Here is a 144,179-nt window from a genome sequence, read left to right as displayed (position 1 = left end):
AGGCTGATGGAGAGGGGAAATCTGCAGCTGGTGTCAATAGATCATCTGGATTTTCAGTCATTTGTGTATCAAATGTTGTGTGCGGCTCATTGTCTTGGCCAGCAAGAAGGCATTTATCAGCAAAAAGAAAGGGGAAATGAAAGGGAAAGTATATTTACGTAAGATTTGCAGACACCAATTTATCAATAGAAATGAAATGCAAGGGGAAATAATTGCTTAATTTACCACAGAAATGCAACTGTTTTCAAGTTAGGGACAACCAAATCTATAGTGTTGTTAATAGCTACAGTGATACATACAATTATTATTATAATGGAGAACCCTTTATTTAAGAAAGCCATTCTTTACGTTTATTTCATTATTTAATTTCTTGGTTTTGCTCTTGAATTTTCTTCTGTAAAGAAAAGTTAAAAAAATAAACATTTTTAAATAATCCTCATGAATTTCTAACAGATTTTTCCCTCTCTGGTTTGTCCTCTATTTCCCCTCACACACACCCAAAACATAGTCATTGGAGTTATAGCATGTGCGCACCAGGTGGCTGCTCTTCCAGCTTCTGGCACATGCGTGCACATCGAATACCTGGTCTCCCTGTTTCTGACACCCATGCACACCGGCCACCTGGCCTTCCAGTTTCTGGTGCTCATATGTGCGTGAAGACCAGCTGGCTGGTGCGCATGCATGTGCCGGAAACCAGAGGATCATCTTCCTGACATGCACATGCACACTGGGCGGCTGCTCTTCTGGTTTCTGGTGCTCCTGCGCATGTGAAAAGCAGCTGGCCAGTGTGCCGGAACCTGGAAGAGCAGCGGGTGGCGTGCCTGGAGAGATGGCTCTGCATGTCACTTCTGGCATGAGTCCCACAGGTTCACCAACACAGTTATAGACCATCCCTGTAACCACTGCCTGAATCTTTTAGCACATGCGCAAACTTGTCTTCCTGACATGTTTTCCCTGCTTTTATAGTCTTGGTAGTCCTTGACTTACAACCTTTCACTTAGTGACTGTTCAAAGTTACAATGGCACTGAAAAAAGATGACAAAACCATTTTTCACATGACCATCACAGCATCCCCATGCTCATGTGATCGTGATTCAGATGCTTGGCAACCGGCTCATATTTATGACGGATGCTGTGTCTCAGGGTCATATGTTCTCTTTTTGAGACTTTCTGACAAACAAAGTCAAAGGGAAAGCCAGACTCATTTATCAACTGTGTTACTAGCTTAACAACTGAAGCGATTTACTTAACAACTGTGGCAAGAAAGGTTGTCTCACTTAGCAACAGAAATTTTGGGCTCAATTGTGGTCACAAGTTGAGGACTACCTAGAGAAGGAGATTTATAAACAGGGAGACTCAAATGAGATTATTCATGGCATTGTGAAATTGACTAGATTGAATTTCATGACGAAATATGCTAAGAGGAAAGTAACCGGATGGGAAGCTTAGGTATGTACTGTATATGTGCACACTGGCACAAATAATTCTTTTGTTATTACTTAATTGCATCTCTTCTCACACACACATACACACCTCACACACACACGGTTCCCTGCTGAGTGTCACTTTTCAAGACTTCAAACATTCTGGGAGCGGCCGTTGTTTATCAGGGGTGTGAAACAAAGCAGGCCCAGAAAAGAGGAGGCTATTTTAAGAATCCCAGAAAGAGACAAAACTGTTTTGGGTTTTTTTTTTAAATAAAGAAAGTGGTCTATTGCAGCAGTCACCAGCTGGTGGTCCATGGACCACTGGTGGTCTGCAAGAAAATTTGGGTGGTCTGCAGAAAAATTATTTGCATTTTTGCATTGTGCTAAATCAGGAGTCCTCAAACTACGGCCCCTGGGACGGATACGTGCAATGAACGTTTGTGTTACTGCAGAGAGTCTCCCCCTTCGGGGTCTTTTAAGGTGGGCCGGAGGGGGGCAAAAATTCTGACTTGGGGTCTGCTTCAGCCTCCTGGTGGGCGAAGGGCCTCGTTCCATTGGGACTGCATCATGGCCTGGACCTGGCTGACCATCTCAGTCCACTGAGCCTCCAGGCGCCCGTACCTGGCCTTGCACTCCCACAGGTCTTCCCTCTGCTTGGAAAGCCTATGCTCATAGTCCCCAGTGTGATGTTTCTGCTGAACCTCCTTCTCAGTCAGATCCAATTTGAACTGAGCTGTTTTGTCAACTCTTTCTCATGGTGGCTGCTTAGCTCCAACATCTGCTTTCTATTGGAGCCCTAAGGAGCCCAGGCAGGTGAGGAGTGGCTGGGAGGGGAGGGGTGAATAGAGGCTGTCAAGGTGCCCCTCGATGTGGGTGACATCAAGTTGGCCATGCCCACCCAGTTACATGACCACCTAGCCATGCCCACCCAGCCAGTCATTAGGGGGATCATATTAGTGGTCCGCGGGATTTAAAATTATGAATTTAGTGGTCCCTGAGGTCCAAAAGGTTGGGGACCCCTGGTCTATTGGAAGAGTAAAGGAACATCTAATATTGCAGAGAATCTCCAAGGTATCACCCTCATTCATCATCCTTTCCCAAACTGGCAGGGTCAGAAGGTAGACGTTACGTGACACTAATATTTTAACCTCCCCTTTTGTTATACTTCTACTTTCTTAGCATAGAGACTCACAACTGCAGGCTCAACTGAATGGCTAATCTGAGTGACAGGGACTGGATCAAGGTCACCCCTGGATATGAGCAGAATGCTTAGCTTCAGAGCTGCAAAAATCCAGATGATCAGTAGAGGACAGCAAAGAATCAAAGAGCAAACCATACTCCCCAATGGTCGGTTGCCAATTGTTTCACTACCGGTTCGGGTGCACTCCCACAGGTGGGTGGAGCCTCCCGCTGCCGCTACTACCAGTTCGGCCAAACTGGGCCGAACTGGGAGCAACCCACCACTGCTACACCCTTCCAGGATGCTAATATACCTAGTTGGGTTATGAATGCAAGAGAAAAACCAAGCTCAGAGAGCACCAAGGACCCCACAAGATAGATCGATCCACCTATCTGATTGGATAGCTGCAATCTAGATCTAGACCTACGGTAGTTAGTCCTAGTCTGAGGTCAACAGATCTCTCAATATTGCAAAGGCGACTCTGCTTAGTCTCCAGTGGGGTTGTTTGTAAAACCAAAGCAGAGCCTTGAAGCATCCTAGAAAGTAAGTTTCATCTTATGGAAATCTTATAATCTGCCTTCTTGTTCTTCTTGAAGTTCAGCATACCTTGTTTTGGTCATCACCTAAGCAAGGTAATCCTTTCCATACTCCACTTACACCTGCATTGCTTCATTGTAAAGATCAATCCTGCAATTATAGGCCAGGGAGGCGATGACATCACTGGAGCAGCATTATGGTTTATTAAATACCATATTTTGCTTTCAGAAAACTAATTCTCATGTTGTTCTGTTGGCCAAGGAACTTGGCACACTTGTCATAGAAATCCAGCATGGGAAGGAGTTTTTTTTAAGGAAGGCCAATTTTAGTTTGCATATTCAATGTATACTATCATTGTTTGGATTCACACAGCATGCTAGTCTAGCACAAACATAAGAATATTGCAAAAACTCAGCCAGCATCCTAGCATGTGGGTATCTTAATAAGCACTAGGCTATCTTAATAAGTCACATGTTGCTCTTGGAGGGGGGAAGGAGACATAGCCTATTATTTGAGCAAAGCCATTGGATTTCACATGTGTGAACCCAGCTTCATTGTTCTGAACTGGAGAGTGCTAAACATTTATTGATGCTAAATTAATTGCAAAACCAGTGAAGGACTCAGGGTGTCTTGCATGGATTTTGCCAACAGTACATTCAGTCAGTAGAGTATAAAAATCTTAATGTCCTGTTAGTGGGAAGAGAGCCAGTTTGGTTTAGTGTTTACAACATCAAGCTAGAAATCAGGAGGTAGTTCTAGTCTCACTTTAGACATGAAACCCGGTGGATAACTTTGCTCCAATCACTGTTCTGACCTAGGCTTCTGGAGAAAACATAAATCACAATCTTAGTCCCAAAAATCCACTTTTATTGATACAACTGTAAATTATGGTCATTCACAGCCCACAAGGCTTCACAAACAGTCTGTGAAGATTCCAACAGATGTCTGCTGGAGTTGCCACAATCTTTCAGGGGAATTTTGATAAACACCCACCTTATCTCCCTAGGAATGCTGCCAGATACCTAATTGCCAAATGCAGACCAAGGCCAAACTTAGCAGAAAGTCAAACATAACTTTTCAAAGCTTGAACAGATCAGATGAACTAATTGCTTCCTGCAAAAGTTCACATCCCATTTGCTCCTCTTGGTGATTGGGAGGGGCCAATCATCTCCAAGCCTTACTCCCAAGTTGACCCTGTTTTCTTAATTGTTCTTGCCTTCTGGCAGCTCTGCGCATGGGCACACTGGGAACAGGCTCCCATTGTTCTTCTGCATCGCTGATGCCAGAGTCCGGAGGCTCCGGAGGCAGCAAATAGCTACCAGATGGCCTTGATCCCCTCTCTGCCTCTGACTCAGAGCCCTCATCTGAGCCTTCCCCAGAGTCCAGGACTGGCCCGTGTTCCTCCCCAACTTCCTCACTGTCCGAATCTGCTGCCAGCTCTGCTGGCCACTGGTGAGCCACAACAATCACCAGGAGATGCTGAGCTTTAGTCCTGCCTTAGTCATGGAAGCCAGCTAGGTGACTTTGGGCCAATCCCTCTCGGCCCATCTTACCCTGCAGGGTTGTTGTTGTTGGGAATAAAGGAGAAGGAAAGAGTATTACGTATATTAACCACTTTGAGTTACTGGTATTTATAAAAAATAATATTAGTCAGAATAAAGTCAGAATAAAAACAAAGCCAGCAACATCAGCGTGGAGATATACCCAGCTGACATGGGAAGGCCTCTTGGAAAAAGGCTGCCTTGTGTCCCACAATTCATGGCAGAACACTTGGGGGTCGGGAGACCTTGGGAGGTGAAACCGTCTCTGTGCCCTGTGATGCTGTGAAATCCTGCCGAGTTTTGTTCGCAGGAGAGGCACACCGCCCGGTGCCCTGCTCTGAATTAATTATCCGCTGACACGATTCCGCTTCTCTCCCTCTTTGTGTTGTTTTAATTAACAGAGCCCTCCTCCGAGCAAGCCAGCTGTCATATAAATTGTAAACCTGTCAGTGTGTACAGGAACTTAACTGGGATGGTTCCCCCGCTTCCTCTTTGAAAAAGCATGGCTTAAATAGGGGAGTACTCCTCCCCTCTTCCCCATTTGTAAACTTTTAAGTAAAGTGTGAAAATTGGTCATTGGTGTTTGTGAGAAAAGGAAGCAGACTAATAATAAAATAAATAAAAGTGACTCCTTCTAAGTCAAGATTGCTCAACCTCAGCAGTGTGAAGAGATATGGACTGCACTCCCAGAATTCTCCAGTTAATTGGGGAATTCTGGGAGTTGCAGTCCTCACCTCTTCGCCTTGTTAAGGTTGAGAAACACGGTTCTAAGTTGTCGGGGAAGGGAAAGAGGATCCAGGGAACAAGTGATGGGAAGTCTCTTCATCTCTTGGAGACTAAATAACACACACACACACACACACACACACACACACACCAGTGGTGGGATTCAAACACTGGTTCTATAGGTGTGACTTGGTGGGTGTGGCAGGGGAAGGTTACTGCAAAATCCCCATTCCCTCACGATCAGCTGGGACTCGGGAGGCTGAGAATGGATGGGGGCAGGGCCAATCAGAGGTGGTATTTACCAATTCTCTGAACTACTCAAAATTTCTGCTACCGGTTCTCCAGAACCGGTCAGAACCTGTTGAATACCACAGCTGACACACAAACGCACACACATTCAAGCACAACTCCCAGAATTCTCTTAGTAGCCTATTCATTGCTGAGAATTCTGGGAATTGAGGTTTGTGTTATCTGAAACGCCAAGCTTGAACAAATCTAAACAAATAATTGCATTGAGAATACTTCCATATTCAGTTCAGGGCGATGGCAAAGACTTATAAAGCCTTTTATGATGCAGGGCCTGGTTATTTGGGGGACTGCCTTTTCCTGGTTACATCTACCCATCCCGTTAGAGATTTAAAAAATAAAACAAAATGTAAGGGAAGAAAAATGCTATGAATGTATATAAGTCATATTTTGGCTCTGTGTCATTGGGAACTTATAATGGCATCACCATTAGTCCCAAAGACCACACACAAAAAAATCAGTCCAAGTTAAAAATGGATTTGGTGAGCCAAACAGTCCTTTCTCTGCCCTAAAAGTCAAAAGATGCCCAATTCACAATGTTATTTTGTGTCTTAGCATACTCACTTAGGTTAAGGAACACTTTTTTACTCAATGTTTTTAGGTTTGAAGGACCTTCAAGAGTTGATGCTTTCTGACCATCATGGAGAGCCAAACCTACACATGTCTTCCCTCTATTGAAATTTTTTAAAAATGTTTTGCTTGGATGATCTCAAATATGTCCATATGAGGAGGATCAGTTGTGGTATTTATGTTAAGTGGAATCATATGGTTTTTTTAAAGGCAGCAGATGCAGTGTGTGTGTGTGAGAGAGAGAGAGAGTGAGTGAGTGAGTGAGTGAGAGAGAGAGAGAGAGAGAATACCACATGGTTGAAGTTCAGGCAAGGATACGTAATGGAACATCTTGTTCCTTGCATTTTTTTCACATACTATCATGTTTTTGATTCATGCCATTCTTATCTAGTATTAAATTTGACTCCATGTTCCTATCTATCAGAACTGGGCATTTAGTTGCACTAAAGAAACACTTCACACCAATTCTGTGTTGCCGAAAATGATACTTCTACTGCCGTCATTTCTGGATTGTAATTGGACAAAAGACAACAGAAATATAGAAGAGGCAATGAGATCCTGATGTGATCCCCAGTTGTAGGATGAATAGGGCAACATATAGTTCATATAATCCAGCACTTTCCCTTCCTCGTGGCCAGCTACATACTTTGGGAAGTTGACAACAAGTCATGAGTATCATGGAACAACCCAATCCATAGTCCTTAACAAATTGAATGAGAAGGCATTTTGCTGAGGTATTTTTTTATTAAAGATCCTATGTAGGCACAATAATTAAATGCCATTGATATAATTATGCTTCGGGAATCTATCCCAACTATATCAATGGATATCTTGTGGGTATTTACTACATCTTTTTTTTAAATTATGTTTAGATGCTACCTTTGCTCTGAAAGGGAAGGGTCCCTGTTTCTTTTATTATAGGTTGGCAGAGAGAAAAAGACAACTCCCAACTCAAAAAGGGTGCTCTTTAATTGAATAAGGATTTAAACCTGGGTTTCCTAGTCCAACATCTTAACCATTGTGATCTTAACATCATTTGTTTTAGTCTTATCCCCTTGTGCACCTGAGCGTTTACGTTTGCTATCTTTCATGCATTCTTCAAAATGAAAAAGTCTTCACGACATAAGCCTAAGACTGAAAATCAAGCTTGTCAGATGCTCCATCTTTTCTACCCTGATCTACAGAATGGAAAGTTGGTCTCTGACAGAAAACCACTTGAAGAGACTAGAAGCATTTGAAATGTGGACTTGCAGACGGCTGTTACGTATAAGGCGGGTTGACAAAATCACAAATGTGATGATAAGCTGCCTGGGAAAGCAAAGGGAAACCATCAAAACCATTAAAAAGTGAAAGAATATTTTCGGCATGTGATATGACACCCAGCAAAATACACCATCCTTAACTTAATCCTCCAGGGAAAGATTGAAGGCAAATGAGGTCCAGGCAGAAGAAGAACATCACGGCTTCAAAATCTAAGGGACTAATTCAGACAAAACTCAGCCTTTTTTCATGCAGTTGTTGACAAAAATAGGATTGCCAACATGATAACCAACGTCCGATGACAGATATGGCACAAGAAGAAGAAGAATCTTTCATGTGACAACTCTTCAGTCTTTTCCTTCTCTTGGTTAATGTGCTCATTTCCATTCCATCTTCATCTCTTCTGAAGCTGTATAGCTCTATTTAAGGCCAATTCAGAGGCTACCTGAGCCTGAAGCAACATCACAGTTCAGGTCTTCAGAAATGTTGAGTGGTGCTGTCCAAGGTGCTGCTTCTTTCTGAACTCTGTCTTGGAAGAATCTAGATCAGGGGTTCTCAGCATCAGCTACTTTAAGATGGGTGGACTTCAACTCCCAGCATTCCTCAGTCAGTGTTGTAATTTCCAGCATTCCCAAACTACTTCACCCATCTTAAAATAGCTGAGGTTGAGAAATACTGATCTAGACCAGGGGTGTCACACTGAAGGCCCAGGGCCCAGATCCAGCCCTCAAGATGCTTAGATGTGGCCCACGCCCCACCCTTGAAATAGCAAATGACTGGCCCATAGCCGAGGTGGCGCAGTGGTTAAATGCAGCACTGCAGGCTACTTCAGCTGACTGCAGTTCAGCAGTTTGGCTGTTCAAATCCCACCAGGCTCAAGGTTGACTCAGCCTTCCATCCTTCCGAGGTGGGTAAAATGAGGACCCAGATTGTTGTTGGGGGCAATATGCTGACTCTGTAAACCGCTTAGAGAGGGCTGGAAAGTATTGTGAAGCGGTATATAAGCCTAACTATTGCTATTGCTATAGTGCCTCTGCCAGCAAAAATGAAGCTCAGGAGTTTCATTTTCATTGGCAGAGGGTTGCAGGAGGCCATCACAGCCGAAAACGGAGCTCATGGGGGTTGCAGGTGCCCCCCCCAAGCTCTTTTTTCACTGGCAGAGGGTTGCAGGAAGCTGTCACAGCCAAAAACACAGCTCAGGAGACCATTTCTGCTGGCACAGCACTCAGGCCACCATAGGTGCCCCAACATGACTGACGTTGAGCTGGCCATGCCCACCCTGCCCCCCTGAGGTCAAACACAACCCTGATGTGGCCCTCAATGAAACTGAGTTTGACACCCCGATGTAGACTGTGAAGTACAGTCCAAGATAAGCTTTTTTGAAAACTCTGTGCTTTTTTTGAAAACCTACATATCTAGAATAAAATGTACCCAACTTTTTTGCTATTTGTTTAGAGACAAACAATACCATTCTTATGCTAAAGAGGGGATGGATGGGTGGAGAAATCCAAATTAGGGATCCGATAGCCATACTGGCAACATCTTAATTTCAAATTCTTGCACAAGTTTGGGCCTGCAGTTGGAAGTAAAGTAGAATTCTTTCTTTGCAAGGCAACCTGCATTCAGAGATTTTGTCACTGTAATGGAGCAATTAACTTCCTGCTGGCCTTCTTTAGTGCCTCTGTTCTTTTTAGCTTCTGGGCCTTTTCCTCCATGTTTCTCTGCAAATTTGACATGGCAGATTTTGTGCAACTGATGAGAGCAATAAAATGAAAAGGTGAGTGTGGATAGAGGCACCACGAATGCATCCCAGGGAAGGAAGCAGGACATGAAATGCACTTATGCCCCTGAGTGTGGATGAGCGGTAAGGCAGGATTTTCAGATTGCAGAGGAGGAAACCAAGAGAAGTTGAAGGCTGCAGTTGGAGATGTTGACATTGAGGTGGGGGGGAAATCATGATTAATCTTCAGCTAAAGAAATGAAATCCAGTCTCCCCGCTTTAAGCTAAATTTGCAAGACAACTATGACCAACTACAACCCACTTCCACTCAAAGTGAAAAATACCAGAGACATTAATGGTTAGAATAGGGGTCGGCAACCTTAAACACTCAAAGAGCCACAAAGGTCCTAACTTGAAGTCCCCGGTTCAGTTCTGAAGCCAACAGAAAGTCCAGTTTCCCCACCATAGAGTCTCCTCCTAGCACGGCATCATTTTTCCACTATCAGCCTTAATTGAAAGCCCTATCCAGATCGGAACTGGACTCCACTCCCGCAGATCCAGCCGAGACACAAGGGAATAACTTGGTAGACCATCTCTGGGTTGAGTTTCAGGATGTTGCCTCCGGGGATGTGGACAAGGCTATGCGAGCTGTGAGTTCCTCCACCTGCATACTGGACCCGTGTCCCTCTTGGCTGACTGCCAACAGCAGAGAGGTGACACGAGGCTGGATCCAGGCGGTTGTTACCGCCTCTCTTCGGGAGGGACACCTCCCCACCGCGCTTAAGGCGGCGGTGGTGAGGCCCCTCCTGAAGAAACCGTCCTTGGATCCAGCAGTTCTTAATAACTATCGTCCAGTCTCCAACCTCCCCTTTGTGGGGAAGGTTGTTGAGAAGGTGGTGGCCTTACAGCTTCAGCGTACCTTGGAGGAAGCTAACTATCTTGACCCCTTCCAGTCTGGCTTCAGGCCCGGTTACAGCACTGAAACCGCTTTGGTCGCACTGACTGATGATCTCTGGAGAGCCAGAGATGGAGGCTATGCGTCCATCCTGGTTCTCCTTGACCTCTCAGCGGCTTTCGATACCATCGACCATGGTATCCTTCTGCGACGACTGCGGGAGGTGGGGGTGGGCGGCACTGTTTTACAGTGGTTCTCCTCCTACCTCTCGGACAGGTCGCAGTCGGTGTTGGTGGAGAGGGAGAGATCGTCCCCGAGGCCCCTAACCTGTGGGCTGCCGCAGGGCTCGGTTCTGCCCCCCCGGCTATTTAACATATACATGAAACCGCTGGGCGAGATCATTCGGAGGCACGGGATTAAGTACCACCAATATGCGGACGATACGCAGTTGTATCTGTCCGCCCCGTGCCAACTCAATGAAGCGGTGGACGTGATGAACCGGGGCCTTGAGGCTGTTAAAGACTGGATGAGAGCTAACAAACTGGTGCTCAACCCGGAAAAGACCGAGTGGCTGTTGTGTTTTCCTCCCAAAAATTTGGCTAACGTTCCATCAATCAGGCTGGGGGGGCAAAATTTATACCCCTCAGACAGGGCCCGCAACTTGGGAGTCCTCCTGGATCCACAGCTGAGTTTTGACCACCATTTGTCGGCTGTGACCAGGGGGGCATTTGCCCAGGTTCGCCTGGTGCGCCAGTTGCGGCCCTACCTGAACCGGGAGGCTCTCACAACAGTCACTCGAGCCCTTGTGATCTCTAGGCTGGAATACTGCAATGTGCTCTACATGGGGCTGCCCTTGAAGAGCATCCGGCGACTTCAGCTAGTTCAGAACGCGGCCGCGCGAGTGATCATGGGCGCACCACGGTTCGCCCATATAACACCGATCCTCCGTGAGCTGCGCTGGCTACCTGTTGATCGTCGGGTGCACCTCAAGGTCTTACTTACCACCTATAAAGCGCTCCATGGTAGTGGATCTGGCTATCTGAGAGACCGCCTCCTGCCAATTACCTCCCTGCGTCCCATCAGATCGCACAGAGTAGGCCTCCTCCGAATTCCATCCGCCAGTCAGTGCCGACTGGCGACTACGCGGAGGAGAGCCTTCTCAGTTGCAGCTCCGACACTATGGAACAACCTCCCCGTGGAGATCCGTACCCTCACCACAGTCCAGGCCTTCCGCACAGCCCTCAAGATCTGGCTATCCCGTCAGGCCTGGGGATAGGATTATTCTCACCCCGCCCGAATGTTGAGTGAATGTTGTGTTTTTATGGTTAATTTCTTTTATTCACGTTTCTTTTTCTTTTAAGTCTTGTCTTGCACTCCCTTCCCCCCCCATTGTTGTAAGCCGCCCTGAGTCCCCTCAGGGAAAAGGGCGGCATATAAATGTTCAATAAAATCTAAAAAATCTAAATCTATCAATTGTGGAGCTGACTGGCGACAGGGAGCCACAGCAAAGGGATCAAAGAGCCACATGCAGCTCCAGAGCTGCAGGTTGCTGACCCCTGGGTTGGAGGTATAATTAAATCCACAAAGTATACATATTTTAGCAAAGATTTAAAAGAGGTATTATGCAAAGCTACTCAGCAAGGATCAAGCTGTTCTCCCTCATCTTCTCCCCTGAGTAGTCACTCTTCCTGGGCTGATTCTGGGTCTACATCTTGCCTAATTTAGTAATATAATTACAATTGAGCTAGAAACTGGGAGAATATGAGTTCTTCTCCTGCCTTAGGCATTTAAGGCAACTGGGTGAACTTGGGGGCAGTCACTCTCAGCTGTAGGAAGGAGGGAATGGCAAACCATTTCTCATCTCTTGCCAAGAAAACTGCAGGGATTAGTCCAGGCAGTCACCAAGAGTTGACACGGACTCAAAGGCAATAATTGTTGCCTAAATAACTCAACAGTGGAGCCTGTGAGAGGGATCCAAGTATCCTGATGGACAACCACTTACGTATGAGCCAGCAGTCTGCTGCAGCCAATGCAGTCCTAGGGCACTGATTTATTCTTCAAAGCACCTGAGGGCAGGACAAGAAGCAATGAGTGGAAGGCAGTCAGAGAGAGATCCAACCTGGAAATAAGGAGGAATTTCCTGATATGATTAATCAGTGGAACAGCTTGCCTCTTGCAGTTGTGGATGTTTAACAGATTTAACAGATTAGTAGTGTTGGAAGGGACCTTGTAGGTCATCTAGTCCAACCCCCCCACCCAAGGAGGAAACCCCACACCATTTCTGAAAGACGGCAGTCCAATCTCTTCTTGAAAGCTTCCAGTGATGAAGCTCCCACAACTTCTGAAGGCAACTTCTGTTCCATTGGTTGATTTTTTCTCAATATCAGAAAATTTCTCCTTATTTCCAGGTTGAATCTCTCCTTGATCAGTTTCCATCCATTATTCCTTGTCTGGCCTTCAGGTGCTTTGGAGGATAGCTTGAGCCCCTCCTCTCTGTGGCAGCCCCTCAAATATTGGAACATTGCTATCATGTCTGCCCTGGTTCTTCTCTTCTCTAGACTAGCCATGCCCATTGCTGGAGGTTTTCAAGAAAAGACCAGATAACCATTTGACCAGATGGCATATGAACTTCTGCCTTGAGCAAAAGGTTGTACTCGAAAAACCCCAAGGTCCCTTCCAGCCTTATGATTTTAATATTATTGAGAATAAGAATAAGAATTGATTAAGCTTGTATGCTGCCTGGCTCTCAATGATGCTGGATTTCCAGGACATATAACCATAAGCGGGATTCTTTAGAACAGCGGCCCCCAACCTTTCCAGCTTAGTAGTCCGGTTGAGGGGGAGAGGGGATGGGTCTGTGTGAGTGGCTGGTGCACACGCTCACCACTTACACAAATAAAGCTCGGTGTGTGAGTGTGCCACTCACTGCTTGTGCAAGTAGAGTTCGCACATACATGTGCTCACCCACTGCTTGTGTAGCCCAATTCCAAATGGGCTATGGACTGGTAGTGGACTGCATCTTGGGGTGGGGGACCCCCACCCTAGAAGAGATTTTTAAATTGCTTCTTCTATAGTATAGTCCTACATGTGATTCAAAGTAGGATTTTTGCCAGTGTTCTGACCGAAGCTTCCCAAGAGCCTGAAACAAACCCCTTTTATTAATTTACAGTGAATTCTGCTCATGCACAGAATTCTGCTCATGCACAGAAGGAGGATTTACGGTCATGGACCTTATCTGGCTGGGAGAGCTGCCTGGCCGATATCTGCAGAACGTCTTGGACAGTCACGAACCAATTAAGCGAATTAACTGTCTCCTGCAAACTCCACTGCCCTTTCACTCCTCTTTTATTTCCTCTGGGAGGGGCCATTCATCGTCCATATGTGGCCTTACTCCCAAGTCGACCCCTGTTCTTTAGCTGTTCCCTTCATCTGGCAACTCTGTCCATGCGCACACTGGGAATAGGCTCCAGCTGTTTGTCTGCCTCACTGATGTCTGACTCTGAAGGCAGCTGATAACTGTCAGATGGCTCTGGCCCCCGCTCTGCCTCTGACACAGAGCCCTCATCAGAGCCTTCCCCAGACTTCAAGACTGGCCCATGTTCCTCCCCAACCTCCTCACTGTCCAAATCGCTGCCAGTTCCACTGGCCACTGGCGGGCCACAGCAGCCAGATATTAGCCATGGATCACAGGCTACAGGGAGAAATAATGTGCTATTATATTCAATAAGCTTCTTAATCATATGGAGATGTATCTAAACAGAAGCAGTTTATGTTCAGATTTGAAGCTGCCATCCCATGATCACAGCTATACTTTCTCTTCCCTTTCCCCTCCGCCCTCCTTGTCATCTCAGGTTGAGCTGGAAAGACCACTTGTGGGCCCAAGGCTGGGAGGGCAGGAAGGCTGAAACATCACATCCAAGATCCTTGTTATCTTTGGGAAGCATCCACATCAGCTTAAAACGTCCTTGGCAATGCCTTAGAGCCGGATTGAATCCAGCTGTTTGCCATACCAAAGCAATGTTTTTGCTCCTCGGGGTTCATCCTTCATCTTTGACCCCATCTGGTTGCTGAGGCAAAGCTTTAATGTAGCGAGGCTTCTAATTAACAAGATTTGGGAGTTAATTGTGATGATCTTTCAATCTCATTTAGATCTTTCAGTTAGAGCAAGGCGTTCTTGATGAGCTGCTGGGGAGGCAGTGTTTTATCTGTGTAGAACGTGGCACGAGTGTCTGTTAGGACTCAGGTTGAGAGCCCTGGATGTCCTTTCAGATAATTAGCATGTCTCAAGCCTTACACTTTTCTGCATATTTTTTAAATATTTTAAATCAAAACCTTCTATTGAGCTAAAGTAAAAAAATTCGCACACATCTCACCTTCTCAAAAATATCTAAATCTAATATTTGAGATTTGCAATTCTTCATCTTCTCAGATCTTGTTGTCTCTTATTCTTTTAGTTATGTTGGATTTTATATCATTTCTAATAATATAAAAGGTAAGGCAACATTTTATATTTCCTTGAGGAACATGTCCTCAATAAAGGAATTCATCCTGCTACTATGAGTAAAGAGGAATGGAAGTTTTAAGAACTGGCCACAAATGGTTTATCAGAAAATCTGTATCAACTTAACTGTGCTAATTTTTTGAATATCTATTCTACTTCACCTTGAAACTCAACATTAAAAAAACTAAGATCATGGCATCCGCCCCTCTCAATTCCTGACAATAAATGAGGAAGAAATGGAGGTAGTGACAGATTTTATTTTCCTGGGCTCCAAGATCACCACAGATGGGGACTGTAGCCAAGAAATTAAGAGACTTGTTCCTGAGGAGGAAAGCGATGGCAAGTCTAGACAGCATACTAAAAAGCAGAGACATCACCCTGCCAACACAAGTGCGTATAGTCAAGGCTACGGTTTTCCCAGTTGCAATGGATGACTATGAAAGTTGGACCATAAGAAAGGCTGAGCACAAAAGAATTGAGGCCTTTGAACTCTGGTACTGGAGAAGACTCCTGCGAGTCCCTTGGACTGCAAGGTGATCCAACTGGTCAGTCCTAGAGGAGATCAACCCTGACTGCTCTTTAGAAGGCCGGATCCTGAAGAGGAAACTCAAATACTTTGGTCACCTAATAAGAAGGAAGGACTCACTGGAGAAAAACCTAATGCTGGGAAAGACTGAGATCAAAAGAAGAATGGGACGACAGAGAATGAGGTGGCTGGATGGAGTCACTGAAGCAGTCGGCATTAGCTTAAATGGACCCCAGGGGAAGGTAAAGGACAGGAAAGCCTGGAAGAATGTTGCCCATGGGGTCACAATGGGTCAGACACAACTTTGCAATTCACAACAACAAAATTCTACTTCACTAGCACAGGAGTTCTGACATTTGAACTTTGAAACTGGATGAGTTCATTTTTGCTTTCTTGAAATTCAACATTATGTTATTTTTTGTTAGCTATTGATCTTGCAGATTCTTTTATCTGATCTTAATTTTACTCCTAGTTCTTATTAGTTAATTTTGATTTTAGTTTTGTGCGACTGGTATTTTATTTTTTCTGCAAAGTGTCTAGAAAGGGAATTTTTAAAATATGGCAGCAAAGGTTTACAGGGATAAGATGATAATATTAAGTCATAAGGGAGGATAGGAAAGACATTTGTAAGGTGTCACATATGTCAATATATAAATGCACAGTTCAAGCCCTGCCTCTTTTTAACATGATACATCCATAACACATATGAAAAGGACAGTCATGGCTGCCTTCTTGATGATTTTTGCTTTTTTTCCATAATGGCCCTGGTGCTGAATGTTGACAGCCACTGAAAGTTTAACATGCCTCTTTTTCATGAATTCCCACTGGGAATTATTTGGCAATTCAGGGGCAGGTCTGCCTCTCTCTTGCAATTTTCTGTGTCTTTTGTCCTTTTTCTTTTTTCCATTATATTAAATAAAATAATAAATATTAACAAAATAGTGATGATATTCTGAATGAAGTGAATTTAAAATTTCATTTTAAGAAAAGAATCCCAACTGGGAAAAACTTTTGTTTAATTTAATATAAAATTTAGGCTGCGTATTACCAATTGGAAGTAGAAGCTGCTATTTCAAGAACAAAAGTGGTAAAAAAAAGTCAAAGAAACTGAGCACTTCTCTAGTGTGTTAAATTAGAGTTTCTCTAATTTCTATCCATATTGCTTTGGAATAATCCAGTGCAATGTTAGGGGAGGGTCAAACAGACAGCAAAATTGTCCTAACATACTTTTGCTACAAAATATACAAGTCTTGCCATATCTTCCTGAGACATCACTCCAGATTATGCTGAAAATGATATGATCAGCATAATAATATTGTTGGATTGTCCCTAATTAGTTCCTCTCTAATTATATTACGTACCTCGGAGAAATCTTTTAAACAGCATGGCATTGTCTGAAGGGCTTTGTGCTGTGGACAGCTAGACAGTGAAATGGAAAAAAGAAATGTGTGGGATATTTGGAAACTTGGGGGCAGAGACTTCCCCCCCCCCATCCCAATCTGACAGTGTGGTGCAAATGGTTGGATGGTGCCCAGTTGAAGAAGAAAACGACAGGTAAAGATAACCAAAAAGATTCCAAAGCTTGTTTTTAAATAGCAAATGTTTTAGCAAGCTGCCTAGCAGCCTTTTTCCCCCAGGCAGACCGAGGTGGTATTCAGCAGGTTCTGACCAGTTCTGGAGAACCAGTAGCAGAAATTGTGAGTAGTTCAGAGAACCGGCAAATACCACAGCTGACTGGCCCCACCCCCATCTATTCTCTGCCTTTGAGTCTCAGCTGATTGGAAGGAAATGGGGATTTTGCAGTATCCTTCCCCTGGAGTCGGGAGGAAATGGGGATTTTACAGTATTCTTCCCCTGCCAGGCCCACCAATCCCTGCCCACCAAGCCACGCCACGCCCACAGAACCAGTAGTAAAAAATTTTTGAATCCAACCACTGCAGGCAGGGTGTCCATGGTACAGGTCAAAAAAGGCAAGATGGCAGCTACAGGTCTGGAACTAAAGCTTGGCCCCTTTTTTATGTATGACACATGTAAAAAGGCGCCAGGGCTTATTCCACACTGTTGTGTTCTACACAGCCCAAATACTTTGACATTGATGGTGAGGCAATGCAAAGCCAGATCCAAAGAGTAGACATGACTGGGTAGGTGTGATCTTAGCCCCACTTCTTTTTAACATGTGTCACACCTATCCCAGGTAGGTTTTGATTGACTGCTTGTGTCTGGCTCCTTCCACGCCCCTGACTGGGCCTATTCCACATCTCTGTACAGTCTTCTCTTTACCCTTTGTTGACTCAATAATAAATTTTCTAATTGGGTCTTATTGAGCAATCAATATTTTGAGTTTCAGATTCAGACAATCCCAGCCCTATTTGACTTTTGCAAGGCATTGAAGATCTGAGCAGGATCTAGTTTATCCTTGGGGATTGTGTTTGGCTTGTTTGTTTAATCTTGTAAGCCACCCAGAATCACCTGTGTGAGATGAGCAGCTATGTCAATTATATAAATATATTTCTTAGCCACAATATGCCAAAATATTCCTTGACTTGGTTTTATTTTGCTTTCATAATACTACATATGCTGCCTAAGTAATTGCTCTGAAGTCAACTTGATAGTACTTTCATTTTGGGTATCCTCCTGATTGCTGGCACATGGAGGCTAAAGTTGTGCTACAGTAATAATAATAATTGGGGGGAAACCTAACCCTAACCGTTACCTATTCATCATCATTACTGTATCATCATCACTTTATTTATATTACAATGAAGGAATAAAAAAGCAAAAAACAAGATTGTTTGAATTATGTGTAAGGCATGAGGAACCAACAACAACATGTGAAGTTATTTGTGAGTAGTTTCTTTATTGTGTTTGCCTATTGAAAAAAATTCTAGACTAAAAACTACAATCTGCATAATTGCTAGATCTACTCTGTGAATTGCTAAGGATCCACCTTTGCCTTTATCCTGTGTGCCAAGGTTTTCAAGCTTTGTTGTCCTTTTGGTCGCTAGGAAAACGCCCCTCCCTGCTGCACATCTGGACTACATTCTACATTCCTATTATATGCCATCAACTTAGTGTCAACTCTTAATGACTATGTAAATAGACCACCTCCAAAATAATCTTTCTCCAGCATCGTCCTTCAGATCTCCTAATGGGGCACCCATTGCAAGTGTAATCAACTCTATCCATTTTGCTGATGGTCATCCTCTTCTCTCTCCTTCCACCTTTCCTAGCATATTTTAGGATTCTCCAAAGAGCTAGATCTTCCCATAATATGTCCAAAATGTGATAATTTGAGCCTGGTCATTTCTGCCTCAAGTGAGAATTCTGAGTTATTTGTCTGACGATTGATTGGGTTATTTTCTTGGTGTTCCACAATATTCTCAGGAGTCTTCTCCACTGACAAAATTCAAAAACATCAATATTATTTCTATTGATATCTTCAAAAGCAAACTTTTACTTTCCTAAAGTGTCACTTTCCTGCCCTATTCTGATTTTTCTAGATATAGATATTTCATGGTAACTGTCTTATCTTTTCCAGCACCTTCACTGTTCCATAGCATATTTGTTATTTCCGGTTCTTTACTGTTGACAATCCTACAAGGTAGTCTAAATATACACATAATTAAATTATCTGGGAAGGAACCTGAGGTTGGGTTATAAATAATGTTTTTGCTGCACCCAAATAATAATTTTAAATCATATTAGATAAAAATAATTCCCAGAAAGATCATAATAATGTAGTGACGGGGACGCAGTGGCTCAGTGGCTAAGACACTGAGCTTGTCGATCAGAAAGGTTGGCAGTTCAGTGGTTCGAATCTCTAGTGCCGTGAATGGAATGAGCTCCCATTACTTGTCCCAGCTTCTGCCAACCTAGCAGTTTGAAAGCATGTAAAAAATGCAAGTAGAAAAATAGGAACCACCTTTGGTGGAAAGGTAACAGCATTCCGTGCACCTTTGGCATTTAGTCATATTGGCCACATGACCATGGAGACATCTTTGGACAGCGCTGGCTCTTCAGCTTCAACTCAGATGAGCACCGCCCCCTAGAGTCGGGAATGACTAGTACATATGTACAAGGGGAACCTTTACCTTAGATGTAATGACTGAATTCATGTTAAGATAAAGCTAATCAGCTTTTTTATTTCCCAGTCTCTGAGATCTGGGATGCACTCCTAACAATTATTCATATGAATCTGTAGCTTTAGTTTGCCCTTTTAAGGAGTAAATTTAACCAGGCTAAATTCAATATTATCCTCGTTTTGAGATGACTACAGAGAAAAATTAACCTGGTGGAGTAAGGCAGCTGTTTTCAGAACTCAGAATTAAGGATACTTTGAAATGTGCTTGAGGGGTTTTTGGTTTTGTTCTGAATTAAATGTACCCATTTTCTTATTAATGCAAATGAATGAATATTGGGAGAAATCATGAATCTCAGTGCCTAATTATTTTCTTGTACTGAGAGGATACAAACCCAAGTTTCCTAATATCATTGCAGGCTGATTATCTACAATAGGAAATTATATCAGCCTTTCTTCTCTCCCACCTTCAGCTGCCATCTTAGTGAAAGTGGGGGAAAGCCTAGAATAATAATTAAAAGATGCCTAGAAACGCTCTTGGAAGAGCATAAATTCTGAAGATGAAAGTAAATTATTAAAATAATTAAATACTTCAAGTTGACAAGCAGAAGCAGAATCTTGCCAATGGACATTTGTCGGTAATTAGTTAATTAATCCTAACACAAATTATAAGCCATAACAAACCAGTCAGGCTGAACACAGCCGGCTGTTCAGAATTAAACTTAGGAGAGGAGAAAAGGAGAGGGAGAAAGAAAGAAAAAAGAAGAAAAAGTTTGCAAGTTTCTTGCTATCAGAATGAAGGCACTATAAAGTACCTATTTTTTATTAAGTGTGAGGTGGAAAATGAATTCCTGGAGAGGTATAATAAAGAACATTTTATTTCATTAATTCTTATTTATTTAATTTGCACACTACCAAATCCAGATGAATTCTTGTTAGGTCAAACAAGGACTATTAAAATGTCCACAATTGAACATTACACTATCAACAATGCAATGTCTGCAGTAATGCTGTAATTCAAAAACATTCAACATCATCAAAACCAATAAACAGCCATATAAATGCTCTCATACAATAATTAAACTAACAATGATAATTAGTTTAATGGCCTCAATAACCTCCACCCAGAACAATCTCATGATTAAATGAAGACAGAGGTGGGTTCCGGCAGGCACTTCTGCAGTTCACTCGTGTGAGCGCTTAATCCGTGCGCATGCACAGTGCAATAAAAATTGTTCTGCGCATGCGCAGAAGCAAAAACCAAGATGGCGGTGCCTACAGTGTCGCCCAAAGAACCAGTTCAGGGGCATGGCAGGCCTGGGTCGCTGCCAGTTCCAGCGACCCAGGCCACCAAACCACTACCGGTTCGGCTGAACCAGTCTGAACCGGTAGGAGCCCACCACTGATGCAAGATTATATTCCACGATTATTTCAGCATGTTGGAAACAGTCTCTGCTCCGAACATTACAAAGACCTGAAGATTTACGGCCAAGCTGCACATTACACACAAGTTTAAGTCATGGGAAACATGCTGAACACAAAATAAAAATGCAAGAAGACTTTTGGTTCTATACATCCCATAAAAACTTAAGATTTTGGCCCTCAAACATCTCAGTGTCATTTTCAATTTTCAAGAGATAACTTTTAAAATGATAGGAAAGCAAAAATATAAAATGCACAACTGACCTCTAATTACCTCAATGCCATAGAAATGGCATGAAACCTGCTAAGCAAGGCAGTTATAAAATGAATCACGCCTGATTTTACTGTCTTTTTTGCCACTGTTGTTAAATGAAACATTACAGTTGTTAAATGAATCATGAGGTCATGAGATCATGGGGAATTCTGGGAATTGAAATCCACACATCTTAAATTTGAAGAACACTGCTCTGGATATAAAAGCAGACCCTTTTTATGCTTTGCCAAGAAAAACAACAACGTGTCTTTGGATTTGCCAGGATTTGAGGCTGTGACTCTAACACCCGTTAGGCTCACAGACCCTTCTTTTTTCTGATAATGTACTTTATATTATATAAATCTCTCTGTAATTTAAAAACACTTGGCTTATTCTCAACAAAGCAAAAGTTCTGGTACATGTACCAGTGTGTTTGTGCATGGATGCACAAGTGTGTTTTTTAAGTATTTTGTACAATGTGAGCTCTGACCTTCAGAGCTCGAGCAGCCGGAAAGTGTGGTTGCCCGAGGCTCTGCCTTGTCACTGCGATGTCTGTCTTCCTTAATAATTTCAATCTGGATGACAGGGGACCAGGCATTTTTGCTCTGAACGGATCTACTGCAAAACCTGTCAGATGGGATTTATCTCAAGTCATGGTGTTTCCATCCATTCACGTTCACAAGTGCTGGCATCCTGACCTGTGGAACACAGTGGTCCCCCTTCCCACCTGAGGAGACCTTCTTGGGACCTTCCAAAATGGACATTTGGAGTGGTCTTCTTGGTTTTGTTCATCCACTCCTTTGGCACCTACACAAAGGAATCAACACGTGGCACCCTTGAGTTTTCTCCATCCTTCCTCACTTACAGAGCCAGTTGAAATCAATTTCAAAAGGGACAGATCAACAAAGGAATTTCTCTGATCTGTTGTGGTCAAGGTCAACAGAGCCAATGAGAGTCTCAGCCAGTAGGCTGAATCAGGATTTGTAAACCCAATCCAACCACAAAGTACTGCATGGAGAGGAGTTGGGATGCTTTAATGCAATTTAAAAAAAAATACAAGCAAAAGGATATATGGAGAACAATACCAGCGAATAGGAAAATATCTCTTTATTGAGAACTGCATTGGTAGTCCTCAATTTACAACCATTTGTTCAGCAACTCTTCCAAGTTGCAAAAGCAGTGAGACTTAGGAAACTGGTCCTCACATGTACAACTGGAGCAGCATCCCCACAGTCACGTGATCAACATTCAGGCACTTGGCAATTGGTATGTTGTCTTTATGAAAGTTGCAGGGTTCCAGGGTCATGTGATTGCCACTCGTAGCCTTCCCAGCCAGCTCCCAACAAAGTCAATGGAAGAAGCTGGATTTGCTTCAGGATCACACAATTCTCTTAACAACTGCAGTGATTAAGTGACAAGTGCACTTAACAACCATGGTAAAAATGTCATAAAATTATGGGTAATTCACTTAATAACCACCTTGCTTAATGGAGGAAAATCAGGGTTGCAGTTGTGATCATAAATCAAAGACTACCTGTACAGTAGAGCTGTGAAATGGAGGCCTTAAGATAGGGTTTCTCAACCTTGTCAACTTTAAGACATGTGGACTTCACTCCCAGAATTCTTGGGGAAATATGGGAATTGAACTCCATATATATTAAAGTTGACAAGGTTGAGAAACACTGGTTTCTGTGGAAACACAGATTCACTGTCTCTACCCAGTTAGATAGTTTCCTGATATCTTTAGACAAGTCATTCTTTTTTAGCTCAACCTATCTAACTGGATCATCACTGGAGAAAGAATTACAGAATAAGAGAGTTGGAAAGAAAATTAAGAGAAATGTCTCCCTCATATCATCTTGAGTTTCAATAGAAAGAATGAGGTATCAATGTCACTAATAAAATAAATGAGTTTCTTGGTTGCTATTTTTATACTAGTGAGGTTTTTTTTAAATTATTAGCTGTTTTTATCTTGTTTGATCTGTCAGTCACCCAGAGTTACATAAATGAGATGGGCAGCCATACACATTTAATAAATCAAATCATATCAAAATTGAATATACCATCCTAGACCAACCCAATTAAAGTTCAGCACAGAATACAATAATTTAGAACAAAAAATCCTAAAAGAACAAATGGCAAGTTTGTTGACAACTGTTACTGGTTAGCAGTTAATAGGATGCAAAGAGCTATTAGCTATTGATAAAAAATTTGTTGCAGGTTTAAGAAGAGTGGTCACCCAAGGGAAGTTCAGCAGCCTCGTGGTCATAATAGCAATTAAAATTATCAACAATTGGGAGTATTAAACCTGGTCACCATTGGGTGTACAAGGGATATTTTAAGAGCACATGTCAGACAATAGAAGAGAAGAGTTGGAAGAGTCCTTGGAATTCTTCTAGTCCTACCTCTGTTTAGGCAGGAAATCCTACACCACTTCAGACAAATGGTTATCCAATCTCTTCTTTAAAACTTCCAGTGTTGGAGCATTCACAATATCTGGAGGCAATAATTAATCCAGTGATTAATTATAGTGTCAAGAAAGTTCTCCTTAGTTCTGGATTGCTTCTCTCCTTGATTAGTTTCCACCCATTGCTTCTTGTTCTACCCTCAGTGCTTTGGCGAATAGGTTGACCCCTTCTTTGTGGCAGCCCCTGAGATATTGGAACATTGTTAAGAGGTCCATCATTTTGGATCTCTTGATGCCAAGTCCTAAATCAAATCAATTATAGAAGGGCTAACAAGGTGCTGGGATCTGTGGGGATGAAGGTATGATATTTCCTCTTTTAAACAAATGAATAAATATATTAATAGAAATAATAAAATATGTCCAATCTTGTCTTAAAATGACATCTGCATTTTGAGGCCTGAAAATTATCTAGCCCCTGCCCATAGTTGCTGGGTTTATACAACACAGCACATCCTAACCCAGGTTAATAACATGCAGTGTGTTGTTCAGAATATATGCTGAGCCAAAACAAATTGACCCTACATGGTGTTTTAAATGACAGTTTGGCCCACCTAACATGGTAGAAAAAGGTATAGGTTCCTGCTACGCAGAATCACAAACTGCACAATAGCATTTAGTCTGTCCAGTGATATGGATTTCTTGAACTAGTCAGAACCTGGGTTTGTTGTAAATATTTAGTAGTTAAGACTTCTGGTCCCAAAGGTACTTTTTCAAGAGGCAACTGGACTTTCTTGTTTTTCTTTGAAGACATTTCACTTCTCATCCAAGAAGCTTCTTCAGCTCTGACTGGATGAGAAGCGAAACGTCTTCAAAAGAAAAACCAGAAAGTCCAGTTGCCTCATGAAAAAAACCCCTTTGGGATAACCATGACCTGGATGACTGAGAAGCTCCATAGACATCAAGACCTTTGGGTTTTGGAATATCAATTCTGAGATATTGATCTGGGTTTTTCAAGATATTATTTTGCATTTTTAAAATTTTTGCACTGTGCCTCAGTTGGAATGTCTGCAAAAAAACTGAACAATATCTCAGTACTGATCTTCTAAAGCCCAGAAAAATCTGTGTACTAAATATATAGTCTATATAGTCATTATATTTCTTTTTCCTTTCTTTCCTTCTTTCTCCTTTTCTTTCTTTTCTTTTCTTTCTCCCCTTTCTCTAATGGCTGGATTTCTGCCTATCCTGAGCATCTAAGTGGAACCCTTCCCCACCTTGGTTAAGCTGGCATGTCTTGTCCAAACTGACAGTTGACGGAAACTCTCTCTAAAGTGATCCCAGCGGCCTTGATATGATTCTCGCCTTTGCTAGCAAGTCCCTGAAAATAGATTGGAGTGCTAATCGCAGCCATTGACACTACTGACAGAAGGACTCTAATCCATTTTCACCTGCAGGGACCAGTTGATTTTCCTCATTTCAAGTGGAGAGTAAACACTCCTTCTGCTAATTGGTGAGAGGCAAAAGGAGGGAGGGAGGGGGAAGCATTATTGAGAAAAATGCTGGTGGTATGTTAACCATCAAGTGTTATTTTGGAGAACATGAAGATACTTGCATCATAGTTGGTCCCATATACTAGCTTCTGAAGCAAGGAATGAAAATCCATTCTGTATCATACATGGTCACCCTCCCTGGGAATTTCCAGAATTCATTCAGTCAGTCTGTCTGTCATTCCAGATATGTGTCGCTGAGTGACTTACAAACAAAAGAAATATAAAATCGAAACACAATCATAAAACCACAATTGAAAAACAAGAATAAAACTCAATATAAAATACATAAATGTTACAGACAAGGAAATCCCACTCATCAAAATAATCAGTGCAGCTACTTTATTGGTTCCACAATACCCCTGGTCCCCAAGTCTGTTGGCAAAGCCATGCAAAAAACCACAAGGATCAGGGCCAATCTAGAAATATGATGGCCCACATGCTGGTAGAAATAGCTCTCCTGAGTGGTGCCACTCCTTTGTAAAGGGGACCCACTACACACCTCTTGCAATTTGCAAGATTTTGTTACTGTAACTTTAGAGTTACGGTAAAGGTAGTGTTTGTATTCATGTTCGTTGCACCTTGTCCCAGACCACCTTGAATAGGTGACATCAATCCTGCATAATTTAAAGTACTCTCCCCTCCCTTGTTTTTAGACTCCTGAAAACTAAAAGGATCCCTCTTGAAATGCTTTCTTTATCCCACACCTTTCAGATTCATATTTTCTTTATCAGAATATTGTCTAAGCCAGCGTTTCTCACAAGCTTAGCAAAATATGTGGACTTCAACTCTCAGTTCCTCAGTCACTCTTCTTAAAAGTTGCCAAGGTTGAGAAACACTGGCTTAGAAGTTTTTCAAACGTTGCAAATAGACTAATAGTTAACCCAACCTTGTTTCTGTTTTGGTCTAATGCCTGTAAGTCCAAATGTTGGCAATGGTATTTTCATTTCTGAAAGCTTTCATGCATGAAACGTCACTCTGAAATCCCCCATGCGTTCTGCCTGTCATTGAGCAAATGTCATTTTCTCATCATTCCTATCACCCACCTCCTCCCATTTGTTGCTTGTTGCTTGTATCCTTACGATTTATATTTATATTGTTTCCTGATTGCTTATTTGTACCCTATGACTATGACTACTATGACTAAGTGTTCTATCTTATGATTCTTGACGAATGTATCTTGTCTTTTTATGTACACTGAGAGCATCTGCACCAAAGACAAATTCCTTGTGTGTCCAATCCTATTTGGCCAATAAAGAATTCTATTCTATTCTACTCTACTTAATTCTAATTCTTACTCTAGTTCCTATTCTATTCCTATTCTATTCTATTCTATTCTTCTTATTCTATTCTAATGGCATCTTTCATGCTGTCCCTTCCTTCCTAGCATAATAGTAAAATTTAAATGTAAATGTTCGTATTGCATTCATACAGGATGCAAAGTCAAAATGATGGTAGTATAAAAATGGTGTGGTTGCATCTTGGCTTCTTTGATGCTGTAGTGCAGGGGTCTCCAACCATGGTCACTTTAAGATCTGTGGACTTCAAGTCCCATAATTCTTATCGTTACCCCTGCTGTAGTGTTGTGTACGAATAACCCCTTGGAAGTGAGGCCACTCTGGGCGGCGCTTGAATAACAATCGAGGGAACATAGAGAAGACCTCCACACGTGACCTCCACGGGAACCATAGAGACTACGCCTAAAGGAGAAGGGAGCTGATCTCGCGGGACGTTCCCGTGACGTCACTCCTCCGCGCCGCGGCGCCCCGGCTTCTCGCTGTGTCACCTAGGCTCGCGATTCGGTTTCGGTTGTAGTCATGGAGTATCTCATCGGCATTCAAGGGCCCGACTTCGTGCTGGTGGCCGCCGACACCATCGCGGCTTCCAGTATCGTTCACATGAAGCGCGGTCAGTCTCCGGGTTTTGCTTAGGCTTGCGGGCGGCGGCGGGGCTGGGGACCGTTTGGATGACCCTCGTGTGGTCTTCGGGGTGAGCGACGAAGGCAAGCCAAGGTGCTGCGGAGACCGAGTTGATGCCTCCTTTATGTTCTCCTCGCGGCCGTCTGCAAGACGGTGCTCTTGGGAAAGGCCGAGGGGGTCGCGCTGGCTCTAGTAGGATCCAGTAGAAGTCGAAGGAAACTTTGTGTGTGTGTGTGTATGTAATGTATGTATGTATGTATGTATGTATGTATGTATGTATGTATGTATAAGCTGCCAGATAGACTAAAGAGTGAGGGCCTGGCCTTTTCTAAATTCCTGATTTATTTTAACCCCCCCCCCTCAAATGGGTTACATTCCCCTTCTCATCTATTGATCCCAGAATGTATGGGAGGTCATTGGTGACATTGGGAAAGTTGGTGGGGACAGAGAGTTTGGTTTGAGGGAGTCTCATAACAAACACAATCCTCACCCACCCCCCCAAACTTTAACTTTAAACTGTCCACCATGGACCTCACACGTTTCCTAAGAGGTCCGTAAAGGGTGTGTGCAAAATTTTCACTCTTGAGTGAAAATATATATGTGGGGTCCACCCCATATACTACACTTGGGTACTAAATTGTGTCCTGGATTTGCCCAATACATTTATAAAGTAGTCATACAGTTTGCAGATGCAAAAGCACACTATATTAACATATATAAAAAAAGAAATGATCAAGCTTTGCATGTTTTGTGCAAATAAAGCCATTAGGTTTGCAAGTGACTGGATTAAACATATGCATGCCTATCCATAGAATTAGATTTGTTTAATATTCTGTGATCTTATGCTTTCAATTGCATTTTTAAACATTTTTGTTTACTCCCTTGAACATTTAATATATTAAGCATAAATTTAAATATTTTTACATTACGAAAGCTTAAATATCAATTGTTATTAGAGACGAAGAATCTAAACAATTTGGTGACTTTTTGGCTCATATGTTGGGCTTGCTTATACATTTGTATTTCAGATAATGGAAAGTTAAATGCTGTGGAATTAATTGGAAGAGTCATTATTCCCCCTCCCTTTTTGTTTCTTGGTTTGAAAACATCATACAGGTAGTCATTGATTTAAAACCAGTCACTTAGTGACTTTTCAAAGTTATAACTGCTCTTGAAAAAGTGATTTATGACAGTTTTTTTCACACTTATGAACATTGCAGCATCCCCATGGTAATGTAATGAAAATTTGGGCACTTGGCAACCAGCATGTATTTATGACGATTGCAGTGTCCTGTGTCATGTCATCACCTTTTGTGACCGCCTGACAAGCAAAGTCAATGAGGAAGATAGATTCACTTAACAACTGTGTTACTAACTTAACAACTGTAGTGATTCACTTAACTATGGCAAGAAAGGTTGTAAAATGGGGCAAAACTCACTGAACAACTACCTTACTTAACTGGAAATTTTGGACTCAATTGTGCTTGTAACTCAAGGACTACCTGTATCTGATTAATCTGTTTTTCTGACACTGGTGCCTCCTGTTCTTTTCTTCCTCCATAATGTTAAAGATCATGACAAGATGTTCAAGATGAGTGAGAAAATCTTGCTACTCTGTGTTGGGGAGGCTGGCGATACTGTACAATTTGCAGAATACATCCAGAAAAATGTCCAGCTATATAAGATGAGGAATGGTGAGTGATGCAGCTGAGTCTCTGAAAAATAGCCAATAAGAACCAAGGGCTCCATATTACAACTGATTTAGGTGTTGTTGTTTTCAAGTACTGTATGGGGTAGGACTCTCTCCATTCACCTATTTATGTCCTTATCTGTTACTAGACATTTTTGTTTTTCCACCTGTGGTGAATGATATTCAGCCTGACAGCTAAAAGTACTATTAGTTTCTTGTACTTGTCCTGTTGTCTTGAAGTTTCTTAGGTCCAGAGTGCATATTCAGATTAACAGGAGTGTATTCGAAGTGAAGAGGGCTTTCAGTAAACGCCTCTTACAACTAATCTGATTTCAGAAAATGAATGTGAGAATAATAGCTTCAACTATCCCGCATAACATACATGGATTTTTAAAATCCACCTTAATTTCTTTGTGTATCATAGAAGTGATAATTTTTAGAAGTTTTATAAAGCAGTTGACATATTTGATTGACTATAATTACTCCATATGTGTTTGATAAGAATTTTCTCTGACTTTATGTAGCTCTACTTCTATAGATTTCTAGTTTTGTCCCCCATCTACACACAGTTTTTGTGAGCGCAGAATTTGAGTACAAGCATTTTTATACATACATTTAGATATTGCAAGAGTATTTATTAATAAGATTTCAAAGGTTTAGGGTACAAAACTATTAAATCAACAACCACTTGTTGATAAAAATTGAAATTGAAGCTGTCCTATTTTAATACTTATTGTTTTGCATTATAAAATTTAGTTGAAACAATTGCTTCCAATGAGTCTAGAGTGAATTTCCAGGTAGCCCTCAGACATGATTGTGTTATTGTCTTAACAATAGGATATGAGTTGTCTCCAACTGCAGCTGCCAACTTCACACGCCGAAATCTGGCTGATTACTTGCGGAGCAGGGTAAGCCAGTCAGCTTTTATTGCCTGTTTGTTTGGATGTATTTTACGTTTTCCCCAAGCCTTGTGGTAAGAGAATGTAATGGAACTTGCAGATGTGTCAATTTCATCATTTCCTGATAAGATTATTTATTTATATTTCATATTCCTAAATTGCCTATCTCCCTCACAAAGGAGCTGTGGATGGCGTACAACATAATGTAACCAATAAATGAAATGTATAAAAGTTAACAGTAAAAATTAAATTAGGATTAAAACTTTTAAAATTATGGAATAATGACAGACATCCAAAGAGCGAAAATTCTAAGATGGCCATTTAATGATGGTTATTACTGGGAGGCAGGTTCATGATCTATGCCAGTGATGGCTAACCTTTTTCTAAAGGTGTGCCAAAACTGTGTGTGCATGCGCAATAACCCCACCAACCCACTTGTGCATGCGTGAGCGACCCCCATCTGAGCATGCATGAGCGACCCCCGTGTGTGTGGTGGGAGGAATTTTCACCGTCCCTAGGAGGCTTTCCTGAAGCCTGGGGAGGCGAAAAACAGCCCAATGGCTCAACTGGAAGTTCGGGAACGGAAGTGCCCGCCAGAGCTGAGGGCTGCCAAGGGCTGCCGTGCCAGCAAATATGGCTCGGCGTTCCATCTGTGGCATGAGTGCCATAGGTTCACTATCACAGATCTGTGCTCTATCCTTCAAGATAAAAGGTTAATCTGAAAATAATTTCAAGTATAGAAAGGAGCAAGGGAGCATGTTGGGTAAGAAGTCAACTGCTCAGTCTATTTAGAGATTCACTTTAGTTGGAGGATTTGTCCCCTTTTTAACTTTTTCCATACCCAGCCCTACATTGTTGCTGATCTTGCTATGAGGAGGGTTCCTCCTGTAACTTTATCTTAAGATCCAATTGTTCATATCTTTCGATTCTTTCACTGCTTGAAAGAAACTATCTACAACCTGGTCCCTCCCCAATACATTGAATTTCATTTTCCATAATCCAACAACCTGCGTACTTAAAACTGGCCTTAATATTCTATGATTCTTTGTAGTAGCTTTGTTTCTAAGGACTTCCTGCTTCAGTAGGATCTTGAGGCTGTTGCAGTTAAAGGTGGCAATTGAAAACAAATAACTCTCATGGCTAAGGTCATCTGTGAGAGATTGTGGGAAGGCTTGAATGTTAATAGAAGGTATGTTAGATATAAACCACCAGCCGTTCCAGAGGGCGCCATCTTAGAGAAGTTTGTGTATACAAGACTGAGGTAATGAACCGATAGCCTATTTCAAATCAGATTGCTGGTTATAATCCAGTGTATTACAAATAGCTTCCCAGCTGAGATCTGAGTGATCCTATCTTTCTAGCCTTCTGGGTAACTGAAGGCCTGACTCTCCCCTTGAGCATTGGAATAGCTGGGAGGTTGAGCAAGGAGGCTGCTTAGTCTGGTATCTGGGGAGAAGTACTTGTTTTTTATGGATTGTTGTGAGCCTCCTGCAATCATAAGAGATAGGCAGCCATATAATTTGTGTAAATAAATAGTTTTTAAAAAACTATAACGAAAAGTAAAGTCTGTATACTTAAAGAAGCTGAACAAAAGTATGTAAGTCTGAGATTTAGTTTTTGCCTCCTTTATTCTGATGTGCTAATTAATAGGGATGTTAAGCCAAAAGTGTGGAAATCAGGTTCTGGCCCAAGGACTCGGTAAGGTACATTTGTAGTTCTGAAAGCAAATGAGGTTTTTGATTGGGCTCTGATTAGCATGGGGCTAAAATGCAGCCTTGATATTATTGGAGAATCCCAAGGCATAGTTGCCACAATTGAAATTACGCTCTGAATACTTAGATACTGTGGATTGTTCTAAACCAGGGTTACTCAAACTTGGCAACTTTAAGAAGTGTGGTCTTCAACTCCCAGAACTCCCAGGAGTGTAAGAATTCTGGGTCTTAAAATTTCACATATATTAATGTTGCCATGATTGAGAAATGCTTTCTAAACCATGAAAAAAGCACTGAGTCTCCTCCATTATATATGGAAGGTGATGAAAGATCTTAAGCTCAAACCTGGTTTATTTGTTGCAACATCCATTTGAAAGATCTTAATCTTCCAAGACTAGCCCATCTGTAAAGTAGGAAAGAACAATCTTTTTACTGTAGTTTAAGAGTCAGAACGTGGCTTTCTAAACTTCCTGAACAGTTTATGGTGGGGATATGATTCAAACCATCATAAGCTTGCAGCAACTACAAAACACCTGTTCTGAGCCAGGGCTGTAGAAAGACAAAGGAAGCATTTATGTCCACTTTACTCCTTCCCCTAAGTTCCTTGATCCAGCATTTTTCTCCCAGCTGCTTCTGATATGGTTGGTGTACTATCCCCCCTTTTAAGAAAAATAAATACAAGCATGTGCGTACTCATGACTAAATGCTGCAGGGCAGAAAACACCATGTGAAAAATGGAAATTGCCTATGATTAGCCTCATGTTTAGAAAATGGTTGGGGTTTTTTTACAGGAGGGAGGGGCCATGGCTCCATGGAGAGGATGATTCTGAGGCAGGCAGTAGGGCCCAGGTTAAACGGTTGACATCTTACAGGTGAAAACTCAGACTCAATCAGGGTAAACCAGTCTGTGCACTAGATCTACTGAGTGTCAATTCCAATAATCATCAGTGATCCATTTGTGGAGGAACTCCGCTAGAGCAGTAGTCTCAGTTCAGCAGTGCCCACTGTTTGTGCTCTTGTTCAGGCTTGTGAGTTTTTAATTTGGAATGAGTTGCAAAATATCCCTGTCTATTCCTTAGTTGCAGATCAGATCCCTGTGAAGGTAATCTGCAGTTACCCTTCAGCAGATTCAAAGCAATTTCTGCAGTCAAATGAACATGAAACAGATCCCGCATTGCAACAGTATAACAGTAGATACTTAATACTGATAACCCTCGAAGGCCACAGTCACTTTTATGCCTTCCTTGGAAGCTTCCAACCTCACTGTCCTTATTGCTGTGAAAAAGGTATCCCTTTGTAGCCAGTGCCAGTGTAGCACTCCAACATGCCAAAATGTGTGTCTTTGCATGCGTCCCCTTTCTCAGCTTGAAATGATCCCACCTACAGAAGAGTGCATCATTCCCAGGCGGTAAAAAGCATCGGGTTGTAAGCATTGAGCTGTTTCATGCCCAGAACATGGCAGTTTGGAAGCAGCAGGATGACAGAACCTGGAAATTCAGTGAAAAAGAGACATCCTTGTAAATGGTCTTTTCACTGGCAACTCATTCCGAATTATGTTCTTTGCATTGAAGCAAGGATAGGCCACATCTTTCAAGGTGGAATTAATGTAGTTATATATAAACCATCATTGTTCCAGGGGGCACACATAGCTTGTAAGCTAGAACCTTGACTTGCCCACAATAGCCCTTGCCTTCCCAAGAAACCAATATATGGCATCTAGCCATCAAAATGTTTCCTGTTCTTGCACAATCAGTACATTATGCGATTATTTTTTTCATTCATGATTTTTTCTTTTCTCAAGCTGTCCTAACATCTGTCTTATTTATCTGCACATCTGGGGCATTTCATTGTTGCTCCATTGGCATTTATGTTTTTCCTCTCATAGCCCAAGCTAGCCTGGCACATTAATTGATTGATGTAACTTAGTGTACTTCGATTTATGTTTGAAAATATTGTGTCTCTTAATTTTTATCTGCGTGGAACTGAAGACAAAGCATGAGACATTTGCGATGGCCTGTAAAGTAAATGCCAAACTCTATTTTATTGCTTTCATGGGTCATTTTGATTAATTATTTATGGTTGGTTTGGTTTGTGCACCTCCCAGAATAACGTGGTTTGAGTTGGGTGGCCATATAGTTTGCATGGATGCATGCATAGATATGTGCTTCATTATGCCATCCTGCTTTTGCTGTTATAAGATTTCTTTTCAAATCCAGCACTTGCAAAGCAAAACATAATACCCCATCCCTAACTACACACTAACAACTTCAAATAACAGAAAGAAATTAAACCATAAAAATAAGGCCTTCAGTTCTCAAGCAAATCAGCAGATTCTGTTTAATTTCTTTCCAAAGACAAGCTAACACAATAGTGTACAGCAGTATTGTTTGATGTAAAAACTGAACATGAAGCTTAAAATAAGTGTGGCAATATAATAAATATTGTTAGAAGATGGTCTTTGTATATATACAATCTGGGTGTGTCAAAATAATTGTCTTAGTCTTTTTGCAAGAAACTGCCTCCTTTAAAAAAAAACCACTGTTTTAATCTTGATTTTCTTATATATTTCTTGACCCTCAATTGTGTTAGATAGAGCCGTGATGGTGCAGTGGTTAGAATGCAGTACTGCAGGCTACCTCTGCTGACTGCCAGGAGTTCGGCAGTTCAGTTCTCACCAGCTCAAGGTTGACTCAGTCTTCCATCCTTCCGAGGTTGATAAAATGAGGAGCCAGAATGTTGGGGGCAATAGGCTGACTCTGTAAACCGCTCAGAAAGGTCTGCAAAGGATTGTGAAGTGGTATATAAGTCTAATTGCTATTGCTATTTCTCTTTCATTCTGTTGAAATGGTTAATCATCCAAATTAAGACATCTAAGGCAGTGACTGTCTAACATCTCCTTGAACATAGAGATCGTTTTTAAGCCCACTACCGTGGCCCAATCTGGTGCCCTGCACTGTTTCCTACAGTCGCTCCCTCGCCTGAAGAAACCATGGTTTGCCATCCTAGAGTTGGAACTTTTATTTGACCTGAACTGCCATTTTCATAACTCAGGGGGAGAACTGGAGCATGAGGGGAGGAGGTAGACACATATATTTGCTGCTGGATTGATCTGGACTGTGTGATGAGTATAATTTTACAATACAGGCATCACTCAGCTCATATTAACTTCTGCCTTGAACTAAAAGATAAATGTATCTTTCTTAAAATCTAATTCTGCAAATTGGAATATAATTAGAAACCCGTCCTTAGTGGGATTAAGACCAAAAACCATTTCAGTTTCTACATTGCAATGGTTAAATATCAATTATGTCCTTGAGTTCCAGTTTCCTAATTTTTTTTTATTTGTTTCTCTGTTTCTGTTTAATTCTAATTTTTCTGCAGAATAATACTTTCATTTTGGGAAATTGTTATTTGACTTGGTCTCTTGATTTTCAAATGAACAGCAACCTGGCCAATTTTTTCCTGCTGTTATATATTCTGCAGGTTATCTTCCTCCTCCTCCTCCTTAGCTCTTAAGAAAAGGAGGATCAAGAAAGGAATATTCTACAAACTACCCTCCTCCTCCTAGGCTGTAAGGAAGATCTCAGTAGAGATCTCCCCTTTCACCCCTCCCCCCCCTGCAAGGATGTGTCTGCATACAATTACTGGTCTTTTCCCAAATGTTCTCCCAGCTGCCTGCTGCCTGTTTTCATGGCCTTGCAGGTTCACGTGACCTTTGAAGCAGATGGCCCAGGTGACACTGGCTTGGAGCATCTTCACTAACGAAGGCAATTTAACATGCCACTTGGCAAAGCCGGGTTAGCAGGATGTGACATGGTGAGACCATGTCTCCTTCCTCTGCATGCCAGGTCCCTGGAGGCCTGATCCTGCCTTTTGCGCTCCCTCCCTCCCTCCCTCCCTCCCTCCCCTCCTTCCACGCCTGAGTTTGCCTTCTAGCTTACCTGCTCCAGATGGGCTACGCAGCAGGGAGGACACTGGCAGAAGCAGATGTGTTTGTTTACCGGAGATGAAATGTTGCGCTCTTGCAGATGGCAGGGCCCTCCAGCAAACGGTGCACTTTGACACCACCATCATGCCACTTGGTGCAGCAGGGAGGGAAATGCCTCCTTCCTCTTTTAGCATTGCCCTGTGTTGCATTCTGAATAAAAAGCAAGTCCTGATTGGCACTTGACAGCATTGGAGAATCCCCCTTTTTTCAAAAAAATCTTCCAATCTCTACAATATATTTTACGAAGGCAGTGACTGCAATCGCTTGATTTGGGTGTAAACTCACTGTTGGCTATATATAGTCACTTTATGAGCAATGTTATTTTCAATATATTTTCTAATGATTCCAAATTTAAATTTTTTGGCAAATTTTGGTTGTTGGGGGAGGGGGGATAATGGCAACTCACTAGGTTAACATTTATCTGCCATAATTCCTAAGGTTCTTTATTTGTAAGTCATATGAAATCCTTCTAATGTAGTCTAAGTGACCAGATATAAGTCAAGGTAGTTTTTGACTTCTGACTGATCGCTTAGTCATGGGTCAGCAACCCGCAGCTCTTTCATCCTTCTACTGCGGTTCCCTGTCATTCAAAATATGCATCACAACTGCCAATGTGCAACACTTGCTGGCATGTGATTTATTGAGCTTTTTGCCCCCCAGTAGGCCAGCCATGGATAAATCCAAGAAAATAAAAGTTTCAGAAGAAAACAAAACGTTTAATTTAACTACATATGCTAGTTTTGTAGCTGCTCAGGAAATAGTCAGGCACCAGAAGGATTTTGTGGCTCCCGGTGTTTTCTTTTCTGTGGGAAATGGGTCCAAATGGCTCTTTGAGTGTTTAATATTGCCGACGCTTGGCTGAACCCAAATTTGAAGTTCCAAAAGCTGCCCCCTCCTGGTCACCTGATCACATTTTGGGTACTTTGCAACCAGCCCACCCTTATAGCCGTTTGCAGCATCCCCATGTCATGTGACTATGATTTATAATGTTTTGGATTTTTTTGCTGGAAATTAGCACTTACATCCAGTTTCCAACAAAAAATGCCCATTCCAGCCAATGAGTTTGCTTGACGACTGCCATAAAAATTGTCATAAAATCAGGCTGGTCACACAAGTGCCTCAACTTACAACCGTCATGGTATACTAAGGAAATTCCAGCTCCATGATGGTCATAGGCCAAGGCCTACTTGCATAGATAAAGTCTGAATATGAAATTGCAGAAAAGCTGAGAAGATATCAATGCAGGGAAGGGACTTCATGGTAGAACTGGTGCTGATAATTCCCAGAGTCTGAATATGCCCAGTAATTTACTGCTCGGACCCTTCCCTGTCAAGTGATTCTAATTGCAAGATGCATTAAAAGGGAATCCTTTCATTTGCTCTGAAGGTTGAGATGTCAAAAGGGCAGTGCGATGTAGCATGCACCGATGAAATCTCACATTAGGGTAAGCTGTGAGATCTAGAATTAAAAATGTAACACATAGAAAATGGATATTCTAGAGCCAAACTGGTTTGCGAATCCACATGTGGTTTTATACATTTGTTGGTAGCTAGTTTAACATTACACTTGCATGCACCTTTTACTTATCAATAACTCCCATTCTATTTCATTGTGGAGGGATTGGTGAATATGTACGTATATGGGCGTAGATATGAAAAAGGGGGGGAGATGAGAGGGACCTACCCTGTTTTCCTGAAAATAAGACCTCCTTGGATAATAAGACCAATCATGTTTTTGAGTGCATGCGCTAAAATAAGCCCTCCCCTGAAAATAAGCCCTTCCCAAAAATATTGCAACATAGCAGCAGCCATATGGTGACCACGCTCACCGCCCTGTGCACCCCAAAAATAATACGACCTCCCCCCAAAATAAGGCCAAGTGTTTATTTTGGGGGTGAAAAGAAAATAAGACCCTGTCTTATTTTCGGGGAAACACAGTAAAAGTTCTCACGATTTTCATTCAAAGGTTTTATTTCTTTTAAAACACAAATATTTCATCATTCGTCAATCATTAAAACATTGATTTTCAAGTTGTTTGCTATGCCTAATAGCTGTAGGACCAGGTAAGCTTTCCTTTTCAGCAGATTCCTTCTTTATAAACTTGGAATAAACCAATGGAAAGTTCCTTTGCAAATCTTTCCGTATGAATGACTTGGAAATGCCCCAAATGGGTTTTTCCCCAGTGACTTTCCACTTTTGCTGTAAAATGAGGAGAATTAAAGGAGTCGTATTCTTGGAACCGGGACATTGAGATTTCACCCGCATCAATTTATTTCTCAATTTGGCATCCTCTGCCCCAGCTTGATTGATCTCTTGCTGCCTTAAATTTTCTTCTCTGTGAATTCATACCATCATTTTACACACTGTGAATATTTGCATTTTCCATGTGCAAGCAAATGTTTCTTATTTATAATATTTTGTTTTGTGGTTTGTAATTCTATATTGCCCATGCTAAATATTGGTAATTTTCTATTGTCCATGTTAAATATTGGGTTATATCGAGGAAACCAACAGTAATTAACTCCAGAAGTAAATAATATTTCACATTTGGTGGCCTGGGTAGAGAGAAAGGCATCTGTTTATATTTGCATGTGTATATTGGCCACAAAATGCCACTCAGTGGCTATATGCAGTCCGGATTTGGAATTGCCCAGAAAATTTGGTGGGTGGTAGGTTTTCTTCATAATACTTCCCTGAGACACAACAGCTACGTATTTGAAAAAACTTTAAAGGTTAAAACAGAAGTGGAACTATCAGGTACTACAGTTCCCATTCTCCATAGAGTTTAGCCATGTTGGTTTTGACTGATGGGAGTTGGAGCCCAGACAACTTCTGGGAGGGTTTTAGAGCCCTCTGAAGATAGTTGGATCTGCTATCTTGGTTAATAATCACTGGGAGACTCATGGTTTAGACCAATGCTCATGCCCTACTTGGGAATTTCTGGGGCAGCTCTTTGTGGCCTCTGAAATGAATTGGGGTCTAATTGAGCCTGACAGTTTTTGAGCTAAAATGTCAAAGCACATTGCTGGTCCTTTTTATAAGATGCATAAGTTTGATAGGACAATCTGTTTCATGTTACAGCTTCCCTCAAAATATGTTGGGTGCTCTCATTTGTTTCACAAAACCCCACATTTTAGTTTGCTTTATAATTCAGAGAAGTATCAGAGCTTGATGGCTCTTTCCCCAAATTCTTAATTTTAAAGAGCTGTGTTATTAAAATGACAAAGAAGAAAAGTAATGTTTTTTAGAGATATGGAGGGAAAAGGAGCAGTCTTCTCGGGCAAAAAAATTGACCTTTCAGTTACAACAGATCATTCCCTCCCCCCGAAACTTGCCTTTAAGCTCTTGCAATATCTTCAAGATAATTTTCCTGGTGAGATGCTCCCTATTCAGACCCACTTCCTCTGGCCTGATGTTCTCCAGTATTCTGGGCAGTATTCTAGGTGCTCCTTGTGAATGTCCAGGCTGATTAGTAATTCTTACTTTAGTGTAACTTTATTAAATTTTAAAAACTAAACATAAAATGATATTTAGAAGGGGGAGAGGAAGAGCCCCCCCCCAAAAAGCTAACACTATAGAAAATGGGGGGGGGATGTAAAGAAGTAGCTTCCAATTTTATTTACAGCAGTTATTAGTTTACAAGATTACTATATGCAGAAAAGAAAAGAAAAGTGAGCTTTTATAATCCTTCTGGGGGATGATTGATTGGTTGATTTGAAGCTATCAGTGAATATGTTGATAGAAGATAAAGAAAATTAAGATGAACCCATCAATATAGATAAAGTTAAGACTCTCCCCTTTCATTCATTGTGCATCAGCTTATAGTGTGATGAATCTCATTGGCTTTTCTGTACATTCTGTCTTAATGTTCTTGGATTTTCTCTTTTCCACAAATTACCATTTCCTCCCAACTAGATATTGTATATATAATATAATGTATATAATGTTCAATATTGTGAACATTGGAGGTGGGTGTGGGCAAATGAGGCGAAACAGCTTTAGTTCAAATGCTTTATTAATATCACTAGCTAACGGCAACTGCTTTAAACAATGAATGAACAGAACAGAGGTTTCCCCATCTGACAGCTCCTTAAATACCCCACTGTCAGATGGCTTATAATACTAAGTGTCCCTTTCCAGATTTTTAAGAGCCACAAGGTACTTCCCTCTGCTCTTAATACTATTCTTTTCTCAGTCCTTAAGAAGTCATTTTTCAATAGCTGTTTTCTACTTGGGAACTTATGCTGTATGGATTTAAGCAGGCTTTTCTTACCAATTCATGAACCATGTTTCTTTTAGATTCCCACAAGACAAATGCTAACTTTCCCACACTCTGGAATATTGCAGATATCAAGTAAATTGTCAATACTCTCAAGTAAACATGACCAGATGAGCCAATTCTGTTTGTAAGGCTGCTTAACAGAATCTTGCAAGTTTGAAATTACAAATCTCCCACCATCTCCTTAACAGTCTGATCCATTAAGAGAGCGCCTTCCTAGGTTTCTTTTTTAGCCTGTTGAATAATTGTGGGCTCCACCTCCTCTTGTCTTGTCTGATAATTCACTTGGCAGCATCTCTTCCACTGGTCCCTCAAGGTCATTCCCACACTCCATTACACAAATTTTAGAGGGCTTAGAGTCATGGGCTGTGCTGGGTTTTGCAGTTACCATATTTTTTGCACTGTAAGACGCACCCCCCCCCCCCCAAAAAGTAGGTGGAAATGTCTGTGCGTGTTATGGAGCAAATATTGCATCACAGACTGGGCCGCAATGGGGGAGGGAATTGGTGCGGCGACAGGCAGCAATGGCAAACGGCCTGTCATGCCACTGCCTATTGCCGCCACCTGTTGCTGCTGCCGCTGTTCATCCCTGCCGCCTATCGATTGGATCGGCCTCCTGGAATACCACTGATCGCTGTTCCAAGGGGCGTGAATCACCGCTGCCTGTTGCCACCGTTCGCCATAGCGAACGGTGGCCGTGGCAATAGGCGCCGTGGCAATAGGCGCTAGCGATCATCACCTGGAACAGCTGATTGGCAGTATTCTGGGAGGCCAATCCAACTGCCAATAGGTGGCAGTGATAAATGGCAGTGGTGAGAGGCAGCGGCAGCAACAAAATAGACTGTGGTCCCAGGAGAAAAAAAATCCATTGTGCGGACAGTTTCACCTATGGGAAATTTATTCCATAGATTCAAGAGCTGTTGGCTGAAACGATATAGGGTTTCCTGCCTGAGCAGGGGGTTGGACTAGAAGATCTCCAAGGTCCCTTCCAGCTCTGTTATTCTGTATAACAGTATGTTACAAGAGGCAACCGAAGAGTCTTAAGTCTTAAAAGGTTTAGACAAAGCCGTGCAAGATTTTCATGGCCGAAACAAAACAATTTTTTGTTTTCTTGTTTTCCTCTCCAAAAGCTAGGCGTGTCTTATGGTCTGGAGCACCATATAGTGCAAAAAATACAGTATGTCCCAGGAGCTAAAAAAAAAGGCAAAATTAGGAGATAGAAAAAAATGTGGCTGAAAGCAAAATGATGTTAAATATATTTATCTTTATGATAAAATTAATTATATGCAGTTAAGATAATTACTCACAAGTGTTTACAAGTGATTTCCCCAAGTTTGGACTTAGAATTCAGTGCCTACTTTTTGAAGAGCTGTGAGGCCACCTTTGAAGTTTTTGCTAGCTTTAGGATGTGCTTGTGTGAGTGATGTGTTTGCACACGCATATGTGAATCTACACTTCCCAACACATTCATTCTGGCTGGCTCCTGTATTGTGAAGATATTCAACACTTGAACATTTATAGGTGATACAGAAATTTGAGTACCTATGAACACCTGTAACCAAGGGACTGAAGCAGAGAAAGACCCTTGTTGCCCCAAACCCATTGATAATCTGTGGGCATCTCGTCAGCCAGAGGATGCTTTTACATGCTATGCATGTCCCAAAACACATATGAGGCAATTAACGTTGTGTCAGCACAAATCCAGAGAGTTTTGATTCAAGTTGGTTCTTGCTGGTTTTGCACAGTGAATCACTTGAGTCCCTGGAAACCGAGTGGAATCTGCATCCGTTTGGAAATGCAGTTTCTTACCAAATGCAAATGAGAAGTTCTGCATTTTCTTTGGTCCTTGTCTTCCTGTTTATCTCTGAGAATGGAAAGGTGACTCTTGAGGTTGCATAAAGAATTGCAGGGTGCCACCCCTCTCTTTCCCAACCCAGGCATTACCATCCCCCTGTCAAATGTAGCTTCTTATGAAGCATTTAATTATAGGTGGCTCAACCTGGCCTGGGTCCAAAGGCAGGTTATCGGCTCCTTGCTGATTGTCCACGCTTGGTGGGATGCCTTCCTCGCACCCCTATTCCCTTTTCTTCCTCTCGCTTGTGACTTTGGCTTCCGCCAGATGTCGGATGCCAGTCTCTCTCTTTTTCCCCCTCCCATCATTTGTCACCAATTTTGCTGTGTGTGTTGGTGGTGTAGTTGTCACCACTGTTCCTTCCAGTTGTAAATGTTGAAGGATGTCACGCTCTTTTTAATCACTGTTGTTATTTTAAATCAGAATAATGGGGTAGAGACTGCAGTCCCTTCCCCCATTTTTCCAGCATTGTACTGACATTATTTCTAAATATTCTGCCTGAATCTTCCCTTTTGACTTGCCCGCCCACAAGTTGAAACTTTCCTAACTGCCCTTTAAAAATATTATCAATCGCTGTAATTATAACTTGTAATTATAAAATCTAAAGTGGATCTTAATGTTTGTTGCTAGGGTTCACAGTTTACAGGCAGGTAGCAATATTTAATTGAGGTTTCAGTTGTTACTCAGCTACAACACCCTGAGGACCAGCTATATTTTTTCCCTGCAAGTCAACATGTACCCACCTTGTCAGCAAAGGCAGACCAGATGTCAGGTGCAAGAAGTCAGGAACCAGGATAAAATTGAAAAGTACTACAAGTTTTATTTCATGCTGAACACAAGAATCTGAACTACTAATGCAGTGCCCCCCCCCAATCTTTTGGGCACCAGGAACCGGTTCCATGGGGAAAGTTTTTCCCGGGAACCGGAGGTGGCCTGGTTTTGTCCATATACCATGGATGGGGCTTTACTTGTTTGCACAGCCCAGTTGCTGGCATACCATGGACCAGTGCCAGTCCACAGACTGGGAATTAAGGACCCCTGTACTAATGGTTAAGGCAAACTGGCATCAGATAGGAGTCAATGGACTTTAAGGGGGGTTAAGGGAACTTAGATCCCTTACAGGGGCGTAAAAACTCTAAACCAGTGATGGCAAACCTTTTTGGCACTCAGTGCCTAATACAGAATGTGCACATGTGCGCTCGCCAGGTGGTCTTTGTGTGCGCCAAAGTGCCAGAAACCCAAAGACTGGTGCTCTGGCGTGACACTCTGGCGCACACAAAGACCAGCAACGGTGCACATACCCACAAACAGGACTTGCATGCCACAGATTCACCATCACAGCTCTAAACTGATGATGCATTTGACCCCGCCCTCAAGCTTAGCCTGGTCATCATCTACATCAGAAGCAAGTAAATAAGGTTCATACCAAGGATACAGGGGAACAGCAGGGAGCTTCCATAACTAAATCTAGATTTAATTTAATTTAATTTAATCTATACTTTAGAACACTTCAGTTACCTCTTGGTGGGCTTTGCATTGTAGTCTGAAAAACTCTTTGGAAGGGGAAGCTGGCATCCTTCTCCAGCCTTGTGTCTTCCAACTACCAAATCCCACAACTCCCCAGCCAGCATGGCCACCCTTGCTAATCACACCATGGACCTCCACAATGGGATCTTGGTGCCTTGTCCACAGCTTGTCTCTAGGGAATGTCACAAATGCTGCTCTTGCAATCTCTTCCTTTTATATTTGGATAGCCCACTTTTCCATTCAAGAGTTGCTGAAAACATCATTGAAAACCAAACACTAAAACAATTAAAATGAAGCAGCCCCCAAAAGCAAAAGACGTGCAATTCCCCCCCCCCCAAAATATCAAACGGTTTGCTTTCAAACCTACATCTTAGTTTCTTTCCCAAAGTTGAGAGTAAAATATGGGGAGCATCCCACTCTCATCCCCCATGCCTCAACCCAATTAAATGTTGACATTCGTGGCTTCTTTAAAAATGCCTTAGTGGTAGAAGTTCCTGCCTTAACAGGTTCAGGAGAAGATAATTTCTTTACGAATTTATGGGGCTTATTGCATATATCTCTTATTATGCATTGCACCAGAGCTGCTAGTGTGTAGCAGCTCTACCTTATGGAAATGTACCCAGCTTAGTATACAAGACCATGGGCAAATTGAATTTATGATTGGCATCAAATGAGAGCAGAAAGGTGATTTGGGGGTAGCATCTGCCCTAAAGTGCAGCTCCCCATGTCTATACCTCTCCCTGCAAATCAGGGGAAAAGTGAAAAGAGTCATAAGAAAGAACTTGGAGTGCCTTCTGCAGTCCCCTGTACCCAAACAGCCTTCCCAATCAAGTTGCTGCACAGCTGTCTGGCTCTAATTAGCTTGTGCATCATTTATGTATGTATGCTTTGACATCTGACACACATACACGGCTTAAAGTTGGCATCTAGAAGCCATCATGTTTGTGGTCCGGAACTTGATTCACCAATTACAGTAGAACTTTGTGTTGACGGCTTCTAGATGTGCAAGATGCTTAGGTGTAAATAAAGGAGTGTTAACACAGGCTAATTAATGCCAAGACTGAGGAGCAGCTTTCCGTCCCAAACATTTCTAACATTTCCCCATATTTCTTTCTGAAAATAATCTCTTGTCTGCAGAGTCTGATGGTTTAATAATATCCTAAAAGGAACGTATCCTCCTGGGTAGAGGTGAGAAACCTGTAGCCCACGAAATCTTACTCTAATCATAGTCCCAAATTTCATGGGGCAATTGGTGGAAGTTGGCCAATTTCCTTCTTCTTTTTTCAGGAGGAAAATAAGTCTTTATAAGTCTTCAATTATCTGTTAACACTTTTAAAAGAAAGGGAGGAAAGATCCCAACGCATTTATCCCAAACCGGTGATGGGGAGACCTGGAGCAATCATCAAAGTGAGAAGACTTTTTCTACCCAGTTTTGCCTCTGGTCACCTCAACTTTAAGCCCTCTTGCTGCGAGCTCAATAGAAATGGCCACAGTTTTATTTATTACCGTAGAGATGAATCTTAATCATTTCTGAGTTTTAGGTTTAAATGGGGAAACCTTCCTGCTCCTTTTCTATGCCTGAGATTCGAAATATTGTTGATGTTGTATCATTTTAGGAGTCTGCTGCTTCAACCATCTTGGCTTCTTTGGAGAAAAATGAATAAAATTATATATTGTCCAACTAGGGTTCAAACAGAAGTCTCTTCCCCAAACTGATGCCTTGGCCTTCAGTTCCCATAATTAGGTTATGTGGACAGGAACAGAGGCATGGCTAGAACACAGGTCTCCCCAATTCTAGCCTGCTGCCTTAACTCCCACCCCAAATTGGCTGTTTGCATTTATTAACTAGCAGTTCAACTTTCTCCCTTCGTGAGCAATGATAGGTTACAAATAATCCATCTTAAAACCTTAAGTGGGACTCCTACAAACAGACCAAAAATTTCTACTGATCTGTAATGTTCAGCATTACATGTGGCAACTAACCTAGCATTAAATAAATCAATATCAACTTTGTCCAGTCCACTTTATGGAGGGTTAACATTCAAATGCCAAGCTCATTTTAAAACTTGAACATTGGAGTGTACTCCATCCTCACAGTTTGGTGATCTCTAAAGGTGATGGGATAATATCTTATACTTTAAAGCAGAGGCCCCCAAACCTGGCAACTTTAAGACTTGTGGACTTCAACTCCCAGAATTCTCCAGCCAGCTGGCTGAGGAATTCTGGGAATTGAAGTCCACAAGTCTTAAAGTTGCCAAGTTTGAAGGTTTCTGCTTTAAAGGATGGCAATCACAAATCTAACTGTATTTTAGTTTTAATCTGATTCATTCTTTTTTCAATCTTAACCTTCGCAGATAATTTGGGCTATATCACCCATTATTTCAAACCAACATGGTTGATTGACACATACACATCCTTCCCCTTGGTTTTGTTGCAGAGTCCTTATCATGTCAACCTGCTCCTCGCTGGCTACGATGAACAAGATGGCCCTGCCCTTTATTACATGGATTATCTTGCCTCTTTAGCTAAAGTTCCCTTTGCAGCCCATGGCTATGGGGCGTTTCTCACGCTCAGTATTCTTGACCGCTACTATAAACCAGGTGAGTTTGACAACTATGAAGCAGAGGTTTCATCTTTATAAAGCAAAAATGTTTGTACATTGATATTTGTAGAAGGCCGGTTTGGCATTGTTGTAAGTCAGGTATTAGCAATCAAAAGTTAGGCACATGGAGCTCACCAACTTTTCTGGACATTTGGAAGCAGAGTCGCCTTGGACTGTGAGATGGCCGGCATATAAATTTAATAATAATAAATCTAACACACTATAACACAGTATAACGCTTCTCAAAATCTGTAGAGAACAGTCTATAGACTTTGGTAACATAAAATCCTCACTATTTCCCTAAATAATTTTTTCTAGGTTCCAGATTCTTAATGCAGATTTTTTTAAAAAAAAAAAAAAATCAGAGATGGTTTATTTATACCCTGCCTTTATTATATTACATTATAAATAAGGTGGCAAACATATACATCACATCTTCCTCCTCTTATTTTCCGCACAACAACAATCCTTAAGTGATGCATTGGTGTGAGAGAGAGACGTTCTGGCCCAAAGTCTCCCATCTGGGTTTCATGGCTACGGTGGGACTTGAACGCACAATTTCCTGCTTTCTAGTCCGGTGCCTTAACCACTGGACCAAATTGGCTCTGGTTTCAATCCAGTGTATGCTGTGTTGGTTGCCCTTGGCTCTTCCGTTGAAATCAGTATGAAAAGTTTGCTCAAACTAACTGTTGTCCTGCAGAATTCAGTGGGATATATGTCCAATTAGTTCAGTCTGCAGAAAGCATTAAAAATACAATGTGTGTGCCAAGCTTGCCCTTTCTTTTAAGCTGTTTTAAGATGTTTTTGGCTGCCTTTTCCTTCCTGCAGATCCATCCCCCACCCCTGTGATGGAACAGAATTAGGCCGCCCTCCCCACTCGCGCCTTCTCCCATATTTTTGTCACACTCTGTTGTTCTCAGCATGGACGAAGCTTTCTTCTGAAATGTAAGAATAGCTGAGGCACTCTGCACACGTGCCACTTCCATTGTTAAAACCCAACGCCCAACAGGGAGCGAAGCACTAAAAGTCTGCGGAGGAACACCTCCTCGCTCCCTTGAGGGATTCGCAGCCAAGCATGGACAGATGGAGCTAATTTAAAGCCATAATAAGCTCAAGAAGGCCGTGGTGCCCAGTCTCTCCGAGCCCCTGGCCGTGGGAGGCAGAATTCTGCCGGGTTTCCCATTAATGCAGAACAAATTGATTTTGGACGGCTCGTTGGGCCACAGAGCTGGGGCACAGGTGATCGTCCTTACATGTGGAATGAGTTTTCTCCGAGCTGGGAACGGGACTTCAATTCCTTTGTGCACCACTGAAAGGCTGTTCGAACTTCATGAAAGAGGGTTTTTTTTTTTAGGGGGTGGGGCTCCTAGACTCGGCCACTAATTGAAGCTGTCTGCCGGGGTCTCCTTTCTTCCTTCAGGTATCACCCGTGAAGAAGCAATAGAAGTTCTCAAGAAATGTTTGGAAGAGGTGAGTGACCTGCCTCAGTCCAGGAAACCAATGCAGTATTTGCTTCCCTTTGTTTAGCCAGCACTTTTGCCTCTCTTCTGCTGCTGAATTCTCATTCCCCCCCCCCCCCAAAATATATTCTTGCCGGTCGGAGGAATCTCTATAAGGCAGCCAGATGTGGAATTGGCTACCAGGGAAGAAACTTCTTTGCTTCCTGATCTTCATTTTCTTCATGTCTTCCAGATTCAAAACTCCACATTTTCTTTTTAAAAAGAGGAAAAAGAAACAGGAAAAGAAATGCTAATTGCCTGCCCCTCGGCCTCTTCTGGCCAAGAGTTTTGCCTCTTTCATTCTTATGTTTAGTGATGTTATCATTTTCACTAAAAATTGGAAAAATGGAAATCGGTGCACGCTTAATAAGCAGGATTTGGGGGAAGTTTGATCATGAGAAGGTCCCGGTCTAGCCAAATATAACCTTTTTAATACTATTTCCAGAGAGAATGGAATGAGAAACTGTTTATTTATTTATATTTATTTGTTTACCTTTTTATGCTGCCCGTTGTTACGTGACATTACTAAGAATCAAAATTCTCTGGCTGAAGGTGAAATTTTCTGGCTGCTATTGAGAGCCTCCTAAAATGCCATCAGGATTAGGAAAACCCCAGCTGCCTTCTCAGTATAAAAATTGCCCAGTAGCTGCTGTCACTCTTTTTCCTTTCTTGCATATTTTGTTAATCAGTTCAGAAAGTATTTTCCCATAGTATGCGCTGATAAATCTGGTGGTTGATGGATCAATTCTTTACTTTGACACAAAAGAAGCTTGCCATGTTAAAATTCCCCCGTTTCTCTTCTGATCCCTTTGATTCACTTCAGTTTATAAGTAAGTTTCTCTGCCAGTTATACCGTCTACGTCAGTGTTTCTCAACTTTGTCAAGTTTCAAATGTGTGGACAACTCCCAGAATTCCTCAGCCTGCCAGGGGAGTTGAAGCTCACAGATCTGAAAGTTGCCAAGGTTGAGAAACACTGACCTACACACTACCAAATTTAGAAGTGAAGACACCTTGTTCAGTTTCAAACTGCATCATTCCTCCATCTGAAAAGATGTAAGTTCCTTTACCATCAGCATTGCAGAGAGGACAATACATCATACTCCAGCATTTAATATAATTTGCAGGATTTTTTTTTACCACCAGGCATTGAAGAGGCACATGGGATGAAATTCTCTGTGTTGAGTACCATAACCCCCAACATTCCTAAGAGGAGTCTGAGTTTGTTTTATGCCCTTTAGGTGATGATCAATGCTGCTTAAATGGAATTTTCAAAGCACTTTTCTTAATTTGTGGGGAGATGGCACCTGGCCCCTTTTCTGGATTTATTCCCGATAGGTCCAAGCTGACTTTAATTTCACAGATGCTTAAATATGGACTATACAAGTATGCTGTTGATGAAATATAAAATAAGACCTTATTTTCTTAATGATAATCTCTTTTTTTGCAGTTCTCAGACAGGCTGAGATTTGCAGGGTCAGCGGTGTGATTTTCCATTTAAAAATCCTCAAATTCTGAGTAAAGGATGGCTCTTTGACTTGCACCTTCATTGCACTCCCCCGTTAATGTTTTATGGGTCTTTGTTTAAAAGAAAAGCAACCTTTCTTGAATGAGCATGCGCCAGATATCTTGGGAAAGCAACTCCCAGAATTCCCAACCCTAGTTGGAGATGGCGGTTGGAAACATCTGTTCCTATTCCTCTCTATATTTGCAATTTGATTCTAACCTGAGTTTCTTAACTGTCAAAGCAAGGATGGAAGACAGTTTTAATAAACCGGTTTACTGTTGGGGGGGATTAGGGCATCAATTGGGCAAAGAAATTGAAAGAGGCTCCTGAAAAATCACACAGATCTTAACCTGATTAGCTGCAAATGCTGAACCAAATGGGTTTCTCTCCCTCTCACAGATCCAAAAACGCTTCATCTTGAACTTGCCTTCTTTCAACGCCCGGTTTATCGATAAAGATGGTATCCACGAAGTGACCAATGTCCCGCTCCTGAAATCAGTGGCCTGAGTCTCCAGGCTCTTCTTCTTTTGCAGTCTCCAATTTCCTTTTTGTACATGTTGGAAAACCAGAACATCTTTAATTCTGTTTCCAAAGGCAAATAAAAATTTAATCTTTCCTGGTGCCCCCCTCCCCGACTTTTTAACTACTTTTGCAAGGCTTTTTTGAAATGGTTTCTCATACAGGGGTTAAGCGTGTGTCTGTGTGTGTCTGTGTGCGTGAGAGAGAGAGAGAGAGCGCTATTGGCCTATGTCTGGTTGATGTTTTTTTTTTTTCAAAATAAAGTTTTAAAATTTGTTTTAAAATTTCAGATTTTAAAATAGCTTTAAAAATTTTAAATCCATTTAACAGTGGGTTAGGTTTCCATGAAATAGTAGTAAACAAAGTTCCTTTATTCAAATTGGTTCACATCTCCCAGTAAAGCACAGGTGTCAAACTCGCTGTGTCATATTGCTGTCACGTGACATTTTACAACGTTTTTCCCTTTCGCAGAGCTGGTGGGGTGTGGTCTGCATGTGACTCATCCAGGCCGTGGGCAGCCAGTTTCATACCCTTGTTTATCAAACCACAGTTGCTGGGGTACAGACACAGAGTAACCATGAACTCAACAAGAGAAGCAGGCACCAATCCATCTGTCTCACCATGCCCCTAAATCAGTGTTTCTGGGTGGACTTCAGCTCCCAGAATTCCCCAGCCAATTTGGGGAATTAAAAACTACACATCTTAAAATTGCTAAGGTTGAGAAACACGGATACATACTTTAGTACATTACTGTACAACATTAGACATTGATGCTAAATTGGCAGAAAATGCTACAGTAGTCATTTTTGGTACATTTTATAAACCCAGCCATTGTCTTGGGATATGTGAATCCTATCTATCTTATCCCCTATCCATCCATCTATCCTATCTATATATTCTATATAGTCATTCCTCAACAGAAGCAACTCTGGGTGGTGTAATTAGAAGTAAACAAACTACATTCAATTTTTTCTTTTGTCCACATTTTCCATCTTCAATTGCTTGGTCTTGAAAGTGTGACAAGATTCTTGTTTTCCTTTGCCCTTTCTGCTCAGGGAATGCTGGGAGTCTTGAGTCCCAACATATCTCCAGGGTGTCCACTGATATTATAACTGGCAGTTCTTCCTAAACCAAAACAGCAAAGATGACCAATTTCCAATGCTGTTAGTCTCATCCCCTTTTCACCTTGAATTAATGTTGCTCCTTTAATCGGCCTTTTAATTAATTTCATCACAGATCCCGGTGGCTTTCTGGGTATATTGTCATCAGCCAGAAGTCACAGATGCTTGGACGACACTGAGTTTTTTTCGTCATGGTTTCTGTTCATTAAATATCGGGCTGAAAATGTATTTAACAGAGCTGCAAGTCAAGATGATCTTTGTTGTGGATCAGAGGAAAGCAAAAACAAAACAAAACAAAAAAACCCGCACAATTTTTTTGAAAGTAAATGTGTGTTGCACAGAGAATTGCCACTGTTAAATTGGATAGGCACCCTGTGTGTGTGTGTGTGTGTGTGTGTGTGTTTAAATGTGTGCATTTATTTCATAGTTGGTCCTTCCCTACAGGCAGGTGATAGTTTTATGTATATTAATGATTTCGTCCCCAAACAGCCTGGTGGAGTTGGATTAGAATGGAACATATGTTTTGCCTCAGGGCAACGGACCAACTACAAAATCCCCTCTGACTCTATAGATATGGGGACAGGCTATGTTGGAAAAAAGCAGAGTTTCAAGCTTGGGGAAATTTTTTTAAAAAAAAAATATGTTCCTGCATTAAGGTGCAGACAAAGAACTGCTAAGTTCTCCCAAGCCATTTATGTAAATAGAATACCATTTTATTTTACTTTATCCTATTATTTTTGAACCAGGGTGGGGGTCGGGAGGGAAATCAAGCTTCAAGTCATACTTAAATTTCACTTGATTTTTTCTTAAGATCCTTCTCTTCCATTCTCCTGATCTATTCAACCTTTTGTGTGTGCATGTTTTGAACAAAAAGAAACCACTAGAGGCAAAATACAGGAAATAAATAACTGCCATTTGTAATTGAACTTAGTTGTATATGCAGCAAAAGCTTTCCCACTCCCAAGATTTCAAGAAGGAGCAATTGCCAATATTGGATCCGAACAAAAAATAATTTAATTTATTTTGTTTATATTAAAATTTATATGACACCTCACTTTGCAAAGCAACTCTAAAGTTGCTCTAGTGTGTTGTGAAGTTTTGGGCGTATCCTTCAGAAGCTGAAGTGGACAGTCCATGGCATTTCCGTTGTACCATCACAACATCTACCCTCTATGGATACCCTTGTCCCACCTGCTCATTTTCCAGGGAAGGTGCCTTTAATTCAGAAAGTAGCAAACAGTCCTTAAAACTAGAAGCTGTTGAGAATCTGATGCTGTCTGTTCCTCCTTTTACAATTTACCTTAAATTCCTGGACATCGGTTCATTTAGAGGACAATACATCTCATAGTTTCACAATGTATTAGATTGGGGTGACCAACCATGGAAACTTGAACTCCCAGAATTCTCCAGCCCGCCATAGTGTTCAATAAAGGAGAAAAATCTGTTGTTGGTCTTGGATTGCAATTTCCACACACCATGTATATTTTTAAACAGACAGCACTTCTCTAATGGTCTCCGTTGACCATCTTTGCAAAAAATAAATGAATTGATCAATCTTTTCCCCTGATCTACAACATTGAATGTTTCTAATGTGGTCTGTGACGATATTATTTTCATTCCCATTCCTAATAAATCCGGGGATGAGTTCTCTGCCTACTTCTCTGCAAAGCTTCCTTCTCTGGCAGATCAATTTACATTTGCATATCAGCAAAAATTGGCTTTTTTTGTACCCAGCTTCTGCTAACCTAGCAGTTCGAAAGCCCATAAAAAATGCAAGTAGAAAAATAGGGACCATCTTTGGTGGGAAGGTAACAGCGTTCCGTGCTCCTTGGAGTCTTTAGTCATGCTGGCCACATGACCACAGAGACGTCTTCGGACAGTGCTGGCTCTTTGGCTTTGAAACGGAGATGAGCACCGTCCCCTAGAGTCAGGAACGACTAGCACATGTGTGTGAGGGGAACCTTTACCTTTACCTTGCTTTGCATTGGCTCATGTGAAATGGCAGCTGCCAATTTAGAACTCCATCACTGGACGGATCCCCTTGAACCAACAAGCCTTACTCGATTTTTCCCACCCTGCCTAGCTTGGTGTTATCAGCCAAAGGGATCTACTTTGGCTTGTTGGCAAAGGACCTCTCACCATTCACCCTCTGCAAGGAGTCTTCACTTAATGACCATTTAAAGTGACAACAGAGCCTGAAAAAGGGATGACTCAGATGTGACAACTACCTCAAGTGATCCCATTTTGGGTGCTAATGACTACCAGTCCACATTTACAGCCATTTGCAGCATTCCATAGTTACATGAACACAATTTATAACATCATCATCCTCTTGTGCCAAATCCGTCATTGGGCGTTGGCAATCCTATTTTTGTAAACAGCCACATGAGTTTTGTCCAAACCGGTCCCTTAGGTTTTGAAGCCATGAGGTTTTTCATCTGCCTGGACCTCATTTGCCTTCAATTTTTCCCTGGAGGATAAATTGAAGGATGCCATATTTTTCCGGGTCTCACATCACATGCCCAAAATATTCTAACTTTCACTTTTTAATGGTTTTGATGATTTTCCTTTGCTTTCCCAGGCAGCTTATCACCTCATTTCTGATTTTGTCAACCCAGTTTATACGTAACAGCTGCCTGTAAATCCACATTTCAAATGCTTCTAGTCTCTTCAAGTGGCTTTCTGTCAAGAGACCAACTGTCCACTCCGTAGAGCAGGATAGAAAAGATGCATACATCTTTAAAACATCTGGTTTCTGGCAAAAAAAAAATCTGCCCATAGGAAACAATGGGTTCACTTAGCAACCGTGACATTCACTTAACCACCACTGAAAAAAAGGAGGGGTCATAAAGGCACAGTTGTGTGATTCTCTGCTTAATGACTGCAATGACTTGGAGGCTCAATTACAGTTGTAACTCAAGGACTTTGCGTAGTTTGGAAGAAGGTTCAAAACATCAGTCCTTGAAACATCCTTGGGAAAGAGAACGTAAAATATGTTCTTCCTTTTCTGCATGGGGGGGGGGTGGATTTAGTTGTTAGGACACGAAATATCACTGAGATATTTTTTTAATGTACAACTGCAATTTAAAAGTCCAAGAAAAGTGCCCTTGATTGATGAAAACTGATCGTTCAAGGAAGCAGTGTGTTGAATAACCCCCCAAGGCACCAACCTGCCCTTCAGATTAGCCCCCCCCCTCCCTAGCCCTCTGTTCTTCCCACCCCTCCCCTCCCCCGGCCACAGACCTGCCCTGGATTCCAGGTCAGGAAAGTTTTTTGATACAGAGGCTGAAACAAGCCTTGTCCAAATCTTTGTTAATGAAATTAGCCACTCCGGAAGTGGCAAATACTTGTAATCCCAGAATGGGCCTTTTTATTTAAAAACAAGAGGTGGGGGTGGGGAAGTCAACCCCTCGCATTGACATTCAAGAGTTTCCTCCCTTCCTCTGGACAGCTGGCTCCAGTTAAGCTACATGAATGCACTTATTGGATAACTACTTAATAGCACATTAGCGCTGGACCAAATGGCTCAGAATGTCATTTTCCATTTTTGAAGATGTCTCCATTTGCTGCAGTGCCTTAACAGGGCTGAAGGTAGCGGGGCATCACAACTAGGATCAGAACACGCTGGTGGGACAGCTCTTCTGCCTGGAATCCACACTGTATATCAGACATTAATACAATTGGGCAGGTCCAGGGGTATTTCACAAGAAGAGTCCTCCACTCCTCTGCTCACAACAGAATCCCTTGTGCCACCAGGCTTGAAATTTTGGACCTGGACAATCTAGAACTACGCCGCCTTCGGTCTGACCTAAACATAGTACACAAAATTGTCTGTTACAATGTCCTACCTGTCAATGACTACTTCAGCTTCACAATAGATACAAACTCAAGGTAAACTGCTCCAAACTCGATTGCAGAAAATGCGACTTCAGCAACGCCTGGAATGCTCTACCTGACTCCATTGTTACTTCCTCTAACCCCCATAGCTTCAACTGCCTACTGTTGACTTCACCCCATTCCTAAGAGGTCTGTAAAGGGAGCGTGCATAAGCGCACCAGCGTGCCTACCATCCCTGTCCTGTCCCCATTTATTTGTACTCATTTCATGTGCTCATGTCCATATTTATACTTACACCTGCTATCTCGTACATGTTTGACAAACGAACGAACTAAATAAAAATAATAAAGGAGAGAACCAGCAGAGGAAGCTGGCTCTTTCCTAAACCAACCTCCTGGGTTTGCTAATGTGGGTTGTTTGTGCATGTGCGTTTGCACACCTAGACATCACACGCTCATTACAACAGAGCCGTGCTCAGCACATTGTGAGATTAAATCCATTCCAGATCGTTTTCGACTCACAACTGTAATGGAGCCTGCCTATTACAATCATTAAGTCGTGACTGTCGTAAAGGAAATCACCCTTGTGATCAGATTTTGATGACCTTTCTTGGGTGGGGGGATAGTAGTTGTTAAGTGAACCTATTGTTTGCTATGGGGTATTTCTGCCGATAGTCAGAAGTAAATCCAAAAATGTCATAAATTGCGGTCATGTGACTGGGACACTACAAATGGCCGTAAATGTAGCCTGATTGCTAAGCACCTGAAATACAATCGTGGGAGTGGGAAGTGACCATCGGAACTTCACAACTGGGTCATACATTTGGAGGGGCTGTTGTAACTTCAGTCACTAAAGAGACCCTTAGTAAGTCAAGAACTGCCTGTAACTATCTTAGGTGAGGTGTTTATGTTGTACAAATCAGTCATTTTTCCTATAGCTAACTCTCATACCTTGCAAAGTAACTCTATAATGATTAGTTTCAAGTATTTTGTTTTTTAGCAGCATTATGGCAGCATCTTATTATTGCATTTAATTTTAATTTTGTCCCTAATGTACGGGTCATCCTCATTTAGCAACCACAGTTGGGACTGGCAACTCGGGCATTAAATGAAGTAGTTACTACTGAAACTGTGACCATACTTACTATCTTCAGCTTTCTTTTGCTCTGTGGACTTAACAACAATCGTAAATGCCAGGATTGCTTACTTTATTCATCACTGGCATGACTGCAAATGGTCACTCAGTGAGGCAGTCACCAAATGATAGCTTACTTGTACATTGACATTTACTTGTATTTATATCCTCATCACTTCTATTCCACACTACAACACAATAGCTTTTAGATGATTCTTGGAGAAACAAGCTCTGGCGAAGGGAAGGAGGGAGGGAGGAGAGAAAGGAAGGGAGGGAAGAAAGTAGGAAAGGAAGGGAGGAGAAAAAGGGAGGGAGGGAAGAAGAAAGAGAAGGAGGAGAGAAAGGGAGGGAAGGAAGGAAAAAGGGGAGGGAGGGAGGCAAGAAAGGGAGGGGAGGAGAGGGAGGGAGGGCAGAAGGAGGGAGAGGGGAGGGAGGAAGGAAGGAAGGAGAGGGAAGAGAGGGAGGGAAGGGAGGGAGAGGGGAGGGAGGGATCTTTCTATCTTCTGGCACTCCATGGGCAGAATGGCTAATGGCAAAGGTGTTTGTTATGGTGCCCATCACTAAGGCCCTCAGGTCTCTGCAGAGCTTTTATACTTGGCCAATTTAGGTTGCATTTGGGAAGTTGTGACTCAGCACTTTTATAATTCCATTAGGCTCTTTGAGCCAGGAGAACCCCCAGGACCACATACAACAACCCTCCCCGCCACCACTTTGCTTTGATGTCCCCTGGGATCTGTTCCAGCCAACGCCCCATGTCACCGTTATGAAATAGAAAATGCCATACAGCAGCTGCGAAAGCCTTAGGATAGTCTTAAAACTTCAGGCAAAAGCCGAAATCACTCCCTCCACTCGCACCATTTACTGCCATAACAAAATACAAGCCTGGAGATGGTGGTAAATAAAAAGATTTTATTCAGATAGTAACGGTGACACTTTTGTTGGGTGGAATTCATACATCTATTGCAGCTTTTCCAGAGAAACCACAGGAAGTACAAAAGGCAGAAGGGAGAGGGGGGGGGGGAGAGAATTCCATATGTGCTGAAATGTGTCTTAATTTATTTGCACTGCAAACTGTAATCCACGCTACCCTGTTGTGCGTTCCGAAACCTTATTCCCGAAAATTTCAAGGACTGACTTTTATTTTTCATAACGAAAAAAAAAAAAGAACTCTATAGAAATCCCAACTTAAAATCATTTTAAATAATACACACTGGACGTGTTAAAACTTCTTTTTATTTATTTAATTACACATAAATAAATATATACAGATTTCATTATAGTTCCGTTTGGCCTCTCCTTCAAGGACTAGTCTTGTGCTTCAAATCAATTATTAATTTATTATTCCATTATTTAATATTAATAGCATTACGAATGTTTCAGAACTTGGGATGAGGAGGCTGGGTTGGACCACCTCTCTCGCCTTTAGTCCAGAGAAGCTCAAAGGACATTTTGATAGAAGAGACGATGCCTAAAAGCAGGGATTTCTCTCCCCTTTAGTGTTGGGGTGGGGGTTACCAGGATGGCTCTTCTATCAGCACCTCCACCATGAGGTCTAACTGGACTCCCCAAAAATCGGTAAACAGAGTTGTACAATATTTTCCAAGATTGTATCACTGGGATGTGGTTTTTTTTGGGGGGGGGGGAACGTAAGACTGTGGCAAAGAAAAGCCATATAAAATCAGTGATTTGTAAGGTCATGATTATAAGAAGTGCTGATGGAGCCTTCTCTCTCTGGTGCAGATGTCCAGGCAGGGGTGGGCTTCAAACATCTCAGCAACGGGTTCCCTGCCTGGTTGCTGGGTGGGCATGGCCACGGTAGGCGTGGTCCGGTCAGCCTCCTGCACCATGGTGGAGGGGGGAGCGTTTTTGGCCTCCCCTGCCTCTGGAGGCTTTTCTCAAGCCCCCGGGAGGGCAAAAACGGCTTCCCCAGGGCTGTGGAGGCCCTCCAGAGGGCAGAAACAGGCCCATTTCCAGCCTTCCGGAACTTCCAGGAGGCCTGTTTTTCGCCCTCCCGAGTCTCCGCACTACCCCTGCACTTACCTGACATCCCAAACGGGCCATGTGGGGACTCCCGGGAGGGAAGGGTTGGGAGGGGAGGGGTTGTCTGGGCCAGCCAGGGGTGGGATTTGCAGGTTCTCCAAACTGGGCAGATTCTTAGCTAGAGGTTCTCCTGAACCCGTGCGAATCCGCAACAGCCCACCACCCCTGTACAATCCAGGCCTGTTGCATGAGTCAAAAAAAAAATATCCAGTACTCTTTGACTCTAAACACGCCTCGATTCTGAAAAGACCTTCTCTAGATTCTATGTGAAGGCCTCTTTGTCTCTGCTTTCTCCTTGGCGATGTTGCCTGGAACCTCCCAACCTTTTTTTTCTGAGCACGGACTTTTCCAATGAAAGACATAAAATCATCAAAATAATTGCACATATAACCAGGCTTCCAGTCTCTCCTATGGAAAATCAGTTGTCTCAACCCAAACCGCTAACTAATTTCTTCTCGTGCTGAGGTTGGCTCGGCCCCTTCTTCTTCTTCGTCAATCTCCTCTTTTTCATTGAATCGGTTTCAAAAATGCATCCGTCACAGTTTGGGAAACCTGGCAGGAGAGAGGAGGGTTAATCCTCTCCCTCCTCCCGCCCCTGCAACACTTCCAGGAGTGTTGAAGGACCTTCTGTCTCTCACATCCTGGAAATGGGAAGGAACCCTCTAATGGGGGAGATGCGGCGAGTCACAGCCCGCAGAAGGGGTCATTTCCGATGCTTAACATCCTTTTCTGAGGTTTTGGAGTCACCAACTGAGTGACCGTTGCCTGTGCTGTTCATGAACATTTTGTCAAGCCCCTTGAGGGACTCCACCAAGTAGTTCTGGAACGCGGTCAGCGCCGCACAGATCGCCGGCCCTCCAAAACCATGGGTGATTAAACTGAAGTGCGTCAAGCAGCTTTGAACGCCAGGTTCCAAGATGAGTGTCGGGCGGCTGTTTCCCAGAGGGGAGCGATCTTGAGCCATCATATCAGCAAACTCTTTGCAGATTTGCCTGGAGTGAGAAAAAGGGATATGAATGAGAATCAAAATAGAGCTGGAAGGGACCTTCTAGTCCAGCCTCCTGCTCAAGCAGGCGATCCTATACCAGTGATGGCTAACCTTTCTGGTGCTGTGCCCAAAGCACATGTGTGAAACCCCAAAATACAACGCGAGCGCCCCTGGGCATGCATCCCACACATGTGCCCCTGGGCATGCACCCTGCCACCACATATGCACCCTGCTCCCCTGCCCATTTTTTGCTTCCAGGTTGGTGCATGAGGCTTTCCAGGCCCAAAACGGGAGATAGGGGGGGTTTCGGTGGTGCCCCCATGCCCCATTTTGGCTTCCAGGTCAGTGCAGGAAGCCTTCCAGACCCAAAACAAGGTGTTAGAGATGTGTGCATGTGTGCGAACCCCCAAAATGCAATGCAAGCACCCCATATGTGCACGAGCGTCCCCTGCATGTGCCCTGCGCATGTGTGGCAGAGACCCGAAGACCATCTGACCATCGGGAGGCACATGCGTGGTGGAGCTGTGCTGGGGCGACGGCTGGCGTGCCTGAAGAGAGGGCTCTGAATGGCGTGCTACAGGTTCGCCATCGCTACCCTATACCATTTCAGACAAGTGACTGTCCAATCTCTTCTTAAAAACCTCTAGCGATGGATCACCCACATCTGGAGGCAAACTGTTTCACTGATTAATTGTTCTCACTGACATAAATTTTCTCCTTAATGCTAAAGTGGATCTCTTTGATAAGCTGCATCCATTTCTTCTTGTCTAATTGACTGTAGTATTAGGTGGAGTACTACCTATATTTTTAATGATCAGTGCAAAGGAGAAGTCTGTATATTTATTCTTTGCCAACTGCAACTGTTTCTACCCCTCCATGAAATATTCCCAATATTTTATGAAGGTATTTTACAAATTGACTGTAGTATTAGGTGGAGTACTGCCTAGTGCAAAGGAGCAGTCTGTATATTTATTCTTTGCCACCTGCAACTACTCCTTCCATAAAATATTCCCAATATTTTATGAAGGTGTTTTACAAATGTAAATTTATATTTATTAATGTAAATAAAAATAAAAAGGGGGTACAGGATAAAAGAAAGAAGGAAAGGGGGGGAAGCATTGACTTCTGACACTTTCCAGTAGAGTAGAATGAAATAGCAACCAGATTTACAGCCTCAGCTTTTTGTGTTACATTTAGTTACTATAAACCATTTCTGTAATTACACAATTATTCAATCTTCAAACTGAAGTCTATATTTCTCCCTCCCCCACTCCCTATTTTGCATATAAAAAACCAGAAGTGATTTCCCAATGGACTGAATAAAATCTTCTTTGTTTAAAACAGTTTACTTTCCACCAAATCCACTTCTTCCCCCATCCATTTTTCCCCATTGTGAGAAATAATATAGCTTTCTATTAACACTTATTAGATTTTCTGCACTGTCCTCAGTTGCATAATTGCAAAAACACGTGCATTGTCCTTTAAGCTGACTTTGATGCTAGCTTGTCTTCCACCACAGGTGCAACCCTATTACTTACTTGGTTGCTAAAAGCATGTTTTTCCGGGCGTGGAGCTCGCTGGGATCTGAATGCTGCCGACAGAGATATTCCGCTGCTGCCTTGGCTGGGAACTCTGTTTCACACACATAGCCAAAGTCTCGAGCGAGGTGAACAGCCTCCCCTGGAAAATTAGAGCACCCATAAGAAGGAAAATCCAGCTGAGATGGTACAGGTAGCCTCAACCTATGACCACAATGGGGACCTGAATTTCCTTTGCTAATTGAGTTTTGCCTCATTTTATGACCTTCCTTGCCACAGTTGTTGAGTGAATCACGGCAGCTTTTAAGTTAGTAACATGTTTGTTAAGTGAATCCGGCTTCCCCACTGACTTTGTTTGTCAGAAGGTAGCAAAAAGTGATCACGTGACCCCAGGACAACTGCAACTGTCATAAATACATGCCAGTTGCCAAGCATACAAATTGGGGATGGTGCAAGAGTCTTGTCACTTTTTTCAGTGCCACTGAAACACAGTAACAGAGTTGGAAGGGACCTTGGAGGTCTTCTAGCCCGGACCTCCTGCTCAAGCAGGTGGCCCTGTACCATTTCAGACAAACGGCTGTCTAGTTTCTTCTTAAAAGCCCCCAGTGATGAAACAACTTCTGAAGTTGTTCCACTTCAAACAGTCAATAGAATAGAATAGAACAGAACAGAATTCTTTATTGGCCAAGTGTGATTGGACACACAAGGAATTTGTCTTTGGTGCAGATGCTCTCTGTGTACATAAAGAAAAATAAAATAGAATACATTCATCAAGAATCATAAAATACAACAGCGAAAGTCATAGGTTACTAATAAGCAATCAAATTATACTAGGAAACAAATAAAACAATACAAATTTTAAAGATACAAGCAACATGGTTATAGTCATAAGTGGGGAGAGATAGATACTAGCAAGGAAGAGAAAAATAATAGTAATACAGTCTTAGTAAATAGTTTGACAGTGTCATAGGAATTAGTTATTTAGCATAGTGATGGCATTCTGGAAAAAGCTATCCTTGTGTCTAGTTGTTCTGGTGTGCAGTGTCCTTTAGTGTCATTTTGAGGGTAGAAGTTGAAACAATTTATGTCCAGGATGTGAGGGTTCTGAAGTTATTTTCACAGCCCTCTTTTTGACTCATGCAGTGTACAGGTCCTCAATGGAAGACAGGTTGGTTATGATGAATGAATGGTTAATGAATGGTTATAAGTCAAGGACTACCTGTAACCATTTTCTGCATTTCAACCAATTAACTGATTAGACCAATGGTACCGCATCTGCATCTCTGCCTCAAGTGTAACAGGGGTCAAGGCTTCATAAACTGCCACTATGGCATCTCACTGTGCCACCCAGCCCAGTGAGATCCAGAGGGGTTGGAGACTGGGCCATAATCAGCGTCTGCCCTCAAAGGAACTCTTGTCATAATAACAGGAGGCATGTCAAGATGTCATGACCCAGGTCTTGCCTGTTATGTCACAAGGCAAGCACAAAAGGAGCGGGGAATTTACAACACAACTCACACTTTGTCATTCCCTCCCCTTCTATAAGTGTCCATATGGCCAGAGCAACTGGGAGCTGCAGTGACCCAACCCACTCAGTCACAAAAAAGCTAACCAAGGTTTATACTAACTCAGCCAATACAGTTGCTGCGGCTTTAATCAACTTGGTTAAATGTAGAAGACACTAACATTGGTTAGTCTGGATGAATATCTTTAAAAAAAAAATTTTTTTTTTTTAAAAACTGGTTTTTGGGAGGTTGTGTTTGAATTATGTTTGCTGGTTAGCTTTTGTTTTAATTGTATGTGCTTCCCAAAATCCCAGGCATGAGATAAGCAGTTATATAAATTATTATGTACTAGCTGGATAACCATGCTTCATGACAAAACTATGTGATTGGGCAATGCAGGAGAAATCCAGTTCACTCCAGTTCAATCCATTGGCTCACTGATGGTCAGTAATTGAAGCACATAAGGGAATATCGCTCCTGCCACCTTGAATCCAGAAGCAGTTCCATAGGTGGAAGACGTAGACATTTTGGTGAGGTACCAACATTTAGTACTGTAAGGAGCCCCAGACCACTCCTGTGAAGTGAAGGAGTGGAACGTCTGCCAGTTTGAACTGAGGTAACGGAATGTGAGGCAATTGGCAGTTGGAACAGAGTTCTTTTCAGATGTGGAGGGGGAGTAGTACTCCTTAGCATCAGAGTGTGTTAATTATTGTATTAAAAATACTAATGATCTGATAGTCATTTCAAAAAATCCTTTCTTAGCGAGCACCCAGAAGCCAAGAGGAACATATGTGCCAAATTTCAAGTTTGTAGGCTTTACGGTTCTGGAGATTTCGTGATGAGTGAGTGATATTTGGCTTTTATATAGAGAGATTTATTTATTATTAGAGTTCTATGCAACGCCAGATGGCTAGATAAATAAATTTAATTAGATTAAATTAGAGAACCAGATAAAACATTAAAAATATATGATGCTACCGGTACCTAATTCCGTGTCAGTTTTTTTGCTATAGACTAACATGGCTTTCTGATCGCCATCTTGGATCAAATGTGCTGCATAAACATAGCCCATCATTCTAAACAGCAGAGCAAGTTGTCAAGAGTTGATGGGGTGCATCTCTTCAAATTATGCTCCGTGGGGGAAGGGGCAAGATAAATAGGGCCACCACCACAGAGCCCTCAGGATGTAGAGTTGGGGAGAACAGGAAGGGAAGATTGCATTGCTATTGTTAGGATTGGAAAAGGAGAATTTGCTTTTAACTTTCCACTGACTTTCAGTGCTATTATTGCTGTTGCACAATTAAAACAAAAGACAATACTGTAATGCCATTGAAGTTTTTTATGCTATTATTCTTACAGTATTTATAATGTACTTCATTATTTTTGTTTTACTATTTTATTATACTATTTGTATATTATTTTATTAATCATTTGGTTTTTTTACTTAATATATTTAAATTTTACTTTGTTTTATGATGGCATTATTATATGTGCATGTTATTATTTATTAACATTTTATTTCACTATGTTGCATTATTTTGTTTTTATTTGGCTATATGTATTCTACAAAGGAAAAATGTGTAGGTCAATGCTGTCTTTGTCACAAGCATACTAGCTATGGATTTATTTATAGGTAGCCCTCGAGTTTTGTCCTATGGTTGTAATTCGTGACAGTTATAAAGCAGGTCAGTCATGTGACTGACCCAATTTTACCATATACATTTTTTGTGGCGGTTGTTAAATGAATCACTGTGATTGTTAAGCAAACCAAAGGTGACCATTGGAACTTCAAATATGGGTTATAAGGATCTTCCAGGTAGGTCTGCTGGAACCTCAAATAGTCACTAACAACTGGTTGTAAGTTGAGGAATACATCATATGTGTGATTCAGGGGTGGGTTCCGGATGGCTTTACTGCCAATTCACTCGGGTGCGCGATTTGTGTGTGTGTGTGTTGGATGTGCACTGTGTGCGCATGCGCAATTCAATTAAAATTGTTCTGCCCATGTGCAGAACTTAAAAACAAGATGGCGGTGCTGATGGCACCGGCCGGGCAACTGGTTCGGGGGCATGGCAGACCTGAGTTGCTGCCTATTCCAGCAACTCAGGCCACCATACCACTACCGGTTCTGCTGAACCCCTCCGGTGTGATTGTGTAGCTATATGTATATAGCATGTGTGTCTGTATATATCATGTGCATTTGTGTCTGGGTGTTGTGTTTCTACCTCACATTTCCTTCAACTGATTCTGGTGGTATACAGTATAGACCAGTGGTTCTCAACCTGTGGTTTTCAGACTCCTGGGTGGCCACAATGTCACTGCAGAGGGTCCGTGAAGATTTGAAAGAAAATTGTTATGATCTAAATCTTGAGTTAGGTCTTGGAGGTCCATGACCAGATAAAATATTTAAAGAAGGTCCATGGGGAAGAAAAGGTTGTGAACCACTGGCGTGGAGTATTCCCACTTCCATCTTATCCCTACAACAGCCTTGTGAGGTAGGCTGGACTAAGTGAAATGATGTCTCCAAGGGGGCTTTCCTGTGTGGTTGGACTTGAGCCAATCTCCCCCGACCTCTGGCCACCCTCTTTTATTGGCTGCCTTTCTTACAAGATTGATAGGCATCAGCCCGTATAACCATGAGAGCTAGCACCTTGTAGGATTTGTGCCGTGACCTGATAGCCGATTCTGCTCAGACAAGAGGCCCAGACCTCACACCGAGAGGTAGACAGTGAGGCCAGCAACTAGGTTAGCACATTATAGGACGGATGGCTTAACCCGAAGCACAGCAGCGGGAGGGAAGATGAATTAACTCTGTCTACTTAAACCTCAGTTCGGGAGCTGGGTGTGATCGATTGCCCATCCATTCCGATTACTTCCACAGCAGTGGCTGAAGCTGGATCAATTTCACCAATGCAGGGGCATTTCCACAGAATGATGGATCCCCCCTCCTGCAGACTGCAGTTGCCCCAAGGAGATCCGGGGCTTCTGAGCAAAGGCTAGGTGGACAGACTGAGTCTCCCTCCCACGCTTCACCCTACACATGTTGTGGCACACCAGCGGCCAGCGGAGCTAGCAGCAGATTTGGACAATGAGGAGGAACATGAGCCAGTCCTGGACTCTGGGGAGGGCTCGGATGAGGGCTCTGTGTCGGATGCAGAGAGGGGGACAGAGCCGTATGCCAGTTATCAGCTGCCTTTAGAGTCAGACATCAGTGAGGCAGATGAACAGCTGGAGCCTGTTCCCAGTGTTCACATGCACAGAGTTGCCAGATGAAGGGAACAGCTAAAGAACAGGGGTCAACTTGGGAGTAAGGCCACAGATGGATGGTGAATGGGCCCTTCCAGAGGAAATAAGAGGAGCAAAAGAGGAGTGGAGTTTGCAGGAGACAATTAGTTTGCTTAATTGGTTCGTGACTCTCGGAGACTCCTTGCCAAGTTTTGCAGCTATCGGCCTGGCAGCTCTCCAAGCCAGATAAGGTCTGTGATTGTAAATCCCCCCTTGAAAGACTTTGCTGGATGTGAATGAGCAGAATTCACAGTCAATTAATAAAAGGGGTTTTTGTCGGGGCCAGGAATTTGCTTCATGCTCTTGGGAAGCCTAGGTCAGAACAGCGCATAACAGAAGTAGCAGATGTTACTCCCTAGTCCCTACCCTAAGCCAGTACTGGTGCCCATGCACAGGGCCTGGGAGAAATGCCCTGCAGAAAATGCCCTATGTCCTTTTTCGTACTGGATTGCAAAGGCTTCATCTAAAAGAGTATTTGGGAGAAAATTTCCTGATGGCCTGGGAGGATCTTGCCTGCCCTCCGCAAAAGATGAGATAGCCAAGAGTCCTGTGGGAGCGTCCAGTGTTTCATTCCACAATTGTCTGTCTGAATCAAATGATAAATTAGACTTACAGGTTCATCAGATCTGTGAATTGGGAGGCAGCCTTGAGTCCATCCAATCTTTCAGTGCAGGAATCCAAACTGCAACAATCTCTCCAGCTTTCCTACGGACCCTTATGACAAGCAAAGCTACTTGGGGCATTTAAATAGATTTCATCTGTTTTAATAGCCTGTAAGTTCCGCTTCTATTCTTCTTTACTTAACATAGACTTTAGTGGGGTGGGGTAGAGTGTTAGCATTTATAGGAATGCTAACAGGGCAGGCTGTTTTCCCCAAAAGAATGCCATTCCCTGAACATAAGATTTGGAGGTGCTTCAAAGCTAGCCAAGCCTTTCTGAAAAGCAAAACAAACAAACAGTTGATGGAGACTCTCAGTCATCCAGGTCATGGTTGTCCCAAAGGTGCTTTTTTTTTCCCCCTCAAGAGGCAATAGGACTTTTTGTTTTGTTTTCCCTTGAAGACATTTCACTTCTCATCCAAGAAACGCCTTCATTTTTGGGGGGACAAACAAAAGGAAATAAGAGGAAATGCTGGACCAAAGCATGCTGGGGTATTTATGCAGCAATACAAAATGATGGTCTCATTTGAAAAGACCCTCATCTATTTCAACGTCCTTCGTTGGAAAGGCTGGGAGAGTAAATAGGAGGCGTTTATGTTGCCCACCCCCCTCTGGCCTGCAAGTGTTAACTAGGGGTGGAAATCATCCAGCCCACCCACCCTAAATGCACTTTCCTGGAGTTCATTCATCCTGAAGAGCCCTGCCTATAAAGAGCTGCCTTTAAGAATTCCTCAAAGGAAGGGCCACGCTTCGTGGGGTAGGGCTTATTGTCCTCGGGGCAAACAAGCTATCATCTGTCATTTATACTGACCCCCCTTATCAGCAGTCAGTGACAGCTCCCAGCTGTCTGGGCTGAGCCCAAAATGCTTGTTTCCCTGCTCTCCTCCTCCTCCTGCTCCTCCTCCTCTTCCTCTCATGGAAATAAACCATTCAGGAACATCCAGTCCTAAAGCTGCCTTCAAGAACAACCTCAGCAACACCCCATTTCATCTGCTGCCAACAAAGCGAAGGGGCTTCCTTCTGTTCTTCTCCAGCAGCTGCCTTTCTGTCACAATAGATCACAGAACTGTCCCATACGCGAGGATGGCCTTTCTACACATCGTGGCGTTTCACATCGAAGCTGTCCAGGTGACGGACTCCTCTGACGGGACTTGTGACAAGCGGAGAAATCCTGCAGCCTTTTCTTCCCCCTCACCGCTTCTCACTCAATCTGGTCAAAGGGCATTCGCTTTCCAAGAAAAAAACATTGAATTGTCCAAGGATGGAAGCAGCATGCTGCTTTTTTATCTACAGGCAATCCTCTACTTGCCGGCCTTCTGCGCATGCACATTGCTCGCGCATTACATCGGGGCGGGTGGATGGAGCCTCCCACAGCCACCACTATCGGTTTTCCCGAACCGGAGAGAACCAGCTGAATTCCACTTCTCAACACACCCCAAAACAATTGCAATGATCAGTCCTTACCACTATGGGCAGTTCTTGACTTGCAACCAGAATGTCCATTATTAAGCCAGGCAGTTGTTAAATAAATCTCATCCAGTTTTACAACCTTTTCTGTCTCGGTTGTTAAGTGAATCCCTACATTTGTTAAATGAATCAGGCAGTCATGAAGCAAATCTAGCTTCCCTCATTGACTTTGCTTGTTGGAAGGCAGCTGGGAAGGTTGCAAATCTTGTTTGCAGCATCCTTGGGTTACGTGACCCAGGGATGCTGCAAATAATAATACTTACAATAATAATTAATTTTTAATAATATAAATACATAAACACATGTCGGTTGCCAAGCACTCAAATGTTGAACATGTGACTGTGGGGACGCTTAGATGGTCATAAGTGATAGGGCTGGTTGTAAATCCTCCCATAGTGCCGTTGTAACTTCAAATGGTCACTAAGTGAATGGTTAGAAGTTGAGAACTGCCTATATACTATCTAATCAGTTTAAAAACACTACCAAGAGAAATTTGGAGGACCTCTTCAAGCTTCCCATGAACAAAGTAGAAAGCAAGGGGTACAGAACAGAACAGGATAATAGATTTGGAAGGGACCTTGGAGGTCTTCTAGTCCAACCCTCAAGTAGGAAACCTCTACCATTTCAGACAATGGTTGTCCAATCTTTTCTTTAAAATCTCCAGTGATGGAACACCCATTTCTGAAGGCAAGCCTGGTCAATTGTTCTCATTGTCAGGAAATGTCTTAGTTCTAGTTTGTTTCCTTAATAAATTTCCATCCACTGCTTCTTGTCCTGCCTTCAGGTGCTTTGTAGAATAGGTTGATCATCTCTTCCTTGTGGCAGCCCATTAGATTCTTGGAAGACCACTATCTAGTCCTTCTTTTCATTAAACTAGACATACACCTTTGCCATTAATGTTAAGGTCAAAGGCAACTTCTTTCTCACAGTCTGTTTGAGCTGTTTGATCACAATGGTTTTCTGATACACTCTCCAAACAGACTGTCCTTTGAAGTCCATTTCTCTTCATGGCAATACCATGGCGTGGTGCAGGAGAAGATAAGTCCAGACTGCAGTGATTTTACAGTTGAGATGCCCTCTAGAGGACTTCGGTATCCTTGCTTTCCCCGTCAACCCTCTGTCCTCCATATGCTCTGGACTGTAATTCCCACAGTTGATTGTCAGTGCTCCTACAGCCGGAGGCTAATGGGAATGAAAGTCCGAAACTTCTGGAGACCACCAAATTGCCTGTCCCTGTGATTAATGATTTTGGGTTAAGATGTGTGAAGGACTCTGTTCCATATCAACACCGCTAATTGCATCCATCTCTGAGAACTTGTCTCTGTAACACGTTGTGTTCTTAGGGGACATCGTTATACGTGCTCTTCATAGGTGGCACCCGGATTATGGATGCCACCAAAGAAAACTTTTAGAATTGGCTGCAGTGATAGAGCAGCAAGGCAGTGATCACACTCTCGGGTGAGTGTTTGTATTGCATGCGTGTTTTATTTGAGGGGAAATAATGCAAATTCTGCCTCATGGATTGCACAGTTTTACTGCTATTTCTTTGCAAAGGTCAGTAGAAATCATGCCTCCTTTTCATCCATGTTTGGCTGCCAGATTGTGGAAAATAGGTTATAGATGGCTCGCTCTTGCTTTAAGGCAGGGGTCTCAAACTTGACTTCATTGCGGGCCGCAACAGGGTTGTGTTTGACCTTGGGGGCAGGGAGGGGGCGTGACCAGCTTAACATCACTCCTGTTGGGGGCTCCTCCATATATTTCAGATAACCCAATTTCTGTCTTTTTTTAAATTGATCTATTTTATTTTCCTCCTAAAGTTATTTTTTTAATTTGGTATTTTAATTTTAATTCTTTCTGTGCAGCCTTTGAAAAGGTGAGTCAAAGTGATGCAGGGCTGAAGGCAGGCAGTCAATCCATCAGCCAGGGTGTTAGAGAAATCATTCAAAATGGATTTTAATCAGGGGTGGCTTGCTGCCGGCATTACTGCCAGTTCGGTGCACAAAAAAATTTGCTGTGCGTTCGTATTTGCACCTAAAAATGTCTGTGCGTGCGTTAAAAAAGGGAAAAATACATTTCTGCAATGAAAATTGTTTTGCACATGCGCAGAACCGAAAATCAAGATGGCGGCGCTGTAGGAGAACCGGTTCGGGGGCGTGGCAGGCCTGGGTCGCTGCCAGTTCCAGCAATCCAGAGTGCCACGTTACTACCTATTCGGCCGAACAGGTCCAAATTGGCAGGAACCCACCTCTGGTTTAATGTAAAATAAGGACATTTTAAATCCCTACTCAACCCCAAAAGGCAGGCCAAACATAAATAATCTTACCTTCCACCAGGGACGTTAATAAGGTGACGTTTGCTGCTTTGCGCCTTCCAGCGGGTAGATTTAACCCTATCTTCTCCAACCTTTCTCTTAAACATCTTCCACCATTTTTAGATTTTGCCCTAAAACAGGAAAGCAGAAGAATGAAACAATCTGAAGGAGATTTAAAAAAAAAAAAAAACTAAGTAAGGAACAAAATCACCCTTAATTTCCAAAATCTGTTCTTCAACAATTCTAGGAAAAGTCATAGGACTGTTTGTAAACTTTGCAATTAAATTATGATAGGGGTTCATGGTTTGGTAATGACTTCTTATATGCATCAGAATTAATATAAAAAACACATACAGATGGTGCTTGCTTACCTGCTCACTTAGCAACTATTCAAATTACACCAGACCACCCCTGAGCTCAGTTGTGGACTTCTAATGACTGCGCCCCCCACCCCATGGTCATGTGATCCCATTTTTAGCACTTGGCAATCATCTTCCATATACATCTGGTTGCCATGTCCCATGGTTAAATGACTGCACTTTTGGGTGTTTCTTGCCAATTTCCAATGTTTGCTTCCAGTTTCTAGCAAAAAAATGCCCACTGAGTCAAATGAATCCATTTAACAATTCTGATGCTCATTAAATAACTGTGGAGTTCACTTAATGACTATGGTGTTTGCTTAATGACCACTGCAAAGAAGATTGTAAAATCAGGCACAGTCACGTGGTGACTCACTGTTGGACACCACAACTTATGATTGTAATACTGGGTTCAATTACACTTGTAAGTTTAGGTCCTAGGACTACCTATATACTGTAAAGGTAACGGTCCCCTTACACATATGTGCTAGTCGTTCCCCACTCTAGGGGGTGGTGCTCATCTCCGTTTCAAAGCCGAAGAGCCAGCGCTGTCCGAAGACGTCGCCATGGTCATGTGGCCAGCATGACTCAATGCCGAAGGTGCACGGAACACTGTTACCTTCTCACCAAAAGTGGTTCCTATTTTCCTACTTGCATTTTTTACATGCTTTCAAACTGCTAGGTTGGCAGAAGCTGGGACAAGTAACAAGAGCTCACTCCATTACGCAGCACTAGGGATTCGAACTGTCAAACTGCCAACCTTTCTGATCGACAAACTTAGCATCTTAGCCACTGAGCCACTGCATCCCTTGTCTAGGCCCTAGGACTATCTATATAGTCCTATAAAGGCCTGTAAACCTGCGGGCAATTTGTTCTGGGTAAGATTTTACCAAGATACTTTGGCTGAACAGCTTCTCATTTGTTTTTTAATTACTTATTTATTCAGTTTATATGTCATCCATCGCAAATTCACGACTGTGGAAACAGACACCCTTCAACCACAATTTAACAAATGAAACAAGTGGACATTGTGAATTCCTACCGCCGAAGGACACCACCAAGGAGAGAAGCGTTGAGACATTCTGGGGGTGAGAGTCTCCTCTGAACTTCACCGACTGTCACTTTGTACTTGGAGGTGGAGCTGAGGAGGGACAATCGTCCAGGAACGGAGCAGAAGACTTCATTTGGATTGGTCACTCCTCCTATCAGGGTGTCCTTGTTCATGGTCAGGGAAGAGATGGTGGTCCCATTGGCCTTCGAAGGGATGGGCACTAGAAGATCAGAACAAACAAAGAATGAAGGAGTGACAGCTATAACGAAACATGGGTTCATTTAGGATTAAGGAGCCATAATAACACAGCCATGGAATAAGAATCCTAACTAGGGCATCAGACCAGATTTAATACCCTATTTCCCCCAAAATAAGACCTCCCCGGATAATAAGCCCAATAGGGCTTTGGAACACATGCACTAAAATAAGCCCTCCCCAAAAAATATTGCAACACAGCAGCACACATGAGGTGACCACGTTCGCTGCCTCCTGCACCCCAAAAATAATAAGACCTCCCCAAAAATAAAGCCAAGCGCTTATTTCGGGGGTCAGTAGAAAATAACACCCTGTCTTATTTTCAGGGAAACATGGGTATGGAGAACAATTCTTCAGCAAGATCATTCCAATTCATCAACATTTTTGCCAGTAGTGGAGACATAAAGTTTTAAGATGTCCAACCTCTCACCTTTGTTTTTATAAATGTTTAACGTTGAAAAATGATTGTGAGAAAGACCAGTGTTAACTAGTAAGAACAAAGACAAAGAGTAAACATTGAATACCTTTTCAGCGTAAAATAAACTTCTAAAAGAGATTTTTCAAAACTGGAAAAGGAGACACATTTGGCAGAGAAGTCATGTCTAATATAAGATCATTGCCTCTAAAAACAAATTTTATTGGTTTTACAGCAGAATGAGTGGATTTTTTTTGAGATTCAAATATTATTGGAATATATTCCAATAATATTTATCAATCCCAATTAACTCAATTGCTATTTGCCAGTTTCTGAGCGATGAGACAATATTAGTCCTCCAGTTGTGGATGGATTGCAATTCTCATGAGCCTATCATTGTCTTGTCTGGTTGGGGCTCAGCAGGGGTATCCATAGATGTGGCACTTGTGGCTACCCTCTTGACTTTTTTGAATGTGGCCTGTGGACATCCCTGGAGCTGAAGGAGATTGACAACCTAGAAAAAACTTCAGTTAATACTATTTCTCATCTTCAACTTATGTAGATCGACATGCCACTGTGACAGAAATACACCATTCCTATGTTCTAGTGACTCAGAGTTAAATTACATGGTATAATTTACATCAAAGTAGGATTTGGGGACAAAATTCCAGGGTGTCTAAGAAGAATGATCTGGTGCAGTGGAGGGCAACTACAGCTGCTTTATGAACTATGGACTTCAACTCCCAGAATTCAACATGAACCTACATGGAATTGAAGTCCATCAGTCATAAAGGGGCCCTAGTTGACCACCCAGATTTGCAGGGTCTTTCAATATGGCAGGTCACTCGGTTACTATTTGCAAGACAGTAAAACAATCTACAGCTCATCCTCAACTTCCAATCACAATTGGTTTCCAAACTTATGTCATTAAGCAATGCAGTCATTATATGAGATGTGCCTGATTTTATGACCGTTTTACCATGGCTGTTCATCACAATCATTAAGTGAATCCAATTTCTACTCCCCTTCTCCGCCCAATTTTGTTTGACGGAGACCAGTTGGGAATGACACAAATCTGATTTGCTGGCTGGGGAATTCTGGGAGTTGAAGTCCACCAGGCTTAACGTTGCCAAGGTTGGAGACCCCTGTCATAAGACAAACTGAGAACGTGAACTTTCTTAACCTCATAGGGTGTGTATGTAGGGAGGTGAAGCTTCTTATCCTTACTTTGTGGGGTCAATGAAATAACAATGACAGCTATTGAGTGGAGAACTTGGAGAACTGGGTACTTGAGAGACCGCCTACTGCCAATCACCTCCACTAGACCGATAAGATCGCATAGATTAGGCCTCCTCCGAATTCCATCAGCCAGCCAGTGTAGACTGGCAACTACTTGGAGGAGAGCCTTCTCGGTGGCTGCTCCGACCCTCTGGAACGAACTCCCCGTGGAGATCCAGACCCTCACCACCCTCCAGACCTTCCGCGCCGCACTTAAAATCTGGCTATCCCGGCTGGCCTGGGGTTAAAGATTCTAACCCCTACTCGAATTGTATGACTGTTGAGTTCTTAAATGATGTAATGCTTTTATGTTGTAAATTGTTTGTCCTTCCCCCACCCCTTTTGAACTGTGAGCCGCCCTGAGTCCCGCCAGGGAAAAGGGCGGCAAACAAATAAAGTGAACTGAACTGAACTGAGTGAAGAAGAAGGGGAGAAAGGTTCGGGACATCCACACCTGCCAAGGGACCACAAGCTATGGAACTCAATTCACTCAAATTGCCAAGCTAATTGCTGAATATGAATGGCTTGACTTAATCTGAACAGACCTCCTTTGGATTACAAGAACTCCACCAACCCCATTGGCATCCAAGTAGCACCTTAGCATTGAACTCAGAGTGACAAGGAAGCCCAGGATCAAATTGCACACTTCAGGCCACTGCTTTTCACCCCAATGTATCTCAGGGGGCTTTTATGGGATGAAATGATGGGCAACTTGCATAAGCTTCTTTGGAAAGAAAAATACAACATATGGACAATAAATGAATAAGTCCAAGTAATTCTTATTATTTAATTTCTGGCAAAAACTTTCTTAAAACCACCAAAGAACCATCAAAGAAACACTGAGAATACTTCTACCAACACTATCCTGTTTCCCTGAAAATAAGCCCTCCCTGAAAATATTGCAACACAGCAGCAGCCATGAGGAGCAGCTCATCGCCTCCTACACCTCAAAAATAATAAGACCTCCCCAAAAATAAGGCCAAGTGCTTATTTCAGGGATCAAAAGAAAATAAGACCCTGTCTTATTTTCGGGGAAACATGGTAGTACCGGTATATAAAAATAAGAGCAAATCCCACTTCCTTCTAGCTCGAATGTTATTATCTACTTTGATAATTAAATGTCTGCAAGAAAACCACCAAGCTCAGAGAGCACCCAGGACCCCATAGCTCTCTTAAAACTTTTTTTATTATGCTATAAAACTTTGGAACATCCAGCTGTACAAATCCTCTCTTTTGATTATAAAAAACAAACAAAGAGGTACCTTTAATTTGTTTTGACAACAAGATCAGGAACAAAAGTTCTTTTCCTCCACTTCAGTGTTTCTCAAACTTGCCATGTTTCTGACTTCAACTCCCACAATTCCTTAGCCAGCATAAGGAATTCCGGGAGTTGAAATCCACTCATTTTAAAGTTGCCAAGTTCTACGTCATGTATAGTATGTGATGCCTGGGAACGTACTATCAGTTTTACAAAAACAACTTACATAACCTAGAGTTCTTACACAGCAAAGGATAGATATCTGATTAAGTGGCGTGACTCATTTTCCAGCCAATAAAATGTACCATTGTGAATTCATAAGCTCATCACAAGTATGAATTAAGAATTTAAGACAGTGTCCAGGTCACGTGGCTTCCCAACCAGGGTTGCTTATATGAATGGTAGAGAAAGAATGTTGGTTTCAAAGCAAACCCCCTTTTGGGGGGCAAGAATCATACCTAATATTTTCACATTGGCTCAGACTAGGAGGAAGAAATATGTCAGTTGTGGTTTGTCTTCCTTTCCCACCAGTGGTGGGATTCAAAAATTCTCATTACCGGTTCGGTGGGCATGGCTAGGTGGGGGGGGGGGGCATGTGACTGAGTGGGCATGGCCAACTTGACATCATTCAAGTTCATGCCCAAGTGGATTTGCAAGGCAATGGGATGCACATGCGTGAAGAAGATGGCAATGGCAGCCACTTTTTCGCCGACCGGAGGACTTTTCAGCGACCTGCAGCCACTTTGAGAGCCAGTATGCAAAGTGGGGGGGCAAGTGAATGGTGAGCAGGTGGGCAGGGTGAGCAACTGGTGACAGAAGGAGCAGTTTGGGGGCGTGGCCAGCGGTCATCAATACCAGTTCGCCGAATGGGCAAAATTTCTGCCACTGGTTTGGGCGAACCGGTACGAACAGGCTGAATACCACCTCTTCACTGAATCCTCCTTCAGTTTGTTTTTTAAAGTAGGCACTTCAGACATCTTCAACTTATGACCATTCATTTAGTGAATTTTTCAAAGTTACCACAGCACTCAAAAAAGTGACATGCAACTGTTCCCCGCATTTTTGGCTGTCACAGCATCTCCACAATCACATGATCAAAATTCGGGCACTTGGCAAGCCGCATGTATGTACAATGGTTGCAACATGCTAAGATCATATGATTGTTACTTGCGACCTCCCCAGCTGGCTTCTGACTTGCTAAGTCAATGGGGGAAGCCAGATTCGCAATGACCACAGGATTCCCTGAATTGCAGTGATTCACTTAACTACTGCCTTGCTTAGCAATCAAAATTCTTGTCTCAGTTGTAGTCATAACTTGAGGATTAGGTCATTGTTAGGTCATACTGTGCATAATTCTTTTAACATGCCCATTTGGTTTGTGATTTTGCCTAATATACAGCTTTTGCCAAGAAAAATAATAATGCCACAGGATCCTGCATTTTTGTACATAGTTTTCAGGTGAATTTCCCTGGTGTGCTTTTTAAAAAAAAATTACAAGCTGCACTTTAAAAATCTTGTAATGCTTTTTGCTTGTTTCATGAAATTTAAAAGACCCTTTAAAATAAAACCAACTTCATTTGTCATTTGTAACTTCTCCTAAAATGCAATATTTGAATAACTCAGTTTATCTTAATGCATGCATATTTCCTTGATATGTAGATCCTGATGCTTTGCACATTTCCAAATACGAATTTTCACCTTCCTTAAACTGGATGAAGACCTGACTTGATTTCAATTTCAACCTAGTTCTTTAATCAGTTTGAGTGTTTAAGATTTTAATAGCTACTTTGGCTACTGCTTTACTGCTTGTACTTTCAGTTATCATGAGCGCAGTTCAAATTGGGTTTATATACAATCCAGATTATAATAATATCATATTAGATTTGTAACTGATATAATTCCTTTAATTCAAAGCAGATAGAATCCAGCAGCCACCAGTTTTTTGAATGCTGTGGAAACTTTTGCTATGGCATTTTTGGAAGTTTCTGAAACAGGTGTTATAGATCTGTCCCATGTTTTAAATATATTCTGAATTGATATGTTTTGAATTATCTGTAAACACATCTGGTTAGTAATAGTATGTCTCCTTCTGGACTAAATCTGTCAAGAATATTCTTTTTTTTATTTTAATAGTTCTTGCTGGAACTATCAGAAATCCTAAAATTATTAAAAGCTCATAATGGTGGATGATAAAATTTGAACTTTGTAAAATACTTTATTGCAGAGCTCTAATTAATCATTGTGGAAAAAATGAAATATTATCGTTATCAATCAATCAGAATGTATTACAGTCATAGACCAGAGACCATACATTATCAGTATTATTAAGCAGATATTGGGTCAGATTGCAATGGTATTTCACTGCTACAATCATTAATTGATAAAATATTTATAATCTGTCTCACAAATAACCTGTATCGGCATAATTAACCAGTCTTCCCTTCCTTTCTTTTTCTCTTATGCCAATTTAAATCCTACATCAGAATCGACAATCCATGCCTCTGATTAAATGAACCCATGTCTTTTAATAAGATTTTGTTAGTCTGAAAAGTTGTTGCCAAGTTCCTTCAGATCTATAATAGGGAAAGCAGAAGAATGGTATGGTATGTTTTATAGAGATTTATGCTTATGCTTTGTTTACCTGGAAATATATTCCTAGAAACTCTCACAAGTGGTAAATTTACCACATAGTATATAGGGACACAACAGAAAGAAGATAAACAAGCTGATTAAAATGTCCCAAAGGTGCTTTTTGCAGAGGCAACTGGACTTTCTGGTTTTTCTTTGAAGGCGTATTGCTTCTCATCCAACTATGACTAAGCATCTCCACAGACATTAAGCAGATTAATATTGTTTTAGTCAACCAATTAAATTAAATTTAGTTAGGGTGCATTGTGATGCTTTATTTACCTGGGTATTGATGCCTAGAAATTCTCACAACTGGCAAATTTCACAATATATTAAATAAGAATTCAACGGAAGGACGATTTTAAAAAGATTAAAGTTATCTTAGTCAAATAATTCAGTTAACAATTTGAGCTTTTGGTTGTGTTTTGAAGCTTTGTTTACCTGAGTAAATCTGGAACGCTTCAAACAATTTCAACCAAACTTGGTACACAGATGACTTACACTCTGGAAAAAAATACTGTGGGGATAAGACACCCTTAAAACCCCTCTGGGTGTGTGTTCCATTAAGATACAGCTTGTTGTGCCTTAAAATGGATTCTACTGTACTGTCATAAAATGGCTTCTATTGTACAGCGCAGTGGAGTTGCCATGGTAATAGCTTCACGGTACTCCACAAGGGGGCTCCCTCTGGTAAGGGGAAAAATCCAACATTAGAAATTATGTCCTGACGTTTCCCCGCTATAAATAAATACCTGGACAATGCTAGATTATCAGCTTGTATATTAAATAGAAACACAATGGAAATAAGATAAACAATAGTTGTTAAAGTCCTATCAGTATTAGGGTTAATTGGGTTTTTGATAATCTCATTATTTTGGATCAACTTTGTTCTGATAGGGCTGTATTAAAATGTTTGTAGAACTTAGAACTGATTTTGATTTCCCTGAGAATTCTTCTTCCTATATTATTTAAGTCCCTTTTATTCAGATTGTTTTGCTTTGATCTCCTTCTGAAATCCCATGGCCTTTTGAAGGTTCCTAAAGCAGTGATCTTTTTCTTAAGAAGTTGAAGGAAGTTGATAGGATGGATATGAACCCCCTCCCTACACAGCCATTGTAATAACAACATTCTGTTTTTATTAAACCAGCGGAAGGTTGCTTTAAAAGTATAGGAAAGTCATTTCCTTTTATCTTAAGTGAGGTTAACACAGCAGAAAAATTCTTTCACATATTCTGGATATTCAAGGGAATGTTTAATAAGGGTTATTGCTTATTGAAGATGCAGTTCAGGAATTGAAATATTAATTCACATGGTCTGGACTTTGATTTTGCATACCACATTCAGAGTTGAAATGTATAGGACTATAAATATTGATGTAGTCTCATGTTCCTTTTCCATTGTTTATTTTATGGTACTATTATTTTACTTCTGTTTACACTCCTTTCATTTTCTTCCTTTTTATTATTGTAAACAGATAAAGTAGCTCCACAGAGAGATAGGTGGAAAATAGATTTAAATAACAACAAGAACAGCAACAATAATAATAATCATAATGATAATATGATTTTAGATCAATTGTACATAAAGGAAATCTGTATTTTGTAGGATAGATTCCCTGTATTTAAATTTCAGATATTGTAATTGTTTTGTGCATAGGTATGGTTAAAATAATTACTATCCAAAATTGGAAGGATATATCTACAGACTGATTTGCAGCCACAACATTCGTACAGTCGGTCAAAATGTGAATTGCTCAAAGAGCCCAGAAATGGATCAAATTTTTGGAGTTGTTTTGTTTTTGAGATAGTCTTTTCCCTTGCTCTCCTAATTACAAAACAATATTTTGTTAACTGTAGAATGCAATTCTCTCCCCCCCCAGCTAATTAATTTGATGCTATAAAAAGATGTTTGTTTGGTTTTTTAAAAAAGAGTTTAAAACTACAGGTAGTTCTCAACTTGTAACCATTCATTTAGTGACCTTCAAAATTAAAGTGGCACTGAAAAATGTGACTTACAACCAGTTCTTACCCTTACAACTGACCAAGTGGTGGGATTCAATTTTTTTTACTACCGGTTCTGTGGGCGTGGCTTGGTGGGCATGGCAGGGGAAGGATACTGGAAAAATCTCCATTTCCTCCCGATCAGCTGGGACTCAGGAGGCAGAGAATAGATGTCATGTGATGGCCATTTGTGACCTCCTTCTCATCCGACTTCTGGCAGGCGAAGTCACCGGAAAAAGCCAGATTTACTCCAAGATGGCATCACTGCAGTGATTTGCTCAACAACCATGGTCTCAATTTGAGGTCGTAAGCTGAGGACTACCTAAGATTCCCAAGGTGTACTGAGCTTTTAGAATTGCTAATTCCTTTTCATGCACAATTTTAAAGAAATATTTAGATATGGATTCTATTTAGGTGCTTCTTTTGGAGAGAGAAAATGGAACATTATTGGTTATGTTTAGTAGCGGTGTGTGCTAGAGTCCTTTTTAGCAAAGTATGAAAAGTATGGTAGAGATTCTCTACTTTCTTATCCAGAGCCTGGGCACATGAGTAACGCAATGTACTTTTGGGCACTCTTGACACGAGACAACACTCCAACAGGCTACGCCCCAGTGGCATCCACAGAAAGGAATGAACTAACACACGCAAGATGGTGGTTGCAGCCGTGCAATCCAAGTTCCACCCTGTTTGCACATGTATCCATATCACATGTGCATGCAATGTAATAGTATGTGGGAATGACTCGGGGAGACTGTGGGATGAGATGCTCCCTAGGAAGGATCAGATAAAAGTTGGGGGAGCCCACAAGTGACTAACAGGCAAAGAGAGAAACTTAGAAAGGATCCATCCTAATTAATCATGTAGTAAAAAGAGATGGCGAGAGATTTGTATTGTCTGATTTGAAGGGATTCTTTTAATGTAGCCTTATAATAAAGTGGAATCTAGTCATTTCTCTTGTCTGGTCTATTTGGGTCTCTCTGTCTCTCTCTCTCTCTGTCCTCCCCCTCCCCCCTCCCACTCCTATTCCCTCCCTCCCTCTACCCTCCTCCCTTTCTCTCCCTCTCTCTCTTCCTCTCCTCCCCACTCCCTCTCTTTCCTTCTCCCCCCTCCCTCCCTCTCCCTCCCTCTCTCTCTCTCTCTCTCTCCTCTCTCTCCTCCTCCACTCCCTCTTCCTTCCCCTCCCCCAGTCTCTCTCTCTCTCTCTCTCACACACACACACACATATGTTTGGGAATGTGGGAATCAAGTGAAGAAAACTACACAAAGTCTGTCTCTACAGGCTCTGTAACCCTGTTTATTCCTGTTGGCTTTGATGGTATTTTGGGTTTGTCCTTGTTTAATTACAGATGATTTTATGCATGGGTTAAGTTAAGCAACAATATTGGACTGAAATGAATGGAAAGATGAAATGTAAATATTTTAAACCTAATACATAAACCTAATACATTCTAATGTATTAAAACCTATGGAGGAAACTGTGGGTGCTGCAGAGGAGCACTGAGATGACTTTGGAGAAGGAATTTGGTATTAGCAAAACATGAAGGCAGCCTGGGAAAATGAGAAAGCTTCAGAAACAAACTCAGTTTGTCCCACCTTGATTCTCTTTGGTTTGCTTCCTTCCAGGGCCAAACAAGGCCAGTCAGACATCAAGACTAAGGACCCACTTATTCCTGAGTTTCTTTTGAATCCCAGCGTAAAACAGAATTTAATTTCAAAGCAACAGATGATGTGTCTTGTCAATTGTTTTGACAAATGGAATTTATAGGGCGATACCTTATGAATAATCCAATTTCTAGGCACATGTATTTGAGGGAAGATTCAAATTATGTTTCCCCCCCATAGCTATTAGATAGGTCATAGCAAGTCAAGAAAACCTGTTTGGCTGCTTTGAAGTTTATTGGCCTTGGGAAGTGCAATTGAAACCTTTCAGTCGCTACCTTTTTATAGGCCGCCTTGGCTTACCTTGTTTTAGAACCCCTTCCTTATTCATTTTAATCGTTTAATGTCATTATGTATGAAAAAGCATCATATCTTATTCTGCCAGTTTAACATATGTATGAAGTAGTTCATAACTTACACATTTCCTGCGATGGAAGTAAAGCAATCCAGATCTAATCTAATCTAATTGGCAGCTTATTTTCTGCAACCCAGAGGGAAATGTCAGGGAAATGATGCCACAGAGGTCATGACATTGGTACCCAAATGACACAAATTATGTTATTTGTGCATTGCATAATTCATGCCGTTCATAGGAGGATATCATGGCATGTGTGATGTCATTGTGGCTTCTATTAGGTTTTTAGGATCTGTAGAAAAGGCTGAGCTGGAAGGTGGGCTTAAACATGTCATCAGTTTGAAATCATTGCATGGCCACAAAAGACCTAAGTCCAGCTTCCGTGAATTCTGTTGACCCTTACCTAGCACCAATTTAGCTTTGACCATTAGTTGACAAGATTATTCTATTATCGTACTATAATGCACTTAATAAACTGTTCTGTGCTCTGAACTCAATGAATGCTCCTGGTTATTTGCTCCTGACAGTCTTCTCTTACCACATTCCTAATTTTTAAAAGTAAGAACCACTGATGGGTAGTGATGGCAACGGCAGGTCCTAGTTTTAATCCTGACCCGCCACCAGCAACCAGTTTTGCTATCTCAACAGTCCTCCTGATTCCATCAAACGATTTCATTTCTCCTCCAAAGAGTTGGTTTGGGATGAAGGCATAGATGTGTTGCTTGCTGATGAATGTTTTGAAAAGGAAGTAAGGGTGTCCTCAGGAATAGCTTGGTTCTATTAGCCTGCCTTCTATTTGGAAAGGAGATTTACATGTTTGACACCTTTTCTGTTTAAAAAATATTATTAGATCAGTAGTAGGATTTAGCCAGTTTTTACCACTTCAGGAGAACCCGTTGTTAAATTATTTGATTCCCACAACTATATTAGATTATATACTTTAGATTTAATTTATTTTATACATTTTATGAGGAAGGGAGGGGGAGGGAGGGAAGGAGAGAGAGAGAGAGAGAGAGAGAGAGAGAGAGAGAGAGAGAGAGAGAGAGAGAGAGAGAGAGAGAGAGAGAGAGAGAGAAATATATTGGTGTAGTGATTAAAGCATCAGGGTAGAAACCTGGAGATGGTGAATTCTAGTCTCCCCTTAGGCATGAAATCAGCTGGGTGACCTTAGACTCAGTCATTCTCTTTCAGCTCTAGGTAGCAACCAATGGCAAACCACTTCCAAAATTTTGCCAAGAAAACTGTAGGACTGGTCAGGGCAGCCGCCAGGAGTCAACACTGCCTCAAAGGCACAAAAGAAGTCTCCTCCTCTCTCTTTCTCTCTCTCACACTTAATATAACACAATTTCACTTTTTATATCTCTTATGTACTCTACCTAAAGGTAAACGTTTCCCCTATCCACTCGTGTCTTGACTCTAGGGTGTCTGTGCTCATCTCCCACAGGGTTATACGCTGAGGCGCACAGAACACTCTTACCTTCCCATTGAAGTGGTACCTATTTATTTACTCACATTTGCATGCTTTCGAACTGATAGGTGGGTAGGAGCCAGGGCAAGTAATGGGAGCACACTCTGTCATGCGGTGCTCAGGTCTCGAACCCGGGCTGTCAGCTTTCCACCTGACAAGCTTAGAGTGTTTAACCGCAATTCATCACACCCCCATGCACCGTACATATATTCAGCTTTTTACTTTTACAATTTTTAGTGTTTTACATTTCAGATTGCTTCCTAATGATTGAACCCGGTTCCTTTACAATATACTGATCTATGTAAAAAAGGTAAAAGAGATCCTGCGGGATTTACGTATAGTCGTTAGTCGTTGCTAACTGTAGGGGACAGTGCTCATCTCAGCGCTGTCTGAAAACATTTCCGCCATCAAGTACTCAGCATTATATCATGGAGCTCTGTTACCTTCCAGTGGTGGGTTCTGGATCCCATTGCAACTCAATGAAGCAGTGGACGTGATGAACCGGGGCCTTGAGGCTGTTAAAGACTGGATGAGAGCTAGCAAACTGGTACTCAACCCGGAAAAGACCGAGTGGCTGTTGTGTTTTCCTCCCAAAAATTTGGCTAACGTTCCATCAATCAGGCTGGGGGGGCAAAATTTATTCCCCTCAGACAGGGTCCGCAACTTGGGAGTCCTCCTGGACCCACAGCTGAGTTTTGACCACCATTTGTCGGCTGTGACCAGGGGGGCATTTGCCCAGGTTCGCCTGGTGCGCCAGTTGCGGCCCTACCTGAACCGGGAGGCTCTCACAACAGTCACTCGAGCCCTTGTGATCTCTAGGCTGGAATACTGCAATGTGCTCTACATGGGGCTGCCCTTGAAGAGCATCCGGCGACTTCAGCTAGTCCAGAACGCGGCCGCGCGAGTGATCATGGGCGCACCACGGTTCGCCCATATAACACCAATCCTCCGTGAGCTGCGCTGGCTACCTGTTGATCGTCGGGTGCACTTCAAGGTCTTACTTACTACCTATAAAGCGCTCCATGGTAGTGGATCTGACTATTTGAGAGACCGCCTCCTGCCAATTACCTCCCTGCGTCCCATCAGATCGCACAGAGTAGGCCTCCTCCGAATTCCATCCGCCAGTCAGTGCCGACTGGCGACTACGCGGAGGAGAGCCTTCTCAGTTGCAGCTCCGACATTATGGAACAACCTCCCCGTGGAGATCCGTACCCTCACCACAGTCCAGGCCTTCCGCACAGCCCTCAAGATCTGGCTATCCCGTCAGGCCTGGGGATAGGATTACTCTCACCCCGCCCGAATGTTGAGTGAATGTTGTGTTTTTATGGTTAATTTTCTTTTAATCACGATTCTTTTTTTAAGTCTTGTCTTGCACCCCCTTCCCTTCATTGTTGTAAGCCGCCCTGAGTCCCCTCAGGGAAAAGGGCGGCATATAAATCCCCAATAAAATCCTAAAATCCTAAAAAAATCCAGTACGGTGCAACGGGGCTGGGCGTCCACCACATGAAAGCGCGCAGCCCCAGCCACTGCAGCACTTTGATAGGGAAGCAGATGAAAGGGCTGTACAGAGCCACTTATAAATATCTGCTTGCATCCATCAGATCCTTTTTCCATCCACTTCTATCTAGCAGCTTAACATGCTCTCTACTCTGCTGCTGCTTCCCTAAGCAATTTTCGGTGCCAGACAACTCCCCCCCCCCCCAAATCTAGTTTGCAAAAGGATCCTAAAACGATGCACAAATCCATGGCACAAAGTTGCACATGAGATGCCAGCTGCTGTTTCACAGAAGGGCTGCTTTGCAGTGATTTGGAACAAAGCAGCAGCAACAGGAGAAAACTGAAATGTGCAGGATGTATATTTTATCAATAATGTGTTTAAATAGGTAAAGGGAAAGATTCCCCTTGCACATACGTGCTAGTCATTCCCAACCCTGGGTGAACCTTGTGCCCATCTCTGTTTCAAAGCCGAAGAGCAGCGCTGTCCGAAGACGTCTCTGTGGTCATGTGGACTAAATGCCAAAGGCGCACGGAACGCTGTTACCTTCCCACCAAAGGTGGTCCCTATTTTTTCTACTTGGATTTTCACATACTTTGAAACTGCTAGGTTGGCAGAAACTGGGACAAGTAATGGGAGCTCACTTCATTACACGGCGCTAGGGATTCGAACCGCCGAACTGCCGACCTTCTGATCAACAAGCTCAGCGTCTTAGCTACTGAGCCACCTCGCAATATATTTAAATACATATGCATATAAATAACCCCCTCCCCAAAAAGGCTACACTGGACCGGAGTTTTACCTGTTAATTGGGGTATCCCTTGCTACCATCATGGGGGAGATAGAAAATATGGATGGGTTATGTTCATGACAGAAGGTCTCTCATCCAACACAGGCAGCTTTTCCTAACCAATGTTTTCTCAACTGGCTGAAGAATTCTGGGAGATGAAGCTCAAGCATCTTAAAGTCAGCATGGGTTGTGAACCACTGCCTTAAACCAAAGGTCAGACTCGAAGGAGCTTCTTCAGAGCTTAAACCAAACCAAACATCAGAACTGAAGAAGCTTCTTGGATGAGAAGCGAAACGTCATCAAAGAAAGAAGAAAGTCCAGTTGCCTCCTGAAAAAGCACCTTTGGGTCTGCCTTAAAACTGCAATGCAAAGCAGGGCATGCACATTGAACAGAATTGAGGTTTCAATTGCTGCCTTGACTTTTTCTTTTTGATCCCTCACGTAACCCCTCTCTGCTCCCTAGCAGCCCAGAGTTCACCTGCCTCCCTTTTGCTAGCATGGAAGGTATTTATGGCAGGGTCTGCAGAGGTCAATGGCCTCGGCCATATTTCAGCCTGTCCTCTGCAATTTCTCCTTTTCCCTGAAGGGTTTTGCTTCTGTTTTTCTCAAATTTGCTCTCCTTATCTAAAAGCTATAATCTGAGGTTGCGACCAAAAGAACTGAAGCCTCCTCTTTTGAAGTGGGAAGGTAACACCGTTTCCTGCATCCATCGAATATCTCAGGTGCTTGGGGGAGGGGGCAGGGGGGAAAGGAAGGAGCCAAACAGGTAGGACAAATGTCACGCAGCCAAGGAGGAAGAAAGCTTGCCGAACGCTAGATTCCAGCTTGCAGAATTCTTCCATAACAATAAAACCTGCTTACTAGAAGCTTATCACATCTGATGATCTAACCAGGTGCAGAAGGTGCATTTACGTTCAGATCCCAGGAAAGCTCTAATCACTGGAATCACTTGCCACTGGAGTTTAGTTAGCCCCTTCTTTGTTAGTTTCAGAGATGTTTGAAATGTGCCTTTTTCAACAGACCTGAATGTTGACATAACAGACCTGAAATATTGACAACTGGAACACCGAGTTGGAAGGGACCTTGGAGGTCTTGGAAGGGACCTTGGAGTCCAATCCCGTGCTCATGCAGGAGACCCTGTACCACTCCATACAAATGGCTGTCCAATCTCTTCTTAAAAGCCTCCAGTGTTGGAGCACCCACAACTTCTGAAGGCAAGTTGTTCTTCTGGTTAATTGTTCTCACTGTCAGGAAATTTCTCCTTAATTCCAGGTTGCTATTCTCCTTGATAAGCTTCCATCCATTACTTCTTGTCCTGCCCTCAAGTGTTTTGAAGAATAGATTGACGGCTTCTTTTCTGTGACTTCAAATATTGGAAGACTGCTATCATGTTACCCCGAGTTCTTCTCATCGCTAGACTAGGCATACCTAATTCCCACAAACATCCATTGCATGGGTTAGCCCTTAGTTTCCTCAATCGTCTTTGTTGCTTTTCTCTGCACTCTTTCTAGAGTCTTAACATCTTTTTTGGGTCATGGTGACCACAACTGGATGCAGTATTCCAAGTGTGGCCTTATCAGTGGAGTATAAAGTGGCATGTGATCTTGATGCTATCTTTCTTTTGATGAATTCATTTTAAAATAGATTTTTCTTCTGTCACTTTATCATGTATAGATAGTCATAGAGAGATAAATATAGAGAGCAGCATTTCTACTGCTCTCTGAGAACTCCCGGAATTCTCCCAGGAGAATTCTGGGAATTGAAGTCCACACATCTTCAACCATGTCAGCTTGAAGATGTGTGGACTTCAACTCCCAGAATTCTCCTGCCAGCCATTTTCCCAACTTTCCTATGTTCCAGTAATATCACCCTAGATAGACCTAAGGAAATCAGAAGGACTGAGCTGCTGGAGAAGGGTGACAGGACTTCTCCCGTGGGGAAACTGGTCGAACAAGTTTTATTTTTGTGCTTTGGGGCTCACGGGCCACTCTGTTTGGGACAGAGGAAGAATGCCTCCAAAGGTCAAGTGAGCTTTGGTTTCCAGTATTTACAAGAAAGAAAAATGACCCAGAATTGAATGCAACCATCTCGAAAGGAAGATCAGACAGAAACAAATCTTCCTCTTCCATTATCTTCTTCTCACTCATTTCCTTCACTAACAGTTTAAAAAAACCCATCCTTTTTTAGGACCCTCTAATCCCTTAATTTGGAGTAGAGTCGAGATGGAGCTGAGCATTAATGGCCAGGATGCCCTTCTTGATGCCAGGCATGGAGTTCACAGCAGATACTTTTTTTCCCTTTATGCCCTAGGAGAGAAACATCTGCCCTACCTAGGATTGAACTCTCAACTTTCCAAGTGGGAGACGAGCGTCTTCACCACTAGGCCAGTTTCTTCCTCCACTAGCAGTAACCTCCACTAACCATTCTTCAGAGGGCTTTGAACATGGAACTTTTTAGGAAGAAGGTAGCCACTGTTGAATGTTACTGGATTTAGTTGGCGGTAGAGAGTAAGGGACATGGTGGCTCAGTAGCTAAGACACCAAGCTTGTTGTTCAGAAAGGTTACAAGTTCAGCAGTTCCAATTACTTGTCCCAGCTTCTGCCAACCTAGCAGTTTGAATGCATTTAAAAATGCAAGTAGAAAAATAGGGACCACCTTTGGTGGGAAGGTAACAGCATTCTGGGCACTTTCAGCATTTAGTCAGGCCAGCCACATAATGACAAAGACGTTTTCGGACAGCGCTGGCTCTTCAGCTTTGAAATGGAGATGAGCACCGCCCCCTAGAGTCGGGAATGACCAGCATATATGTCCGAGTGGAATCTTTATCTTAGGGAGAGTTTTATAATTTTGTAACAGTTTGTATAAACTTTTAGGAGTCCATGAAAAGTCAAAGAGAAACAAAAGTATGTAAAAAAATTAATGGAATAAATAAAATAACCAAATGACCTGAGTTCAAACAACACGATAAAATTGACTCATCCAAGCACAGCCAAAAAACAAACCAGCATTAAAAACTGATGAAACTTGGACTGTTTGTACAGATATCTGGTTTGCTGTTGACTTGGCCAAGCAAATCGATCTAAAATGAACTTCTCATTGTAATGGTAAATTGTACAGGCGATCCTCAACTTAGGACCAGAATTGAGACCAGATAATTAGTTTCATTGCTAAACCAGACAGCTGTTAAGTAAGTTGTGTGTGATTTTATGACTTTGAAATGCTGCAGCTGTCCTAAATACCTTTCAGTTGCTGGATGCCGAAATTTTGATTCTGTGGTTGTGAGGATGCTCCAATGTTGTAAGTGCAAGGACCAGTTGTGAGTCACTTTTCTTAGTGCTGTTGTAACTTGAAACAATTGCTAAACAAATGATTGCAAGTCAAGAACTATTGTATTCCTTTCCAGTTAATATACCGTAATAGATAGTTCAAATCAAGTTTATTCCAGTCAAAGACCAGAGAACAAATAAAAATACAATTTGGCATCCAAATTGATTGATATTATAGTATAGTTAGGCCATGTGTAACTGACAGATTGGATGCCAAATTGTGATTTTAATATAGATTTTATCTGTTATTTATTATTTTATTCTAGAATTTTTAACTGGATGTTCCTTGAGTGTTTTTATTTGTTCTGTTCTCTGGTCTTTGATTGTAATAAAGTTGATTTGATTAATAGATAGTTGTTGCATCCCATATTTTTATGTTGCCTGCTGCCAATGAACGGGACTTGAACTGGGCTAATGAGAAGTAGAAAATTAGAATTTTATTCTGCTTTATGCAGCCCTCGAATCTTTAACAAAGCAAATTGGTTTGCTAAATTGTTCGGGTCAGTCCAAAAAACTGAATCAGATAGAATTCATTCAAACATTCAGTTGCTTTTAAGCAAGTGCCAAAAGATCTTTCTTCCAAATTGAACAGATCTGAATTTTTATATCACTGACCTAAATTCAATTGCTTTGAAGGTGGTTAATGGAGACACTCCAATGTTTCCATCAAACAATTCATCCAAGATGGTGGAGACCTGTAGATCCCAATATATGTATATCATTAGCTGAAAGTTGCCTGAAAAATTAAGAAGTGATTTATCTTTATTTATTAAATCTTTATTCTATGTAGAACTGGAAAGGCCTGGAATTTTGAGAGTGCACAAAAGGCAAGAACAGCTGTCATTGCAGTTCTGATGAGACACAAAACCCAAAGACACACTGTGGAAGCTGCTTTCTGCCATCTGTTTTAACACCCCCCCCCTCAAATGCTGCCTCTTACCTTCACGTTATTTCTTTTCTCTTTCATATTGTAGGCAAACTTCCAAGCAAACTTTAGATTACAGCCACCATTTTTATTTTCTAAAAATGCCTCTAGTGTTTCTGAAAGACATGAACAATTCCCTGCCATTTTGGTTTTTTTTTTTAGATTAAAAGAAAACTGATAAAATATTAAAGTGAGGCCACTTTAATATTTTAATTAAAGCCTGTCACCTAAGCAAAAATCTACAGTATACTGGTACCTGTGTGCACCATATTATCTACCCTAGTTCAAGCTGAATTTCTCATTTTATCCAAGGAGAAAACAGACTGTAGTTCTGTGCTCAATCAATGGTGTTCACACCTAATCACGACAGTGCAAAATGGTGCCGTGGCATCTGAGACAAGTTCTTGTCACGGCAATCACGAACCCACCCCATTCAATAATTAATTCCATGCTGTCCACAACGTTCTCCCCTTAACCCGCTCCTTCCTTTGCCAAGAAACATATTAAGTACAGTACAGGCAAAGGTGGATTTCTGCTGGTTCGCCCCAGATCGGGCGAACAGGTAGTGCTGGCAGTGGGAGGATCCGCCCACCCACCCAGATGCGTCTGTGCATGTGCAGAAGAGGCATGGGAGCGGTGCGTGCACACAAGCAAACCGGTAGTAAAATAAATTGAAACCCACCACTGAGTACAGATAGTTCTCAACTTACAACCACATTGTATTCATTATACTGCAATATTGCGTTCTGTTTTGGTTGCCACGTTGCAAAAAAGATGTGAAGACTTTAGAAAGAGTGCAGAGAAGAGCAACAAGGTTGATTAGGAGACTGGAGGCTAAAACATATGAAGAACGTTTGCAGGAACTGGGTATGTCTAGTTTAATGAAAAGAAGGACTAGGGGAGACATGATAGCAGCCTTCCAATATCTCAGGGGCTGCCACAAAGAAGAGGGAGTCAAACTATTCTCCAAAGCACCTCAGGGCAGGCCAAGAAGCAATGGGTGGAAACTAATCAAGGAGAGAAGCAACTTAGAACTAAGGAGAAATTCCTTGACAGTTAGAACAATTAATCAATGGATCAAAGTTGCCTCCGGAAGTTGTGAATGCTCCAACACTGGAAATTTTTAAGAAGATGTTGGATAACCATTTGTCTGAAGTAGTGTAGGGTTTCCTGCCTAAGCAGGGGGTTGGAGTAGAAGACCTCCAAGGTCCCTTCCAACTCTGCTATTCTAATTCTAAACATTTGGGGCCAGAATTCCTGTTGCTAAATAGAGCCGTTATTAAGTGAGTCGTGCCCAATTAACTTATTCAAGGGAAGCACAATGGCATTTTTGCTATGGTTGGTCATTAAGCGAATGACACCACTGTTAAGCGAATGTCAGAAACCCAGCGGGAAGGCCACAAATGCTAATCATACAACCCCCATCATAAATATATGCTGGCTGCCAAGCAACCAGTTTTAGAATACATGATTATGGGATGCTGTGAAGATCAATCATAAGCCCCCATTATAACTGTAAACGAAGGATTACCTATCTTTTGCTGAAATCAAAGGAAAGAAATGTCTCATTTGGGTCAAGATGCCTTTCAGTATTCTTTCTGGTTCTAGATCCCTGGGCCATCCGTCTTCCTATCCCTATGAACAAAATTCTGGTTATTTGGTTTCTTTTCTTCCCTTGAGCATTCAGTTAACCCCAACGAACTCTAGATCCATGATGGCGAACCTATGGCACGCATGTCACAAGTGGCATGCGGAGCCATTTCTGAGGGCACACAAGGCATTGCCCTGTCAGCTCCAGCGCGCATGTACACGCTGGCCAGCTGATTTTCAGCCTTGATTTTCAGCCATTTTTTGCCCTTTCCAGGCTCCTAGAAAGCTTCTGGAGCCATTTTTGCCATCCCCAGGCTCCAAGAAAGCTGTGCGTGCATTTGGGGGGGTGGTCATGCATGCATGCACAGAGGGCACGGAGTGGGGGGCATTAAATTATGGGGATGGGCGCGCGGTCGCACTAGTATGTGTGTGCTTTTGACACCTGAGGCGAAAAAGGTTCACCATCACTGTTCTAGATGCAGCTCAATCAGATACAGAGGAGGCGTTTCTGTGGGTTATTTATAAACTACCATCTACTATTACGTATCATGTACTCAAAGCACTTTCTGCAGAAAAATCTGGACATGCTCAGTTGGGCATTTACAAACTGCAAGGATGTTCAGGAATGCAAATGGCAGGAATAATGTTGGCTTTGGAAGACAGGCTGCTGTTCTCACCATGGGTGTGGACCTCTCCTTTTGCTTGCATGCATTTTCATTTCCCACGGCCAAGCATATCTCTCAGCAAAGTTGACTGCATGGTGAATAATACTGACGCTAGCAATCATCCTTGTATCATCCTGTCTGCAATACCAGCAGGCAGATAATTTACAAGGCTCTGGTGCAGTGTCTTTCCAATCTGGGCAACTTTAAGATGTCTGGATTTCAACTCTCAGAATTCCCCAGCTAGCATGCTACCCAGAGAGAGACATAGAGGGAAAAAGAGAGGTAGGAATAGATATCGATGTTTGCAAGCCATCTTGAGCAGAGTTTTTCAACCTCCGCAGCTTGCTGCAATGTCCACAAGTTAAATAAAAATTGATAATGATACTAATGTATACAATGTTGAGCTGCTATGATAAGTAATAATTGGATATGAATATGGAATGTTACCCATAAAGGGAAGGTTAGAAATATTTTTGGATTACATATAAAGGTTATGAATAACAATAACAATAAAAAAGAACAAAATTAGACACAGCTAAGTTTTAACTAATAGGGGGGAAATGTTATGATATAGGATATAGTTAAATAAAGAAAGGATAATGATAATAAATTATATACATGGAGGATTAGAAAATTTTGGTATTAAATATTATGGATGTTTAGCTAGAACAGGATATGAGGATTTAATGTTAATGGAGGATTTTATAAATAAGTAAATGAAATGCCAGTATGTGGTTATGTATTAAATCGGTATATTTTATGATGAAGGATGTTTAAATAATTATAGTCAAATAAAAGTGGAGGTATGATGATGATAATATAATAAATATCCGAGTTAAGATATTAGAATTAATATGAATTACATTTGATGACTGTGGAAGAGATGCACAAAAGCCTTTTGTAACCAACTGATACACTTTCTACAGTATGTAAAGAAGGAGGATTTGTATGTGTTTTGAAAATAAAAAAATTATTAAAAAAAGAAAAAAATGGTTTCAGAATTATAGCTGTCAACTTGTACCAATTTTTTGGAGATATCTCTAACCATTTTTGGAACATTATATTTACTCACATACTTATCAGATTTTCACCCACGTAAACTAGGGAGTGACCGTGACAGTTTGAGAACATGTATTTTCTTAACAGGGATTTTATTATCCACTATTAATATCAGTATTTTTTTAATATATTGTAGAAAGTGATGTCTATTGCTGGTCAATGACTGTAATAAAGATATATTCCATTCTAACCTCAGCAGCTTTAAGCTGTGTGGACTTCAATTCCCAGAATTCCCCAGCGATTCCTGAGAGTTGAAGTCCGCAGCCCCAAAAAGCTGTCTGAGGAATTCTTCTTCTTGTGCCATATCTATCATCTGACGTTGGCAATTATGTTGGCAATCCTATTTTTATCAACAGCCGCACATAAAAGTGCTGCTGAGTTTTGACCATTAGATTTTGAAGCCATGTTGTCCTTCTTCTGCCTGGACCTCATTTGCCTTCAATCTTTCCTTGGAGAGGGTTAAATGAAGGATGCCGTATTTTTCCGGGTGTCGCATCCCATGTCCAAAATATTCTAACTTTTGCTTTTTTTATGGTTTTGATGATTTCCCTTGGCTTTCCCAGCCGGCTTATCACCTCCTCATTTCATGAGGAATTCTGGGCACTGAAATCCACCCAACTTTAAGATGCCAAGATAGAGAAACACTGCATTGATGCAAGAACCTTACAGCTGCAGTTTTCAGAATTCAAGCATTTATTTTATTCATTCATTCATTTAAAACATTTGTAATAGCTGCCCGTTTTATAACCAACTCTGGATGGTTCCCAAAAGGGCATGCCTTTTCCACTTGCCACAGTAGAATTTATTTGTAATAATTTTCCCAGGCAATACATATTACCAACATTTCATACTGTTAAGCTAAGATGCAAGACAGCAGATTGTCTGGAATGCTAGCTGTGTTCTGGAAGAACATACTCTTAATTATCTTTGTGGTTTAAATAAAAGGAGCCTCAGTAAGCAGCTGGTCACCTAAAACAGGTGGGCGAACTGCAGCTCCTTTATTAACCTGACCCCAAGTCATGGCTGGTGAAAGCTGGCAGCACGGATCCCTCTCACACCCTTTTGCAGTTTTGAGGCAGGAAGTACAGGAAAACTGCACAGTAGGGTTGCCAACCTTGTCTTTAAGATCTGTGGACTTCAACTCCCAGAATTCCTCAGCCCTCATGAGCATGGCTGGTGGGGGAATTATGGGAGATGAGGTCCACAGGTCTTAAAACTGCCAAAGTTACACCCTTACAGTAGACCAAGCATTAAGATCAGTTTTAAAAAAGTAAGCTTCCTAGAGTTTCTGCTCAAACCCACTGCTCGTTTTAATTTAAAGCAGTTGTTGATTTGTTTTTACGATGATTTGGTACGTGCTGTTTCTTATTAATGGACTGGAGGACACTTATAAACACTGACAACTGTGCACCACCATTAGATATTGTGGATCATTCCAGAAAAAAAGAAGCAGTGCGGATTTTAGATACAGGTAGTCCTCGATTTATGACTACAATTGGGACCACTAATTTCTGTTGCTAAGCAAGGCGGTTAATTGAGTCATGTTCAATTTTACAAACTTTTTTGCCCCAGTTAAGTGAATGACCACAGTCGTAAAGTGAATCATGCAGTCATTAAGTGAACTGTGCTTCCCCCATTGACTTTTCCTGTTGGAAGCCACCGGTGATCCCATGACCCCGGGACACTGCAAATAAATACATACCACTAGTACCCAAATTTTGCTCATGTGACTGGGGGGATGCTGAGGTGATTGTAAGTATGAGGCACAATTTTAAGTCTGAGGAATGTTGTAAGTGACTTTTTTCAGTGCCATTGTAACTGTGGTTGTTGTTGGAGAAACGGTTGTAAATTGAGGACTACCTGTACAGGTAATCCTCAACTTATCACCACAATTGAGCCCAAATATGCAAGTAGCCAGAGTGCGAATCCCAGAAAAGGGTGTGGGTAGCTGACAAGAGCTAAATAGCTTGAAATAGATCTCTACTAGTCTCCTTTTATTTCTTTGTCGGTAAAATTCAACACAAAAATAGTCTGTCGCGAAAGCAACAGCCTGCGAAGGCTCCTGGATTGAGGCTGAAAGGCGAAGAGGAAGCAGTATGCTCCGCCCCATAGTTCAGTAGACCAGATTGCCCTGATAAACTGGTTCCACCAGGGGCGGGGGGGAACACTCAATTGAGTCCAAAATTGTTGCTAAGTGAGAAATTTGTTAAATGAGTTTTGACCCATTTTTTGACTTTTCTTGCTGCATTAGTTCAGTGAATCACTGCAGTTGTTAAATTAGTAGCACAATTATTAAGTGAATCTGGCTTCCCCATTGACTTTGTTCATCAGAAGGTTACAAAATGGGATCCCATGACCCCAGGACATTGCAACCATCATAAATGGGAGTCAGTTGTCAAGCATCCAAATGTAAGTCATGTGACTATGGGGATGCTGCAACGATCATAATTGTGAAAGCGGGCATAAGTCACTTTTTTCAGTGCCGTTGTAACTTTGAATGGTCACTAAGTGAACTGTTGTAAGTTGAGGACTATCTGTATTCCCAGCTAGAAAGCACAAGGGAGAAAGCATGCTGGTCCCATCATCAGATGCGGCACAGTGAGGATTCCGATTGTTATGCTCAACAACCAGCCTGTTGTGGCCCGCCAGCAGAGCTGGCAGCAGACTCGGACAGTGAGGAGGTTGGGAGGAATATGGGCCAGTTCTGGAAACTGCGGAAGACTCGGACAAAGGCTCTGCATCAGAGGCAGAGTTGGGGCCAAAGCAGTCTGGCAGTTCTCAGCTGCCTTCAGAGCTAGACAGCAGTGAGGCAGAGGAACAGCTGGAGCCTGTTCCCAGCGTGCGCATGTGCAGAGCTGCCAGAAGAAAAGAACAGCTCAGAAATCAGGGTCGACTTGGGGGTAAAGCCACAGGTGGACGGTGAATGGCCCCTCCCATAGGGAATAAAAGAGAAGCGAAAGGGGAGTGGGCTTTTGCAGGAAACAATTCGTTCATTCGTTAGTTCGTTCATTTCAGGAGTGTGAAGATCTGCCTGTGAATCTCAGAGACTCTGTGCCAAGTCTTTCCTTTGAAAAATATTTACATGGCAGCTTTCCAAGCTAGATAAGGTCTGTGGTCATAACTTCACCTTTGAAAGACTGTTTGCCAGGCCTTTGCTGAATGTGAATGAGAGGAATTCACATTCGTTTAATAAAAGGGGTTTTGTCGGGACCAGGACTCTGCTTCATGCTTTTGGGGAAAGCCTAGGTCAAAACAAAGCCGTCCGAGTCTCCTGTTTTCCGACTAATGTCAGCGGGATGAGAGCCGAGGCTCCTGTTGCTCAAGAGAGGCCCCGAGATTAATTAAGCATGGCAAATAGTGCTTCACCAGCAGCCAGGGCTGCTAGTTCAGACAATCTGACACCAAAGTAAGCAGGTATGCCAAAAGGTAATGCAGGGCGACTTCCAGTAGCTGAAGGGAGTTTCCTGGGGATGAATCTAATTCCGGATCAACTTCATTCCTCCGGGAACCACCCTGCCTTCCAAGATTGGCCGGCTCCTTTGCTGTTTGAGGGGGAAGAGCCAGGCGCATGGATGTAAGCTCCATCCAGGGCAGTGTTTCCCAACCTTGGCAACTTGAAGAAGTCCGGACTTCAACTCCCAGAATTCCCCAGCCAGTGGAATTCTGGGAGTTGAAGTCTGGACTTCTTCAAGTTGCCAAGGTTGGGAAACACTGATCTAGGTCTATCCAGCAGGCTAATGAAATGTAGGTAGTCCTTGACTTACAACCTCATTTGAGCCCAAAATTTCCATTGCTAAGCAGTTAAGTGAGTTTTCATCAAGCGTGGGAAAATCAGAGAGCTTCTGCTCTCTACACGAATCTGAACTACTAAACATTCAAAGCAAATTGGTGGTAGACAAGAGTCAATGGAATTCAAGGTGGGCTGGACTTAGATCTCTTGTGGGCGTGAAGGGACTCGAGACTGATGACTCATTTGACCCCTCCCTCATATTCAGCCTGCTCATTTCCTACAGTTTCCCCCATTTTAGGACCTTCCTTGCCCCGGTTGTTCAGTGAATCACCGCAGTTAGTAACATAGTTGTTAAGTGAATTAGGTTTGCCCAGTGACTTTATTTATCAGATGGTTGCAAAATGAGATCCATGACCCCGGGGCACTGCAACCCTCATAAATGTGAGTCAGTTGTCAAGCATCCAAATGTAGATCACGTGACTATTGCAAAAAGTGATCACGTGACTTCAGAACACTGCAACGTCATAAATATAAGTCAGTCGCCAATGGCCAAATTTTGATCATGTGACAAGGATGCTGCAACAGACTTAAGTGTGAAAAATGGTCTTAAGTCACTTTTTTCAGAGTCACTGCAACTTTGAACGGTCACTAAACAAAAGATTGTAAGTTGAGAACTATCTCTAAAGCCTCCAGGGCACTTTGGAGAAAACACGAGAAGAGAAAGCATCTCCTATGCTCATCACAGCCTATAGGCATGTGAAGTCTAGTCAAGTTAACAGCCACAACAGTGTGACTTTATACACAATGCACAGTGGTAGGATTCAAATAATCTAATAACTGGTTCTTGCCCTAATGACCAGTGGGGTAGGCATGGCTTGGTGGTCATATGACTGTGTGGGCATGGCTAACTCAATGTCACTCAAGTTGATGGGCGCTTTGCCTTAGCTGTTACAATGCAATAAGGGTTAACCAAAGAGGCAGTTTATGTAAGCAGGGCAATAAAGATTAGGCTAGAAACAACGCCAGAATGTTTCCTTCCTGCCTTCCTTATAGGATTAGCCCCGTAAAGTGGAAAAAAACAAGATGAGATTTCCTCCAACAACCAGTTCTCCTAACCGCTTAGAAAATTAACAACCAGTTCTCCCGAATAGGTATGAACCGACAGAATCCCACCACTGGCAATGCACCTCAAAATGCACATAGCGGGGAAAAATTGGCACATAAAAGGCCCAACTTCAATTATTCTGTTGTAGCCATCATTTTGGCTTTTTTTTTTTGACCAGGTCCTACACAACCTGCTTCGCTGGAGATATCTACCATTCTAGAAGATAAATGCAGAATTAGTGGCTCATTTTCCTGGAGCATCTCCTTGTTGGGTCAATTCTTTTGATTTGGACCCCTCTCAGTTCCATTGTTTGTAAGAAAATAGCATATAAAATTATGCAGTATTAAAATTATTGGTGATTCATGGTTTGAAGTCACATGCCATCCAAACAAATCCCATTCTGCTTCCCACAACATCCACACCAAAATCTGAAGAAGTTGTGAGTGGAAACTTCATTCCAACACCTTGCCCAAAAGAGGAGTCCCCATGTCATGCTGGACAAAAGATTGTCCAGTCTTTCCTTGAAAGCCTCCAGCAATGGAGCCCCCAAAACTGCAGGAGGAAAGCTGTTCCATTGATTCCATTGTTCTCACTGTCAGGAATTAAAGGATATTTATTGTGCTTTTGTTTTGTTTCAGAGCTGAAGTTCAACTCTATTCAAAGTTCTTGAAAATTACATGCCAAAGATGGAAGCTCTAGCATGGGAGATTAGAAAAACACAAAACAAAATAATGTTGCAATGGTGGGATTCATTTTTTTTTACTACTGGTTCTGTGGGTGTGGCTTGGTGGGCATTGCAGGGTAACGTTACTGCAAAATCCCCATTTCTTCCCGATCAGCTGGGACTCGGGAGGCAGAGAATAGATGAGGATGGGGCCAGTCAGAGGTGGTATTTGCCAGTTCTCCGAACTACTCAAAATTTCCGCTACCGGTTCTCCAGAACTGGCCAGAACCTGTTGAATACCACCTCTGTAATGTTGGCTCCCCAAAATGCCTTTGATAACTCACTTGCTAGATTGAAAAATTGTTTGGCGATTGCAACATAGCTATGAAGCTAAATTTGGAAAATCAATCTATGAGTCCAGACACCTAAACCCAACCCATATTGGAGCCTCTTTTGTATGACAGCAATTGTTCTGTTCTGCTGGCGTGGGCAAAACCATCGGATAAACCAGGCTGTGTGCTTTGAACCTTGTACATATTTACAAGAATAAATACAACCTGTGTTTATTGTGCTACACAATTTTGGTGTCCAATAGACAAATTACTCTCAGGGTTATTTTCCGTCCATTTTCACCCTGCAAAAATGCAGTTTTGAATCTTCCTTCCTTCCTTCCTTCCTTCCTTCCTTCCTTCCTTCCTTCCTTCCTTCCTTCCTTCCTTCCTTTTGTATTTGTTTAAAGAAACGTATCCTTTTCTGCCCTTGGGAAAACCAAGGACTTGAGATCTCTGCTTCCCCCTATCCTTCCCTTAATAATATGTCTGCTCTCTCTAGTTAGTTTAGCAACCTCATTTTCCAGTCAATTTCACAACCCAATTTTGTTCAAGAACCTCTAGACAGTTTCACAACATCTACAGAAAATTCCCAGGGTTGATTTTTCTTTGCTTACAGATTCTAAACTGTGTGAATCCTTTCTCAGTAACATCCCACTAGCAATACCACCACTCTGAAACATCAGATGTCCCTGGTTTAGTACTTTTTCCTATTTATTTTATTAAAAGACCTAAATTTTAATGAGTTGCAGCTCATTTCCCCAGGTGCATCTATCCCATTTTTTTGACCAGGGTACATTTACATAGCTCTCTGACACACTCTGAAATGGGTACTTAGCAAGGCTTTTCACAAAAAAAATTCATAAAAATAGCCAGACTGAAGACAAAGACAAAAAACAGATTTTTTTCCCAACGAAAAAGAGCACCAGGAGGGCAGATTCTGTATTTTGGTGCATATTGGATTATTTATTTTATTAATCAAATTTATATAGCCATCTCACCAAAAGTGACTCTTTATATATCCATTTTACCAAAGTGCACAACCAGTAAGTGAAAGCATATTAAAAAAGAAAGATAAAGATAAAAATCACACAAACAGTAATTGTTATTGTGTTATTACACAGGTGGCATGCGATCATCTGCGGGCATGCCACCCGTCGCCCAACTCAGCCCCACTATGCATGCGCATGCACCTCCTGCCAGCTAGCTGATTTTCGGGTCTCTGCCACACATATGGGAGGTGTGCCATTTTTGATGCCAGGAGGCTTCCGGAGCCCTGGAGAGGCCGTTTTCATCCCCCCAGAGGCTCGAAGAAAGCCTCCGGAGCTTGGGAAGGGTGAAAACGCCCCTCCCAATGGTGCAGGATGCATGGTAGACTGCACATGGAGGTCACACATGCATGCGTGGGGGAGGGTTGCAGGCATGCAGAGGGGGTGGGCGCATTGCATTGTGGGTGTGGGCACGTGCGTGCACGATTTCGGCATGTAAGGAGAAAAAAGTTAGCCATCACTGCTCTAGGCAAAGCGGGAATCAAAATAGCCAACTGATCAATGGAGGCATCTAAACATGTCTTCAGTTCCCTGGGAACCTCAGCTTGATAAGGTAAACAGATGATGAGGGTCTTCTGCAATACCAAAAAGGATGGAGCTGATTTAATTTGGGGAGGGGGGGGGCTGGCAGGTACTACAGCAGAGAAGATACATTTCCTGGGAGCCCCCAGACATAAGCCCTTAGCTGATATTACCTGCAGCACATCTTCCCTGGTAGACCTAAAAAGATGAGCTGATTGAGGCACACGCTATGTGGGTGATTTAATTGTCATCATAAGTGGATAGGAAAATCAGGGTGCATCCACTTCGAGTTTCTGCCACTGTGTTGGACTGGATCTAAATGTACAGTAATGCCATGGCTGTATTAAGCTGTACCTGTAAGACTGCCAACATTTCAGAAATCTTAATCAGATTGTACCCTGGAGAGTACCCTGTTGAATTACTGTATAGGGTAGGTGGCATCCATGTTTCGGTGGGAAGGCAGTTCTGGATATTCCTGTATTCCAGGGGTCTCCAAACTTGGCCACTTTTAAGACTTGTGGACTTCAACTGCCAGCATGGCTGGCTGAGGCATTATGGGAGTTAAAGTGGGATAGGGATAAGAATAGAATAGAATAGAATAGAATAGAATAGAATAGAATAGAATAGAATAGAAGAGTTGGAAAGAATCTTGGAGGTCTTCTAGTCCAACTCCCTATTCAGGCAGGAAATCATATGCCAAATGGTTATCCAATCTCTTCTTGGAGATTGGAGTGCCCTCAACCACTGGAGGCAAGTTGTTCCCATTGATTGTTCTCCCTGTCAGAAAATTTCTCCTTAGTTCTCCTTAGTTAGTGGCTTCTCTCCTTGATTAGTTTCCATCCATGGCTTCTTCTCCTGCCCTCAGATGGTTTGGAGAAGTCTGAGAGTTGCCAAGTTTGAAGGCTGTTGCTGTAGTCAGTTCAGCTTTGACACCAGCCTGTGTGATTTCAGACAGAGACATTTTTCCCCAACACACCTTCATCCTTGTATTTAAACTGGGATTCAATTGTGTAGCCTCCGGTTATTTTTATCTGCAAAATGCTTAATCACAGGGTTGTTTTAAGGGCAAGTTGCAATAAAAATTATGACTTTGTTTGCCAAAGAAAGTGTCACGTCAGTTGCAAATTAAAGCAGGAGTCCTGAAAGAAAACTCACTAGAAGCTTGGATCATTTCCCCACTGAAATATAAATGTAATATATAAATAAATGCCTAACCATGACTTCAGCTGGAATTACCTATACATTAGTTAGGACTAACACAACTTTGTCCCCTTCCAGTCTCAATAGCAGCTTCGGCTGGTTTATGGCTGTGCAATGGCTGAGTTTATAATTTTCCTCTTTCTCCTAGTCTGTGTTTGCATCCCATCAAATCTAGAATCCCACAGCAACACCAAAGAATGAGAGAAAACAAATTAACAAATTAACACTTTGTCTGAATGATGTAGGGTTTACTGCCTAAGCAGGGGGTTGGACTAGAAGACCTCCAAGATCCCTTCCAACTCTGTTATTCTATTCTATTCTTCATTCCAATATTCTATTCCATTCCATTCTATTCTTCATTCCAATATTCTGTTCTAGTCTATTCCATTCTATTCTTCATTCCAATATTCTATTCTATTCCATTCCATTCTATTCTATTCTATTCTATTTTTCATTCCAATATTCTATTCCATTCCATTCCATTCCATTCTGTTCTTCATTCCAATATTCTATTCTATTCTATTCTTCATTCCAATATTCTATTCTATTCTATTCTACTCTACTCTACTCTACTCTACTCTACCCTACCCTACCCTACCCTACCCTACTCTACTTTATCCTAACAAGGGATCAAATAAGCCAACTTTCTTTGCTCTCCATAAAATACTGACTGGTTCATCCCACAAGCCATCGTTCCAACAGACCACCGCTTAGCAGCTCACAGAAAACTCAGCGTTTAAGAACTGCAAGCTCAACCAGAGTCAGTCAGTTGAGTTGGGTGGCCATAGAAATGGAATGAACAAATAAATAAAATTTTCTCCGTCTCCAAAATACAGGGGGGGAAACACGCTCGCGTGCGTGCACACACGCCCATAATGCCAGATCCGAGCCAGCCGCCTCCTGCACTCTGCTGCCCCTGAAGCAAAACGATTCCAGAGGCCCAGTTTCTTCAAACCGACAAAAACTGCCGGCTTTGCATAAATAAAAGTGCTGCGGATGAAATCCTGTGCCAAAAAAACCCCCAAACCTTTGATTTTTTTTTTTTGTCAACATTTTACTGTACTCGTACCTAAAGCAAAACCCTCCCTGATTTGCGAACATATACACACCTCTAATTAGACAAGTTGTAACAAAGTAGTAGAAGCGAGACACCAATTGCCTGGGAGGCACGAGAAAGCGGAGAAGGAAGCCTCCGAATCCTTCCACTTTGCCCAGAAAACTTTTATCTTGTGTACACATGCACACCCCAAAAGACGCACACACACACATTCCTGGCTGCTTCCTCTATTCGCCTTAATTAAGCATTATAAACATCATATTAAAAAGGGGGGTTGCAATTTAAGCTTGGCCCCTGAGGGGGAAAATTCTCTTTCAAGTTTTCTTTGTTTTGCTGATGAGGTATTTTTACACGGAGCAAAGCAGAAGAGTTCTCCTCAGAGAGTTTGGGGGGGGAGCAGTTCCATGACATTATTTTTGGATGAATTGCTGGATTTGTGATGGGGAAACACCACGGCAAATAGTTCCCCATCAGCATTTCACTCTCCAGATCGCTTCACATCACAGCTACTTAATCTGAGAAAAAAAATTGGCAAATGGGAATTGGTTCAGAGGTGGGTTTCAGCCAGTTCGCCCCGGATCGGGCAAACTGGTAGTGGCAGCCATAGGAGGCTCCGCCTACCCACCTTGATGCTTCTGCGCATGTGGAGAAGCATCTAGCGAGCTTGTGAGTGAGTATGTACAAGCAAACCGGTAGTAAAATAAATTGAAACCCACTACTGGACTGGTTACATAGGAATTTTGAGCCCAAGGTGATTTTGAAATTCTGATGTTTTGTGGATCAAAAAGTTGCACTTAACTATTTTCAGATCCTTCTGAATTTACATTTTAACACCTATTTGTAGGAAGTCAGGTATAATCTAGTAAAGGTAAAGGTTCCCCGCACATGTGTGCTAGTCATTCCCCACTCTAGGGGGCGGTGCTCATCTCCATTTCAAAGCCAAAAAGCCAGCGCTGTCCGAAGACGTCTCTGTGGTCATGTGGCTGTCATGACTAAATGCCAAAGGCGCACGGAACACTGTTCCCTTCCCACCAAAGGTGGTTCCTATTTTTCTACTTGCATTTTTTACGTGCTTTTGAACTGCTAGGTTGGCAGAAGCTGAGACAAGTAACGGGAGCTCCTCTGTTATGTGGCACTAGGGATTCGAACCGCCAAACTGTTGACCTTTCTGATCGACAAGCTCAGTGTCTTAGCCACTGAGCCACCGTGTCCCTCCATAATATTGAGAGGAAGGCATTTTTAGACCTTTAGAGATTTGCTTCCCTTGTTGAAATAAGATGCTGTTTTACAAACTTGGCAACTTTAAAACGGGTGGGCTTCCAATCACAGAATTCCCTAACCAGTGGAAACTCACACATCTTTAAGTTGACAACTTTGAAAAACACCACATTAGAACATGTTTTTTTTTTATGATTCACACTAACTCAGAGTTATCCAACTTTGGCAACTTTAAAACTTGTGGTCTTTAACACTCAGAATTCCCCAGCCAGCCATGAGAATTCTGGGAATTGAAGTCCATACGCCTTAGTTGCCAAGGTTGGACACCCCTGCACTAAGTCATAAAACCCAGTTTCACAAACTGCCGCAGGTGAGTTTACACAATATAGTAAGCCAAAACCAACAAATAAAAAGCACATTATGGTGGAATGGGAAGCTGCAGGCAGCTCAAAATAGTGAAAAAGACAACTGCAGCTGTGTGAGAGAAGCCCCCATGTTTTTTTTTAAACATCTATGGTGCATAAAATGAAGTGGGGCTTCAGTGAGGCAGCTGCAGCCGCCATCTTGAATTTTTTGACACTCGCTCCTCCCATGGGTCCTCTTGGCACCTCATAGAAAAGATCAACAAAGAGCATTAGGGGACTGGAGACTAAAACATACGAAGAACGGTTGCGGGAACTGGGTATGTCTAGTTTGATGAAAAGAAGGACTAGGGTAGACATGATAGCAGTCTTCCAATATCTCAGGGTTTGCCACAAAGAAGAGGGAATCAAGCTATTCTCCAAGGCACCTGAGGGTAGGACAAGACGCAATGAATGGAAACTAATCAAGGAGAGAAGCAGCTTAGAACTAAGAAGAAATTTCCTGACAGTTGAAACAATTAATCATTGGAACAAGTTGCCTCCAGAAGTTGTAAAAGCTCTAACACTGGAAGTTTTTAAGAAGAGATTGGACAACCATTTGTCTGAAGTGGTGTAGGGTTTCCTGCCTGAGCAGAGAGTTGTACTAGAAGACCTCCAAGGTCCCTTCCAACTCTGTTATTCTATAAGTGACACAATAGGAACATGATTTGGCCAAGATTCCCCAAAGAGAATGTTCCAGGGACTGCATCCTATGGAGAAAGTCGGTTGACACTTGCAAAATGTGGAAAATCCTGAACTGTCCAGGAGCTAAAACAGTAAAAAGTAAATAAGGTCTGAAATTCCAAGGATGATTTTATGGTGTCGGCTGCAGGATACAAGAGGAGGCAACAGCTGGAAAAATGTGTGTGGCGGTCACACACATTGCAGCATTGTTGTGATGAGGAACCAACACCATGGTAGGCTTACAACTTGTTTTATATTTCAAGCAAGCACTTCTGTTTAGCAATAAAAAAAACTTTAAAAAACATTTTTAAACTCTAAATTAAAATTAATATTTTTAATTAAGAAGGAACCAAGATTCCTCAAATCAGTGCTGCTTTAGTCTACTCCTTATTCTGGGATACTATCCATACTAAATTATTCAATGAAAGCACAATGGAGATTAAGGCAGTAAGGCATCACAGCTAATCTCATGATTTTCTGTTGCCTTCCTCATTTGAATGCCACTCATCAACTGGGAAAACAACTTCCTTAGGAAGGTGGTATATAAATTACATAAATAGGTGCAATAATGTAATCTCATAAAGTTTGGTTTAGTTTTGGGTATTTGTAGCACTCTAATTCAAACATTTCCCCCACCCCCCAAAATTTGGAGCCATTTGGGTAACAAGCCGAAGTCAGTGTGAAAATTTCATGTGAATTGGATACTTCAGCAACTGCTGAGTGTGTGTTTTCCATGATATTTTAAGTTGTATAATATCAATGGTTTCTTTTCTACCTTGTGCTGGAGGAATGGTCAGCAAAGGCTTAGCATCAGTGACATCAATGCCCCATTCGTGATTCATTTGGGTGGAACATTTTTGAAAAAATTAAAGACATCTGCTGATCAGCCAAACATAATTCCATTCTATTTGCATTGATCAGTACAGCCTCCAGTGTCATGTTGTGATGCTATACTTTAAGAATGATGTAAATGAACTGGATCAAATTGTGAGCATTAAGGGCAATGGACTGGACACTGATTTTACAAGGAGCACTTTAAGGAATTTGGAGCTTTTATTCTGGAGAAATGTCAAGTATCTGAAGAAGTATCCCAGTTGCAATGTATGGCTGTGAAGGTTAGACTATAAGAAAGGCTGAGCGCCAAAGAATTGAGTCCTTGGTACTGTGGTGCTGGAGAAGACTCCTTCGAGGCATTTGGACTGCAAGGCGATCAAACCAGTCAGTCCTAGAGGAGATCAACCCTGACTACTCTTTAGAAGGCCAGATCCTGAAGAGGAAATACAAATACTTTGGCCACCTAATGAGAAGGAAGGACTCACTGGGGAAGAGCCTCATACTGGGAAACACTGAGGGCAAAAGAAGAATGGGACAAGAGAGAATGAGGTGGCTGAATTGAGTCATCGAAGCAGTAGGCATGAGCTTAAATGGACTCCAGAAAATGATAGCGTACAGGAAGGCCTGGAGGAACGTTGTCCATGGGGTTGCGATGGGTCAGACACGACTTTGAAAGTAACAACAACAAATCATATGAAATATCATAAGCTTTTGGGCATCATCTTAAGAGTACAGGGCACCAAATTTAAAAGTGCAGGACACTGTCAAAACCAATCCTTCCATCTCCACCACCACCACCATACTGCCAGAATCAATGAGGCTTCTTGGATGCGATGTGAAACATCTTCTAGGAAAAACAGAACGTCCAGTTGCCATTTGAAAATAAACACCTTTTTTTAAAGAAGCATGCTAGCTGGAGAATTCTGGGAGATGAAGTCCATACATCTTAAAATGGCCCAGGTTGAGAAGCACACTAGAGAGACAAGGATGCATGGTCTTCCTGGGAAGACTCACGAAACCAGGGTCTGCATTTTACAGAGGGAAGAAGGTAACCAGGCATGGACCCTAGCAGAAAACCAAGGGGTTTTGCCAGCCAGCCTCTGTCCTCAAGTTCAATCACTCCAGTGCTAAACAGATTGTGTTAAATTCTCACCGACTCAGTCTAAGTATCAATTTGTGCTATGGGAATATGGATCTGCTCCAACTAGATCTATAATTACAGCATGGCACTAAAGAGGCAGGCACATTGTGCCCAGGGGGTTTTCATGCAGGCAACTCTTCTTGTTTACAAGCTTGAGCTCAGGTCACTCGTGGCAAAAATTCCCTTTTCTTTAGCTCTGCTTCTGCCCAAATAGATGCCCTCCTATTTGGGCAAAAGTGAAAGAGAAAGTGAAACATCCGGTACAGGGTGGGAGACCCTATAGAAATTAGGCGATGCTGGAAACCAAAATTCGCTCCTAATTTCCCCTGTTTTTTTCTAATTTCTGGGTTGCTCTGTTTTTAAGTACATGGCTAAATTTGTGCTTAATGAGGATTTGATAGGATTATATATCTAATAATGGCTGTTACTGGCGAACCAATTCTACAAAGATGTGATTCCAAACAGCAAGCAGAACGTTTTGATAACATTCATAAGCTGAATTTGGCATTTAACAAATTTAACACATCAAAAACTGATTTGTTAAAAGCGTTAGTTGCATTTGGGGAACCTTGACCTTATGGCGAACTCTTCTTTCAAATGTACAACTTTCCTTTCTTTCTTTTTATGCAAAACTCTTCCTTCTTTTTTTGGAAGCCTCAGATCATTTGAACTTGATGCTTGGAAGAGTTTCTTGACCGAAAATACTTTCACATCTACATATCTAAGCAAGTTGGCATGACTTCACCATAAAAATAATGTGTAGCCATCTCTAAATGCCTCTAAAATTGCACTACAAGTAGTTCTCGACTTATGACCAGAATTGAGCCCAAAAGCAAGAAATTGTTAAAGGAGACTTGCCTCATTTTACAATCTTTCATGTCACAATTGTTAAGTGAATCACTGCAGTGGCTAAATTAGTAACACAGTTGTTAAGTGCATCTGGCACCCCCATTGACTTTACGGGTCAGAAGATCGTAGAAGGGGATCACAAGCCTCCAGGACACTGCAACCGTCATAAATACATGCCAATTGCCAAGTGTCCGAATTTTGATCACATAACCATGGAGATGCTGTCGTAAGCATGAAAAATGGTCATAAGCCACTTTTTTCACTGTAAGTCAATGGCTGCCTTTATGTCATTGATTTCCTTTGTGTGTGTGTGTGTTGGAGGGCTTGTAAGCACAATGCACACTGTGTTTCCCCAAAAATAAGACAGGGTCTTATTTTCTTTTGACCCCCAAAATAAGCGCTTGGCCTTATTTTCAGGGAGGTCTTATTATTTTTGAAGTGAAGGAGGCGGTGAACATGGTCATCTCATGGCTGCTGCTGGGTTGCAATATTTTAGAGGAGGGCTTATTTTAGTGCATGCGCTCAAAATCCCGATTAGGCTAATTATCTGGGGAGGTCTTATTTTCAGGGAAACAGGGTAGCATCAGTGATGTCAGTGGTCCATTTGTGATTCATTTTGACGCACAATTTTTGAAGAAATTGAACACATCTGTTGACCCCTCAAATACAATTCCGTTCTGTTTGCATTAATCAGATAACACTTGGAGTGCAGCCTCCAGCCTTGTTCCACCACATTTTAAGGAAATTTTAAATGAACTGGAGCAAATAGCTAGAAGGACATCAAGGGCAGGGACTGGAAAATCATTTTTACAAGGAGCCATTTAAGGAGTTTGGATTTCTTATTCTGGAGAAGAATCAAGTGCCTAAAGAAGTATCATATGGAAGATCAGAACGTTTCTGGCCTCATCTTAAGAGTACAAGTAGTCCTCGACTTATGACCACAATTGAGCTTAGAATTTATGTTGCTAAGTGAGAAATTTGTTAAGTAAGTTTTGCCCCATTTTAGGACTTTTCTTGCCACAGTTGTTAAGTGAATTACTGCAGTTGTTAAATTAGTAAAACTGGCTTCCCTCGTTGACTTTGCTTATGAGGAGGTCTCAAAAGTTGATCACATGACCCTGGGGCACTGCAACCGTCATAAATATGAACCAGTTGTCAATCATCCAAATGTAAATCACGTGACCATGGGGATGCTGCAACGGTCATAAGTGTGAAAAATGATTTCAGTGTTGAATGGTCACTAAATGAACTATTGTAAGTCGAGGACTACCTGTACAGGAATTAAGTAGAATAGAATAACAGAGTTGGAAGGGACCTTGGAGGTCTTCTAATCCAACCCCCTGCCTAGGCAGGAAACCCCATAACGTTTCAGACAAATGGCTATCCAATATCTTCTTAAAGACTTCCAGTGTTGGGCATTCAGAACTTCTGGAGGCAAGTTGTTCCATTGATTAATTGTTCTAACTGTCAGGAAATTTCTCCTCAGTTCTAGGTTGCTTCTCTCCTTGATTAGTTTCCATCCATTGCTTCTTGTTCTACCCTCAGCTGCCTTGGAGAATAGCTTGACTCCCTCTTCTTTGTGGCAACCCCTGAGATATTGGAAGACTGCTATCATGTCTCCCCTAGTCCTTCTTTCTATTAAATTAGATATATCCAATTCATGCAACTGTTCTTCATATGTTTTAGCGTCCAGTCCCCTAATCCTCTTTGTTGCTCTTCTCTGCCCTCTTTCCAGAGTCTCCACATCTTTTTTACATCGTGGCGACCAAAATATTACTTTCCCAAAGTAATGGGAAAGCAGATTCCAGACAAGCTGTAAGAAAATATTGCAAGTAAAGTTGTTGGGTGGCAGAATCAATTGCGTTAGACATGGTGACTGTGAATCTTCTGGATGGGCCAAAGCTAAATGGGCCTTTGTTTGGGATCCTTTTGTCTGAATTCCTGCACGGAGCAGAATGTTGGACCTAGACTGAGCCCAAAGTGGTGTTTCTCAAGCTTGAAGGAAGTCTGGACTTCGGCTCCCAGGATTCCCCAGCCAACAAGGGAGTTCATACGTCTTCAAATTGCCAAGGTTGACAAACACTGACCTAGAGACATTTCTTCCCATGCTCTGCTTTTGGGAGTCTATGATCATTCAGCAATCAGAGGCATCTTGGTTTTTTTGTTCACAAAAGTTTTTTTTAAAAAGATGAATACATTGTGTAATATTTTAAAAATGGCTTCACTTCCTATTGTTAGCTGCCAGACAAACTGTTGCAAAACTGGAAAAGTACATCTCGCTTTGAACGTGTGGAAAATTGCATTAGCTGAGAAATTGGACCTAACAGCAAAGAGCTTTGAAGACTCTTACAAATAAAAACAGTTTGTACTCATCAAGTCAGTTGACGATATTATTTCCCCCTCCTGCAACAAATGACTTTCATCTGTACAAATATATTTCTGGATAGAAATCTCAAATATGGATAGATTTCTCCTTATGGTTAATCTCCATCCAAACTGGAGCTATTTTTCTCCTTTTTAAGGAATATTAAGAGGCAAGATGGCTGTTGAGATTGCAAATCTTAAGAAATTAATATTGGAATACAGGTAGTCCTCAACGTACAACCATCCATTTAGCAATCGTTTGAAGTTACAATCATCGTCTTCTTTTAACAACCCCATAATCCCTTGAGGGTACCCTCAAAATGACACAATACAGCACTGCACACCAAGACAACTAGACCCAAGGACAGCTTTTTCCTTCCAGAATGCCATCACTCTGCTTAGCAATTAATTCCCACAACACTGGCAATAATTTACTAAGAACGTATTACTATTCTTCTTCTCCTCCTTCCTAGTACCTATCTCTTCCCACTTATGACTATAATCATGTTGTTTGTATCTTTCAATTTACTGTATATTGTTTTTATTTGTTTCCTAGTACGATTTGATAGCTTATTAGTAACTTTGACTATTACTAAGCGCTGTATCTTTTTGTTCTTGATGAATGTATTTTATTCTCCTTATGTACACTGAGACCATATGCACCAGTGGTGGGTTTTAAAATTTTTTAGAATCTCTTCTGTAGGTGTGGCCTGCTTTCCGGGTCCACTGGTGGAACCTCTTCTAACCGGTTCGGTAGATTTGATGAACTGGTTCTACCAAATAGGTGTGAACTGGTAGGAACCCACCTCTGATATGCACCAATGACAAATTCCACCAATGACACTTGGGCAATAAAGAATTCTTATTCTATTCTTCTATTCTAGTCTAGTCTAGTCTAGTCTAGTCTAGTCTAGTCTACATTATGGCAGACAGAAAGACAGAAAGACAGAAAGACAGAAAGACAGAAAGACAGAAAGACAGAAAGACAGAAAGACAGAAAGACAGAAAGACAGAAAGACAGAAAGACAGAAAGACAGAAAGACAGAAAGACAGAAAGACAGAAAGACAGAAAGACAGAAAGACAGAAAGAAGGTTAAGAATGACAGGTTGCATTTTCCTTTTCCCATAATTTTAAAATATAGGATTAACTCACACCTGATTAGATGTAGATGCAAGACCGATCCTTACACAATATTTTCATGGAATTTGCTGGCACAAGATATGGCATTGGGCTAACAGCTAAGATGCGTTCAAAGGAGAGAGAGACAATATCTATTTATTTATATTCAGAATGCTTGAATACTCTTTGCAATACTCCTTGCAAAATACAATGTAAGGTTATGAAATGAATACAAGATTAAGAGCAAGGCAAAGCAGCCACACAACAAAGCCAGAAGCGACCGTGTGAAAAATTCAATCCTGAGGCACTATTAATAAGGAAACTCTCCCACCACCCTCTAGCCTGCCTGTCTCACCTGATGGGACACTTTGAAAGTCTTGAAGGGAGGCCTCAGCAGGTACATCTGAGAAAAGATATCTCAGATCACTTAATAAGAGGAGGTGTGTCTACAATTTAAAAAAATGACAATGGAGGCTATGAAAACACTACCAAAGTCATGTTTGTCTCTATGTGGACTGGATCTTCCGTATTGGCCACCACTTCGACTTGTGGCAGGATTCTCTTTCTTTCTTGGCTGAGTGACCCTCACTGGTACTTTATTCCCTTTTGGGGTCCCTCCACATTGTCTTCTTGAGCTGGAACACTCTTCATATTTTCATCTTCAGCCCCGAAGGCTGAAAATGACATGGGAGACTTCATCAATTGAAAGTCCACAAAACATGCATCCCCTGACTAGCTACAAACATAGCAGCTTCATGGTTCATATTCATCTTGTGGAAGAAGGTTGGTTAACATGTTACTGTAAATCCAGTGTCTAGAGTTCAATGCAGCATGCAAAGCAAAAAATATAAACTAATTCAGTAACCAGGTGATATATGATAGACAGACAGACACAATAGATGATAGCTAGATAGCTAGATAGCTAGATAGCTAGATAGCTAGATAGCTAGATAGCTAGATAGCTAGATAGCTAGATAGCTAGATAGCTAGATAGCTAGATAGCTAGATAGCTAGATAGCTAGATAGCTAGATAGCTAGATAGCTAGATAGCTAGATAGATAGATAGATAGATAGATAGATAGATAGATAGATAGATAGATAGATAGATAGATAGATAGAGATAGATAGATAGATAGATAGATAGATAGATAGATAGATAGATAGATAGATAGATAGATGAGAGAGAGATGATAGGCGATGGATATACAGTACACACATACATATACATACACATATACATACACACACACATGTATACAGAGGGAGGGAGGGAGAAGAGAGATGGGTGGATAAATGGATAGATGGATGGATGGGTGGGTGGGTGGGTGGGTAGATGGGTGAGTAGGTAGGTAGATATGAGAGATATGACAGACTGTGGATGGATAGGTGGATGGATATTGTGCATACATACATACATACATATAGAGGGAGGGAGAGAAGGAAGGAAGGAAGGAAGGAAGGAAGGAAGGAAGGAAGGAAGGAAGGAAGGAAGGAAGGAAGGAAGGAAGGAAGGAAGGAAAGAAGGAGACGGATGGTTGGATGGAGATGAATGGATGGATGGATAGATATTATTTGTAAAATTTATTGGCAATCCATCTTATCACAGGGAAAGTTAGAGAGATTATAAATGAGACAGACAGACAGACAGACAGACAGAAAGACAGAATCTCTGCTATCAATATATAGTTTGATATGAGTCTATCCAAGCACACACTGGACTTTTATTGTATCACTGCTTCCTTCCTGGGTCCCTCATCAGCTCCAGTCCTCCAGCGGAATGAGCTGGCCAGGTAGATTCACAGTCCCCTTGGGCTACTGGATTCCTGTCATCAAACAATGGTTTCTGCTTGCTTCCTCTTCCAGAAAGTCTTCCATTCCCCTAGGGAAACTCACCGGAGCGGTTTCTTCAAAGGTGGAGGTGAGATGAGCAGAGACAAATGTTGCAATAGCAACACCCTGAGATAAATGCCGTTGCAATGGAATTCCTTTTGCTTCATGCTGATTATGATTCAGGGTGGCCTCTTTCATTCCCTTTGTGGGGGAGGGGCCCTCAAGTCAGAATTGACTCCTGGCAACTATATGAACAAATCCATGCTCTTTTCTAAAGTGGCATCTTCAATGGGGTTTCTTCCTAGGGCTGTTTAGGGCTACCATTTTGGGGCTGAAAAATGTGGATGACCACTAGTTGGTAGAAAAGAAGGCGGGTTTTTCTGTACAATATCTCTCTGCTGATCATCTAGAGTTGTGCAGCCCAGATTTGATAATACTGATAGAAGAGAATATGTGTAGCTCAAAGTTGAACTGTGAGGTCCTTGGTGCTCTCTGAGGTTGGTTGTTTTCTTGCAGAAATTTCATGACCCAACTAGGTAACATCTTCAGTACCATACCAGAAGGGAGTGGCATTTGCACTCTATTTATTTATATACAAGTGTACCAATGATGTTGTCTAGCTGGGTCATGAAACATCTGCAAGCAGACAACCAAAGCCAGAGAGCATCAAGGACCCCACACATTTGATGCTCCTATTGTCCCTATTTTTCTATCTCCTAATTGAAACTATCTTTGATTTAAAGCACTGTTCACTCCAAATCCAGTTTAAGACTGAAATTGTGTGTGTGTGTGTGTGTGTGTGTGTGTGGGTGTGTACGTTTGTACATGTACACATATCACTACATTGAACACCTCTATATCAGAAGGAAGTATAACCCAACTGCTCAGTATTTTGTCTTTGGTTGTAAGCAAAAAGCGGAGTTGTCCATATAATCCAATTTCTACTTATTTCATTATCTTTTCCATTCTTGTCAGTTTCCAGAATGCTTTCCTGAAGCCATCAAAAACTATATGCACCTTTTTGTAAACATTTCTTAGAACATGTGCATTATTATTATTATTATTATTATTATTATTATTATTATTATTATTATTATTATTATACAATTGTATCACAGCGGCCAGTTGTTTCGCCGGATTTGGCATTGGTTACTAGTCGGGCCCCACCCAGGGGCCTAGGACGTCGTAACGTATTTTCGTAATATGCGTGCAGATCCAAGCAGTGCGGCTTTTTGCATTTGACTGATGGTGATTTTGTCAATTTTTAACTGTTTTAAATGTAATTCCAGTGCTTTTGGAATAGCACCCAGTGTGCCAATTACCACTGGAATTACCACTGCTGGTTTGTGCCATAGTCGTTGAATTTTGATTTTTAAGTCCTGGTATCTTGCGATTTTTTCACGTTCCTTCTCGGCGACCCTGCTATCACCTGGTATTGCAATGTCTATAATTGTGACCTTATTTTTCTCAACCAGTGTGATGTCTGGTGTATTATGCGCCAGTATTTTGTCGGTTTGTATACGGAAATCCCACAAGATCTTGACCATCTGATTTTTGGTGACTTTTTCAGGCTGATGTTCCCACCAGTTTGTTGCTGTTTTAATATTATAATTTTTGCACAAATTCCAATGGATCATTTGTGCTACTGAATTGTGCTGCAATTTATAATCAGTCTGCGTGATTTTTTTGCAGCAGCTGAGTATGTGATCAACAGTTTCATCAGCTTCTTTGCAAAGTCTGCATTTGGCATCATCAGAGGATTTTTCGATTTTGGCCTTAATGGCATTTGTGCGGATAGCTTGTTCTTGCGCAGCCAGGATTAGTGACTCTGTTTCTTTCTTTAATGTACCTGTTTTTAGCCATAACCAAGTTTGTTCACTGTCCACTTTATCTTTTATTTTTTCCAGAAATTGACCATGCAGTGCTTTGTTCTGCCAACTCTCCATTCTTGATTTTATCACATCTTTTCTGTATTCTTGTTTTGTCTGTTGGGCCTTCGGTAGATTTTTGTTCTTTACTTCGATTAATAGATGTTCTTGAGTGTCTTTTAAATAATCAGCCAGTGCATGTTTTTCTTCTTCAAATGTTTGCTTCACTTGTAATAATCCTCTGCCACCTGATTTTCGGGGCAGGTACAGTCTATCAGTATCACCACGTGGATGTAAACTGTAGTGCATTGTCATTAGTTTCCTGGTTTTTCGGTCCAAAAGGTCCAAATCAGCTTGTGTCCAGTTAACTATGCCAGCTGTGTATCTTATAACTGGTATTGCCCAGGTATTTATGGCCTTGATTGTATTTCCACCATTCAATTTAGATTTCAAAATTTTCCTAACTCTGTTGGTGTACTCTCGCCTGACAATAGTTTTTACTTCTCCATGCTTGATGTTATCCAACTGCAGAATGCCTAAGTATTTGTAGGCTTCATTTTCTTTGCATTTAATTAGTTGGCCATTGGGCATTTCAATTCCAATAATTGTTAATAATAATTAATTATTATTATTAATTATTAATTATTATTATATAATTAATTAATAATTATATTATTAATATTGAATTAATAATTCTATTATTATTATTATTATTATTATTATTATTATTTCTTTTATTCATTAAACATGAAACTCAGTCAACTGAAGATTTAAAGATGTGTCACAAATACCATTGACTGGTGCTAATGGTTGATACCTAGGATGCTGGCAGCAATCCATATCAACCAAGTATCTTCTTAGTCCTTGGTATCAATCAAGTATACTATTATTATATACTTTATTCATTAAACATGAAACTCAGCCAACTGAACATTCAAAAATGCATTACAAATACCATTGACTGGTGCTAATGGTTGATACGGTTTGCTGCCAGCGTCCTAGGTGTCAACCAAGTACCTTCTTAATATAAGATGTTCCGAGTAGCGCAGTTCCGCTGGTGTTATTGCAGGAAGCTGCAATTTGTTGATGTATCTTATAAAATTCTTGGACATGGTGCCAAGTGCCCCAATGACAATGGGTATCACTGTTACATGATTCATCCATAGTTGTGTAGTTTCGATGGCCAGGTCGCGATATTTCATTATTTTTTCTAGTTCTTTTTCTTCGACTCTGGCATCTCCTGGAACAGCGATATCAATAAACTGTACACTTCAGCCCTCTACAACCGTGATATCTGGCATGTTGTGCTCCAAATGATGGTCCGTTTGTATTCAAAAGTCCCACAAGATCTTCACCTTCTCATTTTCGATAACCTTTTCCACTTTATGTTCCCATGACTTTCTGGATGCAGGTAAATCATATTTTTTACATAATGATCAGTGGATTAATTTAGAAACTCGGTCGTGTCTAGCTTTGTAATCAATTTGTGCAATTTTGCTGCATTCACATATTAAATGTGAAACAGTTTCAACTTTATTATTGGAAAGTCGGCAGTTTGGGTTGTCAGTGGATTTTTGTATCTTCGCTTTCATGGCATTAGTTTCAAGTACTTGTTCTTGAGCAGCCAATATTAAACCTTCCATTTGTTTCTTGATAGTTCCCATCTTAAGCCATGTCCATGTCAAGTTGTCATCACATTTTCCTTCAATGTTTTTCAAGTACTATCCATGCAAAGCATTGGTTTTCCATTTAATCTGTTTGAGGGTGTGACAGATATTGTTGCAGGATGGAAGCTGTTCCAAGTAAGCCACCTTCTGCAATTGACTGATGGCAAATTTATCAATGCCAATGATGTTCAAGTGATACTCCATTTTTTTGGGACTGCACCCAAGTCGCCTATTACTATTGGTACTACCCTTGCTTGCTTTTGCCATAGTCATTCTATTTCTATTTGTAGGTATTTGTATTTTGTTATCTTCTCCAGTTCTTCCTCTTCTATTCTGCTGTCTCCAGGCACTGCCACATCCACTATTGTTGTGGTTGTTGTTGTTGTTGTTGCTGCTGCTGTTGTTGCTGTTGTTGTTGTAGGGAAATTTGACCTGACATTCTGTAACAAGCTATTTTTCTCCATGATATAAAGGGTTTTTTCTCTCTCTCATACTTTACTGGGCATATTCTGTGTAGTCTGCACATTATTGTGCCTTTTTAAAGAAAAAGGCATCACAAAATTCAGAGAATTATGGGAATTAAAAGCATTTGGTTTGTATGTTGATTCAAGAAGTGTGAGTTAAGTAAATTTGTGCTGGAATTGGCCAAAAAAATGATGTTAAAAAATTTATCCTAAATTCTTTAGGCTAAGAAGAACAAGCAAAATTACAGACACATCCAACTGGCAAACATGCTTAGCTTTTAAAAATTATATTCCTTTAAACCAATCTCAGATCTTGGATACAGTTCTTTCCTTTAGCCAAACAGCAAAATGAATTTGTTTTCTACATAATCATGAATTTTGACAAGAAATTGGACCGCACTGCGATTACAACTAAATGTTCCAGTCTTGTAAAAAAGAAGAAGAAGAAGAAGAAGAAGAAGTTAATAATGACTGAAACACATTTTCTCTGTGTTATCTTGGCATCTGAATACCCCCCCAAAAAAGGAGAAAAAAATATGAATAGTTGCATGAAATAAATGCGTAAAACCCACACCATGTACCAATTTGGTATTTCTTATTCAGCAGTATTTAATGAAAAGCCTGTTATGTTCTAATTAAAGCAAAACCCAGAAACCAGAAACCAAATAACCAATCGTTACGGTTGTTAGTATTCGTCTTGCTTTTTTTCTTTCTGCATTTTCTCCCCTAACAGAATGATGTTTTAATCTAGAAGAACAATTTTTCTTTATTGGAAAATCTAATGTAGCCTGCTGGCAGCTCGCTAACTGCTGTTACATTTTATTTATCTCTCCTTTCAACCTCCATCATGTAAGGATGCATTAAAAAAATAAGGATGACTGTTATGCTTACAATGTGACATATTGAGTTTGGCAACTCTCTGCGATGGAAAACGGGAGCTGAGTTCACACAACACATTTAACCAGATGAGTCCTACACCTAAACAGCTGCCTTTATGCAACGAGTGAAAAATATCCCATTAATTTCAACCTTTTGCATTTATTTCTGAGTTTCTCTATCCTTTACCAAGTATACAACTTTGGATGGTGCACAGCAGGAAAAAATAAACAGTTCATCCATACAATAATCAATGCATTAAGAAGCCCAATAAAACAAATAGTTGCTAGTTTTTCCAGATTGTCTAAATCCAATTAAAAATGAACCAGCCAGTGGATGAATGCAGAGCTCATAGGATTGCATGGAGCTAGAAAATTGGTCAGTTCATTCCCTTGCTCTAATTCCAGTATTGGGGAACCACGAAGTTCCCAGTTGCTACCGGACTACAGCTTTCCTCATTTCCACCTAGCTAGACTGAATGGAGATAATAGAAGAATTGTTGTCCAATTGGCACCTTGAGGAGATGTGGACTTCAATTCCCAGAATCCCGCCTCCCCTGCCAGCCATGTCTACACATCCTCAAGTTGCCATGGTTCACAGACACTGGCTTAAATGGATGGCCTGGATCACCAAAGAAGACAATAAAAGTCTGATCCACAAGTACCAAGCCCCATTTTTATCCTAACCTAATATGTTGTGCCAACTACTCAAAAGCTTCACTGTCCTTAAAGCCCTAGGCACTTTTGAACAAGCAGGGCCACATGGAGGATTGTCTGCAATCCCTTAAATGAGAAATGGTTTTTCCTGGCAGAAGGCAGATTATTTTCAAATCCAAAATGTGCCATGACCATGTCAAATACCAGCTTCTCTTTCTAAAGAGGGAACAACTCTGTTTTTGAAATATTTCTGTTTTATATCATACATTTCCTTTATATTTTGAGCACTGTGCTTTCTAGGTGTCTAAGATGTTAACATACAAGCATACCGTGTTTCCCTGAAAATAAGACAGGGTCTTATTTTTTTGAGCCCCGAAATAAGCACCTGGCCTTATTTTCACGGAGGTCTTTTTATTCTTGAGGTGCAGGAGGCGGCGAGTATAGTCTCCTCGTGGCTGCTGCTCTGTTGCAATATTTTCAGGGAGGACTTATTTTGGGGGGAGGGCTTATTTTATTGCATGCGCTCAAAAGCCTGATGGGCTTATTATCTGGGGAGGTCTTATCTTTGTGGAAACAGGGTACATACAAGCATACAAACATCATCATTGTCATTATATGTATATAGGAGTCGAGTTCTGTGGCTCAATGGTTAACACATCTGCCTTAGAGGCAATACAGCACAGGCTCGATTCCCAGTAAGGGTATGGCTAGCTAATGTGAGCTAAATAGCTTGAAATAGATCTATACTAGTCTCCCTTTATTTATTTATCAGCACAAATATTATATATATATATATGTGTGTGTGTGTGTGTGTGTGTGTGTACACACATATATACACATACATACACATACATATATACATACACACATATACATACATACATACATACATACATACATACAAATATGTGGTAATATATAAACAAATATGCAATAACATCAATCATATTACAACATATATTATCTTCCATTATAGTATCGCTTGAATAACTGTCAAAAATATTTACTTCTGTTTTTCTGTTTTCTGTTTTCTCCTATAAACCATATTTCACCTAATTCCACTCCTCTCATTGCAATATCTGTCATTTAACCATTTATAGAATAGTTCCCATGTTATGAAATAGTCCGAATCTTCTTTTCCTTTAATTTTTAGGGTTAACCTATTCATCTCTGTACATTCCAGAATTTTTTTGATTATAATATTGTCAGCAGGAGTTTGTGGGTTTTTCCAACATTGTGCATATGCAATCCTAGCTACTGTTAGGATGCGTAGAACCAAATACGTGTTCCCTTTGTTATAAATTTCCTGGAAGCATGCCCAACAAAAATGTCTCAGGTTTCAGTTCTATTCGTTGTCATCATATTTTCCAGCCATGCATGTATTTTTCACTCCAGTATTTTTTGGCTTTGTGGCATGCCCACCACATTTGGTAGTGTGAGCCTGGTGGAAGGAAGAACTCTTAAAGCCAACAAGCACAGCTGGAATATCAGTCACTCCTCAGAATTCTTGACCACCACCAAGCCACCCCAAAAGATGGCCCGAAATGATGATTGTCAAGATAGCACCTTGTGGTGAGATGGGCAGCAAACAAATTTAATAAAGAAATAAATTATTGAAGGAGGAAAATAAATATTTGATGGTTCATTATCAGACCCAAAGAATCCAGGACCATTCATAGGGCTTCAACCTAGCAGATTTATTCAAGCTTATACCCAAGAGTCAACATTAAATTGAATTTAATTTGATCAACATTGAATTGATCACCAGAGAAGAGTCAATGGAATTCAGGAAAGAATTGGTGGTAATGCAAGGATACTAAACTGATGACATCTTTAACTCCATTCTCCAGCACTGCCTGATCTTCTCTTACATTTATTCCACTTTAGCCTGATGTATCAAGGAGATTCCTTTCAAGAAGATGCCCAGAGCAGCTCCTACAATTAATTATTCTCTAAGAATGTTACCACTTGAGCCTTCAGATAGAGTTTGGCCATAGGATCTGATCCCCCCCACACACACACATACACACTGCCGTGAGCTGGTAATCATGGAAGTCAAAGAGCTAAACATGAGGAACAGTTGCATCAATGGCATTTATTTTAATGTTAATGACATTTTAATGTGCTGTAACTGAAATCAAATCACATTTGGTTTTCACCCTGGTCTTGGCATCTACTTTGCTCTGATCCAAATATCTTTGAAGGTGCAGCCACTGGCATATTTCTTAAACACTTGTTTTTATGATGAAGATGAGGTTTGTTTTCCAGAGCATAGTAGCAACTGGAAAGAGGTAGGTGAATACTCACCCCACTTTTGCCCCTGAGAGGCGGCTCCAGCAGAATTTTAAAGTCCTTCAGAGCTGCCAAACTTGTTTGACCAGAGCAATGCAGTATAAACAGCATCTCCCAAAATGGACAGCAAGTACAAAAATGCTAGAGAATTCCTGGAGGCCTGACACTCTGACACATCCGCAATCAACAGGTACATAGAGATAAACAACATCTACATACCATTCAAAAGAGACAATCCAAAAGCCAGAAAGGGAACAAATGCAACTAAAACACTTCCTTATTAGCAACCAACACCCAGATGAACAGACATTAACGGCAATATTAACACAAGGCCAACAATGAAGAAGCAAACAATGGAGAGAGAAGATCCCTGAGGATGGACCCCAGCATGAGTCCAAAAGCTTGGAAGTATCTCTGATTTTACTGTGATTGGATCCCGTAACTTTATCCTGTGTCACGTATATTTGCCTTCATTTAAAGCAAACAATACGCCGGTTGAGGAACTGCCAAGGAACTGACAAACAAGCTAATTGCAAACGACAGCTAATCAAGGAATGGCTAAATTCACTCCCACCAACACTGACAGGATAAGCCATTAGAACCACGATGGCAAACCTATGGCACATGTGCCACAAGTGGCACACAGAGTCCTCTTTGTGGGCACACGTGCCATCGATAGCTGCTCTTCTGGTTTGTGGCACACACATGCACACTGGCCAGCTGGTTTTTGTGGGTGCCGGAGCACCGGAAAACACCTGAAAACCACCCAAGAACAGGCTGTTTTATGGGCCATATTCCGGCCATTTTGGGGGCCGTTTTCTGACTTGTGTTTTGGCTGTTTTTGGACCATTTTTCAGGCCAAAAACGGCCCCCAAAATGGCCAAAAAACCAGGCATGTGTGTGCCAGCCAGCTGATCTTTGGGTTTCCAGTGCTCTGGCGCATGCGAAGACCAACTGGCCGGCGCGCATGCGCATGCCAGAAACCTTGATACCAGCTGGTTGATACATGCATACACACTAGCCAGCTGGTGTTCGGGTTTCTGATGCTCCGGCGCACAACCATGCATGAATGTTCCAGTTTGGGCACTCAGTGCTGAAAAGGTTTGCCGTCACTGCACTAGAACATAAAATGAGAGCAAACCCTACTCTTATTAGCACTGATGATGTTATCTAGTTAGGTAATGAAATGTCTGCAAGAAAACAACCAAGCTCAGAGAGCACCAAGGATCCCACAGAGCATCTCCAGCTTCTGTTTTGGGTTTTCTCACTGCCAGGTTGACCTGCTTCCACCCATTCTCAAGTCAGAAGAAAATTCTACTGACCCCAGATTGGCAGGTCCTGTTTTCAATCCCCACTGAAGCCTCTAATGCCTTCCCCATCACCTTGACCCCTTTATCTTCCCTCCAAGGTAATGGGAGACAACGCCTACAGGTAGTTCTCAATTTACAGCCATTCATTTAGCTCAGAGTTTCAATGGCACTGAAAAAAAGTGACTTACAACCAGTTCTTGCACTTATGACCTGGGGTAGCGCAGTGGTTAGAGTGCAGTACTGCATGCTACTTCTGCTGACTGCCGGATGCCAGCAGTTCAGCAGTTCAATTCTCACCAGTTCAAGATTGACTCATCCTCAATCATACCAATAGTTAATATAATTAATAGAGTTAAATAAATCATGAAGAGGATTGTTATAGTATAAGATGTTTAAGGTATTGGTATTAAGTTGAGAATAGATTAAATAATGAATATGATTATAAAATTTATTTGTTTTCACAAAATACTTGTACCCAGACGACGCATTGGATTGTTTATATTAAAATAAAATAAAAACTTATTAAAAAAAGATTGACTTATCCTTCCACCCTTCTGAGGTGGGTAAAATGAGGACCCAGATTGTTGGGGGCAATATGCTGACTCTGTAAGCCGCTTAGAGAGAGCTGGAAAGTATTGTGAAGTGGTATATAAGTCTAAGGGCTATTGCCCTTCCTTCCTTCCTTCCTTCCTTCCTTCCTTCCTTCCTTCCTTCCTTCCTTCCTTCCTTCCCAGCAGATAGAATGCATTATTGCAGGCTAACTCTGCTGATTGCCAGTAGTTCAATCCTGGCCAGCCCAAAGTTGACTCAGCCTTCCATCCTTCCGAGGTTGGTAAAATGAAGACCCAGCTTGTTGGGGGGCAAGAGGCTGACCCTGTAAACTGCTTAGAGAGGGTTGCAAAGCACTGTGAAGCAGTATATAAGTCTAAGTGCTATTGCTATTATAACCATCACAGCATCCACACAGTCATGTGATCAAAATTTGTGTTCAAAATCAAATGATGTTACATTGACACATCTGTTCCACTGAACTTGGTAAGCCCTCCATCCAAACCCATAAAAACATCCTGTATCAATTCATTCCTAGAATTGGGCTTTAGTTGTTTCAGGATGAATGGCTGAGCCTTGAGTAATGCTGTGGCAAACAAAAGCAAAAATATAAGTGTTGCCTTGACAGGGGATGTAGCAATATAGCAATAGCAGTTAGACTTATATACCGCTTCATAGGTGGTTTACAGAGTCAGCATATTGCCCCCAACAACAATCTGGGTCCTCATTTTACCCACCTCGGAAGGATGGAAGGCTGAATCAACCCTGAGCCGGTGAGATTTGAACAGCCGAACTGCAGAACAGCAGTCAGCTGAAGTAGCCTGCAGTGCTGCACTCTAACCACTGCGCCACCTCAGATGTCAGGCTACACAGAATGAGATGGGCAGACGTCAGCTCCAAGGCTTATTTTAAGGATGTGAAAAGGGCACTGATTAATGATTGGCATGGCTCTGTTGAAAGAGCCAAGCTTCAGGGCAGAGCGAGTCTAACTGACCTCCCATCCTGAGGCAGCCCGTTCTGGTTAGCTAGTGCCAAGCCTTAAGACAAATTGGAAAGCTCCCAAAGAAAAGCTGCAGAAATGATTAAAACGCCTGGCAGGCATTGTCCTAGGAAGGAGGAGAGGAGGAGGAATTTGGCCTAGGGGTGTGAAAGAAATGAAGGGGGGGGATTGTTGCAGGTCTGGGAAGAAAGGAGCAGCCCTGCAAGAACAATGAAATGTTTAAACATGTACCAGGAAGAAGGACTGTCTTTTGCCATCTCCATCGGGTATCACAGGACACAGAGAGAGGGATTTAAATGATGTGGGGTGATTGTTCAGGAGGGTATGAAAAGGGAGGAGATGGTCACATGCAGCCTCTCTGTGGAACACTTGGAGACCTGTGCTACAACATGGCTGGGAAAATTAAAATAAGCACCAAAGAATGGAAGCCTTTGAACTCTGGTGCTGAAGAAGACTCCTGCAAGTCCCTTGGACTGCAAGGCGATCAAACTGGTCAATCCTGGAGGAGATCCACCCTGGCTGCTCTTTAGGAGGCCAGATCCTGAAGAGGAAACTCAAACCTTTGGCCACTTAATGAGAAGGAAGGACTCCCTGGAGAAGAGCCTCATGCTGGGAATGATGGAGGGCAAAAGAAGAAGGGGATGGCAGAGAACAAGGTGGCTGGATGGAGTCATCGAAGCAGTCCTGGGGAGCTTAAATGGACTCCAGAGGATGATAAAGGACAGGAAGGCCTGGAGGAACGTTGTCCATGGGGTTGCAATGGGTCGGACACAACTTCGCAACTAACAACAAAAAAAGGCCTTTGTGGCACAAACAGGGCAGAGAGGCAACACACGAGACAGAGAGAAAGATATTTGTGCTGTAAATAAATTCCATGGCACTTTGTTGCAGGAGAGCAAAGCAATCTGGAGAATATAAAGGTCAGATTGCATCTTTTAAACCAGAGGTATCCAACCTTGGGAACTTTAAGGCCTGTGGACTTCAACTTCCCAGAATCTCCCACAGTCATCATGGAGTTGGAGCTGAAGTCCACAGGTCTTAAAGTTCCCAAGATTGGACACCCCTGTTTTAGATATTCTTGGTGCTGGTTTTTAAAAGGCCAAGTTGTCTAGTACTGAAGGCTGCAGATATATTACTGGAAGTTCTACTGCACTCCAAAAAACACCAGTTCCCATCCCAGGATGATAAATAGAGGTAGTCCTCGACTTATGACCACAGCTGGCACCAGAATTAACACAGATAAGCAAGGTGGTTGTTAAATGAGTCGCAACTGGTTTTGCAACCTTTATTGCCGTAGAAACCAATTCTTGCACATTTTTAACCGAATCCTGTGGTTGTTGATCAATTCTAGCTTCGCTCATAGACTTTGCTTGTCGGAAGGCAGCTGGGAAGATCACAAATGGTGATCACATGATCCCGGGATGCTGCAACCATCATAAATATAGACCAATTGCCAAGCACCTGAATTTTGATCACATGACCATGGGGATGCCATAACAGTCAAGTACAAGGACTGGCCATAAAGCACTTCCCCACCCCACCCCCCGTATCCTTGTAACTTCGAATGGTTGCTGAATGAATAGTTGTAAGTTGAGGACTACCTATAAAAATGAATTTTGCATTTTGTTTGTTTGTGTATTACAAGTAATGGGATTGCCCTAAACCTAAGGTGCCCCTCTGATTTCAATTCAATTCATATTTTTGGAGCAGCAACTGAAAATCCTCCAGGAGTCAAATCAACCTGCATCTTCCAGGAGAGGGGTCTCCAACCTTGGCAACTTTAAGCATTGTGGACTTTAACTCCCAGAATTCCCCAGCTGAAAAATTCTGGGAGTTAAAGTCCACCAGGTTTAAAGTTGCCAAGGTTGGAGACCCCCGTTTTAGGCAACAATATTTGTGATCAAAAGGAACAAGTTTGGAATGTACCACTTAAAAACACAAATGCAGTTTGAGCAGAGAGGTTAACATGACCCTCCCTTCGTAATTATGCAAGCATTATACAACCTTCCTAGCATTTATAAAAACATGAGGTGTGTAGCTTTTTTTAATGAAGAAACAGACCCGCTGAATCTTTCAACCATGTCCCAAGAAGAGACACAGCCAGATAAAACGAGACAACGCCAGGACTAAGTTAGAATTGTCTGAAGTAAAAATAGAATCTAAACTAAATAAACCAAGTCCTCAAAAATATAACAATTCCCCCAATTCTTTTTCTTAGTAATATTTATAATTTGATGTACCCAAAGATTTCTGGGGTCTCAGATTGCAAATTTCCCTTCCCATTGTATCTCCTGATAAATTACTATTATTAATATTGTGATTGATTGCACAATCAGCCAGCTATTTAGACTGGATTTGGCATTTTAACCACCTATCAATCCTTCCCAAGGACCTGAGATAGGTAATTATTGTTGTTTGATAGTTATCAAAGTATCATCGCGGGTGGTGAGCTATTCCAAGTAAAGCTGCCTTTTGCAATTGACTAATGGTGATTTTGTCAATGCTGATAGTATACAAGTGGTGCTCCAGATGTTTTGCAAGGTACCCAAAGTGCCTATTTCTATTGATAGTATTTTTGCTTTCTTTTGCCACAGCCATCCCACTTAGATCTGTTGTCTTTTTATTTTGTGTTCCCCACACCCCCAGTTCTTTTTCTTCCTTTCAGTTGTTATTGCCACATCCATTATCCAGACTTTTTTGCCTTTCTTATTGACAACTGTAACATCTGGGGCGTTACAGTATGTAGCAGGTAGCTGTTTGAATTCTAAAGTCCCAGAGTACTTTTGCATCTTTATATTCTACCTCTATCATTATTATTATTATTTCAAATTGTTTTTGTAATCACATGATCCCCAACAGATAATAAAGCACCAAGAGAGCCTTATGCATTCTTAGAAATTACGTATAAGTATTTGCAAAGGGCACATTTTCTCCATTTTCCTAATTTTGTAACAAAAAACCCCATCAATTGAAGGCTCAGTTGGGGTCATAAGTGTCTGATTCTTGGAGACTTCCTGGACTCTGTAATTAGCCTCTGTAAGGTTCTGTAAGGTTCTGTAGCCTCTGTAATTTTCTTGGCAAGGTTTTTCAGAAGCGGTTTGCCATTCCCTACTTCCCTAGGGGCTGAGAAAAAGCGACTGGCCCAAGGCCATCCAGCCAACTTCAAGACAGAACTAAAACTCTCTGCCTCCCAACTTCCAGCCTGATGCCTTCACCACTACACCAAACATGCATGTCAAAAAAGGGGGAGGGGCTTTGACCATGTGGTTGAGGGGTGTGGGGGAAGGAACTTGATATTCCTTTACCACCTTCTGCAGCCACTCCTGGGCGGGAAGACTGCATCTCCTTTCATTTAAGCTCCTGCTTTCCATGCAAGTTTCCGAATCAGGCCGATCAGCCACATGCTTAATTCGTCCCGCCCACGCAGCAGTTATTTTTAAAACATCACACAGAGAGATAAATATTGTTTGTGTCATTTTTGAAAAAATATGTTAATCGCTTCACAGTCGCCTTCTGAATTGTCGAGGCAGGTCTGCCATTCCCCCACCCTGGGTAGATCCACCCATTCCTTCCCAACCGCTGGTCCTTATGCAAAACTGAGATGGTTGAGATGGTTAACCACTTGAGAATGGATTTCTTTTAGGGAGAAGGAAAACTCTTGCCTGCAGGAATCCTCCATCTCTGGGAAGGCGGGAATGTTTTTTTTAAAAAAATAATAATAATAATTCCACCCCATCTTTTCACCCCAACATCTAAAGCAGCTCAAATCAAGGAAAAACAATGATATCACAAATCTTTCTGCCCAGATGTTCTGTTTTGTCCCATATTAATACTGGTATTTTATTTTTCCCAGTCACTGGGGAGAACATATGTTCCTTATTTTAATTCAGGGTGAGGACAGATCAACATTTTTAAAAGAAAAAAAAAACCTCGTGGTTTGAATGTTTTTGAAAGGTTGCTATGCATAGAGGAAGGAAGGAAGATAGCACGGAACTCATTATATCCAGTGATTATTTCTGGAGAATGGATGTATATTTATTCAAGGAAGGAGGTGGAGCTCCTATGAAACAGGCACCCAACCCCAAAACTAACATTGGTAGAATTTACATCAGATGGCTGTGGCTGCTGCCTCATCATCTCACTTATTTTGGCTTCGGAGAGAAATTCAACTAGCTTTCAGTCCACGTTCTTCCCTTCTTCCCAAGTGGGTGAAGTGTGTCCCATCACATCTGGAGGGAATCAGGAAGAGCAGGACAAGGCTTTGCTGTAGAGCAGTGTTTCCCAGCCTTAGGAACTTTAAGAGGCATGGACAACAACTTCAAAGCGTACTGGCTGGGGGATTCTGGGAGTTGAAGTCCATGCCTCTTAAAATTCCCAAGAGGATAGGAGGGGAAGAGAGGGGAGAGGAGAGAAGGGAAGCAGAGGTGAGGAAAAGAGTAGGAGAGAGAGAAGGAGTGGAAAGAGGAGTGAGGAGAAGGAGAGAGGAAGGGGAAGGAGAGAAGAGAGAGATGGGAGAGGGAAGAAAGGAGGTAGAGAGGAGTAGAGAGGGAGAGGAGGTAGTGATGTTGTGGAACAGGGTATAATATGGTGCATGGAAAGCAGAAGAGCAGAAGAGAGTTATTGTGGTTGATGGTGAGAAGAACTGATATAATATTGGATAATACATAATAGTGTTTGTTACAATGTAATGGTATACTTGTGGATATCTATATGAAAATAAAAAATAAAAAAAAACTTTTTTCAAAAAAAAAAAAAAAGGTCCCAAGGCCATAGAGCAGGGGTCTCCAACCTTGGCAACTTTAAGCCTGGTGGACTTCAACTCCCAGAATTCCCCAGCCAGCACACTTTGAAGTTGAGGTCCATGCCTCTTAAAGTTCCTAAGGCTGGGAAACACTGCTCTACGGCAAAGCCTTGTCCTGCTCTTCCTGATTCCCTCCAGATGTGATGGGACACACTTCACCCACTTGGGAAGAAGGGAAGAACGTGGACTGAAAGCTAGTTGAATTTCTCTCCGAAGCCAAAATAAGTGAGATGATGAGGCAGCAGCCACAGCCAGCTGGTGTAAATTCAGAGCCCCCAGCAAATTCTGGGAGTTGAAGTTCACCAGGCTTAAAGTTGCCAAGGTTGGAGACCCCTGCCATAGAGCACCAGTTCCCCCCACCCCTTTAAGATAATTTTTCCATGGACCGGCGAAGTGAAGGGAGGAGTGTGTAACCTGGATCCCATACATGCACATTTTTGCTTGTCTGCCACTCGCTCCAGCTATCTCTCTGTGTCCAAAATGTGGGCTTTGCTGCCTTCAGGAGCAACAGTTGTCTTTCAAATGCAAATGGACCGCTGAATTTTGTCCTGGGGGTTTTGATCCCCTATGTCAGAGGTCTTCAAACTTGGCAACTTTAAGACTTGTGGACTTCAACTCCCAGCATTCTCCAGCCAGCATGCTGGCTGGAGAATGCTGGGAGTTGAAGTCCACAAGTCTTAAAGTTGCCAAGTTTGGGGACCCCGCCTTATGTTGTGCCATTACAACTGATGAAGTTTCTTGGATGAGAAACCAAAATGTTTTGTTTTTCTTCTTCAAATAAAAAATAGAAGTTGCCTTTGGAAAGAAAGACCTTTGAGACAGCTATGGCCTGGGCGACTGAGAATCTCCACAGACATATCCCTGTTTACAGTTATAAACCAGACCGATCATCTTCCAGGGATTGGGGCAACTAATAGTCCCAATTTACAAAAAGGCTAACAGGAGTGAGCCCGGTAAACTACTACAGGCCTATTAGCCTTCTGAGTGTAGTCAGCAAGCAATATGCTAAAGATTTAAATCTTACATTACAAAACCAGATTGAAATGGAGGGTTTGATCCAAGACCAACTGCCAGGTTTCTGAGAAGAAGGATCAGCAGTAGATTACAAATTATCCTTGCATCATTAAGTACACACACACACACACACACACACACACACACACACACACCAAACACTCTTCGTAGTCTTTCTTAATTTCAAACAAATCTTTGACTCCATTTCCAGAAATGCTCTGTGGTTGTTAGGACCATCCTCAAAAGCCAAATGCTAACCAAGAAAGCTGGGTTCCCAACATTACCCAACCCACCCTATCCAACCCCGATTTAACGGAAGCCAAAGTGACCGCTAAACTCGGACCCGCCTGGATTTTGCGGAGCGAGTTCGAACAGAGCTGGGACCTCGCTGAGCCGCCTCGCTTCGCAACCCTTCGCCCTTCCCGCCCCTCTTCCCAAGAAGAAGCCCCCGGGACGAAGGGACTGGGGGGGGGGAGTGCGAATTAAACTCTCCCAGACTCATAGGGTTTCCTGCCTAAGCAGGAGGTTGGACTAGAAGACCTCCAAGGTCCCTTCCCACTCTGTTATTCTAGTTCGGCTCCGAGACCGAGTGTGGGGGCTGGAAAAGCCGCAAAATGCAGCGGCTCTACCAGAGCGCCTTTCGCTCCCCACGCGCGTTTTTGCGGAATTCATTTTCTTGCCGTTTCCGTGCCCAAAACCAGAGCAAAAGCAGGCCGAGAGCCGCTTCTTCAGACCACATTTCCAGGGGGGGGGGAAGCGCCCCGAAATCCACGGGACCTCTTCCAGCCAAGATCGAGATCAATTTTATCCGGAAAAAAAGCGCAGGTATTTTCCCATCTTGGAGAGGTTCTAAGTTATACTCCAGGGGTGGATTCCGAGACCCATAAACGCCCAGGGTTTTGGACTTCACTTTAATCGTCGTTCGCAGGTCGGTTGGGGATGATGGGAGAGCGGAATAGATATTGGGAAAGATGGCCGACTAGGAAATTTCCTTTAAAAAAACAGCCCAGTCCTATTTTGATCGAAATGATTGTTCCGTTTTGCTTTCTTGTCTATTTGGGCTCCTTTTCCTTCTCATCTGAAGTTGACCCAGATATCCCTTCTCCGAGGGAAAACCTTGTAAACTCCAGAAATTATTTCCTGAACTTGAAATTATCTGTCTAAATATTATCATTTTCCATTTTTCCACCACCAAAGCACTAAACAATTTTTTTTTAAAGAGCCAGCATGCACTTCTAGTCTTAAGTAAAATCTCTAAAAATGAAGTCAAATTCTCCAGATCTTTTCATCCACTCCAAAGAGAAATAACCTTGAATGCCCCACCCTCAATTTTCTGTGTAGGAACTTTTTGGTTTTTGCTTTTAACTTGAAACGGGGCTGTCACTCTGCCACCCACATCCAGTGAGGAAAGTCATGTGAGTTCTGCAGACTGGCATCATGAATGGGCACTTCAATTCTCATCCATCCAGAGGGGGAAAAGCTACAAACTTGGGAAGCCACTGCCTTTAACTGTGTTTCTCAATCAGGGCATCGTTCAAGGTGTGTGGACTTCAACTCCCAGAATTCCCTATCCGGGATGCTAACTGGGGGATTCTGGGAGTTGACATGCACACTTCTTAAAGCTGAGAAACACACTGCCCTTTAAGTAGGGCTGACCTCCAGGTAGCAAACTCCTCAGGCACCCTGTCAGGTTGCTCTAGCAAACAATTCACAACAGCCAAGTGTGTGTGACATTTGCCCCATTTATATGGCTGTGAGTTTTTGAGTTTACTGCTTTCTCTTTTGGGAGCTGGGTAGGATATGTTCTTTTAAGAATCATTTTTTTAAAAGAAATACTTCTTCTAGAAATATTTTTAAAATAGCATACATAATTTTAAAAAATATTTTAAGACACGCAGCAAAAGATACCAACATTCCCAAACCAATGAACCAACTGAGTGTTTTCTCAACCTTGGCAATTCAACTCCCAGAATAGAGCCAAACCGTCTAGTGGTGAAGGCAGCAGGCTAGAAACAGGAGACTGTGAATTCTAGTTCCACCTTACAAAGAAAGTCAACTGAGTGATTTGGGCCGATCCCTCTCTTTCTCAGTCCAAGCCACCTCACAGGCTGAAGGAGGAAGGAGAGTTAGGTATGCTTGCTGCTCCAAGTTATTTATAAAAATAATAGAAGTGGGATAAAAAAATTCTAAAATAAATCGATCAAGTAAACCTGGCTATTGTGAGAAATGTGAAGGCTCGGTATATATGTGGGATGGATGGATGGATGAAAGATATTGGATGGGAGGGATAGAGAGAGAAAGAAAAAGAAAGAAAGAAAGAAAGAAAGAAAGAGAAAAGGAAGGAAGGAGGGAAGGGAAGAAAGAAAGAAATCGGAAGAGAATTGCTCATCCTAAAACCATTGGACTAAAACATTATTGGATCTAATCCCCAAACTCCCCTCTCCCATACCAGTTTTTTCTTCTTCTGCACTATTGAAATTGAAGTCTGCCCCCTCTTAAGCATTTGCTAGTCCTCATTCCTTTTAAAAGCTCCATCCAGAAGAGTCTAAAAATGTCTGAGACGCTGTCAGGGACCACAAGGGCGGCCTGTGCTGGAGCTCTGCCTTCGAGATTATATATATATTTCTCTGTGGTTTTCATAGCTGAGACTTTGATAAATATCTTAAATGCATGTGTGAGGAAAAGGCACTTTAAAAAAAAGCTACCTCAAGTCTAATTTTAAGCTGCCTTCTGCCTTCTGATAGATAAATACTGAGGTGATATTCAGCCAGTTCTGACAGGTTCTGAGAACCGGTAGGGGGAATTTTGAGTAGTTTGGGGAACTGGCAAATAGGCTGGCCCCGCCCCTGCAGATTCCCAGCTGATCTTCTTTTGTTGCCCTGAACAGGAGAACGGAGCTGGAAAGCAGGTTAGTGGGGTGGGAAGGGAATGGGGATTTTGTAGTATCCTTCCTCTGCCATACCCACAAAGCCACACCCACAAAGCCACGCCCACAGAACTGATAGTAAAAAAAATGAATCTCACCACTGCTTCTGATGCATAATTGGCTTTGCTTCAAAAAGGTATTGCTTGGAAGCTGCCTTGCTGGTGGACCAAAAGAACTTTTGAAAGCTTTACAGGTAGTCCTCACTTTGCAACCACAATTCAACCCAAAATTTCCATTGCTAAGTGAGACAGTTCAATGAGTTTTTCCCCATTTTACCACCGTTCTTGCCACAGCTGTTAAGTGAATCACTGCAGTTTATGGTTGTTAAATGAATCTGGCTTCCCCATTGACTTTGCTTGTCACAAGATCCCAAAAGGTCCCTGGGACACCACAACCGTCATAAATACACGCCAGTTCCCAAGGGCCTGAATTTTGATCACATGACCACAGGGAAACTGCTGTGGTCATAAGTCTGAAAAATAGTCATGTCACTTTTTCCAGGGCCACTGTAACTTTAAACAGTCACTCAATGAAGTGTTGTAAGTTGAGGACTGCCTGTCCCAAAGGTGCTTTTTCAAGAGGAAACTGGACTTTGTTTTTTCCTTTCAGACGTTTCGCTTTTCATCCAAGAAGCTTTTTCAGCTCAGTCAGAACTGAAGAAGTTTCTTGGATGAGAAGAGAGATGTCTTCGAGGAAAAAACTTGAACTTCAAAAGTCCTGTTGCCTTTTGAAAAAGCACCTTTTCATCTCCATAAACTCAATTTGTTCTCTTGCAGCAATGAAGAAAGAATGATTGGCAATTGGAATACCCATTATTTCATAACTTAGCAGACCCAACTAAGACTCATCTGCAACGACACCAGCTTCAACTCCCATCTCTCACAGTCATCATGCCTTTATAAAGTGGAGTCTAGCACAAGTGAAGAAAAGTAGGTTGAGGAAACCACTTTCACTTTGCAGGAATATGAAGGTCTACAGATTGTGTCAAGCACTGTAGAATTGTGGACAGAAATCTGGACACATTTGACTGAAATTCTGATACCATTCCATAAAACAGAGACTTATAGCTTCAAAGCATCCTTTGCAGAGATGCTAATATGAATCAGGGATAGGCAGCCTGGGAATTCCAGCTGTTTGGGACTTCATCTCCCATCAGCCAGTAAATATGGCCAATGCTGGTAGATAATAGGACTCAGTTAAGAGACAAAATTGCCCACAACTAGCTAGGGGTAAAAGGTTCAGAAGAAACTCTCCCTAGTTTCTCAAGCTGTAAACAGTGGGAGAATTGTACTTTCATATTTACAAGGGTTTTGTCAATAAAGTGGAATTAGCTCATCTGGTTGTGATTTCTATCTGGTTTAACCCACGAAGCCGACAGACAAAAACAAAACATTTATTTATTTATTTATTTATTTATTTATTTATTTATTTATTTATTTATTTATTTATTTATTTATTTATTGGACTTTGTCAAGCAAAAATGAGAACCTGATTAAGAGAATAAAAATACAATGTCATGGATCAGTGGTGGGATTCAAAACTTTTTACTACCCATTCTGTGGGCGTGGCTTTGTGGGCATGACGTAGCTTTGTGGGCATGCAGGGGAAGGATACTGCAAAATCCACATTCCCTCCCCACCCCACTAACCTGCTTTCCAGCTTTGTTCTCCTGTTCAGGACAACAAAAGAAGATCGGCTGGGAGGCAGCGGGGGCGTGGCCAGCCTATTTGCCGGTTCTTCAAACTACTCAAAATTTTCCCAACCGGTTATCCAGAACCTGTCAGAATTGGCTGAATACCACCTCTGGCAGGGACGATAGGCACGTTAGTGAACTTATACATGCCCCCTCTACTGTAGGACAGCAGTTTCCATGACAGATAAGAAAGCCAAAATGTCTAGGTGAAGGAAAGGTGAGTTCAAAAAGTGAAGATAGTGGCTGCAACTGTGGGATTGAAGCATTTATAAATGGGCAGGGTGCTACCATGTCCCTTCATGGAGAAGGGCTGGGTGAGGAATCCTGGGAGTTGAAATCCACCGATGTTAAAACTGTCAAGATTGAGAAACACTGGTTTAAAATGTTCGAAACAAACAAACAAACAAACAAATTGGTGTTCATTGTAACTTTGTTTATATGTTTGTTGTTTTGTTTTGTTTCGCTTTCTTGTTGTTTTGTTACTGCCCAGAGTCACATAGCTGCAGCTGGACAATCATCTGAAGTCACATAAAACCATTTTTGAAAAAATGTAGTTAAATTCTGTGCCTGAGAATGAATTTCACAACATCCCCCTGCTCCCGGTTTTCATTCAATTGAAAGTCCTTCTTTAATGCTTTGGGGTTTGTTCATAGCAAAATAAAGAATCCAGAGCTGGCTCCTGGTGTGGCCTATTATAAGGGGCCCTAACCAATCAATCAGCCTGAGCTGTGGTTGATTAATGTGGCAATTTAAACTACTGAGGCTTCCACATGGACCCAAACTGGGCAGCTGCCATTTCTCACAAACCAAGACTTTTGTCTTTTTTTAAAGCAAGAATTTAATTTTTATTTAATGTTATATTTAATGTTCACTCTTATTTTATGCAGTGCTACTTACAATCTCTCTCTCTCACACACACACACACTCCTATCTACACAACAACTATAGTATTAGTGCTTCTGTAAAAGTAATAAAAAATATGCCCACTATAGTGACAGCATACTGTAAGCCTCACATGGAGACTAAAACATCAGCATAACTTTTTAAAAGATGCTGAATGGGACAAGAGTGTTTCTTTCCCTCCCCATTTTTCCAAACAGAAAAGCACAGCCTGTGATTCCCTCATTAGAAATGGCCATAAAATTCTGAAAGCTGATACCAAACATTACTTTTTAAAGGGAGAAAAGGGGGAGATTACTAAGTGTTAAGATGGTGGGATAGGAATCCCAAAAGATGCTTTAGAAGTGTGAAAGCAACACTGTCTGCGACTCTTTAAAGCAGCTGCATCTTTCTCCAGTATTGCAGCTGTCTCACTCTCACCAGAAAAACAGCAGCTGGCAACTATATTCATGTGCTAAAGGACTTTCCTGGAATCAAATCTCAGGGGCTCCGCAATGCCACTCAATACAACAATGAAAAGTAACAATGCCTTGAACTGCATGTAAATGAAATCTAGTTTTGATTTTCCCTTGGCACCACCCATAACTTATTGATATGCACTGCTGACTCACATCACTCAAATGCCAAATGTGATGATAGAATATGATAGGGTAGGATAGGATAAGGATAGGGATAGGGATAGGGATAGGGATAGGGATAGGGATAGGGATAGGGATAGGGATAGGGATAGGGATAGGATACCATGGAGGTTTCTTGTCCAACCCCCTGCTCAAGCAGGAGACTATACACCATTCTGAACAAATAGCTCTCCAAACTTTTCTTAAAAACCTCCAGTGATGGAGCATCCAGAACTTCTGAAGGCAATCCCTTTCACTGATTAATTGTGCCAGGAAAACTGAATGCCATTGCATTCCATGAACCTCTGTGCATTTAGATACATTATATCCTGTACAGGAATGTTAGCCTTGGAATTTACACATAAAGAAATATTTGGGGAGGGACCTAGAGAGGAAGAGGAGGGGGTGTTGTTTGCCTCCAGAGAATTCAGCACAGATGAAGCCATATTCCATTATCCCTACTGGTTGAGTTTCCTGGAAACAGCAGAAATCACATAGTAAATCCGACATTAGGCTGAGGTTTTCTTGGAGCCGGAAGCTTCCAAGTTGGCATGACCACAGGGGGGAGGTCACAATCTTTCACCCCAGCCACTCACTTGTGAGATGTTCCTGGGGAGTAGCAACTGGACCTTTTATCTCTGGGCCTTTTAGGAACTCCAGGCAGCTTTAGAAAAGCAAAGGCCCAACCCAATTTGGGGTAGCAGTTAAAAGGTTGGCTGAAGAAGTAAAAGGTAAAGATAAATGTACCCCTCGGACATATGTGCTAGTCGCTCCTGACTCTAGGGGGTGGTGCTCATCTCTGTTTCAAAGCCAAAGAGCCAGCGCTGTCCAAAGACATCTCCATGGTCATGTGGCTGGCATGACTAAACACCAAAGGCACACGGAGCGCTGTTACCTTCCCACCAAAAGTGGTCCCTATTTTTCTACTTGCATTTTTTACATGCTTTTGAACTGCTAGGTTGGCAGAAGCTGGAACAAGTAGCGGAAGCTCACTCCGTTATGCAGCGCTAGGTATTTGACCCGCCTAACTGCTGACCTTTCTGATCGACAAGCTCAGTGTCTTAACCACTGAGCCACCATGTCCCTTTAGAAGAAAGACATGGTCAATCCCATGACCAATAGTCTCCACTCAACCTATTTTACGGGGTGCAGGGAGAAAATGAAGGGAGATTCAGTCCCATCTAAGCTGCTTTGAACTTCTGGAGAAAAGGCAGGACATCAATCTAACATAACAGCAAATAACACGCCTCCTCAAAAGAAATAACAGCCAGGTTTGCTGAGACCCACAAACTTCTGATGCTCTTGTTTCTTCCTTGTTCTTTCCAGTCACTTTTTTCCTCCCCCCCCCCCATCTCCTCCCTTCTCGTTCTGCCTGATTTTCTGGAAACTATTCAGTGGGCTTTGCTCCCAGACGAATTATCTCCACATTACAAGAAAACAAATAACATTCACCCCGGGTCTTAGAAAAAAATATAAATTTGATCTGACAGCCGAAAGGAAGCAATTGGATGCCACCCCAAAGTTTGGGATGGTTGTGTCTGTCATCCCTTGCTAAGTTAGCTGTGGCAGCGGGGAAGTAAAGCCTAATGCTTTTGGGTGGCACTGGGCTGTGAAATCCTGAATTAATGTTTAACTGATGGGTCAAGGACTCGTCATAACTGGGTTCACACCAGTGGTGAAATTCAAATTTTTTTACTACTGGTTCTGTGGGCGTGGCTTCGTGGGTGTGGCAGGGGAAGGATACTGCAAAATCCCCATTCCCTCCCCACTCTGGGACCAGCCAGAGGTGATATTTTCCAGTTCTCCAAACTACTCAAAATTTCTGCTACCGGTTCTCCAGAACCTGCTGAATTTCACCCCTGGTTCACACGCTTCCTGAAGTTACCTTTATTTCAGGGGTCCCCCACGTTGGCAACTTTAAGACTTGTGAAGCAAAGCTGGCTGAAGAATTCTGGGAGTTGAAGTCCAAAAGTCTTAAAGTTGCCAACGTTGGAGACCCCTGCTTTATTTAAGTCTTTGTGCGCAAACCATGACTTACAACCCAAATGGCTAGTTTTACACAACACGCTAAATTCAAAGCTAAGCGGAATTACGTTTAATATGACGCATGGACTCAGCCTTTGTTTTTTTCAGACGGACTCAACTTCAAAGAGACGGCGAAATGGAGTTATGGCTCCCTGCACATCCACTTGGCTAAAGCAGGGAGGCCAAGATAAAGTTGCGAAAGTATCAGCAGCTTCCAAGAACTGATACCAACTTCCTATCTGACAAGGATGCCGGCACAAGGTGCAAGGCGCTTATACAAGATGTATCGGATTCGGTGTTGACTTGTCCTCACCTTCACCAGCTTTGCACCCCTATCTTTCTCCCCAAATCAGGAACTTAGTTCAGAATGCAGAAAGGAAAAGAAATACAAATCCGAGATAACCAGGACTCATAAGCCGAGCTGGGTTTCTCTCGTGCAAACACTCCAGACTTTCAGATTCCAGCTGCTCCCCACCACCGAATGCTCCAAGCCATGGGCGTCCCCTTACCTTTCTTGATCACCGACTGGTCCAAAACATTCATACTGGCCTCGTCCACCGCCTGCAAGAACAACGGGGCATAGATAATTGCTCAGCTTCACCGCAGAGAGTTCTGGTGAGGATTATGGGATTAATCTATTTGAAGTGCTTTTCGCCCTCCAGACATTTCGAACGCTTCTAAAAATGAAAGTAAACCAGGGCTGGTTGTGGTGGTTTTTTTTTAGCCTCTATAACCTTAAAGCTGGGGCTTCTAAAGAGGTTTTCTTGGAAGAGGAGAAAGTTGTTTTATTTTTCGAAATAACATATCCAACTTCCTCAAACCTGGGACTTCTCCATCGAGTTTTCCCCTCCCTCCCCCCTCCCGAAGTGAAGGAGATCAAAAACTACTCTGCCCTCTTCCATTTCCATACTCCGGTTTCTCTTCAGATCGTATAAATCTTCCATTTCTCAAGCAACTACTAAATTATTTGGCACTGGGTATTTTGAGGGGGAAGATAGAGTCACAAAAGTCAGTCACTGAATTGACTCATTCTCTGATTTCAGCTGAAACAGCACCTAAACCAAATGGCTGAAGGAAGAAGAAAGAAAGAAAGAAAGAAAGAAAGAAAGAAAGAAAGAAAGAAAGAAAGAAAGAAAGAAAGAAAGAAAGAAAGAAAATTATTATTTTAAAAATTCTTCTCTATTTTTATGTTTATTTTATATTTTTTATATTTATTCTTTTATGTTTAGTCATGGTTATGACTATAACCATGTTGCTTGTATCTTTCAATTTATATTGTATTTATTCGTTTCCTTGTAGGATTTGATAGCTTATTAGTAACCTTGACTATCACTAAGCATGTATCTTTTTATTCTTGGTGAATGTATTTTTATTCTCCTTATGTACACTGAGAGCACCAAAGACAAATTTCTTGTGTGTCCAATCACACTTGGCCAAGAATTCTATTCTATTTAACTGTTTTGTTACAAAAATCCAATCTATATTTTCTAGAAAGGAGCAAGAGACAACCTGACCTAATTATTGCTACAAACAACAAACAAACATCGAACGCTGCTTCTGAGGGGAAATAAAGCCCTTGAGAGATTTCGGAATTGCTCCTTAAAGGTGCCAGGCATAATTCAACTAAAGGCATTTTGAAGCTTCCTTCATTCCCCAAAGGAAAAGATTCCTCCATCTGTTTAACCATAGCCTCGGAGCCACTGGGAACCGATCATGCATTTTCCCCTTTTAGGAAGACTGACGTCCTACCGATTGAAAGAGGATTTGATCCTGGACAAATGATCCTATTTGCGAAAATAGGATTGTAATTTTTAAGGCAAATTAGTTGGGGGCAGGGGGAAAACACCAATGCCCTAATTTTAAGAAGAACGGGCGAAAAAATTATATATGACTTTTTGGGGGGGAGGGAGGCAGAAGAGCTTTGGATCTATCAACAGGACAACGAGTTTTTTTTTTTTTGTTTTTTTTTAATCCAACTCTGTTCCTTGAATTAGAGTAGAATTTTTATTACGGACACAGATTACAGTAGATTATTATTATTGTGGTTGTTGGTGTTGTTATTATTATACTTTATTCATTAAACATGAATTTCAGCCAACTGAACATTCAAAAATGCATTACAAATACCAGTAACTGGTGCTAATGGTTGATACGATTTGCTGCCAGCGTCCTAGGTATCAACCAAGTACCTTCTTAAAATATAAGATGTTCCCAGCGCAGTTTTTTGCAGTTCCGCTGGTGTTGATGTATCTTATAAAATTCTTGGACATGGTGCCAAGTGCCCCGATGACAATGAGTTTCACTGTTACATGCTTCATCCATAGCCGTGTAATTATTATTATTATTATTTTATTATTATTATTATTTTGTGTGTGTGTGTGTGTGTGTGTGTGTGTGTGTGTGTGTGTACAGAAAAGCTCACTGAAAGTTCCATGTTTGGTTTGTTGCAGAAAACAAATCACAGCAGCAAGTTTTTCCTTCTCCTTCTCCTGTGCCGCTTTCCTTGCTAGCTTTAAAAAAAAAAACTGTCCCCTTCAGTTTTTGTTTTACTTTCCAAAAAGCAAAAGCAAAAGGGATTCTTAAATGGACTAATTGCTTTCTCATTTGAATAAACATTATTCCCTGCTACCAGCCATATTTTCAAGTTAAAATGTTTTTGCCTTTGGGGAAATTGTTCCAGGGAGCCGGGAGGGGAGCAGACGGCTGCTCAGAAAATGCAAAGGCAACGTCAGACGCAGCAGCTTATTTGCTAGGAGAAATTTATGAGTTCTATTCCCCAGAAGGGCTTTGGATCTATCAACAGGACAAAGTGCGTTGTCACGTCTGTTCTCGGGAGGAAGAAAAAAAATCCAGCGTGGAGAGGCTTATTCGGAGTAGTCGAATAAAACCCCTAAAATTGCAGGGACGGGATCGGGGAAGAGAAAGATTTAAAGGGAGGGCAGATGGAAGGTCTTTCTCGATTTTAGACAATTACATTGGAAATCACACTCTATCATTATAGAAATTATAGAACACACGAAATTATAGATTATAGAATTATCTATCCATCTATCAATGGATATATAGATCTATGGATGGATGGATGGATGGATGGATGGATGGATGGATGGATGGATAGATTTTTAAAATACAAAGAAATAAAAAAAATGTACAAACTAACTTACACAACCCCTGCACCGCGAAACAAGTCCCACGGGGAATTGTTGGGAGTTGATTAGGATGAGAGAGCAATTTAAGTACAATTCAACTCAACGTGATCCACAAGTCCCACCGAGTTAAATAAGAAATAGAACTTAACAAAAATGAAGCGAAACCGGGAGCTGGGATCATCCTGTTAAAATCCCATAGAATTCAGCGAGAGAGGATCTTGGATCTTGACTAAAACTTCCGCTGAGGTCCGTGTAACTGAAAACGGCTTGGACTTGGCAGGGGTTTGCCTGGTCGTTCGAAACAGCCTCCTCCCAAGAGAACCCGGGCGATATAAGCACCCAGTTTTCTTTCTTTGCCCCCCACCCCGGCGTTCCGCCTGCCCTCCGACAACGTCGGGCTACCATTGCCATTTCTCGTAGGGCGGAAATATAACCCAGACCCAGTTTATCGTCACTGCGGAACACTGCTTAACTGGAGGGAAAGTAAACCCCTCGGAAACTTTGGGGAAATGGTTTACTCGGGAGTAAATACGGGGGCATCCAGAGAATAAAATACTAATTCAATGGCATTGACTTTAGCCCAGGGCTTGCGTTCTCAGGTCAAGGAAGCCAAAAATAATTAGATAAACAACGGCCTAGTTCTTCCGCGATCAAAGTCTAATAGCTTTGAAGAGCGAAAAGCCGAAAGCGGCAGGCCTCGCCTTCTGGCTCCTGGATCAGGACTCCTTCGCGGGGCTTCTGGTTTCCTGAAAACTGACGAGTTAAGGTTTGCGTGCATGAAAAGAGAAAGGATAAGATTTGGAACTTGAGACCAAGAGAGGGGAGAAAGAGGGAGTGGGGGAGAGAAGAAGCAAGCGCCCTGGGGAAGAGAAAGAAAGAGACAAAGACAGAGGGAAAGGAAGAAAGAAAGAAAGAAAGAAAGAAAGAAAGAAAGAAAGAAAGAAAGAAAAAGAAAAGAAAGAGAAAGAAAGAGAGAGAGAGAAGAAAGAAAGAAAGAGAAAGAAAGAAAGAGAAAGAAAGAAAGAGAAAGAAAGAAAGAAAGAAAGAAAGAAAGAAAGAAAGAAAGAAAGAAAGAAAGAAAGAAAGACCGTGTACCACACTCCTAATCTTGTCTACTCGGGAGTCGTCTTCACCGACTTTTAAGCAAACTTATCTTTCACCCCAGAAACAGGCGTCCAAAATTAGCCTCCCAAACTCACAGCCAGCTTATTCGCCGCCGTTTTACTGTTTCTTAATTTGCTTTACACGGTGGAAATAAGTAGACCGAAGTTGGACCAGTTGCTTGATTCGGGAAAGCGATCATCGAACGGTCGATTTGCATAAAGATCGAGTTTAGGGGCTTCCAGGGGTTGATTCTGGCTCTATTGCTCTTTCAATTTTTAAGGCAAAAAGGGCGGTTTTTCAGCAACGCCAGGAACGGCGGGCGCTCGCCCCGAAGGCTGCTGCGCTCACCCAGCCCCCTCCGCCCCCCGCGTTTGCCTACTTCTGGCGGAGTGGGAGCAAACGGCAGGATCCCAGGAATCCCCAAGGAATCCGTGTTTGACCTGCCAGAAAAACGCCACTGGACCCATTAGGAATCCTTTCTGGGGGAGTAAAACAGCCCCGGAGAAATCTCTTAAAACGAAGCCGACGAAGAGCCCCCAGCCCACCGTTTTCCCTTCCAGTCCGACGCGTTTGGCGAGGCCCGAGGCGCGAACCGGTACCTGGATGTCCTCGAGGCTGGGGTGAGCCAGAGCGTGGAGTCCCAGCGGCCCGTCGGCCAAGCCGTGCGCTCCGTCGGCCAAGCCGTGGAGCAAGCGCGGCATGCCCGGGTAGTCCCTGCGCGGATCCAGGCCGAGAGCGCGGTGTGTCTGCGAAAGGAGGCCCGCCGCCGCCGCCGCTGCAGCAGCAGCAGCTTCTTCCTGGCGGGCCCGTTGCGAGGGCCAGCCGCTCTGCTGGTGCTGGTGGATGGGGTTGAGGCCGCCATAGGGGTCCCCCAGGTGCGGGTAGGCGCTCTCCTGGCTCTGCGCATAGGGCAGCGGCGGCTGCGGGTAAGGCGGCGGGAAGTAAGGAGGCTGGAAGTCCGAGGCCGGCGTGTGGCACAGAGGGGGAGCCGAGGAGTACGCCGCCGCCTGGTTGAGGGACGAGAGCTGGGGGAGGCGGCCGCCGGCGGAGGTCCCGTTCAGCCCATCCGAGCGGTCCTGGTGGGGGACATCAAAGGGAGAGAAAGGTCACCACGCAGCCAGCCGCGCTATGGGCGCGAGGTACCGGCTTATCCTCGCTCCAAGCAGCGCGCGTCGCTAGGGCTCCCGGTGGCGGCGGCTCCCTGAGGCCCCGGCTCGCAACACCTGAGCCTCAAGGCAAAGCGCAGCTTTCTCTACTACCCACTCCTCGCCTTCTTCCCCCACCCCGCCGGGCAGGCCAGCCAGCCAGCCGAAGAGCGCAACGCGCTTCGGGGCTCGGCGCAGCTCAACCTTCCTAAGGGCGAGCCTTTCGCTTCCTGCCCTCTTCCGTCTAAGGTGTCGCTGAAAAAGAGCCCTAAGCGCAACCGAGCAAAACAAAACGAGACACCGTTTGCGGTCTCGCCTCGCCTGCCTTGAAATCGCACTTTTGGCGACCGGCGCGCTTTGGGGGACCGCAGGGGCCCCCACCTGGAGTCCTTTGCCCCCTTTCTTGTTCTGCCTTCAGTAGGAGAGACCCGCAGAGACCCGCAGGCAGAAGACCCTTCCCCCATGTCCTGACACAGCCTAGGTTTTGCGAATAAGAGCGGTGGAAGGGATCCCGGCCTTTTCGGCCAACCTCTGTTCGTGGCAAATAATCCGATTTATCCCTCCAGAGTCTCTCCTTCGTTCCTTCGGCCCCCTTTTCTCTTTCCTCCCCCGCCCCGGTTTTGTGATCGATTCTTTGCGCTCTCCTCCTTCCCAACCTGGGGGTGGTGATGTTGAACCACCAGCTAGGTTACGGTTCCCAAGCCCCGACATCTGGGACCTATTAAAATACGAAGTCCTTCTGAATCTGAAGCTACGAGGGCGCTTCAATTAAAGTGGCGTTTCGAAGGATCCCTCCCGAGAAAGAACTTCGTTCTCCTCTTCCTCGCTTCTTTCTTACAAACGCGTCCCCGCACACCCCAGGCACACCCGACCAAGGAACACCCGTCCAACTCACCATCGCGGAATACGTGTGCACCAACATCTGCGCGCTAGCCAAGCCCCCAGATCGCTTAGGGAAATGCCTCCAAACAGGGGGCGAGAGGGAACGAGGCTAGCAACCCCGACGGCTACCAGAATCTGAGCGCCGTTCTTGCACCACCCCCCCGGAAAAGTATCCGTTAAAAGCGAGCGGCGAGTGGCGATGCGTCCATCGACGACTCTTCCAGGCTATAGCCAAGCGAGCTCTGGACGGGCAGCGGCTCCTCCTTTTCAAAAACCCCCGACCTTTCCCCCTTCGAAGCCTGCGCTTGGCTCCCAGCTCTTCCTCCCTCTGAACTCAATACAACTCCATGGACTCCAGTTATACAGGCGGGGGCGCGCGCTGAGCGCCGGGAGCGCGCCTTAAAGAGACAGAGCCGATTTCAAAGCGAAAGCGCCAGTACGCCTGCCTTGTGGGGGAGGGCGGAAGGGCGCTCACACTCCGCTGCCACGCGCGCCGGATTAGTCTCCGGGGTGCCCCCGAGGTATGTGGCGCCTGCAGCCCCCACGATCCGCTCCGAAAGCAACCCAGGGGGAAAAAGGATCGACGGCCCGGTCTCTCTTCTCCTAAGAGCGCTGCGATGCGAGGCTGCGCTTCTTTATTTTGCCAACCGATTTGGGACGCAGGATCCAAGGGGAGAGTTGCAAACAGGAAGGCGTAGATTGCTGCGACTTTCTCTCGGGTAAACCCGCCGGGCTCCCAGCAGCATGGGGAACGAAAGGAAGCTTCCTGACTACCCGCTTAAACGGGAACGCGAAAGAAGGATTTATTGGTCTGCTTTGGCTGTAAATCCCCAGTGGCGGAGAATTGCCCGCAGATTTCTTTTGCTGGGGTAGCAATTTTTTTTTTAAAGCCAAGGAACAAACCTGCCTCCCTGCATTTAGCAGGAGTGCTTTCTTCCTTGCCTAGACCCTACGCACCTGCAATTCCCACCCCCTTGCCTAGCCCACCCACCCCCCAAGCCATTGCTTCACTCTGGCAGTGCGGGAACGTGGCGCTTTCAAACGAGGATAGCGCCTTTCCAGAGATCTGAAAAGTACGTCGATGATTTCTGGCCACTTTCCTTCAATCTGACAGCGCATTAATCCCCCTCCCTCCCTCCGCCGCCCCCCCTTCTTTTCCCCCCAGTCACTCAGGCCCTGGTATGAAGGACAAAGCACTTCTCGGTCTGCGCCTGTTTCTCAGTTTCTCTCAATTATTTCGCCGCCAAGAGAATAAAAGAAGCGCCAGGCTAAAAGGGGCTAGAAAAACGTCCCCTTTTGCCTGCAGATCCAGCTGGATTCAGATCCGGGAAGCGCGTCCGCCTTGGGAACCAGGCAGCCTTCCAGCAGGTAGAGCCCCCAAGGTTCAGCTGTGGGGTTGGAGGACAACGGCGGAAGTGGGGCGTGGGGGGGGGAGACAGGTGAAGGGACGGGGATTAATCTTACTCGACACAAGTGGAACAACCCTCCCCTCCATTCTCCTGCTTCCTCCATGGCGAAGAAAAGACCAAGAGGGTGTTGTGGGGGCGCGGGGGGGAAACACGGCTAGAGGGAAGCGAAGGCTCGATTCTGCCCAGCTGCTCAGAGCAACGCTGGGACAAAGCCGGTACCCCGCGAGAAGCTAGTGACACTGACAAACCATTGGCTGCTAAGCCTCTCACCCGGGGCTGGGGGTGGAGAGTCGCACCGCTTTAGGGAGCTTGAGGCCTTTCTTAAACTCGGGCTGGGTTCACACAACCCCACTACTAGCAGTTTTAACTTTTTAATGGCCAGATACACCAA

At 42.4% G+C, this 144,179-nt stretch overlaps 2 protein-coding genes across 3 annotated transcripts; one reads left to right on the top strand and one right to left on the bottom strand.

The window, feature by feature from the left end:
* Positions 1 to 26,641: 26,641 nt before the first annotated feature.
* On the top strand, positions 26,642 to 48,980 carry PSMB2 (proteasome 20S subunit beta 2). Of its 2 annotated transcripts, XM_087727285.1 has the most exons (7): positions 26,704 to 26,801; positions 27,841 to 27,928; positions 28,384 to 28,506; positions 29,340 to 29,410; positions 45,196 to 45,358; positions 46,781 to 46,830; positions 48,764 to 48,980. In XM_087727285.1, exons 3-7 carry the CDS (start codon positions 28,395 to 28,397, stop codon positions 48,869 to 48,871), a joined length of 504 nt encoding a protein of 167 aa, XP_087583411.1. In that variant the 5' UTR covers positions 26,704 to 26,801; positions 27,841 to 27,928; positions 28,384 to 28,394; the 3' UTR covers positions 48,872 to 48,980. The 2 variants fall into 2 exon arrangements, with proteins under 2 accessions (XP_013910288.1, XP_087583411.1); XM_014054813.2 differs by lacking the exon at positions 27,841 to 27,928 and having other exon boundaries at positions 26,642 to 26,801.
* Positions 48,981 to 55,886: 6,906 nt separating this feature from the next.
* TFAP2E (transcription factor AP-2 epsilon) lies at positions 55,887 to 142,689 on the bottom strand. Its single transcript, XM_087727439.1, has 7 exons — positions 142,393 to 142,689; positions 140,952 to 141,428; positions 136,609 to 136,660; positions 70,170 to 70,398; positions 68,781 to 68,899; positions 59,542 to 59,683; positions 55,887 to 58,007 (listed from the first exon to the last, which is right to left on the bottom strand). The coding sequence occupies exons 1-7, from the start codon at positions 142,417 to 142,419 to the stop codon at positions 57,719 to 57,721; spliced, it is 1,335 nt and encodes a 444-aa protein (XP_087583565.1). The 5' UTR covers positions 142,420 to 142,689; the 3' UTR covers positions 55,887 to 57,718.
* Positions 142,690 to 144,179: the final 1,490 nt, after the last annotated feature.

Source organism: Thamnophis sirtalis, unplaced genomic scaffold (assembly GCF_051295495.1).
Source record: "Thamnophis sirtalis isolate CommonGarterSnake01/CBP01778 unplaced genomic scaffold, rThaSir2_p1.2 scaffold_13, whole genome shotgun sequence".
In the NCBI taxonomy this organism is placed as follows: domain Eukaryota; kingdom Metazoa; phylum Chordata; class Lepidosauria; order Squamata; family Natricidae; genus Thamnophis; species Thamnophis sirtalis.
Note: the sequence above shows the minus strand (reverse complement) of the source record. Positions and strands in the feature narration are given on the sequence as shown.

What these genes read in the sequence shown, in the direction of transcription:
- PSMB2 (XM_014054813.2), top strand. Translation starts at nt 26,711, where the DNA reads ATGGAGTATCTCATCGGCATTCAAGGGCCCGACTTCGTGCTGGTGGCC. An exon ending in TATCGTTCACATGAAGCGCG is followed by an intron (nt 26,802 to 28,383) that starts GTCAGTCTCCGG and finishes ATAATGTTAAAG; the next exon opens with ATCATGACAAGATGTTCAAG. An exon ending in GCTATATAAGATGAGGAATG is followed by an intron (nt 28,507 to 29,339) that starts GTGAGTGATGCA and finishes TCTTAACAATAG; the next exon opens with GATATGAGTTGTCTCCAACT.
- TFAP2E (XM_087727439.1), bottom strand. Translation starts at nt 142,419, where the DNA reads ATGTTGGTGCACACGTATTCCGCGATG. An exon ending in CCAGCCTCGAGGACATCCAG is followed by an intron (nt 136,661 to 140,951) that starts GTACCGGTTCGC and finishes TTGTTCTTGCAG; the next exon opens with GCGGTGGACGAGGCCAGTAT. An exon ending in CCAGTCGGTGATCAAGAAAG is followed by an intron (nt 70,399 to 136,608) that starts GTAAGGGGACGC and finishes CTGATCTTCTAG; the next exon opens with TGCCCATCCCTTCGAAGGCC.